Here is a 144179-nt window from a genome sequence, read left to right on the forward strand (position 1 = left end):
GGTTCACCCAATACAGAAAAAAAGAATGGGACCATTCCATCTCAAACGTCCTGGGTGATCAAAGCTTAATAAGAGAATTCACACAGAGAATATGGAGAATTGGTTATGATAACTAAAAAGAGTCTGAGGAAGAAAAGGAACTATTTAAATACAGAAACACATTAGGAAGTAACATTTAGCATGACAGAGGACACATTTACATGACAATTTTTTTCCCCAAGCATTAGACATTCAGCTGTAATAAAGGAAATGGTCAAAACATAACTAGGGTTACAAGATGGATGTTTCTTAACCCAGAAATTCAGGGAACTGATTCTCATTGCTGTGTTCTAGCTGGGTAGGCCTGTTCTCCAGTTTCACTTGCTACTGTCTCTAGCATCTTCTTTAAAATAGATAATTTGCTTGTAAGCAATACCTCTGTGGTACGAAATGGACAAATACATGTTATAAGTGCTGTTCAGGTGGGGGAGTATTGTATCCTACTTTTTGGAAAGAACTGGGTCTCAGTCATCAGAAAAGGTTGAGCTACGCCATTCCTTTAATGACTGAAGATGACAGTACATGCCTCTGCCCCATATTACTGGCATGTGAGCCAGGCAGAAAGAGCTATAAACGCATCAGTTTAAAAATAGAAGTTCTTACACATTTCTGAATCTTTGCCAATTGAAATTTAAGTTTTCTAATAATAAAAAAAAATATTACCCAAAAGAAACTGTCCAGGAAATTCAAGAACATATGTCAGTAACTGATGTTTTCTTATCTTCCATCAATAGCACATACTGAAAAAAAAAAGAAAAAAAAAATATGGATGGCAATTAGAATGATTCTGACCATTATTTCCAGAACAGCTTCTTTTCCCCTAAGTACTGGAAAGTTAATTGCTTACTTTATCAAAATTATTTGTCACTAGTACAGAGCTAATCTCACTTTGCAAATCCGCTTCTCAGACAGTTTGCAGGTTTGATGAGTCCTGAGTGTAGGTTATACAATCAAATAAACTGATTTACATCTTAAATGTACTTCTTGCTTATTATAATTTTCTCCATGTTAGTAGCACCATATTTACTAGTGGCTGGTATACCAGAGGCAGCTGTCAACATACTTATTACTTTTTCTTAGTAAGGAGGAGGATGTTCTCTTTTCTCTCTTTTTTTCTTTTTCTTATGGTACATATACACAAATTTCAGCTATATGTGTGTGATTAGATTAAATAAATTATTGGCAATCTTATAGAATTCTTCTACTGCTGAAAGAGCTTGTGAGGACAAAACATATTTTAAAGAATATTTATCTACACTATCTATGTAAGTTTATGAAACAAGAACAATAAATAAATCATATATTATTGGATGCCGATAAACCATTATAAACTTTGTTACCTCACACCAATTTAGCAAGTCTGACATCAGCTATTCAGTTTCTTATTCTTAATGAATTTGGGAAAATACTTTACAGAAAGAATGACATGGTCTGTCACTATGAAGTGAGCATATGTAGTCAGGAATTTTCATTTCAGTACAACTCCTAAGAAATCTTACATATATTCTGAGTACGTAATTTTTTGTCCTTCCTGTGGTGGATATAACATTTAACTGAGAAAATATTAAAGAGTGCTTAAATCTCTGTCTGAGCTGTAGTCTTCCCTTAAAATAGAGTGGATAGGGCTGATTGTGGGGTAGAAGGGGAAGACTGGGAATAAGTAAGCTGAAATGTTGGTGGATGTAGCCCCTCAGTTTTATTCCATTCCAGTAGACTGTGTTAGAAACAATATATGAAAAATGTGTTGACATTTTAAAAATGCTGCTGAATTCAGGGAGATGTTATCTAGATCACACCAATCCATTCATTTTTGTCAGTTACGAGAAATGAACCAAAATCATAGTGTTGACGCAGTGCTCTTTCTACTACCTTTTACTAAGCAGAATGAGTCAAATCATGGCAAGAATATTTGCTTTTACACTTAATTGTAGAATAGCATTTCTTTCTTGAGTTTTGGTGTTTCAAACAGTCCTGGGGACACTCTTATCACCAAAGGCAAATATAACAAAGACAATGGTACTCGTAGAGATCCTCAGAGTGAATTCTGTTATGTCAAATATCTCTATGCTTTTTTGCACCTTTTTTTAGGGATTTTTTTTTTCACATGGCAGCTGCAGTAAGAACTCAAAAAATTTATAGATGATGTATTGCGCGTGACAGCCTCTATATAATAATTTATCCTTCATGGCAGGAAGGAATTCCACAAGTGCCACCACTTATTATAATTGTCACAGTTCATAGAGCTTATAGTTGGAGGGAGCTTCTGGGTCATTTAATGCAAGCCTCAACCTATGTATTAGATTTCCTCACGTAACATCTACCTTCTCTTTGAGCACATCTGATAGAGCTTTAGTGACTTCCTTGTTGCTTGACTGCATTAACCCACGGATACCTAACTTGAATTTCTTTTGTCAAGCTACTCTTTTTTGGCACGATTCCAGATTGAAGCTTCCAATTTCCTGAGTAATCCTCTTTTTTTTTTTTTTAAATAAGCATTTATGGTGAAATAAATGAGCACCAATATATGCTTCCTAAGTCAGAAATATCCAGCCTAGCTAACATAATCAGATATCTTCATAGCAAATGGGATTGTAGAGCAATTTGAGACTGTAGCTTCTTGAAATTTAGCATGTTGTCTATTACTTTCATTGGCAATATCTGTGAAGACAATGTCAGTTGGCGACAAACACAATTTTCATCAAGTTCTTCTACAACTGGCATAAGATAAAAGAGGCCACAGAGTCTTGCCTGGTAAACTGGAATTCACAGCGAGAGTTACTTCCACCTTGGAGAACTGGTGCTTAGAAAAGCTCTAAGAATTTTGTTTGGAAGAGCCTTTATTTGACAGTAGATGAGAAACAGCCTGGATGTCTGACAACCCCTCAGGTTTTTCCAGATTTAAAATTGATTGTGCCAAGATCTTTTAAGGCAAACAGCTGTTGAATTGACCAGTTCACCATGATATTTCCTTGGTGCTTAACTTTGATGTCTTTTCTCCCTATCTGTTTGTCAAGCTTTTTCTACAGTTACATTTTCTAGAGTGTACCATGTTAACCTTTTTTATGTCCTTTCTAATTCGTTGGCATCCATTTGTGGAAGAAAATTTGATGTGAGTATACTACTGTGTTAATGTTGTATAAGAAATTATTGCATCCCTTGTTTTATAGAGTTTAAGATTGAAGTGCTTTCATTGCAAGTTTTCAATCTCCTGCAGACTGCCAAGGAAGGATCCATACTTCCTGAATCTGCTCCCTCTGATCTGTTGTCTGATTTGTTTTGTATCAGTTCAAGGTAGCAGGAGTTAGTCAAGATATTGACCAATTTAAAAATTGCTATATAGAGTGTTTTGAGTTGTTGAGTTTTGTCTTTTCTTTGTTTGTTTGTTTGTTTGTTTCTTTCTTTCTTTCTTTCTTCCTTTCTTTCTTTCTTTCTTTTGTTATGTATTTATTTATAGCAGAATTTTCTGTTATATTCATCAGCAGATATTTCAACATTTTGCAATTTACCTTTGCTTAGTTTAAATCACACTTGTACCTTGACACAAGGCAAGAGATTTCTGAAGAGGGATCTCTGCAAACTTCATCACTTCACGGGACATATTTTCTACCGAGAACATAGAAGAATTTTTTACATTTACTGGAGATTCTGAAGAATATTATTTGGCAATGTAAAATCCTCCATTGGGACAGAAAGTGCCACTCAGCAGGGAACTGATAAAAATTCCCTTGGTAGTCTACCTTTGATGGACAAATCACCAGCCAGGCAGACACTTTTTTCCCTAATTGCTTACATGAGGGGTTTCAATTGCACATCACTGGGCTGGACTCCAATTAGGAGACCAAATTGTGGGGAAGATATTGCCATATTTTAACTTGTTTAATAGAGATAAAAAGTGGCATGTGGCTAGTGTTATGCTCCTGTGACCCTCTGAGGGATAGCTGAGTCCTTTCCAAAGCATGGGTCTCTTACTCTTTCAAAACAAACCTAAAACTGTCTAAACTGGGAGGTATAGTTTCCTAACTTTGTTTTGAGAAATGGCTGATCTGGTTTTGCTGACATTGAGAAAAGGTCAGCCTGAGGCAGACAGTCAACATGGACAATTTTAACCCAAACAGCTGAAGTCTGACCAAGATATGTAAATCAGGGTATTTTAATAGAAAGCATTAGACAGCCTTAATTATATCAGATTATGCTCCCTATGAACAAGAATTAATCCATTGGTCAGTGCTGGCTATGCTTTGACATCTGTATTGTCAATATAAACATTTGCTCTGCCAGAATCTCCTTGAAGATCCATCAATAACTCAATAGTAGAATGCCCCAGTAAGTTTAAACATGATTTCAAAGTAGATGACATCCCTTTAAAAATGCTGCTGCAAGAAATTATATGGGAAAATGGTAAGTCAACATAAAGAAAAACAAATGGCTCTTGATTGATTCTTAACATTTCTGTCATAAGAAGAACTGATTTAATTAATGTACTTTATTAAATGAAGTGAAATACAGCTGGGATAGTATACTGAGACAGCACTAGGAAGATGTTCGCTGCATAAGCACAAAGTTATAAGGATTGAGGTTAGATTATCTTTCTGCCAAGATAATACATTAGTGATCAAAGTTGACATTGACAGCTATGGGAAAGAGATAACATACTTAGACATCTTACAGCAAAAGATGTGAGCAAAAGGCTCTTCTGTCTCCCCTGCCTGCCAGTTTCTGCTGAAGGGCATTTAAACTCTTTTCCCCTGTTGTTACACTTGCTGGTGGAAATGAATTCCAAACACGGACTCGGTGGTCTTTTCCCCCCACCTTCCCAGGACTGTAAAGGAATGCTTCATTCAGTCTTCTGAATGTACAGTCTTCATTGTACATTTGTTTGAAAATCAGCCCAAGTACTAATCTACTATCAGGTGTAAATCCCACAGGATTTCTTTGATTAGGCTGGTCATATATTGAATTTGAAAGTAGGAAATTAGGCTGGAGGAAATCAGGCACATAAATACAGATTAGTCTCCCTGCAATACCTTTCTGCAATATCAGAGTAGAAAGTGGTAACAGTACTTTTGACAAACAGCTATATATGAGGGTGCCACTCAGCTTCATCAGAAAAAGTTGTATGACTGATTATACATGTTATATGTAGATTATGCATATACACATCTATTTCAGAGCTTTAAAAAATGTTATAAGTGCTATATACTCTTTTTAAAACAAAACAAAATTTGAAATACTGAGGTAATCCCTTCCCTCTTGGTCAAAGTAGAGGGAAATACATTTTGTCCCACTGTGAAAACCATTTAAATGTCACATATTCAAGAGTTTAATTTGGGGATATTTTTATGCATGTGTCTTATTTAAGATGCAAGCATGAAGAATGGATTGCAAAAACATATGTCTCTGGGTGTCTATGTATGTCTGTAAATGTGTGTGTGTTGGTGTTCAAATAAATAAATAGTATATTCTGGGTTTTATTTTTAATGCACACATGGGAACCCCAAGTGAGAAGTGAAGGTCTACAGGACAAGATTAATAAGGTACTAAACAGTGTAAAGACTTGTTTGCTGATGGAAATGGTGTTAAGGGCATATTTCCTGTAGAGAGGGGAATGAGGTGTGGAAAGATTACAAAAAGGTAAGTAGCATATATACCAGTGGAAATGAAGTCTACGACTTAAGCAGTACTCAGAAAAGGTACAAGGAAGTAGAGATGAGGTGAGAGGCTAAAGCACGAATTTAGTCTAATTCAGAGCAGGGTTTCAGACCAAGTTTCTATTTACTTGGGCAAATTCCCTCTCCCCTGGATTGCTGAGTATCCTCAGAGAGAAATCCTTTAGCCTTTGCTGCCAAGTGATGCCCATTTGAAGACCCTGAGCAAGAGAAAGAGGGCTAGCAGGTCTTTACCTTAATTGTTGGGACTTAGGAGTAGAAACCACTATAGCCAAAGATCCTGATCAAGATTATAATGGTATTTTACAGAGAACAGCGCCACTGGAGTACATACTAGAAGTATCCACACCAGAATAGCCTAGTGCATGGTGGGTAGGACACTCTTGGGAGATAATGCTCTAAATTATTTATCAGTTAGATGTCAAATACCACTTGTATTTCGTAAATCTGTGTATTCAAACTGAAGCTGAACTGCAGCTGAAGCTGCAATCAAATTCAGATCACATTTGTGGATAGGAAACCAGAGAAGTGTTTTTCAAGAGATGCCAAACAAACGTAAATAGAAATGTGGTTTCTTGTTCCAAAGGGGGAAGAAAAAAAAAAAAAGCAAAACCAAAAACCACCACACCACCCTCATTTTCAAGAAGACAGAATGCCTCTGTCTTCCAGTCACAGATTTAGTTAGTCCTGTGGCGAGAGTCAGAGTTGTCATGTGAGCACTTCAGACTCATCCCTGGCTTGAGAAAGAAATAGTCAGATGATTTTTTTCTTGAGAGAATGGCATCCAAAAGATGAATTTATGTTTGCTAATGTTTAACAATGGGGAACATTACAAGTGAAGCTAGCAAGTATAGATACCTGTGAAGAACACAGTTACCAAATGTAACATTTGCCATGGGGACCTAAGTAGGTGCTTTTTAATGTTTGCTTGCTTGACTATACAATTGTCTCTTGGTACACAGGTAGATCTCAAATACTGTACGCACAATTCCCCTGTAGATATGCAGATGGAGAGCCTAGAAAAGCAGCCTAATAGCACCCTTCCTTACTTACTGAGGCAGTGGCTGTACCTCTGTGCAGAAGTTCCCCACCACAGTGGAGATCTTGTTTCCTTATGGGTTTCACTGTGTGGTCTGAGATACAGGGCTGGCAGGAGCTCTGCAGATCCATCGAGACAGGGATTCAGTCCTAGGTGTATCTGTAGGGAAGATTCACCTCTATGTGCTTCTTCCTTAGATAAAGAAGATCTGGGCTTTTGGCAGCGTTAGAAAAGGAACACAATGTGTTTAGCTGCAATCAGGTTTGCTTTGCCCCACAAGAGTCCCTGTGCCAGCTCATATGTGACATATAACCTGGATGCAGGGACCCTGCAAAGCTTAACTCATAGGGCCCCTTCAATTCAAGGCTGTCTACTCCTTTGTGTTCCTCTGCCCTCAAAGGCAGCATTATCAGAAATGCATTCATGAGAGCTTTTTTCACATCAGTGGTAGAGGCATTAAGATGCAGTTAGAAGCCCTGGGGAGGCTGGTTTCAGTGCTCAGCTGCATGCTAATGTTGTCTCGGTTAAGTTCTGGGATTCACTCAGCATTTTGCTGTCACTGGCACAATGTGGAAAAGATGGCAAACCACTGAAGAAGGGTAATAAGTAGCCCTCCTATAGCAAACTTCTGCAAGTTCTTGTGTCATGGGAAGTCTGTATATTTTTACAGTGAGAAGATATGTCATACTGCCTCCAAGAACATACTTCAGTTCTGTTATTTCAAAATGAGTGCCTTTGCTTTTTTTGCACTATCAGCTTTTCAGCTTTCTCCAGCTGAGGAATCTGATACTGCAGACTGAAGATGGCTGTATTGTCAAAATATAGGTCTTGTAGACTGGAATGATGAGGAACAAATTAAACCTTTGTATTGCAGAAAAAGTTACAATAGAGATTTATATTTCCCAGAGAAAATTTTTACTTTCACAGCTCTTTTCAGGTTTTGTATGGGCAAGCAAGCACTGTCAGGCACTGTCATTTCAGATATTCCTTGCATACAAGTTAAGATAGCTGTCCCCATAGTCAGCTCCTCAGGAGTCTAGGTGTATTCCTGTGAGTCCGACTGGTATTATCCCCGTCTGTGTGGGCACCTTACCGGTTGCTCTTGACAAAAGCAAATCATCAATACTCTGCCCTGTTCAAGGTTCTGATTAGTGCAAATTATCAAAACTCTGCCCTGTTCAAGGTTTTGTTTTTTTTTAAGTAAACGGTTGGACAGAATCAAAGAATTCCAGTGTCCAGTGTATTCAGTTCTGATTCCCACTTTGTGGTCCCTTCTCTCATGCTGTTTCCTTTATGATTCCTGAGCTCCCAAGCATAAGCCTACTATTAGATGACATTCTTAGCTTTGTGCTTTGGTCTATTGTTTCTTTTGGCTAGTACAGCATAGGTTTTCTGACCTCAGCCTGGTCTTAACCACTGGTTATGACTTCTCACATCTGGATCAAAAGCCCTAGTCACTGTCAATACCCTTAGCAATGAGACTGGAGAGCAATTGGGAGCTTTTGAATTAATTTGTTTCAGAGTCTTATGAAGATGTGAAAATATAACAAAACATATCTTCAGGCCATGATGTCAATGCAAATCTAAAGGTTATCCCCATACCTTTAATTTATAAAGTTGCCCAAGAAATCACATGTATTTTAATGTAAAACATTACATTTACACTAAACCATCACCATGTGATTTAAAAAGCAGACAACTGCAAGGAGACATATTTAATATAACACATACAAAAAGCAGAGGTAAAGACAGCAAATGAATTATGTTTTTAGAGCAGTTCAGCAGCACCTGGGAAGTCTTTCCTCATGTTTCATTAATCATGCAGAAACTGCTTACTCTCCTGATGTGTTGTCTTTATGCAAGAAAGAAACAGGATGCTGTAAGAAGAGTTCCAGCATTATTGCACTTCTGAAACTACTGAAACCTCTGCAGCATTTTATCATCCTGCTAAGATTGAAGCTGGCAATGTTAAGATGTTTTATAAATATTAGTTTAGCAATTGTTTTATGGAGCTGAAGTTCAATGTCAATGTGCCCTGTTAGCTGTAGATAACATCTTTAAAAAAAGTTCAGGAACTTTCAATATAAGGAGAAACTGGCATTTTTTAGTCTGCGGAAGTGTATGGAACATTGAGATTTGCAATACTAGTCTTCCATATAGGTTTAATAATTTCTGGTTGGTTTGGCTCCAGGTAGTTGGGTTTTTTAAAATTAAAAATCTGAGGGGGCGGGGGGGGAATAAAGTCTAATTTGTCAGACAGAATTATATGGGTATCTTCAATGGAGTGATGATGTAAACTTTTATTTGTTTTATTATTATAAGAAGACATTAAAATAACCCCACTCTCCAAGAAAGTCAATCTTAATTAGTTGGTATTAATTTTACAGAGGTCACTTTATTTGCTTCTAATTTTTTTCATTAACCTTGAGTGCGGATATTCATTGAAATAATTCTAAGTTCTAGTATTTTCTGTGACTTTTTGTAGAACTTTCATGTGAGTCATTAAGAATTTACAAAAGCTTAATTAACACTTGCTTACCTCATCTATGGTATGAAGAAAGAAGACTCAAAGATTTTAATCCATCTGTACTATAAAATTTCTATTTCTTGAAGATCAAATCTAACAGAAGCATTTTATATTCAAAATCATTATTTCACAGGATAATTAAAAAAACCCCAACTTTTTAATTAGATGTATAAAAAAGATAAAATATTTTACTCTTCTTCAGTGGCTGGAGAGCTGCCTGGCAGAAAAGGACCTGGGGGTGTTGGTTGACAGCCGCCTGAACATGAGCCAGCAGTGTGCTCAGGTGGCCAAGAGGGCCAATGGCATCCTGGCTTGTACCAGGAATAGTGTGGCCAGCAGGACCAGGGAGGTGACAGTGCCCCTGTACTTGGCACTGGTGAGGCCTCACCTCGAGTACTGTGTTCAGTTTTGGGCCCCTCACTCCAAGAAGGACATTGAGATGCTGGAGCGTGTGTAAAGAAGGGCAACGAAGCTGGTGAAGGGTCTAGAGCACAAGTCTTACGAGGAGAGGCTGAGGGAGCTGGGGTTGTTTAGTCTGGAGAAGAGGACGCTGAGGGGAGACCTTATTGCTCTCTACAGCTACCTGAAAGGAGGCTGTAGCGAGGTGGGGGTCAGTCTCTTCTCCCTAGTAACAAGCAATAGGATGAGAGGAAATGGCTTATATGCATGTCTTGTTCAACCCCCACTATATTTTTAGAAGACGTGCCTGTCACAGTAAGTAAAAAATTAAAAATGTCCTTTGCTGTTGCAGGTTCAAATATCTCAACTCTAAAGTATGGTTGGTAGAAGCGCAGCTCCTCAATTTACATGTATGCGATCTGCATGTACAAAACTCAGTTTATGCAGGCCCAAAGTGAGAACACTGCCTATCAGCTGTGGCACTGACATAAAACTGCAGCATTAATTGTGGAAGCTATTTTGAAATTGTATCCCCATCGTACTGCATGCAAACAGGAGTGTCATGCTACTGAATGATTTATTACAGCTTCAAGGGTAGCATATGCTACAGCGGGCTTTTGCACGGATGGGAAGCCATCTGCTATGAATGCACAGCCCAGGAAAAGTAGTCTTTGGTGAGGGACAAGATAGGCCACTAGGTGACACTACTATACCACAGATGAGCAAGTCAAACATTATTTATCCAGCAGGTAAAAAAAAATATGCCTGAGTAGTAGCTTTTCCTATAGTTGATAAAATTTATATCAGACTTATTTTTAAACATAGAGAGTATTATTCTTGGGGTTTTGTTTTTGGTTTTTTGTTTGTTTGTTTGTTTGTTTTTTAATTCAAACCATGTAATCTATGTGGGAAATATTCAGATTAAAAAAGAAAAGACAAAACGACACTTTGTCTGGCCTTACTTTATTGATCAGTTATTGCCTCTGTTCACCACTATTAGGATAAATGGGCAGATGGGAATAGCAAAGTTTCAGCTTGGTATTATCAACTCAGTCTCTTATTCTGAGTTACTTTCTGATGTTTGTTTGAAGCATTAAGTCAGCATGGTTTTTATGGAGGCACTACAGATAAAGTAAAATTTAAAGAAAAATAGTAAAGTTTTCAGGATAATATAAATCATGTATGTTTTTCTTACTATTATCACTACTGCTGATGAAAATTTCAAGGTAATAAATGAGTGTTTATGATATTTTTTCAAAATTTTTTTTTACTAACAAGTAGGACACTACGTATGAATGCATCCTGTCTGTAAAACATATCTTAAGTAATCTTGGACCCTATATATCTACACACACACATATATCTACACACATGTATATATATATGTATATATATACACGTATATATATGTGTGTTTGTGGATATATATATATAGGGTCCAAGATTTACTGTAAAACATATCTTAAGTAATCTTGGACCCTATATATATACACACACATATATATATACACATGTATATATGTGTATATATATGTGTGTGTATATATATACATATACATCCCCTATATTTATTTTTATATATATATAAAAAATCATAATCTAGCTAAACCAAAAGAACTGAAAAACAGTACGTACCATAAAGCCAGTACATATCATGCTAATGTAAGCCAAGGATGTTTTCTACTATTTTTTTCATTTCAAAATGTACTTTGAAAATGAATGATTTATATACTGCCAGAAGAAGTGATAACTGAGCTCAGGTTCATGTGAAAGGCCCCCCAGAATAGATACAATTATAAATGACAAAATAACCTTGACAGTGGTTCAGTCCAATTTGCACCACAGCAGTTATTATTGTTAGCAAGGCTTTTTTTCTCGTCTTGTGTTTTGTTTTTTTTTTTTTTCTTTACCCTTTTGATTTCCTCATTGGGCTTTTCCCAGAAGAATTTGAGGCTAACAATTTTTGATGGATGATAGCAACTTCATTTTCCAACAGCCACATTCCTCATATAGGAACAACATGCTTTGTTTAGGGAGGTTGAAGTGCAAATGAAGAAGTGCTATTCCCAGGCAATGCTAAGCCTGCAACTCTAAACTGTAATATTGAATTGTCCTCAGTACAGTGTAGACAGAAATCCTATTTTGTTTTTAAAATGAAAGTTTTGCATCCATTAGCTACATGGTTCATAATTAGTGTTTGGGCCAAACAAAGAGTCAATATGATGTCATGTCTAGACAACATGTAAATTAATATGAAAGCAATTGAGTTACAAATTCTATACTAATACAAATTAATCTGAATTAAGTTTAATCCACAGTTATTAACTGATTAAATGTGGCTGTTGGTAGCTACAGGGTGCTGACTTCCATCTGTGATTATTAGGGGCACAGCTTAATCACTGATTCTGCACTGAGAAATATTTAAAGCAAATGTCATATACAGTGACTCTTCATCCTTGTTCACTGACTAGAACATCTAAGAATGGAAATCATAAATCTACATTTTTAAAATATGTAGAAAGTCTATCTTGATTTTCATAATTAGCTTCTGGTTAGAGCCAGCTTAGTTCTTTTTCTGTTGACTCTGACTGGCTTCATGTTTGCTCCTTTCAGAAGTGCCCATCTCTGTGTGTTAAATTCTAGGCCATTGTGAAAAATAATACAGATTTCTAATATTTCCATTATTATTATTCAAAATATGTGAAACCTGTTGCCATAAATAAGCAGGTATGTGTCTGACATAATCTCACGCCGCCAAAGCTGCTTACATTTCTGAGCTGGATATTCGCTAATGTAAACAACACAATGACAGACGTGTCCACTAAAATTGCAAAAATGTTGATGGGACCTGATAGAACAAGAACCAGAGTGCATTCTGTGTAGACTTATGTAATAATTTGTTAGAAAAAAATATATTTTCCTTTTAGGCCAAGCATATTTAATTTAAATTGTTTCGTATTCCTTGTAGATTTTCAGTACTGGTAATAGGTAAAATTAGTGTTAAAAAAAATATAATAGAGATGGAAATTGCCTTACTACAGAAAGCTGCAGTGTCTGTGATTTATCAACAAAGCAAAACTGCTAACAATTACTGGCTGATCTTTTCTGTGAGTTTTTTCTGTTTGTTTTGTGGGTTTTGATTTCTATTTTTACTAAAAAGGAGTTAAAAAGGTTAGAGAAAGTTTTCATCTCTTCTTTCTTTGTGACTGAACAACTAGTTCATCAGAAAATTGTCTCAAAGCTTTGGAATCTATTATGAATCTATCATATAATATATATAGCTGATAATTACAAACTATGTGATATCAAAACCAGGGTCATTCTCTTCTATAGACTCTTTTATAGACATCCTACTCATTGCCATAATAACTGAAGCTGTCGTGACAGTGGTCTGTGCCTAGCATGAAGCCCTAAACAATTCTGACAAGCTGCAGCTCATTAAGGGACAGTCATTTTGTTGAAATGTCTATCAGCTCTCAGGGATGTACCAAGATGAATAGACCCAAAACAATAGCTCCATTTGTTAGAGCAGTAGCTTCTCTAATACATGATGAGACAATCAAGCCAAGCCGCCTTCAGCACAAAGACATAATTAATCAAATGGACAAATGGTTCAAAAATTGCTCTAGTATATTCTGTAGTGGACAGGGGTTTCCATGGAAACATTGGCATTTGCATCACAGTTAATGACCATTCTGTACAATGAAGTTCCAAAAAAGATAGCCATGGAGGAAAAAAAAAAAAAAAGCTAAATAAATAAATAAATAAATAAATAAGGAGCAAGTGACAGGTAAAAGAAAGAGTTTGAGAGTGTAACTCTGGTGTGACAGAGAAATTAATGACTGTATTTTTATATATTTGTAGAATGCAAAGCTCAAACAGGCCATCATGGTCATCCTGTTTGACCTCCTGCATAACATGGGCCAGAGAACTTCGCCCAGTAAGCTTCACATCAAGCCTATAACTTGATGTGCTACAGCATATGATTTAGAAACACATGTATCTTTAAGTAAATTATTGTAGGTGAAGAGTCTATAGTGTTCCTGCTTAAATTATTCCAATGGTTAATAATGCTAACCATGAAGAATTCGTGCCTTATTTTGTATTTTGCTTCTGTCTATCTAACTTTGCTTTCCAAGCAGTGCCTCTTCTTATGCTTTTCTGAAGAGATTCTGGCATATAAAATCTGTTTCTTCTACACCTGTTTCTGTTATAATCGACTCAATCTTTGCGCTCTCAGTACAAGACATATTTTCCAGACCATCACAACATTTTGTTAGCTCCTTCTGGAACCTCTGCTAATTTGGAGCCATTATTTGAGTGCATTCTTTCAATCTGGTTCATGCTTCCTACATAGAGATAACATTACTTTCTATAGAATACTCAGTGTTTGTTAACATGGTAGAGAAAACCCACGTTTTTGTCTCTTAGAGCAGACTAATGATCAAGTATAGGGTCTTCCTTCCTTCCTTCCTTTGTTTTTTTCTTTTCTTTCTTTCTTTCTTTCTTTCTTTCTTTCTTTCTTTCTTTCTTTCTTTCTTTCTTTCTTTCTTTCTTTCTTTCTTTCTTTCTTTCTTTCTTTCTTTCTCTTTCTCTCTTTCTTTCTTTCTTTCTCTCTTTCTTTCTTTCTTTCTCTCTTTTCTTCCCTCTTTCCTTCTTTCTCTCTCTCTTTCCTTCCTTCCTTCCTTCCTTCCTTCCTTCCTTCCTTCCTTCCTTCCTTCCTTCCTTCCTTCCTTTTTCTTTCTCTTTACTCCTTATAGCCGAACATAATATGAAGTTATTTAGGAAAAAATAGAGCTCTTTTAAGAGGAGTCAGAGAGAGATTGTGACAATAAGACCAAGTAGACTTATTAAAAGATCATTCAAATGAAAGGTAGGAAGAAGAGTGCAGTTCATGACCTTGTTCTAAACCAGGTCTAAGTCAAGGGACTGAACTAGCTGATTGTTGAAGAGTACCCAAGTTACCTTGAGAATCTAGTCAATATGAAAATACGTACATTTTGTTCTGGAAATGCTGAAGTGAATTTGTTCAATATTTGAAAAATATATTTTGATCTGAAGCTGGTCGCTGCTTATTAATATCAATTTTCTCAAATTCACATTTTTCTATAAATTCTCACTAGAGCTTATTTTGAATTGAGTATCTGGCATTATAAATGTCATTATTTATTTCCACAGGACATTATTCCAAGCTCTAATTTGTTTTCCACTTTTCCTGTGATGTGACCAAGTATTTAGTCATATATTTGAATGAATTTGCCATGGTCTGTGTAACCGTGATTTCATCACCAGGAGTGCTGATTTTGGAAGTCATCTATGGATTCTAGGTACTTATTGCAACTGGCCTTTCCACACATTATTCTTAAAGTAATTGTTATGATAATACAAAAATCTTTTTTTGGACTTTGTTTCAGTTGAGAATTTCTGAGCTCCTTTGTGTCATTCATGAAGGAAGACTTTGCTGTAGTTGTGGCATTCTTATGCATATCTGTTTTCTGACACACAAAGATATTTAGAAGTACATCCTGATCTATAGCTGTCTTGAACACACAGGGCTTTTTTTGTTTCTTTCTGAACTCATAGACAACATAAGTAATCTTTAAGGCTATCCTGAAGCCTGAGAATGGATTCAAAGGTAGCACAGAGGGGCATCTAATAACAAGGTCTGGTAATTTATGTGCATGCTCCAGCCTGATGGTGGGGAGCTCTGACTCTGTCCAAGGAGACACATTTGGAAACCTCTGTGACAGTGTTGGAAGAGAGCTTTTAAATGATGGATTTGTGCTAGCAATCTGCTTCAGGACTTTTAAAGGAAGCAGTCAAACAGTGCTCAAACTCACAAAAAAGTGAGTTTTGCTATGTCCCTGGATAGTAGTTTGCTGCAGCATCCTCTCCCCAGGTTCTCTCCAGTGTTTTTGTCCAGCAAAATCAGCACCTGTAAGATGTCCTTTGGATGTCACTCTGTCACTGCAGGCTGCTGTGTAAGTCCAGATCACTGAACAGCTGCAAGTCTGTTATCCACTCGGTACTGACCTGAACCGCGGCAGCATCTGCCAGGCAGAGGTGCAACCACCACTGCTCCAGAAGAAGAAATTCTATAGAACCAGGCAACTTGTGAGTGCGTTTTGTACTTATCAATAGTTCAGTGCCATGAGATATAGTAAATGTTTTAAGAGATAATAAAATGTAAAAGGTAATTGCAGGTAATTGCAGTAGACCAACAAATTTCTAAAATAAAAAAAAAAAAAAGAAGGCATAGTCCTGTAGGAAAAGAATATACAGATTGAGTTCCTACTGATTGAAAGGGTTCATTACTGACAGATAAACTGCAGTCCTCGTAAGAAACATCATGGTTCTTCAGAGTAGGTTTTGGATTAACCATTTGAGTTTAGTGAATAAAGCCTAGAATTTGCAAGTGCTTCTCATTGCAGCAACAGACAAGCTGTGTCAAATGAAGTAAAACATTGTTACACTTGCCTGGACAAATCCTGAAACCTTTTACAAATAAAGATTCCTGTTTTCATTCTATGCCCTTTATTCTAAATGTATAGCTGAGTACTTCATTGACAGTGGGTTTTTTTCTCATCTGGTGCTTCCTACAGTTATATAAACATACATTTGACTTGGCAATCTACAACCTTTCGAAATGCATTCTTTACAGGGCTTAATATACTTCAGTGATTTAATCTTGCTAATAGAGTGCCACAGTGAAAATTACAACAGTAAATCCTGTGCTGACAAAAACCTAGTCTTATGCACATCAGGATTTTCTGTCAAATAAATAAAACTTAACAATTTTTCCCACTCATCATTCTTTACAAAAGCTCCAATAAGACCTGATTCCACTGTCTTTTTGTAATAATTAAAAACAAAACAAAACAAACAAAAAAATCCGAAAACTGTTCAGGTTCTTTCTTTGCAAAAAGTCACTGAAAGTAAATTATCTGGAGCTCTATGTGGTGCTGTATTTTTACAATAAAGCTCTAAAAGTTTTTTAATTAACTCTATTTATATTCTACACTTTCCTGGAATGTTATCTTTATATGTTTTTTTCTTTTTCTTTCATTTGGTAAATATAGTATATCGCTCTAACTACTTGGGATCAGGAAACTCTGCCTACACATTTGCCTCATAGCTACCTTTCACATTGTCACCTTAGAAATCTGTATTTAGCACATTTTATCATGTCCCATGTCAGATATTATAATTTCAATGTTCATGATCTTTATACTTCTTGAACTTCACGGGTGACCAGGCTACTCTTATGCTTTAAGAGATATGAATCTTTCACCTTCATCCATTATCTCTTTGACTGGATTCCTATGCATTTCGGAAGATAATTTAGAATTGCTCTCTTTCTTCAAAACAGTGAATTTACTGTACTCTTCTATAGTTTCCTGACTTATTCTTTTTCTCTCTCTCTCCATTCTTCATCTTAGTTCTCTGTTTTGTATTTTCCCTGTCACTCTCCACAGCTAATTGTTACATTTTACATGTGCCATGCCATTCAGAATAATCTTTTTTTCATCCTTCTTTTTTAAATATTGTCTTCTGGTAACACTTTGTTACTCACTTTTTCTGACCACTTGTTTCTCGGAAACACAGAAGTCAAAACTGTTAATGACTTACCCTACTAATGTAGGGTAACCCACTAACGTAGGATAAGTCATTAGTCACTGTTAATGTAAAGTCACTGTTAATGGCTAATCCTACTAATGACTCAGAAACACACACTCATGACTGTGTTACTCCTGGGCATCTGTAAGGATTAATATTTATAATAAACCTGATCTTGAAAAATGATAGCTTTGTTATAGGGTAGAAAGGTATCAGGGGTAAGGGGGGAAAGAAACTGGGAGTGACAAAAGGGAGAAGACTGCGAGAGAGAAAGAAAAAAAAAACACCTAAAGCATTTTGTGTGTTTTAACAGGTAATTGAGATGAAACCATTTCAGCAGCTCATATTTACTTTGTTGGAATGACATTTCTATATTACTGCCTCAGGATGACTGATTGCTGTACATCTTAGCACATTACTGTTGTTACTGCCCTCTCCCTATTTCATTGAAGCTTTCATTTCAAAACCAAAGTTTTTCTCTGGTATATTTTCAATAATAATTATTAAAACATTTTCAGAAAGAAATATCCTAAAATTTTATTTATTACATAACATGCAATAAAGATTGTCTGATAATAACACACTGGAAACAAAAAAAATTTAAATTCTGTATTCCTCATAGTTTTCTACTTCTTTTACCTGTATATATGAACAGACACACACCTACATGTGTTGGTACCATCCAGAGATTCAAAGAGTTTCCACAAAGTAATACTATAACATGTTAGATAAATATCTGCTGAAAATCACTGTAAATGAAAAGGAGAACATGATGTGTGAGCTTGGAAATATTTCTCCAGTAATAAGGAAATGTCAGCATCTAAATATTTTTCAAGGAATTTATGGACTAGGAAAGGCAATATCAACTGCACTTGCACTTTCAGATTTTCCACTGTAGCTCTACCCACATAGGCCTATCATTGGACTCTAAGTGTAGACAGGGCCATAATATAAAAACAGTCAACTGACTTCATTGTGCATATTGGTGCTGATGACACTCAAATCTCTTAAGCAGATGCTAATCATGTATTTGATCATATCGGAATGGGCACTGGGTACTGCTGAATAAAACAATGCATTTGCTGACATAATTTAGTTGTTAGGACTAAAGTAAATGGGAGTGCTCTAATCCTTACTTGTTTTTGTATAGGTAAACTGATAAGCTTTCTGAGGACTCAGAAGTATAATATATCTGATAATTGAAATTCCTTGGTTTAGTAGTTGATTTTCTTTTGTATTTGGTATACATCAAATTAATGTTTCTTAAAAATCAGCATTTTATTCTCAAATTCTCTTCAGAAATGTGAATATGTGCTTTCTTTTCATGACCAGCATGTAGAGAATTTTTTGAAAGATTTGTGTGAAAAACATGTAATCTGTGGTGTATGCTTCTTCTGATTTTATTTTTCCCCCCAAACCATCTTTAGAATAAACTGAGGTGAAAATTGTGGTGTTTACTTGCAATTAACCTCAGCTGATTGTTTTGCATGTGACTGACTCTCCTAATTTCCTCTTAGTTTTTTAGTACCTATGCTTTAAATAACATTAGTTTGTCCCCAGTAGCTGGATTTTTATTTTTTACCACATTCAGGCCTGGCAGTTCATGAACTTAATTTGCCATCTTCTGCAAGACATACAAGTGGATACAGATCTCTTTTCTGTTTCTACTTCTTTTTGTCTCCATCCTTCTATTTAAGATTCTTTTGGGGAAACAAAGCCTCACAACTATATGGAATATGTACTGTTTAGACAAGTAGTAGAAACGCTGGGGCTATGGAAGTTGCTTTAGAATTGTTGTAATACATAGAACAGTTGAGACATCTCTCTGGGAAACAAAAATTGAAAGAGTAACTAATAAGCTTAAAGGATGCATGGGATTCGGATGGTATCCTGGTGACTAGCGTATTCCCCCTTTGAAGGCAAAAAGTAAAGGAAAAGAAAAAGAAAAACGTAAGAAAAAATGTTAATAGCTTGCCACCTGGGACTGTATGCTGTCTATTCTGCTTCTAGATAAAAGATCCTCACATCTGAAGCAAAGTCAGTCAGTTACACAGCAGTAAAAATGTTAAAGGGGGGCTGAAAAATCCAGAGCACCTAAAATGGTGTTACTCAGCCTATGGCCAGTTGGCCAGTCACAAGCCAGCAAACATTAAGAGGTGTCCAGGGAATCACTACTAAGAGACAAAATGCCACAAGACGTCTTGGGAACCAGACGCCTCCATTTTTCAAAGGCTGCCAAACACTATTTGGAAAGAACAACAGGAGAATAAGCAAAATCCACTAGACTTTGCCCTTGCAAATTCTGATGAGATTTCTACCTAATAATAGATTCACACTGACATTATGGATTGCACTCAGCTTTTTTCCACCTGAGTTTAGATGAGGCCATATTTATAAATTAATGTTTGACTAAAGAAATGAATTGAATGGTAAAATGCCTAGACTTTTTTCTGACATATTTTTTATGGGATGACAAAGTGCTACAAAGAAAATGAAATTAAAATTGCTTTGGAAACAATAACAGACTGGACAGGTTACAGCCTATAAAAGACAACCATAGGTCAGAGACAGGCATAGTGATTACTCTGTTTATTTATGTTTTAAAGAGAATACTCATGCCATAGCATTTTGGGCTGTAAGTGAGTGTAAAACTAACTGAGTATAAGTGAATTCGCTTAAAGTGGATTAATAATTTTCATTGAAAATTTGTGGTCAGGACATTCAGGTCCTGATCCAAATCAGACAAAAATCAGCTGGAAGGATTCCCATTATCTAGCTGACTGAAACAGAGGTTGAAGTGGTGACCAAAGGAGATCAAGAACGCTTCCACACAATGCCTTTGAGTTCGAGCTACAAGTGCACATTCATTGCAGCTGCAAGGTTCAGTTAATTATCCTTGGATGGCAATTTTGAGCTACTCTCTGTGAACTTTCAAAAGCTCTATGTTCATATATGCCTTTTAGAAGAGAGAATATGGAAAACACTCTAGTGATGCTGTAAGTGGAGTAAAACTTCTGAATGTTATTAAAACTTTAACAATTAAAAATATTAGTCTTATCTGATGGCCAGATGACACAGAGTTGTGTATAACTTCACACATGATTAAAATTAATGATGATAAAGTGCAGTGATTCGTTCGTCCACATGCTTATCAGTGTTCTTTAAGAAAAGCACCAATTCCAGATGTCTTAAAGAAGAAAGTTATATTATGTAAGTACCCGAGTTAGATTCTTTTAAAGAATCTTGACTGTCAGAGATAGGATTTAGCATATGAAGGATGTCAAGCTTGTAAGGTTTTGTTACACGTTTAACATTCTTAGAAGCTGTAGTACAAAAAGAAGGATAACTTTGGGCGTTTGCCACATCATAAGATTCATTTATTCACATATTCATATGACATATTCAGTGAGGATGCGTTAACTGAGCCTTTAAGTCACTGTTTCAGGAATCTCAGTCCAGAAACTGATCCCTAGGCACAAACTTGAAGTGATTATGTTTTTATTAGGGCCTAAATACAGGAATTTGTGTGCTGGGATGTAAAAATGTATTCTGCATCCTCTTTTGAAGAATTTAACTTCATTTCCCCAGAAAACATTCCCTACATTGCTACTTTAATTATCTGAGCTTGAGGGCCATATGAATAAGTGAGTGTGTTTAACACCCATCTGTAAATTACTTCCAAGCAGTTTTTTTACCTTTCACAGCATAACAAAGTCTGGGTGTTTTAATTGTTCTGAATGCATACTATTGTCTTTAGTGTTTCATCATTTATCCTGCGTTTCTGTGAAGGTACGAAATACCCACAGGTGAGTGTTTTCCACCTGAATCAATGCCATGTACTTGTGACTGGCATGTAAAGGCTGTAAGTCTTTGAATTTCTAATACATTATAACCAACAAACAGAAAATGTTTGTTGTGAATATAGAGCAGTTCTGATATGATAGCTGTATGAAATAAACATGCTATTTGATTTGGTAGTAAATTAATCTGTTCTGACCTAATGGGTTCATGGCTTGATTCCTCTATAACTGATGTCAGCCAAGCTTTCACCAGGCCTACACAGGTGCCAGGTTTTGCAAGTGGACTGAGAATATTTTTGAGCTTCTAAACAGATCCCAACTCAATTCCTCAGCAGAGTACCTTTACATCCTTTGCTTTACATCCTTCTTGACCCCTCTTCTTTCCTTTCCCCCTGCATGTGAAGGAGTTAGACATGGGAACTGCTATAGACTAACGTGCTGTCCAGCCAGCTCTCCGCTCTCTACAATGCACCCAACAACTGTGCAATCTAGAAGTGGTCTGGGAACATCTTGAACCTGAATGGATACATCCAAGTTCAGACATTAACCATGTGCTTCCAGAACTAATTACGACTACAGGTTCCTCATTACTCTCTGCATGACAGCTATCCTCCAGAAGCTAAATGCCAGGAAAAAAATAATAATTGATGGGTTTTAACACTGAGCAGAGAGGAATAACTCGTAAGCAGCAAAGATCCAAGTTGAAGGGCATGGAAGCTCACTGATGCTATTCCATTGATATTGGTACACTAATCTGGGATTCATACTAATTGGGAAGAAAAAAAGGCCAATCCCCACCCCCCACCCATGATGAACATATATCAATGGAGTTATTCTTGGTATCTAAAAAGCACATTTCAGCTAACAAGGAGCACCTTTTTTAAAAGCCTGCTTGCAAGACTGTGAAAAATAGATGAAACACCTGCAATATCTGCACTGTAATCTGGACATTTTTAACAACACAACAATTAACAGATATTGACATTAGCAATTTTTGACTGCAATTCTTAACAAGCATTGTAACGTTGGATATTAAATATTGGAAGAGATCAACATTTGACCTACAGCAATACACAGATGTTTATAATTACTTCTCATAGATTATTATCAGTTTTTGTAAATGTCTCTTCATAGTCATTTGTATAGGAAAATATGAAGCCTGGTGAAGTAAGTTAGTAAGAATAATACACGAAGTCATAGAAAGGCAACACTACAGATTAAATATTTAAACCACTGCTGCTCTTCTTTGATTAAATCAATCTAGATTAACTAGCCTTGTGTATCTAAACAATGAAGTACATGTCTGTTCTGTGACTTCTGTTGTTACTTAGAAGTTGTTGGTGCTTGAGCCTTGCCTTCACATACCCCTCTGACCTGCCATGAACCCTCGAAGTCAGAGCCTGTGCTGGTTTTGGCTGGGATGCAGTTAATTTTCTTCATAATGGCTACTATGGGGCTATGTTTTGGATTTTTGCCGGAAACAGTGTTGAAAATACAGAGATGTTTTCGTTACTGCCAAACTGTGCTTACACAAAGTCAAGGCCTTTTCTGCTTCTCGCATCACCCCACCAGCAAGTAGGCTGGGGGTGCACAAGAAGCTGGGAGGGGACACAGCCGGAACAGCTGACCCCAACTGACCAAAGGGAAGTTCCACACCATATGACATCATGCTCAGCGTACAAATCTGGGAGAAGAAGAAGGAAGGGGGGGGGACGTTCAGAGTGATTGAATTTATCTTCCCAAGTAACCATTATGCGTGATAGAGTCCTGCTTTCCTGGAGATGGCTGAACACCTGCCTGCCGATGAGAAGTACTGAATGAATTCCTTGTTCTGCTCTGCTTGCGTGTGCAGCTTTTGCTTTCCCTATTAAACTGTCTTAACCCACAAGTTTTCTTGCTTTTGCTCTTCTGATTCTCTCCCCTGTCCCACTGGGTGGGAGTGAGCAAGCAGTTGTGTGGTGTTTGATTGCTGGCTGGGGTTAAACCATGACAGAGCCTTTTCCAAGTTTCCCTTCAGGTCTCCTTATTCCCAGCCTTATCTGCTAGGTAGAGGCCTATGATATTTATAGTAATAACTACTGTTTTTTCGACTTGGTATTTCTCACTGACATCATCTATTTCTGTATTGAGGTTCTAGTATAAAGGCCATCACAGAGCATTTCAAAAGCAGCAGCAGTTAGGTCCTGTAACTTTTGAAAGGCTACTTAAATGTCTTATGACAACTTTTAAAACAATAGCAAAGTTTCTGTAATTCTCTCTGGTGGATATTCATAGCATTCTCCAGAGTGAAAGTGTGTAACAACTGAAGTCTTTGTCATCCTCTGTGCTTCTCAAAAAATGAAGAAACTGACCTTTACAGTGAAATGATATTAGCAAACCATTTTTTTTTTCTGAATGAATAACTTTTCTTGTTTACAAATAACACCATTCATGGTCAGACTCTAAAGAATGTATTTGGAGAATGTATGTATGTGAGTTTCAGAACATTTTTAATATTCTCCATGCTTACTTACAGGCAAAATTTGTGGTTTTTTTAACCCTAAAGTGAATTTTGCATGAAATTTCATCATAGCAATACTACAAAAATAAGTAATTTGAAAAAAGAATACATTGACAGTCATTGTGGATGCATAAGATGTGAGTGGGGAATGAGTACTTAAAAGGAATGGAAAAGGGAGCAGAAGTCTGAGATAGCATTGGAAGATACGAGATTTACCATGTGGGCTTTCCTGTGTCCAAGGTAGAAAACAGGCAGGCTGGCTAGGTTGCCTCATTGACAAATGTGGACTCTCAGATGGATCTTCACCTTAGGAGTTTTGTGTGGATAATGCCGATTAAACACCAAGAAGTGAGTATAAGCTAAAAGAAGGAGCAGAAGTTCGACTAATGGCTGTCTTTACCGTACTTAGCTGACTTCCTAAGAAGTCACAGTTTTTGCAATCAAGTTGTCTATTTAAGTTTGATCGGGCCTCTTATTAAACTCCTCTTTGCAAGTACATCTTTTTTAACAGCTAGGCTTCTCTGTAAGTCCACAAAACAGATGAAAATAATAAGCTGTTAAGAAACTTTGGAAACAGTGAGTTCTATGGAAGAGTTCATACGCGAAACACTAGTGCAAAATTGAAATAATAATGCAGTTTAACTAAGGTAAATAAAAAAAAGTGATGCAAACTCTCTTTTCTGTAACCTGTTCAGACTTAAATAAGAAATTGTGATGTTTCTTGCACTGCATACATTCAATAAAGAAAAAAATTGATAAACACGCAGGGAGAGACTTGTGGCAAAATTTAAGTAGATAAATTGTATAAATCATATAGGAACAGCATTTATTTCATTAAATCATCTTGTCTAAAACTTAATATATGACTTAGATTAATTGTAAAGTGTTGCATTTTTATCTGCACTCATTTCTCAACTTAAATAAACTATTTCCTTGTCATACGAAACCTAATTTTCTATAGCACTTTCTGCATGAATGATACTTTGAGACCCACAGCAAGGGTTTTTGGCTTCTGCAACACTGATATCAAGGAGGCCAAAATAGTATTTCTTCTAGAAATCAGCTAGCTAGGAGTCAGATGCTTAAAAAAAAACAAAAAACACTGGCCTGCTTTGGCAGTGAATAATAGGAAAAAAGAGTGATGAGAAGCAATCATGCAAGTCTAAAATTAAGGATTACAGTGGGAAAGCTCTGTATCTTATTGCTAATTTCCAAGTAATGGAACTTTGACTATGTGTGTCTTGAATTTACTGAAAGAACGATAAACCATGATTTATCTGATATCAAAAGTCCTTTAGTTCAGCAGACTCATGTTCTTATTATATTCTGTTTCTGCACGCTTGTGTAAATTGATTTTGTTTGTATGAAAGTTAGGGAAATGCCTTTGTTTACACAAATGAGTCCAACCAGCAACTGGAGAGAATAACACATAACAACAAATATGCAACCTCAAATCTCCTACAGAAGGAGCAAACAAATACATTGGACACTGGATGTATGCGTGCAATCATTTTTCCAATATATGAAAATAGCAAATATGTTAAAATTAGGTTACGATTAAGGAATGCTTTGTGAATATGGAAGAAAAGTGACTATTAATCAGTAACTTCTTTTCTATGATTATGTCAGGCATGTCTAATGTTTACACATAGCAAGTCAGCTATGAATTCTTTGGATACCAGTGGAACAAATCAGGTGCCTTTTTTATTGTGTAGCTGAAAACTGCAGATCAAATATGAAATTTGCCAGTGCCACCTATTGTCGGGTAGCAGAAATGAACATGTTTTTTACTGAAAACAGATCAAAACGTGCTTATTGAAACTGTTAGTTACACAAAAGCTCTTCAAGTGATTTTTGATAATTTACCTGTTTCTAACTGAGGTTGAGTGTTGCTGTCAGCTGAGGTATGCAAGGCAGAAGAGAAAACACTCCTTTCCTGTCTGAGTTCTTCCCTACGAGTATCAAATAAATGTGGGCCACAAACCCATTCATGTTTTTAATGTTAATCTAGAGATGCATACATAAACAATCTCATGCAAACCTGCCTGCTTGCAAACATTGCCAAATGAAGGTGCCTACAAAGCAATTGTGCTCATCCTGCTGCTCCAGAAGTGTTAAGGGTGGATATTTTTCAGCACAGTCTGGAGAAATCTCACTAAAGAAAACTGTTCGTAACTTCAGGTGATGAAATACCAAAATCTGTTGATTGGGCAGATTCTTATTCCTGCTGTATCCTCTTCAAAGATCACTGTCTTTCTATTCTGCATTAGATAGCAAAAGCTAGCCATAAGACAGAGCATGTCTTCCAGGCACTGAATGTACACATACTAAAAGAAAGAGCAATGAATATCATTTATGACAGCACTTTACCCAGTATTTCCATTGTATCTGTATACTGAACTCAGAGAATTGGGCTAAAAGAATGTTAAGACTGAAAATTCAGGCACTTAGTTTAGGATAGTTCACCATTTAAGCAGCCCAATGAAATTTTCAGCTGGATTTCTCTTACAGTTTATTACAATTAGAATCACATGTGAGAATGAAAATACATTTTTTCTGAGATTTGGAAATTTGGCTGTGTTCAGAGATAAAGTGAAAGCATTAAATTTTAAATTCTATCAAAGCATGTGTTTTTAAACCTACACATAAAAAGTCACAACAAACAAAATAAAAACCTAAAAATGGTAGGTTTTGACAGCATGACATTTTCCAGTTATCCTTACAATGATGGCAAATTTCAATGAATTTTTAAAAGATTTTTACCAGATTGTGTATGTTACAGAATACAATTCTCTTGAATTTCTAATCAGTGCAAATATCAGAAGTCCTCTGTGAAATAGTCATGATGAGGGTAAAATACTAAGAACTGAATTCTACTTCACCTCTGCCAAGCAGTCATCTGCCAACCTGGACAATCAGCAGTCACTCAAAATGTCCATAGTTAGCCACCCTGTGTTCCTCATTTTCTTGGCATCAACTGAAAGATCTGAGATCTGACATTCAGGGATGCTGCAGCGTGGAATAGGAACATACTAAACACTTTATTCTTACTATATACTCCAAACAGACAAGTTATAAATTTCTTATCTTGGCCAATATTTCCAGACATTTTAGGCTCTGAAACACAACTGATTCTTATATCTTATTCACCTTTCATTGCCACAGCTTTCTATTTGCTGAACGAAATGTCTTCTTAATACCTATCTGATTTTTATTTCTTTTTAATGAACAATCTGGGTATCAGTAAAACATAAAGAAGAAACCTTTAGCATGTCTGTAATGGTGAATATATACATAATTAGAGCAAATAATTAAAATAGTAAGTAACAATGTGTTTATTTGAGAAATATCTACAAAGCATTTGCTTGACATTATTTTAAACACAAAGGAAAAGAACAGTCCTATTTTGACTAGCAGACATTTTAAACAAACACAGATAAAGAGAAAGTGCAATGCTTACTTTATAGAACTGTATTTAGACAAATGTATTTAACTAATTTAAAGTAATGGATGCTTCTCAATAGTTTCACTTGTGTAGATTAACAAGATAGGTTTTTCTGGAGAAACTGGATACTGACATTTTAACTTAAGTGTCAAACGCAACAAAACTTTAAGTATGTGGTTCCCATTGCCATCTCCACAACAATGTTCTGCTTTGACCTGTCAGGTTAAATGGTACTCTATTCACTTCTCTTAATGTAAATAAGCTCTATGTTTAACTACAGAATTGTAATTAGATCTGCCAGTAATTATTTATAACAGTACCTACATTTTATGAGTCAATTAAAACATAAATCATTATATTATTATGGTAAAAAATTCCTCTTGGCACAACACATTTTAGAAGAGACTAGAGCTCTGTAACTGCTGTTACAAGTAGTTACCTAAATCGGTCATTTATCCCTTGTTTTCAGCTTTAGGATGGATGCAAGAAATAAAGGTGCTTCTGTCTTCAACCCTACTGAAATTCATTGGTGCTTGAAAACCCAGACTTAGTGAAAATAAGTGCTAATAAAAGGGCATAAAAACTTATCCACAGCAAAATAATTTTGTTCCGTATCAATTCCAGTGTTCTAACAAGAGGACTTTTAAACTATTGGCTTTTAGTGACTTTATAACTGATACAATTACCTACAGCTTATTAGCATAGTTCGTCCTTCCCTCACCCTGACTGTTGATGAGCAGATTTTACAGTAAATAACAATGAGAACACAGTTGCACGGGACTCTGCTTCTCAGAGCTTTTTCTCTGTCATTGATAAATCTTAGCATTTAAGCAGGCATGACCCTCTCAATCCCCATGTTTTTATTTTGCTTCCACGTTCAGTTACAATAGCTGCTTTCTCTGTCTCTCTTTGCTTCTCTTCTTCCTTACAGTGTTTGCTCTCAGTTTACCAAGTACTCCAGCATTTAGTGATCTAATTATTTCACCATCCTTTGCTTTTCCTCCTGTTCTGTATGCTTTTAGATAAAAACACTTCAAGTAATCAGTTTAGGTTGCCTTTGATGCACTAAATTTCTAGTAAGCCAACTATGATTTTATGAATCAAATCACTTGTTCTTCACCAAATATTTGCTGCATGCTGATTTGCTAAAACAATTTTGCTTTCAAACTTTGCACAATTTGAAGTTTATCTCTGTACTGCTAAATTAATTTTTACTTCCTTCATCCCACAACTGCCACAGAGTTCTGATATTTTCATATAAGTTCAGTTGGATACACAGTACTAAGTGGTTTAATCTGAGATGTAAAAGAGTGGAGGAAGTGTAAACACAGCAGGACTGTGGCTGCTGAGCAGTGAAATCAAACTACTCTCAGCTAAGGGTTAGAGCTTTGGAGGTACAGGATAGAAATAGGTATGAATGCTCAGGAGGGGTATGGGAAACACCTACAGAGTCATGAGATTTCAACTTTTGGGAACATTTATAGCTGCCTTTCACCTTGGAGTAGTAACCTATAATAAATGCTGCCTTGTGGGCCGTTGTTTAGTTCAGACTACTGTGGCTGACTAGATATGTGGCCTCATAGAGACACAAAGACATTGAATAACATGTTGCAGGGCAAAACTGAGTAGATCACAAGTTTAGGACATGGTAAAGCCAGTTGTCTGTCTCTCAAATGGTATAGGACAAAGAGGAGTTCCTCTTTAACCAGAATGTGATTTTTGCTTAAATTTATATATGCAATATAACACATTGTTATACTATCCTAAGTGGCCTGGGTTTGAAGTTTCTGTCTGTTTAAAGATTATGAAAATTAAGTGTCAGTGGTAAGTAGAGAACATTTTGTGTGGTTGGAAGAAATACAGCAAGTACTCAGGAAATGAGACAAGAAAGAGGCCCAAATTACTCTTCTAATAGCCAATCAGAGTCACTGGAAAAAAGATCCTAGTTTATATCCAAACCCATTAGTCATATGATGTTAAGAAAAGATGCTGAAACTTGAGATTCTAATCACAATCCAGCCAAAGTCTGAAAAGAAAAAGGACAAGATAGGTAAGAAAAGAATAGGTCTAACTAAAGAGCTGTATATTCACACAATTGGATACAAGGAAACAATCTTTTTCTTTTTCCAAGGCCTGTGCTGTGTTTGTGTTGAGAAAAGATGCAAGATTAAGGAAGTCCTTCAGAAAAGGAGTATATGATCTTGTATAATAAAGAGTGGCTAGCTGGAACCTATTGCTCATGCCTAGCCGAGCATTAGCTATTACATTGTTCATCAGCTAGGGAAATTATTTTGGGTCACTATGTATTTTTGTTTGGGTGAAAAAAGTGGGCACTAAAGGAAAGGCCTAGAAATGATTAATATATTGCTGAGTTTTTTGGTAGACTGGTGAAGGAACTTGCTAGTCTACTTAAAAACTTATAGTCAGTTAAGCTTTTCTGGGTACAGCAACACTTATTTATGTATGTCTGATTGAACATAAAAGGCTTTTATCACTTTATAATGATGGAATCAAATATGTGCATTTAATTCTCTACAGTAAACATTGTTCTACTTTTTTATTTTTTATTTTTTTTAATCGGTAAGTTGTTAGCTGAAACCAATGCCGGCTGTTAACAGTTCATCATTCTTTCACTTCTGTGCATCCTCCAGTTTCCCTGCATCCACAATACTTGTAAAGTTATGTAAGACCATCAATTCAGTGTACCAAGCAGGTACTCTGTTACACCTACCAGGTGCAGTAGCAATTGTACAATAGCAAAACAGTATCTATGGATTCATCAGGTCTCACACTCTTAGGACCAGATTGTCATCTGATATAAAATAGGGTTATATTAAATGTAGATTAGATATATAGAATAGAATAGGAATTTTTTTAGGGTACTTAGGGTACTAAACCACTGCAATTCAGAGTATGGGTCAGATCCACTGTATAAGGTCTGCTAAATGAACATGGTTTATTTATTCTGCTGTTAGAGTTCTATGTTAGAACTGCTTACCCTTCATGCCAACTTATTATTTTAACTGGCATCAATTAAACATTCAACTAATTGAAGTAGGCAGTGAGACATGTATCTTGTAATAGAGATAAGTGTTTGGGACAAGATAGTTTAGAAGTCACAAAAAGATCAAACAGTTCTGAAAGTTTCATTAGCATTTTCATTTCTATATTTTACCCAGCTCAACATTTTTTTCAAGCGTGCATCCTTCTACAGATGGACAAGTTAGACTTGACTCTGTTCAATAATATACAGTGGAAGGAGAAAAAGCTATCTGTTCATGTCTGTCTCCTGAAGAGATGAAGTTTATGCTCATTTCCTTCTTTGAAAAACAGATCATGATGGTATGTGTATGTAGAGGAAGAATACATAATTGTTATCCTATCTGAGAAAAGAAGAAATGACTGAACACTAGACAGAATGTATGAATCCTGCCTCTACTGAAAAAGGTCTTCTGAAGGAGCTCAAAATTTTAATGGGAACATATGAAGAATTCCTTCACATTGCCCAAAATTCTTCCTAGCTACCTTCTGTTACACAAAAGAGAGTTACTATGTCTTTCTTTTTTTTAAATGTTGGGAATAGAATTAAAATCTATTTCCCTGCTTTGATTCAACTCAATCAAGTTCTCATTTTATTTTGTTGATTAGTTGCAAAAAGACAATATTGCACTTCAATGCACAATGCTTATGTCAATGAAGTCAACTAGAATGCATAAGGTACTACTTTGCCTAAGGATGGTGGGGTCTGCGTGTCAGTGGAAAAAATGAGTGGGGCAGAACTTGGTTTTGTTTATCAGGGTTTACCCTCAAAGATAATTCATGAATGTGACTTCATTCAACTCCTGCTCAGATTTTGGCTAACACAGCTCATACTAAGGCCTGATGCATGCTGGGAGAGGCGCCACTAGGTCAAAGCAAGAGTACCAGGTAGGCAAGACAGATGGCCAGAAAGAGCTAAAAGGCCATTACGCAGCCATTATCACCTGCAGATTGCTGTCTTCTGCAGCCTTCATCTTTGCATACTGATTGTCTGGCAGTTTCATCAGAATCTGCTAACTCATGGAAATGGTATAGACCAAACTTCCATGCTGGAAGGTATAAAAACATCAGTTTACCCAAAAAGATTTGAAGGAGATCCAAAAGCAGCTGGACTGCTGAGGGTTTTGAGCTTCCCACTGTGACATAAAGGACACCTGCATCATCACTGAGGAGGAAGGATGAGCATCCTCATAGTCAGTTGGGTAACAATTTTGCTCATAGGTGCACAAGTTAGTTAAGAGTTATAAGTGATGAAACCTCATGACTTAAGTGGTGAATAAATGAACTCATTTGATAGACTAGTCTGTGCAAAGAGGATTGAGCTTTTGTTTGTTATTTTTGTTTTATTTCTTAATGAGCTCATAAAATAAAGTTTAATTTACAGAGTATGTAAATTTGAGAGATCCAAATGAACCACGACAATGATCAAAAAAAAAAAATAAATTAAACAGATGATAGGTTATCCCCTGAAAACTACTTTTATATCTCCTCAAGTTCTTCCATCAGTTACTGTTCTCACTTTCTTTGGGCTCCCAGCTGTGTTTAACTGGCATTGTAGGCAGGTGAATTTCCTTCAGATGTAAACAGAAATGTTGAAGATGAGTTCTGCACCTAAACATGCTTGATTGATAGTCTATGGCTACAGTCTGAGGTAATCCAGCTGATATCAGAGTACTGCAGAGGAATAACTTTTAAACCACCTGAAGGACTTCACTCTTATTAACTTTTCAATTCAGCAATTTAGACTTGAGGCATTTTTCTATCTTAAAACATTTTAGGGATCTCCACACATATGGTAGTGTTTTGCTCTCCAGTCACTTGCTGCAGTGCTTTCACTAAGGGACTTGCATTGGCTTGAGAGCTGCAGCAGGATAAGCAGCAATGGCAGGTCAGCACCTGGATGTAGACTTTTTTTAACCTAGGTTAGGAAAAGATGGGCAGCTGAGTCTCTGAAACTGTCTCCTGTCTCCACATGCTTCAGACAGGTGGAAAGTAGACCTCAGTGAAGTGCCTACATTTATCTGAGTTGCTGGTTTAATGGGTGAAAGGAAAGAAACACAGACAATAAGAGCCATGTCTAAAAGCAAGAAAAACAACAGTCAAGATAGGCTGCCAAAGCTCTAGTATGAAGGAAAATATGCCTGCTCTTAAACATAAGATCTCATTTGATTTTTAAAAGCTCTGTAAACCTTAGTAGGGAAGTACTATTAAGCTTAACACAGATCAAGAAACAAATTGTACAGACATTGTAAGAAAAGTAAACTTTCACAAAACACATGATGTTTTCTTCCGAACTGAAGCCCCTTATGTCATCTAAAGGTTTTTATCAGTTTATTAGCTAAATATTAAGCAACTATAGCAAATTGAATAGAAAGAAATGGAATGTTAGAATCAGTGCAACTGAGAACTGATAATTTCACAGGCTGTGTGAGAAACTTGGAAGATGAGTTGACAATTGTTAAACAGTTGATGTTGGCCAGACCAAGAACATATTTTAGGGCTAGATGGCTCTTTGTTTTTTGCATACGAAATAGCAAAAATTTTCTATTAGGCTCACGGGGAATTATCTGGACATTAGTTGAGACAATTGAATTACAAAAAGTTACTCCCCTAGGGTGCTTCTGGCTCTTTTTGTTTTAGTTTCAATGTTTCCAGAAAGCTCAGCATCTAGGGAAAGATCCCAGACTGGGTGGACACTTGGTTCAATATGGCAGGGAATGTGATTCACCTAAACAGCCAAATCTTAGATATGCTTACACACATACTCCATATTGACAGGATTTCTGGGGAAGGTGCATACATGGAGTGCCGACTTGGGGCCTGAGGAAGTGTGCAACACTTGGCACCTCTAACAAACATTGGGGTTTATATGTTCTCTTCCCCTAACCATATGCTTATGTACACTATACACAGGCTGCTAAAAGATTTTTGACAAGATTGAGGTTCTGCAGTAAATTATTGCCTCAGAAATGAGGCAGGACTATGGAGGGAAAAAATTGCAGTAAATATTTCCTTCCTAGGGAGCTCCTCTGTAGGAGCTTCTCTGTAGGAGCTGTACTATCATTTACCACATTTTGATTCACCTTCCAGTCCTGGTTACTAAGATTTTTGAAGAATCCACAATGCCTTCAAAAGCCATGTCTCTGCAATGATGTTTCTATCATATATTTTCATTCGAAAGGCCTCATTGATTTAATCAACAAAAAAACCTGCTCATTGAAACATGTAGAACAATATACCTGAACATACTGGTTTTTCTAGCCAGATGAGTGAAAAGTAGTTTTTTAACATGACCATATGTATGTAAATCAACCTGTCATACTGCCCAAAAAATTTAAAGTCTGCTGCTTGCATGTTCTTTCCAATAGCTTTGCTTATTGTTTTATAAACATTAAACAGTGAGTCAATATTCCTTGAAAGCTGACTCTGGATTTTGAAAAATACGTGTACGTCCTATTCATGTTGTAGAGTCTACACTAAGAAACTACGATAAATTTGAAGGTGATACAGCAGAAGCAAGCACTGTAAGAAGCCAAAACCAATTATCAGAATGCGATTTTTTATATTAGGCATATGAACTTAAAGCTTCTCAATGTACATGGCATGCCTTTACTTGTATTTTTAAGTGAAGAGATACTCAGTGAGGTACTTATGTACAGAGTTATTTAAGCTGGACACACATTTGCTCAGGAAACTTACCAAGTGTTCTGTTCCAAATTTTTTGCTAGCAGTGGGATGAAATTGTTATTTTACAGATTTTGAGTTTATGTTTATGTCATTAACTATTATATCAAGGCTAGTAATAATCTAAATCAGAGTTTAACTAAAAATGTTCTATTACATCATTTATTGGAACAGTTTAGTCTAAGAGGGAATTGTAACTTCTTCCATAAACACTTTTATATTAACCAGAAATACCAAGTTAGAAAGTTATACATCCATGTTTCAGAAACAAACAGCTATGCTATTAATGAATACTTCTATAGTCTTGTTCATGTGGAATGATTTTCATTCATGTAGACATTTATTACCTGTTTCAAAGGATCACTTATTTTATCTGCCTGCCACTCAAAATAAATTGCCAGTTTGCAAGCAGAAGGAACTCATGTTCTGTTTATTTTGCATACTGCAATTGGTTCTGAAAATGATGAAAAATACATAGGTGAAAAAAAAAACCAACAAAACCCTAACACTTCATGTTTGTTAAAAAAGAAAGAATGTTACTGTAACTTAAATAGCAGTTTAATAATGAATAATCTACTTTGCTTACTTATATCATTATACTGATCTCACCTAGGACTTACATAGTATGTTTGAAAATATTTATAAGCCAAGATGGTACTGGAGAGGTGACTTTCTGCTCCCTGTTTTTCTCGTTGGTATTTTACATCGGAGCAAGCTGCTGCTGAGATATTAGATGTACAACTTCTCAACAATCAGCAAAATGCTGAGTTACTTTGCAAAGTCTGAAATGCCTGCAGTACATTGAGAGTACATGGTGCACTGTAGTGAGATTATATACAGCAGTACATTGTAGAGCATAGCCCTGTTTTGCTTGAAAACCTGTCAAAATAATGGTAACAAAACTAAACTTCCCTGAACAATATATAATCTCTGAAGGTACATGGCTTCATAGCTGATTCCTTGCATGAGAAGCAAAATCATTCAACATTGCCTTTCTTTTGCTTCTTGATCCCAACATTGTGGGAGACTTAAGCCTACCAGTTTATGATGGTTGTTTAAGGACAAAAACTATTCTTTATAATAATGCTAAAGGTTTGACAAATTCAACACGTAATGAAATCCAGAGGTTAGTCTGGAGGGTCATGTCTTATAACTCTAGATTTTTCCTACATTTTCAAAGCAGTGCTCTAGGTCTTAAGCTATGTGGCTTAGCTACCCTGTTGTTACTTAGTGTTGAAAGTCACATAGAACAGTATGCAATGTTACATTTCACACAGCAAACACTGAAATTTCTAGGCTCTTAAAACTGTTTTAATATAGTCTTTCTGAACTTTCCATTTCAAGGCAGTTCAATACAGCAAAAAATAGAAAACCTTCCTGGAAATAGCTGAGTTTTAAAAAACCCAGAGCTGTGGCTTTATCTTTTGTATGGTGGGAAGAAAGGATAGCATGGAAGTACTTCCTCACCTTCCTGATTTTCTTGCTTCCCAGCAATTACACTGAGGAAGAAAATTTTAGACACCATTCTTTGGCCTGAATGCATTTGACACTGTACCTATCAAAATTATTTTGAAACAGTTGTGTCTATATCTGTTTTGATCAAAACATACATGATATTATAAAGGACAAACAACTGTTAGGAGAGGGGACAAAGATTTTCAGGCCTTTGTTAATTTTTTCTGCCTTTGTTAATTTTGACATCGCTTATGCTGCTAGTAATATGTGAATCCTTTATATTCTGAATACTCTGCATGAAATTTTATAACACATCATACTGAACAATCCAAGGTAAAGGGTACAAAATGTACCCCAGGTCCTTGGGGACTCCAAAATGCAAATGTATGTCCTTGGGGCCATGTGCCATCATGCAAATTTATTAATGATTGACATCAAGACGTACAAGTAGATTTTAGTTCCTTTGCTGGTGATTTAAGAAATGGTCTGGTTTTCTTGTGAGCTGAATTTAAAGTTCTCTCTACCCAAAGACATCCTACCAAAGACACTTATAAAATCCCAAATGTCCTCAGTGGTTTTCTGAAACATAATAGATGGAATGACCAGGACATCGTGCTGTTCTCAGGTCTATTTCCTCTCCATTTGCTGATGTCACACTGAGGTGTCAATTAAAGATGATATGTGCAAATCATTTAGGGTTGTAAAGAGAAAAAAGAAAAGGTTACAAAACATGAGGTCATAGCTTGGCAATTAAGGAGGCAATAAGTGGAAATGATTTATGGAGGGAAATTAGAACAGATAGAAATGGAAAGCCCTGATTAATTCATTCATTTAAATACATTCTGCTTAGATGCAACAGAGCAGACCCTCTATAGAGTTGAACACTTTTATGCATTTTACCTGACTTGTAGGACAAATTGTTTAGCTGAAAACAATGGACATAATTCTGAATTTGAAAAGTACATTTAACAATGGAAAACTGTTAAAGATTCACTCCTGAATTATCTGAGGTCCTCACATAAGGAAAAAGGCAGAGATAATGTAATACCCACACTGCAAAACATAGTGTCAAAGAGATCAACTACCAAGAAGCTATTTGTCCCCCCACTCTGATAAATGAGGAAGAAGCTGGGAAATACCACTCGATCTGAAACTGGAGAAGATAAGTGGGATCAAAAAAAGGAGACAAATTTCTTTCTTCTACAATCCAAAGAGAACTTGGCTAAATAAGACAGAGTCTTATTTGACACCTGTTCACTTTCAGTCAGGTAGACTGGCAGATATGGTCTATTCCTCACACCCACTAATTCTTATCCTAGACAAAGATCTGTTCACATGAAAGAAATTTAGCTGAGACTTGATTTGTCAGAGCCTTTTCTCACATAGAATCATAGAATCATAGAATGGTTTGGGTTGGAAGGGACCTTTAAAGGTCATACAGTCCAACCCCCCTGCAACAAGCAGGGACATCTTCAACTAGATCAGGATGCTCAAAGCCCCATCCAAGCTGACCTTGAATGTTTCCAGGGATGGGGCATCTACAGCCTCTCTGGGCAACTGTTCCAGTGTTTCACCACACTCATCACAAAAAAAGTCTTCCTTATATCTAGTCTGAATCTACCTTGGTTTAGTTTAAAACTATTACCTCTTCTCCAGTTGGTCCAAGCCCTACTAAAAAGTCCGTCATCGTCTTTTTTTATGAGTCCCCTTTAAATGTTGAAATGCTGCAATAAGGTGTCCCTGCAGCCTCCTCTTCTCCAGGCTAAACAACCCCAACTCTTTCAGCCTTTCCTTGTAGGAGAGGTGTTTCAGCCCTCTGATCATTTTTGTGGCCCTCCTCTGGACCTGCTCAAACAGGTCCATGTCTTTCCTGTACTGAGGACTCCAGAGCTGGATGCAATGCTCCAGGTGGGGTCTCAGCAGAGTGGAGTAGAGGGGCAGAATCACCTTGCTTTACCTGCTGGCCATGCTTCTTCTTATGCAGCCCAGGATATGATTGGCTTTCTGGGCTGTGAGCACACATTGCTGGGTCATGTCCACCTTCTCATCCATCAGTACCCCCAAGTCCTTCTCTGCAGGGCTGCTCTTTATCCCTTCATCCCCCAGCCTATATTGATATTGGGGTTCATTAGGTTAGATTAACCATTTAGGTTAGATGCCGTAACATCTTCACAGTCTTCTGCAGGCCCTGTGAGAAGAGTTTTGACATGCCCCCTCCAAAGGTGGAATGAAACTAGAGAGAACTAATTCCCACAGCTGTTGCCCCTGTCCCATTTGAGCATCAGATGGCCAGAGCTGGAGGAGGGCCCTGGAAGCTGTTCCCTGCAGCTTGTGCATGGGTCTGGGTCCCACCAGGGGCCCTCTGAATTCTTTACTCCCTTCTTGTGGACTCAGCCCCTTTCCCACTGACAGGCTGCTCTTCCAACCTACAAAGGAAAATCAGATTTGTCGTTGGTAAACAATCTATTAACCAGATCAAGGCAAAATCTGGAGCCAAAAGTAATGCTTTTAGTTAGACTAGTTGAGCTAACTGATAAAAACAAAAAAGCTTTTGGATGCAGAACCTTTTCTTGACACCCCAAAATTTCTTTTTCAGCTGATCCAAAGAAAGCTATTTCCCCTTCGAGTAAACTTTGCCTTGCTGACATCTTTAGGCCATGTTGTCTGCAACAATATCATTAATAGAAAGCAAAGAAACATTTCTGGGTAGAAAAGGCACTCTGACTGAAAGTAGACTATAGTGTAAATTTATAGAAGTATCATTTATCACAGATACAATACAATTTCTGTACTGCTTTAGAGTTTAGGGATCATGGTGAATCATAGAAGTGTAAATTCATGGACTGAGTGTACTCTTTTTTTCCCCTTCCTCCCAAGCATGTTTTGTGGGATATATCCTCAATTTGCTGTTTTACTTAAGTTAAGTAAGAGTTGGGCTCTAAGACATATTTGATAGCCAATGGGAGACCCCACTGACTTCACCATCCTACACATAAGCATATCAATTAACTTTTGGTTTAAATTCTACACACAGTCATGATTACACATTAAACCTAGACCTTTCCAGTCAATGTAATAACTCTTTAATGGAAGTTGATGCAATTATGGAAGTTTGCCAGAGGTGGGGTCCCCAGAAGACATACATGGAAACCATTCTAGAACCTGTAAGGGAAATGTAAGGTGATCTGTCTTAACAAAATAAAAACCCAAATGAATATTCACTTAAACACATGCATAGTGTATATATATATGTAAATAAACATACACGTATATGCATATGTAGATATATACGTATGTGTGTAAGTATATATACGTGTGTCTTTATATACACATATATTATGTGTATACATGCTAACATAGACTGAATATTTCTCCTTTTCCTCATAAAACACAGTTATTCTATTCAATAGTAGTCAAGGGGGGAAAGGTTTTCAGAGAAATTTTTAACCCTGAAGCTTGAGTCTTTTCTTTTTCCACCCTCCAGCTCTTCTGCCATAGATAACAAGCCATGAACATGTCTTTAAGAACTCTCCAGGTAGCTGACAGTGAGAGCTTTCAAGCTGCTCTGTTCATGTCCTAGAGTTGGCGTGTGACTTTTCCTGTCTCTCTTGTCACCTGAACACCAATTTTGCTTTTTCGTTCTGATGAATTTCAACCACTTGTGAATAGGACTTTGCCCTTTTGGGATCTTCCCAATTACCCCCCTCCCTCTACCCCTCCCATTTTATAGCAAACCTCACTGCAGTATTTGAAGCCATTGACACACTCTTTCAGCACGTATTCACTTCTCTGCACAGAAAATCCCTTTGGGTCAAGAGTAAAACCCACTGCTTCCTTTTTATACCAAAGAGAATTCTTAAACTCTGCAGAAACTCTGCAATTTCTAAAGTCAGGGCAGAAAAAAATATTCACTGCTTTCTGTAGAAAGTCAAAATGTAAAAGAATAGGACTCTCTTGGATGTTCTGAATGCAGTTTTCCCACATGTTTTAAAACTGCATCATACCTAATAAAGCAGAATACAGGATGTGTGTATTCATCATTATTCCAAAGGAATTTATATTTGCAAGGGTGGAATGAAACATGTTCAGGAACTTGGAGTTTGCAGTAGATGACGACAGGAAGTTATGTTACCCTTTTAATTTGTATAGTTTTTGTGTTGCTTCTTGTGATAGTTGGGAGTAACTTTAGAACAAAACTTCTGTCTCTGTTGTGCTCAGGATTTATGATTTATATATACAAGTCAGAAAGAGAAATAGCAAGGAAAAAGTTCATTGGTAGTAATAATAAACGGTAGTATCAGGATTATAGCAAACATGCATGTTAGGTGCATCACTATGTGGAATATAAAATGACAAGAATAAGGTTTATTGGATTGCCTGTTCTCCGTATTACATGGATGATAAACTATGGATCAGGCTAAGAACTCTTTACTTGTAATTACTGAAGCAAGTAGCACTATCAAAGCCAGTTTAGTTACTCCCATGAGTAATGACTTACTGAAGTGAGTTCATAAATAGCTGACATCAACCATCTTGAAGCTTCCTTCTATGCATGGTAAAAATTATCACGTCAGCCAAAATAAATGGCTATAGGGAGGTTTTTGGCAAAGATGATGAAACCCTTCACAAATCAGGGCAGCAACAACTGGCACATATTATGGAATTCTGAGGAAGGCCAGGCAGGATTAAGTTTTTTGCATTTTATGCATTTCTACTTAACATAATAAAAATAACATTTCCTTCTGATTGCAACTTTGCTTTCAAAGGCATTGGTTGACATTTTCAATCTGATATTCTTAGTGCACCTTAAACTGTAGTCAATCCATTTAAGCAAGGGACAAAAGCATCATACTACCATAGCAGTTAGCCTGACTTCTATTAATAAAGAGAAAACCTTCAGTTTACAAAAGCTTTCCAAGATATTAGTAGAAACTGCCAATTATGGATCCAGACAGATTGGGCTTCTTGAGATACAAAGAAACACACAAGTGAATGAGAACCAAAGTGACGCGCCAAATAAATGAATTTTGACTGATTTTCCTCCTGCTCATAAACAACATGAGATTAGGAGCTGGAAATTCTGGATTAGTTTCTAGTCTGCTCTGTGAACTCTGGTTTATCAATAGCACTTTCAGTCTTCGGCTTGGGTTTTACAAGTGTCAGTTATTATAGAAACATAGAATGGTTTGGGTTGGAAGGGACCTTAAAGATCATCTAGTTCCAACCCCCTTGCCATGGGCAGGGACACCTTCCACTAGACCAGGCTGCTCAAAACCCCAGCCTGGCTTTGAGCACTTCCAGGGAGGGGGCATCCACAACCTTTCTGGGTGACCTGTTCCAGCGCCTCACCACCCTCATAGCAAAGAATTTCTTCCTTTAATCTAAATCTACCCTTTTTCAGTTTAAAGTCATGCCCTTGTAAAAAGTCCCTCTCCAGCTTTCTTGTAGGCCCACTTCAGGTACTGGAAGGCTGCTATAAGGTGTCCCTGGAGCCTTCTCTTCTCCAAGCTGAACGCCCCCAAATGTCTCAGCCTTTCCTCATAGGAGAGGTGCTCCAGCCCTCTGATCATCTTTGTGGCCCTCCTCTGGACTCATTCCAGGTTCACGTCCTTTTTATGTTGGGGGCCCCAGAGCTGAACACGGTACTCCAGGTGGGGTCTCATGAGAGTGGAGTAGAGGGGAAGAATCACCTGCCTCCACATGCTGGCCACACATTTCTTTTTATGCAGCCCAGGATATGATTGGCTTTCTGGGCTGCAAGTGCACATTGCTGGGCCATGTTGAACTTCTCATCAATCGAGACCCCCAAATCCTTCTCCTCAGGGCTACTTTCAACCCATTCTCCACCCAGCCTGTATTTGTGCTTGGGATTACCCTGACCCATGTGCAGGACCGTGCACTTGGCCTTGTTGAACTTCACAAGGTTCTCATGGGCCCACCTTTCCAGCCTGTCAAGGTCCCTCTGGATGGCACCCCTTCCCTCAAGTGAATGAATTGCACCACTCAGCTTAATGGCATTGGCAGACTTTCTGAGGATGCTCTCAATCCCACTCTCCATGTCACAGACAAAGATGTTAAACAGCGTCGATCCCAATACTGACCCCTGAGGAAAGCCACTTGTCACTGGTCTCCACTTGGACATCAGGCTGTTGACTGCAACTCTTTGAGTGCGACCATTCAGCCAATTCCTTATCCATGGAGTGGTCCATCCGTGAAATCCATGTCCTTCTCATTTAGAGACAAGGATGACGTGCAGGACAGTGTCAAATGCTTTGCACAAGTCCAGGTATATGATGTCAGTTGCTCTTCCCTTATCCATTAGTGCTCTAACCCCATTGTAGAAGGCCACCAAATTTGTCAGGCATGACTTGCCCTTAGTGAAGCCATGTTGGCTGTCACCAATCACTTATTTTCCATGTGCCTTAGCATAGTTTCCAGGAAGATCTGCTCCATGATCTTGCTGGGCATAGAGGTGAGACTGACCAGCCTGTAGTTCCCCAGGTGTTCCTTTTTAGCCCTTTTAAAAATGGGGGTTATGTTTCTCCTTTTCAACTCAGTGGGAGCTTCACTGGACTGCCATGACTTCTCAAATATGATGGATAGTGGCTTAACAACTTCATCTGCCAGTTCTCTCACGACCCACAGATGCATCTCATCATGTCCCATGGACTTGTGCACCTTCAGGTTCCTTAGATGGTCTCAAACCTGATCTTCTCCTACAGAGGGTGGTTTTTCATTCTCCCAGTCCCTGTCTTTGCCTTCTGTGACTTGGGATGTGTGGCTTTAGCACTTGCCGTTGAAGACCGAGGCAAAAAAGTCATTGAGTACCTCAGCCTTCTCCATATCCCATGTAAGCAGGTCTCCCCTTTCTTTCCGGAGAGGGTCCACATTTTTCCTAGTCTTCTCTTTATCACTGCCCTACTTATAGAAGCTTTTCTTGTTGCCTTTGATGTCCCTGGACAGATTTAATTCTATCAGGGCCTTAGCTTTCCTAACCTGATCCCTGGCCACTCAGACAATTTCTCTGTATTCCCCCCAGGCTACTTGTCCTTGCTTTCACCCTCTGGAGGCTTCTCTTTTGTGTTTGAGTTTGTCCAGGAGCTCCTTGTTCATCCTAGCAGACCTCCTGGCGTTTTTGCCTGACTTCCTCTTTGTTGGGATGCATTGCTCCTGAGCTTGGAGGAGGTGATCCTTGAATATTAACCAGCTTTCTTGGGCCTCTCTTCCCTTCAGGGCTTTATCCCATGGTACTCTACCAAACAGATCCCTTAAGAGGCCAAAGTCCGCTCTCCTGAAGTCCAGGGTATGTGCTTGCCTCAGTGCCCTAAGGATCTTGAACTGCACCATTTCATTGTCACTGCAGCCAAGGTTGCCCTTGAGCTTCACATTCCCCACCATCCCTTCCTTGTTGGTGAGAACAAGGTCCAGCATAGCACCGCTCCTTGCTGGATCCTCTATCACTTGGAGAAGTTATCATCAATGCATTCCAGGAACCTTCCAGATTGCTTATGCCCTGATGCATTGTCCCTCCAACAGATACCAGGGCGGTTGAAGTTCTCCATGAGGACCAGAGCTTGTGAACATGAGGCTGCTCCCATCTGTCTATAGTGGGCTTCATCTGCTCAGTCTTCCTGGTCGGGTGGCCTGTAGCAGATCTCACTATAATGTCACCTGTCCCTGCCCTCCCTTTAATCCTGACCCGTAAGCTCTAGGTTGGCTCCTCATCCATCCCCAGGCAGAGCTCCATGCACTCCAGCTGGTCACTGACAGAGCAGCTGAGGGTGACACCCCCTCCTCGTCTCCCCTACATGTCCTTTCTGTAATCCTTCCTAAAGAGCCTGTAGGTTAAGCACCCTTCCTTTGAGTTCTGTGCCTAGTCCCCTTAAATTCTGTTGAAAATCTTATCAGAAAAATAAATTCATTTAAACAAATTTATATCCAACAGTAAGTGTATATTTAATTTCTCTGAGTTTTGAAACCTAAGATGATTTTGCAGATGAATAAACAGCTTCCCATTACAGTCAATATTTTCAATATAAGGCACCTTTACATCTTTTGCATTAGACTTCTTCTCACTGGAGGACATTTTACCATGATTTGTGAAACATAAATATATAGAATACACAATGTATATTGTGAATTAAATAGGTGGGAAAGGAAATGGTATCCCCTGAGGACCAAATGTTCTACTGAAATTCATGAGTCATTCTGTATTAAGCTACAAGTGCTGAGCATTTACATTAAAGCACAGGGATGTTCATCTTGTTTTTACCATAGGTGATCTTGATCTTTCCTGTAGTTTGTCCACAACTCTGATAAGACAGCCAGCAGGAGTTTTACTGTTTCTAGACTAACAGCAGAGGAAATAGAAATATTACAACTGCTGCTCTGCATGTGGTAGTCAGTTTGAAATACTGCATTTCAGATTCCCACATTGAGCTTTCAATTGCTATACCCACTGTATCAGACAATAAGGATATCCACAGGGTTATATTAGCTTTAAAAAAGAAAAAAAAAAAATCAGTGCAGACAATTTGGGGGTACAGGAATAAATGCTTTTATTCACTTTTTTCCTAAAATCTGTGAAATTGATGGGGTTTGTATTTATGAAGCAGAAAAGTTTTCTTGCTTATTTGATATATTTTAGTCTAAATGTGTCTTTTAAAGTTGTTCATTTGGGAGTCTTGCCTGTGCTTTAGAAAGTCCTCTTCCACTTTTCAGTAGGACACCTGCCATGAAAATCTGTGGTTGGTAGAGCAACGCAGTTTCCATGTCCTTGACAAAAGCTCCATCTTTTAGATGTACTGTTGGGCTGCCAGTTTCCTTTGTTCACTCTTCCCTTAAGGGTAATCCTTACAAGCAACTACCGTGTAGCTATAGTTTACTAGATGTTACTGCATTGTTAATATTTTCACATTGGAGACTGTGTTACCATGTGTTACAGATTAAGGTTTTTCTGGGCTCCTCAGTGTGTTGTCATCTCAAAACAACATACTAATAACTTGAAACTGACTCTGCAGGAGAAAAGGCACTGTGCAGTGTTTGGAAATACATGAGTTACTGGTAGGGCAGCAGCAGAAAGGGGCATCAGGGATGAAAAAGCTGTTTTGAACCGATGCTTAAAATTCTTCTAGTGTCCTTTCCTTCACAAAAACATATCCATACATAGTTATTTGATTGCATATTTTTGCATGCTTGCATGATTGTCTTGTTAGTTCATCTGCTTCTTGGTAGAGCTCAGAATGGCATTACTGGAGCACTTGCTAGATAATAGTGTGTTTTAAAGGAACAACTAATATTTCTAAACTGTAAAAGAATGATAAAAATATGGTTCAAGAAAACATTAAATATAGGGGTGAAATGGATGGTTTAACATAGCAAATGATCTAACACGTGGTTTAGACACAACAGTAGTCATGGCACTGTAAAAACAGGTCTGTGACACGATGCAACAGTCAGTTTGAAATTCATAGTACTTATTTCAGATGCTTGGTACATATTTAGAATATATATTATGCAAATACTTCTTTTGGATGTTTAGCATATATTTAGATTATATTTTATGAGAATTACTGCTATGGGGTGGTTGGACTCATTAAGGAAGAGAGGTTGGGGATGTGGAAGATGCAGAGTGTAGGATAAAGAGAATTGAGAGTGACCTGGGGAAAGGAATAGAGTACCTGGGGAAGCATGGCTAAATGAGAGAGGAAAAAATGAAAGACAGATCTACTGAAATCACACCACTGAAAAGGAAGATTTGCTTTGCCTGCTTTTTTTTTTCCCTTTTTTTTTTTTTTTTGTGGTGGTGGTATTTTTTTCCTGCAGGAGCAGGTTTTTTGAAGAAAGCAGTGTTATAAGAAAAGTTTGAAATGCATATTTGGTTTTGCCATAGATAATGGTCACCAGAAAGAGAAAGGGGTGAAAACTTGGCAATCAGAAGCTTGAAGCTAGGGTAAGAAATAAAGGAAGCAGTGAGAGAAATTGAAACTGCAAATCGTGAAGAGGGTTGAGCTGTACAGAAGATACCTTAGAGATGTATTGGAAGTCGTGCTTCCTAGCTGAGACACTAGGGTTAAATAAAAGCGGTGTATTAGGAAGGATCTGCATGTGATCAATGTGCTTTCTAGCTTAGACCAAGATTTAAAATCCTGTTCAGAGGAGCAGGTTTCTGTAGCAACTGCTTAAATGGTAGATGCATTGCATGCAAATCTGTCTGAAAGTCAGTGAGAGGCGCTCCGGGGCTTAAGCTTCACAAAACAGCCGGAGACATTAGTAAAATAAAATCTAGTGCCTGTGGAATGAAGGATTTAAGGACTGTCACACTGAGAATAGCAATGAGGGGATGACCAAATAGAAACATTCACACAGAACATGTTTTGGTTATGTGCTGTGAGGATTTCAGCACTGCCCGCTTGAGCTAGCTTGGATGGGTAGGGATGCAGTTAATGAATACCTTTTAGGAGGCCATATGTCCTTCATAACCATACAAAGTACTCTAAAAGGCCTTCTGGAGGCAATGTTGCAACCTTGTACTAGGGGAGGGAATAATTTATTTCTGTTATGCTTAATCTGTGCTTTCACTCTGAATCACTTTTAATGAAATTCATAAATGTTCACAGTTGTTACATCAAAATACCAGATTTTAAATACTGCTGTTTAAATTGCAAAGTCAAGCAACAAAATTCGGGAAAAAGACAGATTAAAGAAGGTGGCTGCAAACTTAATTTGGCTCCCTTCTGACTATATAAAAATGTATTTTTTAATTTTGTGATCCCTTGTCCTCTTCTGCAGTTTTGAAGTTCCCAAACATGAAGAGTTTATTATGGTAGCAGGCAAGCCAGTTTAGTTGCTTGGAATTGTTTCCATATTCAGAATTTTAGGGAGAACTTCTAAGATTTTTATCCCTGTCTCCATCCTTCCAAGAAAGTATTTTGAAGCAGATAGACCTACGTTGCTTTATATCTATGCACATAAAAACATACCCGTATATGTGGGAGGATTTGAAAGAATATTTAAATATTTTAAATATTTAAAACATTTTAAATAATCTTAATTTTGTGGGCTTTGTGTGTAAGAGATGCCAGGATTTCATGGCTCTGTTGGAGGAACGAATGTTGATGGCAGCATCTGTAGTGATTTTTATCAGTTGCAATGGAAAAGTTGGGATACATTTAGTACTGCTCTCTGTGAGGAATTTGAGAAAAAAGTATTCCAAAGTAATATGGTAATTACTGGATGATTTTTCAAGTAAATTCCTGCACAGGCTTAAGTGTTCAGAGTTAAGTGACATAATTATCTGCAGCAAATATATCTGCACAAATAATTGTAAAGACTTCTAAGAAAATAACAGAAATGTCATGCATGAATGTGACATTGCCTCAGACTAAACTGTATTATTTCTGTAGTCAGTACATTTTGACACTGAAGACTTTGCTGGAGCTGGCTAGTGCAAGTTATTTGATATGATACCATTTCTTTTCCTGTGTGTGCTTTGTTTTCTCAGTCTGGTGAATATATTTGAATAATATGTTTCTCAGATAGTTTGGTAGCATCTAAATTTATTTTATGAAAGAAGGACATCTTCAGATACTTCGATCATCTAAGCATTAAACTACAGTGAGACCATAGGATTAAGATGAAACTATGATTTTTTGTAGATTTCAAGATGTATAACAGCACCACCTGTGATTCTAATCAATTTCCTTTCCTTGCTCTTGAATGACATCAGAATTCAGCTGTGTATTGTTTACAAATGTAAATGTTATACAAGAGAATAGTATTGCATCTATTGAGACAGTTCTCCAATACCTCTTTCTTTCAAAATGTCTGTCATATTTTTAAAAAAAGCAGCAACAAATAGCAAGTTGTTTTCTAAAGGCCAACAGAATAATTCAAACTATTTCTTCTGATGACAATGTATAAAATAGCATATCAGGGTTGTTTTCATCAACCTCAAAGCTACATAACAGCAAAAGGTATAATGAAACACAAATGTTTAATTCTCTTAAAGCTCCAACTGTACTATGACTTTTCTAGAGATTAACTGCATGGAAACACCATTTTAAGACAGCATTCTTGTTTTCTTGTTTTCTTTTAAACTTTCTTCTTGAAACAAAAGGTAATGGTTGAATAGAGTCTACTATTGAATTCAGCTAGGTATATCAAATTTTAATCAAGAATTTTATGTTATCAGCTGGTAACCTCTTTTGTTTATTTGATGTACTGTCTTTGAAAGGATGACATGAACTGCAGAATATGCACTTGTTAATGATCATTATTTTAAGAGTGGACAGTGGTTGTAACAGCACATTCCTGTATTTCTTATTCTGAAAAGAATAACACACTCATTTACTGCAATTAGAATATCGTGTAGGCGTTTCCTTGGCATCCTGATTAAAATGACTGGGGCAAGATATTTCAACTGTCTACACACTGCACAGTTCAAGAAAGCATGTCTGTAAATATTTTCATCATTTCTAAATCAAGAATAAAATGTGACTATGAGACTGGAGATTCAGATGTGTGTTCTTTAAACACGGTCTTGGGGACTAAGAGTTGAAATTTACAGCACAACTAATTCTGGTACTGTATAACTTAAGGGAGTTGATGAAGTATAAGGTAGAGAGATTCTTTAATAAGTTGAAAATTTTATGGCATTGTGTTAGAGTTGACAGGAAAATGTTTCTCTGAGAGCCCTGATAATGAAGTTCCTTTCAACATTAATGTTTACAGTGCCTGTTTTATTATTTATGGGATAACTCACAAGTAGAACCCCACAGGGAAAATACTGTTAAGTTGAATAATTATTCATCATGAAATCCCTATTAATTCTTAACACTTAGTGCTGTGGGTACAATAAACATGGCATATGTATTAGGCTGATTTTAAAATCATGCATGCTAGAGTAATGAAGAGAACATTTAATAACAATAAGTAGGTTAAAAATAGCATTTACTCATCAGAAGTACTGTCATCATCTCAAGTTATTACAAGCTGTGTAAAGGAGAGATGGAACTGGATTCAGAATTTCAAGTCTGGGGTAATTCCATTGACTTTAATGGTCCCTTAGGCCAAGGAAATTATTAGTGAGGTGAGACCAAATGAAAGAGGTCCAGAGCACTATAAAAGTCACCCCAGCTGAGAGTATGTATTAGCTGTCATTCACTTGGAGGTGACTATGCTGTAGAGACAACCAATGGGTTTCGCACACTCCCTTTCTCTTCCCTTTCTCATGAATGTTTTGGGACAGAATACCTTTGTTTTGCTCCTGCTGATAACCTGCTTTGATGTTCTATTGATGAGCACAAACATTTTATTCCATTTCATTAGTCCAAATCATGTCCTAAAAAATGCACAGCTTTCTGTGTGTGTGTATGTGTATGTACATATGTATCCTGGAAGAACTGTACACACAAATATCTCTTCCTCAAAACCTCTTTTCCAAGTTGTCACTCTACTCTTCTCTGATGAAGAACTGGAAGCCCATTCTGAACCTTTTAGAAAAGTCATTTTGAACTGGGTGCTGGCCATATGGAAGATGGCCATAATTCACACTAAAAACGGATAATACAGCTAGTTTACTATGGACTAAACAGGGCTATGAACCGTAACATTCTATGAACAATATCGCATAAACATACCCTTCTGTCCTACCTAGGTGTTTCTGCATTCTTTGGAAAGCACTCACATCTCTTCTCATACCTAATTGTTTAATATTCTTCCAGAATTGTTTTCTGTCCGTATTTGGTATACATATGGATGATTAATGAATTTAATTATTTTAAAACATGCTGCTATAGGGTTGAAAGACAGATTTTTTTATAACTATCCCTTGTTTATCTTCTTTCTTTTCTCAGCAGGTGGAGCAATTTGGTCAAGGGTTGTTATAATTGCAATGTTCCTGTCCAAAATTACTATTTAGCTTTTCTTTCTGCATTGCCCTCACATACCAGGAAGTTCAACATTATAGGATACCAGTGGTACTCAAATCATATTAACCAAACCAAGCCAAAAAAACTTCAACTTATATACTGTTTCCCCTGAATGTCAATAGGAAAATTTGCTCAAACACAAACCTCATAATTTTTCATCAAGACAGCTATCTAGAGTAGAATTCTGCTATTGCCTGGGGGCTAATGAGACTAAAGAGCTTTCTCTGAAGCTCTACATCACAAGCTGGCCACTAACTCCTGCACTCCATACAGTGCCTATGGTTCAGCACAGGCCTCAAATACCTCTTGCAGTCCCAAAGAAAACACCTTCTATAACCTCTCTGGCTGCTTTGCCCTCACAGGACATCTAGTTCAAAAGCTCAGGATAGGAGGAGAAAACAGTTATCTTCCCTATCCCACTGCTTTCTGGCCCAAGTGGCCCCTGAAGAAATGCATGCTGAAATTTTCACAGTGGTGATGAGTTTGTAAATACTTAGAGAGCTGCAGTGCCTCCAGGGAATACTCGTGTCCTTTGCTGTATACTTTCTCTGGGCTCCACACAACTTTTCCTGCTGCATTACCCTCTGCTTCCTCCCAGTAGGCAAGTTCAGTGAAATGTGGCATATTCTTAGAGGAGAGATAACAAGAACATAAAATGTGTCCCTCTTTAGGTTTTGGTATGTCATCTTCTCAGAGCTGTTTCCTCCTGTCAGAAATTTGAGTCTGTCAGTTCTGTTTGCCCCATATTAAAAACCTCTTTGGTATCCTTATGGTACAAAACCAGCTTTGTGTAAACAAGTCTATTTTCTTGGCCCTGGCACTTACTCTTCTCCTCAGAATATAGATTTGTCATATAAGGAAAGATATTGATTTCTATTTCCATTTAGTAGTGGAGTTCTCAGTGTCGGGGTTTTTTTTATTTTTTTTTTTTTTAATACAAAGATTTGCTGTCTGTTGAAATGTCCTGTCTTCAGAAATGAATTAATTCCCATACTTGGTTCTTTTTTCTATAGAAAATACAAACTCTAAAACACCAGCTTTTCCCAGATCTATAGTTATTTTTCCAGTTCCCTCTCTTGAAATCTAACATTTCAAATGCTCTTTTGATCTTGCTTACATCTTGGTCCTGGGAAAAAAAAAAAGAAAAGCCAGTGCTCAGGTGATTGGGAATTTTCATTTGCATTTTAATAGCCTCTTTTCTAGTGTGTTTGCTTATGTTTCCCTGAAGTGGTACAAAACAGAGCAATTGTTGTTCAACTGTGGCTTTAAAGATGCAGTGACCATTTAAAAAATGTAATTTCAGTGCAACAATAATTCAGATTGGTTGCATACATGATTTTTCTACAGGCAGATTTCAGACCCTCTCCCTGCCAAGTCTGGCTTTGTTTTATGTCTGCTTGTGAATTATCCATACCAAGAATTAGATTTCTGTTAAAGCCTCCTTTCTCCCTGCAATGATTTGATGACTTTGCAGAAGCACATTTTATTTTGTGAGTTGTATACAAACAAATTTAAACTGATTGTTTGTAGTGTGTTTATCAGTTAAGTAGGATGAAAGTCCACCTCTTGATTTGATGACGTAACATTTTATAAGCAGGAAATAAACACTTCTGGTATCAATTACAAAGCTGCATTATTTTGTTTTTTCTTGGAGATGCCAATTTTTTTTGCATGTGACCATTAGGATCTTGAGAGAAATAACCGTATGGCAATTTTGCAACCAGAACTCATCCCACAGAAAAAGCTGTGAAGAGAAGTGGGTGAAAAAAAAGGAATGAGAAACTTTGAGAACCTGAATAGTTTTTAATACTAATTACTGAGTCTTAGCCATTGATTTCCCTATACACGTTGTATTAAGAGTTATCTACTCAGGGAAGTTATTCTATGGTAAACTGGGGTGCAAATTTACAGTACACTGGTTACTCTGCATTAACTCCCTGTGAGGAAACAGCGTGAGGCAACTTATTCTACCTTAAAAGCACCTCGTATAAAGGTGCTCTTAGTATGGAGGAGTTAGTGGCCTGTAAATTCTAACCCAAGCTTATTAACATTAAGCTGTCTGAATAGATAAGGCCTTATTTGTCTGTCATTAATTTTCAAATATATTTGTGCTAAAGACTCTCACTGTTGGTCTTCTACAGTTGTAGTTATAAACTCCTTGAGTTAGGGTCTGTGTTTATACAATCACTGATACATTCATTGACTGTTGAGTCATCCCTTATAGTGATCCTCATGTGCTATGCAGTACCAACAGTGGGCTTCATGTCTATAGTAAATAAAATAACAAGTGGTACAGTTTCAGATGTACTTCACCAAAACCAGCAAAAACTAGTTACCAAATACTTTTCATGTTCTTGACCTGGGAGTTTGAGAGCTATCTCTGTTAGAAGCTAAGCCCAAATCATGCACCCAAACTCCTTCAAAGTTTGAGAAAGTTGACATTGCAACTTGTACCTGTCTCAAAATGTAGATCATGCAGAGTACCCACGTACTTCTAAAGAAGGGGCATGATTGTGGTGACAGTCAGTGATTGTCTTTCTTCTGTTATTTCCAAAAGAGATTTGGAGTCTCAGTACACAGGACATCCATTGAGAATGATTGGGAAACATTTACCACTGATTACCATGACTATTTTTTGAGCAGATAATGAGCTGTGTGAATGATAAGTGTTTGTACAGCAGGTATAGTTTCCAGCACTGACACTTTGAACATTCTTGATTCTTTTCCCTCTTCAGAGTTCAATGGATTATAAATCCACCACAAAGTTTGTCAGTATGTGAAAGTAAAGAATAAGAAGCTAGAGATGGTCTAGAAATTATTTCAGTGTGAATGTCTTTTGAAAAAAAACTAGGAAAAGCGGAAAGAAAACCTTTTTTCCCTTTCCCTCAAAGGAATGGAAATTTTTTTTTTTGAAAACAGAAATGTTTTTATTTTTGTCAGAAATCTGATGTCCAGTAAAAATAGTTTGGATGAGTGGAAGAAAATAAAACGAGGTGGTGTTTCGTGCTGGGAACTGAATTTAAGGGATATTAATGTTTCACACGAAATAATAGAACACAGAGTTTCCTTTCTCAAAGATTTGTAATATTTATCTATTCAAATATTAATTGATTAACAAGCATATTCTTGTTTTCTTTCTAATTAACTGTTCTATAAAGCTTCCTACATAAAATAGGAAGTGTTTAAAAAAAAGAAAAAAATCTATTCCAGGCTATTACATTGAAATCCAGGAATGATACATGCTTCAAGCCAGCACAGATCCTGACTTATTGTTTGTCACTAAAAAGAATCATATAGGCTTTGTGTCTTAGCAATATCCTAAGGAGATAACTAATAAGAAATAACATATATTGGTAACCTGCCTACAATCACTTTAGTTTTTAGAGAATGCTCTGGGTTTGACAGCTCAGGAAAAGGGCAGGAGCAGAGAAAGAGTGTAATATAAGTTTGAATGCTGCTTTGCTGGCTCTTTTTTTTTTCCCCTTCTCAGTATCTGTTATAAGTAAAAATACATTACCATAGATCTTTTAAACTCAGACCAGACATTTGAACTGTCATTTTCACCTCTGATTTCCATCAAGGTTCACAAACCTTTTTATAGGCACTCAGTAATGTATCCTGTATATCAAGATCCAAAAAAAAAAAAAAAAAGGCAGCGCTCAGCGCTTCTGTTCTGTGGTGGTGAGAGGCAGCGCGCTGGACCCTTTGTAGTCCACAACTAGGGAGTTCAAAAGCACTAACAAAGGACTTCTGTGCAGCCAATACTTTTTTCTGTTACTTTTATTCTGAGCAAAATGTATTCAGTTAACAAAGAATTGGAAATAGTGGTCTTAAAACAATTTTCATGCCAGAAACTGGATTTTTGGTGGTATAATGAACTGATGTCCTGTAAAAGGTTGAAAATAATTAGATCAGGGAAAGCATTTGATAGTCAGGAGGAATGTAACCGATCTGTATTTATACATGCTTTTTCTCTAATAAGACTGCCCGGTTACTTTAATATAATCAATAGGCAAAGTCAGCCACATGAGGAAAACTGGTTCCAATTCTATCCATGTATATGCCATGAAAGTGGAGAATTACAGTTTAGATGGGCCATTAGAAAACTGCAGTGAAACCATCCATTGAATGAACAAGGCCATGCAAATGCTTAAGTTCTTAATTTAGTATTTGCACAAAAGCTTCCTAGGACAGATTTGAAGACTGACTTCAGAACTACCAGATCTCCTGAAGATTTATTCTCCAATTTGAGTCCAGGTGGTAAGTGAAAGATAATAGCAGTAGAGAAGTGACAATAACAAATAAAAAGCACCTGCATGTGAAATACGTACAGCAGTTTCTTGTTAGTAAATCTGTCAGTCCATAGAGATTCTAAATTGCGTTCTTGTCAGAACAGAGACATGGAGTTATGGAAATGTTCTGCACACTGTTCTTACCTGGGCCATTTCTTGATGAAAGGCAGTGGTCATTTCCACAGATTTTCATCTAAAAGCCTTAAAATTCTGTCCCTTTGCTTCTCTATGCTTTCTCTTGCATTGCAAAATGCCTGCTAGAAATAGTCAAAAAGCAGCTTGAAAACTGGGGTCACTGCACTATCATCCCTGAGAGCTAACTTTGTCTTTTTACTACCTGGCTATGAACATGCTAGGTTTCCTTAGAGGATCATCCTCGTGCTAAAATGTGGGATAAATCTTATTGCTGGAATCTCCAGTCTGGAGTTTCAAAGGATTTGTTGATCATTGTTTCTAGAAAAAAAGAGAGATTAGAAATGAGATGAAAGGGGGACATTGAAAGGAGAAAAAGCTAATGAGGCTGAAACAATAATCATGGTTTAACTTGGTTATTGCTAATGGTTATTGCTATCTGAGAAGGTTGTATATATTGGTCACAGAGCCAGTTCATATATCTGTGTTGAAAATAATGAATGCTTTTCATTTTCAGGGATGTTTTTCACCCACTATTGACCTGCCTGTGGAGACCTGTCATTGGAGAATGCAATTCTTGAGTACTCAGTTCCAAAATCACAACCAGTAGAGGACAGTGTTTTCAAAAATATCAAAAGTAGAACTGACCAGAGATTGCTGACCAGCTGATGATATCATTCTAGATAATATTGCTTTCAGGTCAAAATGGCAAAATTTTCCAGGGAGTCCATTGGTCACAGACAGCACAGATAAGCACTGTTGGTTAAATGTAGTCTTTTGGAAAGCCTGCAAAATCTGCCTTGCTAAAATGTCTCCTCTTGTTGCCTTTAGACAAACAAAAATATGTAATGGAAGTGATGCAGTTACTGATAAAAGTATTCCAGTTACAGTTGTGTACTATCAATCTATTTTTTGCATTGTGGAGTTAACCCTTGCTTCAGAGCACTCTTGGGAAAGTCACAATGTGAACATTTTGAAACTATTTTTCTCCATTTTGCATATTTTTTTATGGTTTTTGCCTGGCTTTAAAATAAAATGAGTACATAGTGGGTTTTCTTCAGAAGAATCAGAGCTCACACATTAAAAAAGAAAAAGTACTGGCACCGCAAAATAGAAACAAATGATGGAATCTTAAAATTAAAAGAAGTAGATAGAATGGAGATAAAGATCTGCAGTAGTTTTTAGTAGATAAATTACAGCTAGCAGATTAGAATTAAAATTCATGTGAAGGATCAAAGATGTAACTGTTATGAATCTCTCTCTGGTTAAAAGCAAAACTAAATGAAACAGAAAACATAGTAACATGCAATTAAAGTGTCCACGGAAGGTATTCTACTACATTAACCGTGTTTAGTAACAGTAAGCTGTAAGCTGTATCCCAGACTTCTACAGAAAAGAAAAAAACTGACTTCAAGGAAATTACCAAAAACTTCTTGTGATTTGATGCTATCAATTCATCAGAGCATAAAAAAGATATTTGAACTACACGATCCTCATGAAATTTGGTTGGGCTTTCATGTTTGAAAACTACTATTATTAATTTATTATGTTATGTGGAAAATTGAGTTGAAAGAACATGGGGTGATCACCTCTAATGCTTTTCACTATTTAGAGACATGAGAATAATTTTCAGAAGTCTTTCCCTTCAGTATTTGAGAGTTGAATACAGACTCATGTTTGTGGAAACAAGACAACAGTTCCTACCTGCAGACTATTTTATTGCTCAAATTAACACTGACAACTTCAGACGTGTAAATTCAGGATGTTTAGAATTAATTTCTTACAAATATTAACGGAGCAACATATTGCCCCCTCAATTCAGTCCATCCTTTACAACCAAGCTGAAGTAGTTAGAATTGTCTTTTCAATCACAGTATGTAGGAGCTAAAAATTATTCCAGTTCTTTATAATCCTTGAAAGGAAACTCAGTTCATTTTGACAAGTTGTCAAAAGGCCCAGTTTCATTTTCAAGCAAAGCAATGGAGAGATGCAGGCTTCATTAGCAAGTAGAATTGGTCCTCCACTAATTTTACAAGCAATCCTGAAACTGAGACCCCAAGTCCCATGCAATGTAACACTACTGTCATCGTAAGAGCAATTGTGTAAATCTTTATTTCCTTAAGAACAGGGTGCAGTAAGGAAAAGATTGGCCATGAGAGACGAAAACACTTGGGAGTGCTGCATGTTAACTCCAGACAGTAATATCTTTCTTAGCAAGAGCCTCAACTGATTTTATTTTTCTTCCTACTTGTGTTTCTCATTTATATTTGACATTTATTATGCAGTTACAAGAAACATAGCTCTTGCTAGATCTCTGATGCAGGTTTTATTTTAGAACAGAAATCTAGTATAAAGCAATTAAATCACAAGCTAAACTCTTTCCTGTGAGTCGAAGAAATCTATTTTCCCCACTTAGTTTTTTGTTGTTGTTTTTTTCAGATTTTAAAAATGAGACTAAATTGCATAGAAAGCTACTAGATTCATGTCAAATAATTTGCAAGATATTTTGTAGTGGAAGTTGACTATATTTTTTTCTACATAGGTTTAGAATTTCTCCCTTTTCAAATGTATTCTGAAGTACATACTTCTGCTATTTGCACCTAACTCTAGTGACTGAGTTTTAGGATAAAATCAGAAAAGTATAGGGTGCTGAAAAATTTTATGTCCAAACCATCTAATTTTCTTTTGTCATAATTGATAATAGAAAATATTGCAAATATACATATCTTATGTGTAACACCTTGCCACCACATAGACAGCTGAGAAGCACTAGTGCTTATTACAGTAGCCCTGATTTATGACATCTGGCACTTCCACAAGTAGCCCCATGGATTTAAGGGGGATTACTTCCATAAGCAAATGTTGCCTAAAGTGCAACATGCCTACAGAAATTAGAATTAAGCCTCCCTAGTGCATAATTGTTCCCTGAAAATATTTCCTATATGAATTGTCAGGTTTAGCTTTTAATATTTCAACTTATCTTTTATACTGTTAATACTGAAGGACTGTCTCTATTTTATTATCTTTTTGTCCTCCAGTTGAAAATGTTTCTGACATTCCCATTCCTATTTTATTGATTGTGCACTATTCCATAATAATCTTATATAAGTAAAACACAGATCTACACTCATGTTTAGTTCATCATTCAATTATTTGATTTCTTTCATGATAGTAACTCCTTTATTCATCACATATTGCTACTGTTGCTAAACACTTCAAAAATCATTATGGTTGTAGCCTTAGAAGATGGAACTGCACAGCATTTCACAGTTCATCATTTCATATGATTTGGGTAGTGTTACATAAAATTTGCGTTGGCATTTTGCAGAAGCTAACAATTATTAACAATATATTTCTCCCTATCCTGTTTGTGCAACCCTGTTATTCATAGAGGGTTACAACTGAGTTAATTTTCAGAAAGAATGGTCTGAAAGAGGTCTTGAGCTGGGCTGTTTATGAACACAGCCTTTTCTCTTATTTCTAATTAGTGTGAAATGGTTCCAAACAGGAGTCAGCGCTGCAGAAGTCTGTGCTGCACAAAGCCAGCCTTGTTAACGGACACAGGGAACAGTTTGTTTTGCTGAATAAACAACTTTGTCATAGTGCTTTTCAAAAAGAATACAATCCAGTTTACCAGCTGCCCTCTGAATGTTGAATGCTGTTGATGTGCATCTGGATGTCTTTCTTGGGGATTAGAAATCCTTATTGCTGTTTTGAATCCCAGGTCTACTTAGTAAGAGATTCAAAAGAGAATCAGTCATACAAGTATTTTTTTTTAGCTAGTATATCTTTTTCTTATTCATAGAATTGAACTGAAACCCTATCATTGGTTATTTTGTCTTAAATTTCTGTTGTGTCTTGCATAGTCAGAAAGTACTGCGTGCTGGCATATACTGATTCTTAATAGCTGAGGGAAATACATTAGCAGAGGTCTTGCTGTAAGTTTTACACCATGAAATGTTGTCCTGTTCTGTCTCAGGATAGGTAGTGAAGATGTTCTTTTGGCGTTTCTAAAGTAAAGCAGGTTCTATGACTTTTAATTGTCCAAGAATACCAGACCCTATCAGATATTTTACTGGCATTACTATTAACATTGCATATAGGAATGGATATTTTCAGTAGGCAAGGATAAGATCTAAAATTATGCATACATCTGCCTTTGGTATTGACATCAGCATTGGTATTAAAGGGTAAAATAGGCCACTCTTGTATGTGGTTTCTTGTTTGTATGGTTTCTTTTCTCAGAAATTTGTAGGGGCAGTATCCTTGGACTACAATGCGTAATTTTAGTTACCTAATCTTGATTGTTAGCCTGTAATCATCATATAGTACAAAATGAGGACTAGCTCGAAGGCATAACTTAATGCTAGCTAAAGATCTGAGCACTTTATTGATAACCTCTCATTAAAGAAGCTCTGACTCAGGAAAAGAAGCAGAAAAGCAAGAAGTATGTAAATGTGAACGCTGTTAGTAGTAAGGGTTTTTGTGCACTCATTAGACTTTCAATTATACTTCCCACGTAATTAACAGGAAGTTTCCTGTTCTGTAAATGGAAGCAGAAGCTGACCCATTAAAATTTAAAATTACTTTGTATGCACTCCTGAGGCTCAGAGGGGTAGTTGATAGGAAGTAAAAGAAAGGGAAACTTGTGCGATGGAAACGTTCTCATGTGCACATCAGTGCAAGAAATGTTTGTCACAGTAGAAGAACAGAAGGATAGAAATGTGTCCAACCTGATCTCTTCTCCCAGGCACTGTCAGTGCTGTCTGGTACCTTGCCAAGCCTTTTGAGCATACATTATGTACCTATGTGCATGTTAATTCTAGCAGTGAAGTAAACTCCTGAGCCTGCAAGAATTTATGTGGCCTCCATTGTTTGAGAGGACATTTTAGGAGATCATGAGATGTTCTGACTGTAAAACCTGTGCAAGTGACAGAAACAGAAAAGACAAAATGCTGCATGGAAGAAAAACATGTCTTCAGTGCTACTGCATTAAGATTAAACAGAAGTGAAAGGGTCTTTGCTCCATCTGTAAACATTGCTTTCCTTCCTCAAAGTTCTCAGCATAAGCAGATTAAAAATTCTGAGACTGCCAGGTATTATGATAATAAAATAGGGAGACAGAGTTTACCTAGCTGTTCAAAGGTGACTGTTGATTTGGTCTGGGTGACTGTGCCATCATTTATTAACTTTGGCATAGTATAAATTCTCTCCCCTTCCTCTCTCCCTCCCCCCCCCCCCCCCTTCATGTTTCTATTAATGAATATTTATGGCTAGTTTCGTCCCTTCTTTTGTCTTTTTTTTTTTTTTTTTTGACTTGCTATCTGTCCACCTCCCCACAGTCTGAGCATCTGCACCTATGAACACATAGCAAAGTAGAAGGATATAGATTCAGAGTTCTCCAATAAGAGGAATGAACGTTGGAGCTATGATACAAGCATATAACACATACTTTGATGGAAACCTTTGAAAAGGAAACATCACTTCTCTCAGCTCTGTATCTTTCCCAGCTTTGGTAACTTGAGCTATACTCTCTAATTTGGCATTAGAATGCAGTTCAGAGCACAAAATAAGTATTTTTTTTTTATTTTTAACCACTCTACAAAAGAGCTATATGAGCTTTTTGACCATGTAAGCATATAAGGAAGCTGAAATTAAGATTTATACATAACATGGCAGTGTTGTTGATTTGAAAGAATGAATATACCAGCTGCCTCCCTTCCTTCCCCCCCCTCCTCCCCTTAGCATCATGCAGAATGCCTGAGGGTTATGATTTCAAAGTCTTGATAACATAAAGTGTGTGATTCGTTTACTTTCTAGCATTAAAAGGTTGAAAGTCAAGCACTAGATCTCTTTAGCTCTGTCACAGTGGAGGAGACAGACATGAAAGAGGTACATGAGAGAGCCTCTCTACAGAATGCCCCTCCCTTTACTGTATGATTCCCTTACCTGTAGTTAGCCTAATTAAACTGAATAGGGGACTGTTCTTAATTGGCTCCCTGCTCTATTAAGTAATGCAGATTACACAATTTAAGAAATTTGCATTTCTAGGAATCTAATCCATCCTCTCAATGGTGGGCTTAGATTTTTTTTTTCTTGGTTTTAAATGTTTGTGTGAGAGGCCAAAGCCCCTGAAAGATGTCATACAGACAGATTGGAAAATAAATATTTTCCAGTAATTTCTTTCATTACTTTTTTTTTCCCCCCTCTGTAAAAAGTGTGTTACCAGAAGAATCAAGAACGCAAATGTCCCCAGATTTCTCCACAACTGAATTTACAGGCCAGATCTGAAGAAGTCAACATTTGGAGACTAAAGTCTTTCTTTTAACCATTCTGGCTTTGAGACAGAAAAAGCTTCAGCCAACCAGAATATTGAATTTTAAGGAGTTCTGTGCCCTGTGGTACAAACTGATCTCAGGTTGCAGTATGAACTGATACCTTTACAGTTAGACCTTCAAAGAATTCTGGGCAGTATTGTTGTTTTCCAACCAGCTTTTGCAGTCAGCAATGATCATAGGATTTTAAAACAGAAATTACTCATCTACACAAAGCCACTTACTCCAACAGCTACTGCTGCAGTAATGCTCCCCAGCTCATGGGACATTTTCCAGGGCCTTAGTCTGTGTGTTCACCTAGTTTTCCCCATTTCTCTATATGTCTAGGAAAATTTGTGTTAACTTCCACTGAATAATTCTGGGAGAGATCAGAGGTTCTCATTTTAAGGTTGGGATAGGTCATTTCTCTAGTCAGCCTTGTGTTTGAGTTCAGATTTAATGCTTTCAGGAAGACATTATCAACATACATCATAATTTCCAAAGCCACTTTCAGGAGTGCCTAACTGGAGACATTTTGATGTCCTGTGTCTGCTTTTAAATGAATTTCCTCTTCCCAGCACCATTATGATCTTCTGTCCTCCTGCATCTACGGACATTATTTTCCTTCCTGCATTTACTTCCCAATTGTACTCTAGTCTATCAGTAATGTTATTTATGTAATTTCTTTTTAAGGTTCAAGAACTACCCCACTGTTACTATCCCCAAGACTAAGCAAGAACAGGCAAAAGAATAACAACAACAAGAGTAACTTCCACAGAAGCCTCAGGAGTCCTTAGGGTATGGAGGAGGAAGAAATACGTAGAACAGATGATTGGAGCAAATATTACTAGGAGAGAAAAATGATGAAACTAATCTGTCAGGGAAAGGAAGAAATCACCTTCAGAAGAAATCAAGACTCCTGTGATAGAGAAAGAAAAAAAGAAGTGACAGAGAGAGGACAAGGACAGTTATTGGAAAAGGTGGCAAGCTTCACAAAAAAAATGTGATTTTAAGAGCTGTAATGCATGCTATTGTTTAACAGTGTCATTGGTAATCTGCTGACTAACTAGGGCTTCATATATACTCATCCATTTGCTTACATATTGTGTACTTGCATATGAACATGCAGAATTTTAATTGCATTGCTAGCACTTACAATCTGTTTCCAGTGTTTCAGAAGTAAGGACCACAAAACTCCATAAACCTCCCCCATTTCATATATGCAATATCTTTCTTTGACAACTGAGATACTTTCAGAATCGTCTACACATACAGAACCTTAAAATGAAGCAACAGGTGAAAGACTGTATTCCCTGTCTTTGCCCTGGTTAGTGATTTGAGTCTTTGTCATTATTTCAATGAAGAAATGTCTTTGACAAAAAAACCCAATGATTAGGATTAGTTTCCAAGTTTCTTCACTAAGTTAACAAACTTTGAAGAGATTTCTGAAAGAAAAGCTTTTCGATTTGATAACATCATTACTGTACAATGGTTTTTATTTCGTCTGCCATTACTGAATTCCTAATGATATAATTCTGAATAGGTAGAGTATCTTAAATCTTCTTTCAATGGGAGGTGAGTAACAAAAAACAGATCTTCATGCAGTTTTGAGAAAAAAAGTACTGTGATTGGCAAAAGGAAGACATTTGTTTTTGTTACAGTCAAAAAAATTGTCTTCTGCTAATAAAATTTCCTATTAAATCTACACTTGTATTGTATTATTACAGAAATTGTGTAGAGTCAATTCAGTAACATTGCTCTCACAAAAGAGTTCGACAGCATTGAAGCTGTTAAGAGCTCATCTGATTTGTCTCTTATGCGAGACATGTAATGCACCCTTGTGTTAAAGAATGGCTTAATAATGCTCGCATTTAAATAGCTTTTCAGGGATTATTAATAAGTTTTAAATATTCTGTATCTTCACTGAAATACATATTCATATGGAACAAAAGGTGTTTCTGGGCAGAGGAAGGAATATTAACTAATAGGAGAATCTGTCTCCAAATGTGTTGTGTGTATATTTAATTAGTTATTGAAATTTGCAAATATTGTGTGTAGTTTCAAATGAACTCCTAATATTTTTTTTTACTAAATCACCTCTTCCTTTTTGAGTCACCCTGGATATCAATGCCCTTCCATTATCCAGGTCAGCTCCTGTGCCATCTTTGTCTCACCTGTCCTCCTTCTCTCAAATCTCATCAATCCTCTTCAGAAAATAAACAAACCTAATCCCTTCCATTCAGCAATGAGTAGGAAGACATTCCTCTGCACTTCTATAGACCCCCTTTTTTCATTTATGTAAACTTCCCCTGTCTCTCTAACCTACTCTTACCAGTCTGCACAACTCCTTGGTAGTACAAAAGGCTATTAGTTTGGATAACATGTTATCCAATTCTTCAATATTTTTTCCTTCAGTTGCAATTACTCCAGATCATGCAACCATATATAAAACTGCAAAACTAGCTTGGAAAGAAAGATATTTGTAGTGATATTCCTTTTAGTTTTGTGAAATAGCACTTGCAAACATTGTAAGTAAATACTTTGAAATTCACAGTTTAGAATGATCTGTATTCACTCTTCCTATGGCTGCTCTTCCTGATAGGGCTCTGAAGAAACTCAGAATGGTGAATCCAAAGGAATCAACTGCATACTTATTTCTCTCTAAGGGGGACATTACACTGTGTTCACTATTTAGCTGCTACTATCATGTCTTCAAATTAAAAGTAATCTAGATTGAAAACACATGTTGTGTGGCATATTTATGGTAAAGTTTTCCAGCTAGTACATTTTTACCCCAGTTCTTGTATAATGCTGAGTTACTAACAGCCACTGAATGGAGCAGTAAAATGATGTATTGAAAAGATACGGTTATTATAATGGAGAGGTAAAAGGACTTAACAGCTAAAGAGTGTAGGACTAAAACAAATGCAAAGTGAAAAATTAGGCCCCCAGGGGGCTGTCAAAAAACGTATGCTGAATAATTGATTTTGTAGCCCTTGTGCCATATGAATTATAGTCATGATTTACGTCTATACCTTGTCCAATGAACTCAAATAACTTATTACACAGATTATTATAACGGCAACACAGTGAAATGCTTTTTGGATTTTTCACTGTTAAATGATAGAAATTCTACTATTTTCTTTGCTGAAGAATGAATGAGTTACATATTTATTGAAAACTAACTTGTCCACAAGTAAACTGGAATGTAGTGAAGGGCCCAATCATGTTCTGAAACTTTTTCAATTCGTTAGCTATTTAAGAAATAAAAGAGGATTTCTGATTGGCTTTGTTTGTTCATTTGTTTTTCCAGCACTATTTCATTTCAGAATTGACTAAATTCCTTTGGTCAAGGGAAAGCTTGGGAAAGATGAAGCCCAAGTGTCCATAGGATGGTTTAGAAAAGAGTATGCATGTCTCCTTTCTGCTGTTCTGTGGGAGCCTCTGAGCAGAAAGAACATCTGGTCCAGCCACACTTATTAGTGGCTGTATGCATGTAAGGTGCTCCTGGGACCACCACCAGTTTTCATGGAGTCACTGATGATTTATGCTGCACAGGAAATGAGGAAAAAATAATTTCCAATCTTTCCCAGTGCTCTTTATATCTAGTCTGTAGTATTTTGTCTCCCTCTCATGGTAAAGGCATACAGTATGTGCCTCTTCCAAGCTTTCAGCATTTTCTCTTTTCTTACTGCCCACAATCCTCGTTATTTGGTGAATGTGTCAGTGGAAATAAGGAAGGATTAGAAGAAGAGATTAGAGGATTTTTCTGTTTATCCAAAGACCATAAAAGATTAATGGGGTGCTATTTTTCCCTGTGGGGCTCTACGGATATGGAACGTAGTAAGATGACAAGAAATCCCTGTTTGATTATCCTGATTCATGTCTATCAGACACTGCATCTCATTACAGAATTTATATACATGATCCATCTTTCTATTTTGACTTCTTCCTGTAGATATTAACTCCAACATCAGCAGTTTGTTCTTTATGTTCAGGCAAGATCCTTACATGCATATGTCTCTTCCTTGCACTAGACACGACTACCTCTAAAAGAACAACACATGAATTCCTAATTGATCAGAGATCTATCCCCTTATTTTTCCTTACTTTCTTCTTCATTTGCCCTGTAATAACCTCTCATTCTCTTCTCTTCTGCAGTTTCTTCCTTGCTTTCCCTCCCTAGTCACAGCATCTATTCCACTGATGTAACCAGGAAGGACCATTCACCCATTAACTCTCTTTATGGATCCTTCTCATAATGCCCATCCTCAGGCATTTTGCTGTATTTGCTTTTATCAAGGTATTTTGTTCCCTCTTAGATGAATCAGGACCTCTAGTCTGTCTTCATTCATAGCTGTTCAATTGCTTTTGAAAAATTTGATCATGTATTTCTTTGTGAAATGATACCCTTTGGGGCTCTCACCAGTACATCCCTTCATTTTTCCTCTTTCTCAGGTATTTCTTGTGGAGAAATCTTATCTCCCCTCACTCCCTCCCAATGCTTTTGGATCTCTACTCTGTTTCCTTTATACCTACTTTTTGCATGATCTTGTCTACTTAAATACCTCAAACTATTGTCTCTATCATATTAAGTCAACAATTCAGACAGCAAAGACCATAAGCTAAAAGGCAAGAAAATCTCCACCAAGAAATGCTAGCATCTATATGTGCAGATCTTGTCAAAAAAACCCATCCAAACCCCATGGAAACATAAGAGAAGGCCTGGTGGGCGATGTGGTGGTCAGAGGCTGTCTTGGGCTCAGCAACCATGAAATGACAGTTTTCGATTCTTGGAGAAGTAAGGAAGGGGGTCAACAAAACCTCTACCCTGAACTTCAGAAGGGCAGACTTTGGCCTGTTTAGGAGTCTGGTTGGGAGAGTCCCTTGGGAGGCAGTCCTGAAGGGCAAAGGAGTCCAGGAAGGATGCAGAATGAAGCCACAGTTGTCAAAGAGGTGGCAGTCACTGACCTGCTCCTCCACATGAATGCTCACAAGTCCATGGGGCCAGACGGGATCCAGCTGAGGATACTGAGGGAGCTGGCAGAGGAGCTCACCAAGCCACTCTGCATCGTTTATCAGCAGTCCTGGTCAACTGGGGAGGTCCCAGATGACTGGAAGTCAGGTAATGTGATGCCCCTCTACAAGAAGGGTCGGAAGGAGGATCGAGGGAACTACAGTCCTGTCAACCTGACCTCGGTGCCAGGAAAAGTCATGGAGCAGATCATCTTGAGTGCCATTACGTGGCACATGTGGGACAACCGGTGGATCAGGCTCAGCCAGCATGGGTTTATGAAAGGGAGGTCCTGCTTCACTAACCTGGTCTCCTTCTACGACAAGGTGACCCGCTTAGTGGATGAGGGGAAGGCTGTGGATGTTGTCTACCTGGACTTTGGGAAGTCCTTTGACACTGTCTCTCACAGCATTCTCCCGGAGAAGCTGGCTGCTCACAGCTTGGATAAGTGCACTCTGCGCTGGGTAAAAAACTGGCTGGACGGCCGAGCTCAGAGAGTGGTGGTGAATGGAGTCAAATCCAGTTGGCAACTTGTCATGAGTGGTGTTCCCCAGGGCTCAGTACTGGGGCCGGTCCTGTATAATATCTTCATTGATGATCTGGATGAGGGGATTAAGTGCACCCTCAGTAAATCTGCAGACGAGGGAGGGTAGGGAGGGTAGGAATGTGGTACAGAGGGACCTGGACAGGCTGGACCGATGGGCCAAGGCCAACTGTATGAGATTCAACAAGGCTAAGTGTCAGGTCCTTCACTTCGGTCACAACAACCCCATGCAACGCTACAGGCTTGGGAAGGAGTGGCTGGAGAGCTGCCTGTCATAAAAGGACCTGGGGGTGTTGGTTGACAGCTGCCTGAACATGAGCCAGCAGTGTGCTCAGGTGGCCAAGAGGGCCAATGGCCTCCTGGCTTGTACCAGGAATAGTGTGGCCAGCTGGACCAGGGAGGTGATAGTGCCCCTGTACTCGGCACTGGTGAGGCCGCACCTTGAGAACTGGGTTCAGTTTTGGGCCCCTCCCTACAAGAAGGACATTGAGGTGCTGGAGCATGTCCAGAGGAGGGCAGCGAAGTTGGTGAAGGGTCTAGAGCACAAGTCTTATGAGGAGCGGCTGAGGGAGCTGGGTTTGTTTAGTCTGGAGAAGAGGAGGCTGAGGGGAGACCTTATTGCTCTCTACAACTACCTGAAAGGAGGTTGTAGTGAGGTGGGGTTTGGTCTCTTCTCCCAAGTAACAAGTGATAGGATGAGAGGAAATGGCCTCAAGCTGCGCCAGGGTAAGTTTAGGTTGGATATTAGGAAAAACTTCTTCACCGAAAGGGTGGTCAGGCATTGGAACAGGCTGTTTAGGGAAGTGGTTGAGTCTCCATCCCTGGAGGTATTTAAAGAACGGATAGATGTGGTGCTTGAGGACATGGTTTAGTGGTGCACTTGGTAGTGATAGGTTAACGGTTGGACTCGATGATCTTGGGGGTCTTTTCCAACCTTAATGATTCTATGATTCTATGATAACTCTTTGGAAAAGCAAGATTTCAAAATAATTTTCATCAAGAATTGTTAAAAGTAATTTTAATGTCATATTTCTTGCTGTCATATTTTCTTAATTTAGAAAGTTCTGGGAAAATAGTGAAAAAGAAATACTTTTTAAAAGACAGTATAAAGATAATTATTGAACATTATCATATTTTATGGCAAAAAGATAGAGAAAGAAAGAATCTAAAAACAACATTTTGAATTATTAGAAAGGTTTTGCTTTAAGGGAAATTTGGAAGTGCTAATTTTTCTTTCTGAAATCTCCTTGTTTATAGAAACATTATTATTGAGAAACCAAAAGGAAAAAAATGTTACAAAAACTGAGTTTAATCCAGTTAGCTGTGATTACTTTATCCTTTTGTCACTTGGCTTTCTCTGTGTCCTGATATGATTTTGATAACTAGTATATTTTGATTACTGTTGCAGTATGCAAAATGCAAATCATCACTAGATCAAAGTCTCAGGTGATATCAGAAGAAAACATCTAAGGGCAATGGGACTTTCAGATGCTCAGCACTTTTACAAATTGGACGGGTGCCCTAGGCTTCTAATTTTGAAATCCCATCTCTACAAAAAGAACGCTCAATTTTCTAATTTTTATGTTAAAAATCAAGAAGCAGACAGACAGACAGTCTCTGTGTCAAATGCTTTTCTAGCTAAATTTTCCTCTAACGTGTATAAATAGCCTGTTTTTCTTTACTGGTACTATTATCCTTTCTATCAAGATGTGCACTGCTGGAAAACAGTTACGCAGACAAGCAGACAATTAACTGAAGGAAAACACATTTATTTTTATATATATAGTAGTGAAGTAGATTATTTAACTTACAATACTGCACTATTGTATGGTAGAAACAGTGATATCTTTTTACAATTGTTGAAATTTCCTCATTTAGACATTCTTTAAGGAAATACTTTCAACAGTAATTGTCATTCAGCAGATGTCTGAAGAGGTTAGCTTGTAACAAGGAAATACAAAGACAACAAAGCAGGTTTCCAAATACTTTGAGAGGACTTTTAACAAACTATCCTTCTTGCTCTGGAAGGTTAGTGGTTTTTTTTATGACAAATGGCAGCCAGATTTTCTTCATATATTTTGACCTGATTCTGTTTCTGTTGTTTAAATATGTGACAACAAAACTTCTACATTTCCAGATGAGACACTACAAAGCTGCACCCCACCATGTTTACTCATGAAATAGAGTTAGGCAAATTAAAAAAAAAAAACACAGCCTCTATGCCTTTCCGCACACACACTTTTCCAAGACTGTTAAGGACCAACCAAATCTCAGTTTATTAATTTATGCTCTGTATGAAATTTTTGCTAAGTGGGAATTGCGAGTGTTGTCTCTTTTTACACTGTAGCATAGGAAGACAGGAAATTATTGCTTTTTGTTAACTCTTTATTCCATAATTGGCAAAATGAAAAGCACTGTTTGTTAACCTGGCTCCCTATTTGCTTGAGCTATCTGGAAAATGAATGGACTAGTAATGAAGCATAATCTGACAGATGATGGCAGGAGGTAGGACTAGGGAAGCTGATTCTTAGCATTAAAACCCTGTACAATCCTGCTTCAATAACAGAGTAATTAATCAACTGGGCCTAACATATAATCTGATTAAATCCTTCTTTGCTAAAATGGTGTAAAGCAAACCCCAAAACTGAGTCTGAGTGAGCAAAGAAAGGTGTAGAAAGCCTAAGCATTCCAGGAGCTGTCTCCCAAATCTTGCATGTAGAAACTGAGTAATTTTTTCTTTAACAGTTGTGGAAATTAGAACTTCTTCATACCTCACAGGTTTCAGAAGGTTTAACTTAAATTTGCAGAGGAGCAAAAACCAGAGCTAGGATTCTGAGGTCGGTGTTTGTTTACAGTGGTGAAATAGTTGCAGCTTAGATAAAGAGTGTCTGAAATTTGAGTGTTGTCTGATCATCAGATGTTGGAGCTGTGTAATGGCAAGGGTAAAATTCAGAAAAGTGTATTTGTGGATGGCTTGGTATTGTTTTCTGAAATCACATTGCATCCCATATTAGAGCACAGAAATACATTTTATTCTTCCATCTTAGCAGTGTTACAAGTACTGTGTCAAACTGCTGAGTACAGCAAAATGTGTGGGCCTGCATAATATGAACCCCATGACAAAATAACTTGGGATTAGCAATTTCCATTACTGCTTAGCATTGGAAAATCTCAGCTACCAGTGCCCAAGGTATAATTCTACTTCATAATGTCGACAGGTAATGCATAAATTAACCAGTAACTCACAACAGGGCATGTGCTACTGACTAATGTAAGATGAATATTAGTCTGTTGCAATTTGGGTTCACACAAAAGTTCAGGTGCTTAGCTGAAAAATATGAACATCTTTATTCTGCAAAACTAGCTTAGATTCCTTTTTTTTTTTTTTTTAATAAAGCTTTTTTTTTATACTTGTAGCAAAGGAATGCAAAAATAAGAAGTGATGAAGGAGGACGAAAATTCAATGGAACTTTTATGAACTTCCAAACTTTGAGCTTTTGTAGAGCTTTGTGTGAAGTCTTGGGGAGTTTTTACCATTTACACCCTGTTTGAGCCATTTCTTTTAGCAGACATCTACATGAGGTAAAACATGGGAGCCAAATTCTGGTCTTACATCCAGGCAATCTCATTAAAAACAAGGGAGTTTTAGAATTCACACAGCCTGTAGATCTTGATAACAGTTATGCTCTCACATCGAGCATGCGCTAGCTACATCTCCCTGGTTACGCTGTGCTCCTAGTCTTTGGATCAGTTTAGCCTTGAAGTTTAGTGGTCCTACACTCAGTGTAAACATTAAGATAATTTTAGTGCTATGAATTTGTCGTTGTGCTATAGTTGGATCTCATTCCACTTAGATCCAAGCTGACTGGACAAAAGAAAAGGTGTGAGGGGCAGGGGCTGGGGCAGGGGTGAGGGGGCAGGTGGAGTGGAAGAGGTGGAGAGGAGTCTGGTAGGGAAAAGTTACACTGCACATATTCATGAAGAAGCCTTAGAAGAAAGCTATAAAGGGAAAATTAGCCTTCTGGATTTCATTTATGTCTCGCAGTTCTCTGAGGACAAGCAGAATATCAACATAGTAAATGCTGAAGCCTAAATTGGAAAAGATGGCAGTGCTGGAGCCCATATTTTGATTTTCAGTGTGGCAGTAAATTCTTGTTACCTCTTCCTAACTTCTGCTAATGCAGATTTGCCAACAATCTGAGCACAAACCTATGATTCCCTTTTTGCTCCATTCTCCTATTTTGTAGTGATATTTCTGTAAATTGTGATGATTCTTTTCTTCAGCTTTGAACCTGCCCAGTTCAAATCAAGGAACATCCGTGAAATAATAGTGTTTCTAGTGATTTTTAACAAAGTAATTGTATAAATAACAAAGATTTATATTCCACCATCACTTCACACAATTGTGTTAGCTCTGAAAGGCCAGTCAGCCAACTGGCAGTGATGAAATGTAATCTTGACACTAAAATCAGTGTGATTTTTATTTATCACAGTAACACAGGGGCAGTGCCCTCAGTCATGTCTCTTTTCCTCTGACTGAATTCCCTTTTCCTTCCTGTATTGGAGCCATTGTCAGGCCCAGGCTATTGACAACTATGTTGGGCTGATCTTCAATACATTGGTAAAGTGCACTTTAAAAGCACTTTATGTGCACATCACATTGAACTGCTTTGCAAAGCAACCACTCTTATGGAAGAATCTCACCCATGGAGAAGACACTCAGACGAGTGCTACTTCTTGGATGTATGCCATACATCAATCAAATAAAAGTAGTGCTTGAAAATTAATATTATAGGATTTATTTCTAGAGGTCAGCAGGCAGCATTGTTCAACAACAGAAATGGACAAGCAATTAATTTAACATGCCCAGGAGTAGAACACTTTTTAAATTTAAAACAGACATGATATAATTTTTTCTTATGATTTCAATTATGTTATGCTAATGTTCATAGCCATAGCTAAACTTTATAAAATATTTAATACACATAACAGACACCTAGAAAAGGTTATGTTGATTCCCAGTTATACTTATCTTTCTGAATTCTGATATCACAACTGATATTTTAGAAAACTCATGATTGGAAGACAGTGTTCTTGGGTCCTGGACTTCAAAAATTTACCTCTCTCTCCTATTTTTCCAACTGAGTGAGAGGGAAAGATTAGTTTACTCAGTAGGAGATCCCAATGCCTGTTTCTGATGTCTCTCAGTCTTTAGTATAGGCAAAAAACTAAATGGCTAAGGGAAAGATCATTATGCATACTTTCTTTTCTAAATGGTCTGTTGTTACTAAGAACATAGGCAAAGTTTACAATAGTATCAGCAAGACTTTCAGGTGGACAAGGGCATGAAATACTCTTAAGAGTTTCACTACAGCCAATTCAGTGTGCCTGCCTTGTCCATAACTGGAAAGGTCAGGAGGATTCTGGAGGCAATTCTTTAACAGGTTCTGTACACAGTTGTTATATAGTGTCCAAAAAGCAAGAAGATCCTTATGAGACTTCTCATCTTCTCTAGAGATATGCCAAAACCTATAGGTATGGGATCTATGGGGCAAATGCCTTGTAGATATTGAGTAGATGATATTTACAAGATAATATTCCATAGTAACATGACAGTAGACAGGTTCTTAACAGTCAAATTCTACTCTCTTTTAAGCTATTAAGACTGAACAGTGGTCAGCTATTCAAAGGAAGAAAGAAGAAATTAAGGAAGAAAATTACTGGGAAAAATTAATAAATTATATTTAAAAGCTCATGAAAAAACTTACTTGCATTTAAAGTCGTAACATGTTATTAGTATAATCACAGTGAACACTATTTGTAGCCTGCCATATTTGTTGCCTTATGTTCTCCTATATTATGGAGAAGTTGAATTGTGCCAAGGAGTTTTGCCTGGATTTCAGTACTTATCCAAACTAACGATTCTGTTCTAGTTAGCATGACATGCAGGGCTACTAATCAGATATGACCTTATACACTGGGTTTCTGAACATTATTTCTTATCCATTTTCACTATGTATGTGCAGATATAACTGGTGTCAAAATGTCATCCAACAAGAGAACAAGTGTATTATTTGTTCTTAGAATGCAGGAAAAGTTCTGTGTCACTGTATATGGGTTTCTCCTTACTTAAATAAAAAGCTGTAACTAGGCTCAAATCTAATGTTAATGTTGTCAGCTGCCTTACGGGGCCCTTTCTCCCTCCCTGTTTTCCTGTTATCCATTATAAATTTTAATAATATCACAGAAACTAATATTTGGAGTTTTCTTAGTTAGACTTGTTTGTTTGTTTTCATCTCTTCAAATAATGACTGATGTGTCACTTTCACACTTTCATAGATTTCCCAGTTTAAAAAAAAAAAAAAAGCTGGCCAGTTGTGAGAAATAAAAACCCAAACACTAAGAGATTAATGGTCTGATAACCTGTACCTTCAGAGTAGTAATGACAGGACCCATACTGAAATGGAGGAAAACCAAAAGGCTGAGTGAGGCACTCAGTTTAGAAATATTGGATACAACCATGACATGATTTTAGGCAGTGAAAAACTGTCGTGTTTTACTTTTGAGCTGAGGTTTTCTTGCTGCTTCTATTTTTTTGCTTGCCTTGAAGAGTTCAGTTTGATCATTTAAATCATGCTATCCTTTTTTTAAAAAAAGGCATATAATTAATTAAGCTCATCAATTTGTTTTACTTTTCTTTCATATATTCTCATTTGTGACATAGGTACACCAGGATACAAGCTAGTGTGTTATGTAGCTTACAGAGTTAATCAGCAGAATCCTATGACTTCTGCACACAAACACATAGTATGAAAGAGAAATGCTATGCTCTTTCAGTGTGAAAAAATCTTTTGCTACCTTCACAATGCACTCTCTATACTCACCATAATCTATCATGAGTCATCTCTAATAAAGACTTTGAACACTGTTTCAAACAATTTTTTCTGGACAGTCACAAGGTCTCTGTAAGAAGGGAATGTTTATAAATATCCATGTCCACATACACTGTCACTCATACACATACACATGAGAGAGAGAGAGGATTATACATATATATGTATACATCTTTCTCCCAATGACTGCAAGGAAAGTTTTAATTCCCCCTACATAATGGTCCATTTGCCTCGAGTGTTTCAGAATGGTTCAATAATCACTAGCCATGTGTGCAGTTTGTTGAATTATTTAAGCTTATTTCCAGGGGGAAAAAGACAGGGAGGAAGGCAACTGATTCAATGCAAATGAAAAGCTTTTGAAGCTCCCTATGGTGAAGATGTGATTACAGTCAGACAGTTAATAACCTAGACTTAGAAAAATCTGAAGGTTTTAAAACTGTCTGGCCAGTCAGTAAATGAGGTTTTTCCACACTATCGACCAACTGCCATGCGTTGTAATGGTTTCAGATTTGTTTGGAGTGTGAGTGGACCCACAAATGAGGAAAGGACCCCCCTGCTTCATGATTAAGAAGAGCAGTTGGTAAATCTCAAAGGTTTTCTTCTGGATTTGTGCTCGAGCCTTCAGCCTTCAATTGCATACTTTCTTCCAAAACCTTCAGAGATTACTGGGCTGTCCAGCTCTAGGCTTTTGTAGGAAGAAGTTTGTTTATGTCACGCTTTCTCTCTAGGGCTGACAGGATCCTTTCCCCTCCCCTCACTATCCCCAGTGCTCCATCTCTCCTGTTCCTTGACACAGGCAAGTCCTATTGCTTAATACCTTATACGTTTTATATCTTCCAATAACTAACAGTGGAGGGAAAAAAAAAAGAAGTAATCCACACACAGTTCTAACTCTAAATGCATGTAAACAGCTCTGAAGTGTTCATAGTCCCTCAATAACAATAAAAGATGTGTCTGTAATCTACATATGCTACACGGTGGCTGGCTCAAAGCTGTTTCAAAGGGATGTTTTTAGCCAGCCACAAAGAACAACCCCTATTTATGGGCATCCCAGTGAAATTAAGCCACTGTAGACTGAATCTCATTTCCAATGAGCTCCATTATAAATCATCTGTCTTGATCATCTTGTCCAGTGTGCAGCCATGTGGAAAAGCATAAACACTTGCCATCTGTGCAAAATGGTAGGAAGAAGTGCAAAATACTGTCCATCCTTATGCTTCCTCCCATGCAAGAAGCACCGCACTGGTGTGTGCTGCAGAGGACACTGAGGATGTGCTATCATAGAAAACGGGGGCATTTCCTTTGACAAAGGCAGTGTGCCCACAGGAGCCTGACCAATGTGTAGTCTTATACCATGCATGTAGCCCAGGGCTGAAGCAGCCATAGGCATCTTTAAATTATGTGCCAGACAGTTGGCAGCCAAGAAAACAAGAGAAATATCAACTGACGGATGTACCCGCAGGGAATGCTTTCCACATCCCGCCCTCCAGAACTGGCCTGCAGGGACATCAACCTTTGTAGTACTCCCTCTGTGACAAATTGGATGCTGATATCCTTGTGCTTCTTGCTTCCGTTTTCCCCAAAAGCCAGCTCAGAGGCACCCGGCCCCCTGAGAGGTGACTGTAGGCCTGGCACTGTGGTTCTGTCTCCCAGACAATGGGGTGTGCTGTTTCTCTGTGCCATGGAGGACAAGGCACCTGCAATTTTCTTTTAATAATTTTCTCCCTTTTTTTCCCAGTTTTGGCCAAATTTTCCAGCCATGTTCACTGCCTTAAAACCCAGTTAGCCATTACTATTGCGCATGTTGATTGAGGAGTGAGAAATTGCTGTCATTAATGTTAAAATTTAACAGTAACATTTTTTGAGTGAAAGGAGACAAGCTTCTCCTTGCTCTTTTGTTCAGCCTCCCTCTGAACAGAGATGTTGCCTAAAAGTAGAAATACAGTCTTGAAATCAAGAACCTGAAAGTATACCTGAATTACACCTCATTCTTTCCAAATGATTTATTTTCACTTTTTCTACCTTCTGTGCAAAGTTCAGCTTTGCCTCTTTTAGTTCCTCTGATTTCCTCACCCTTCTGTTGTTAGACAGATTATCCTTGTATTCTTCTCATGGCACAAGTAAAACATCAGGCAAAGTCTGAGCTCTTATCAATCTCCTGTGACTGTTGGTTCAGTTCACAAGGGACCTTCAACCTAATTTTCAAATGTGCAGTGAATAATTTTTTCTGGCTAGGTTTTTTAATACTAACTGCCTATCTTCAGCTGTCTCTGTGTGAAAGGGGCCAGTCAGGATAACATTCATCTACTCAATCAACTGTAATTTTGGGGGAAAAGTTGTGCCTATTGATAAAATTAAAGTCAGGTTTGATTCTTCTCAGGGAATATTTTCAGGTGCCAAAGAGTTTGGGTAATCACTCCACAGCAGCCAATCGTTCAAATGTTTGCCGTCAATTGACAGTATGTGTATGGATCACTCTCTGTGTCACTTTTGAGAGTCAGATACCTTTGCACACAGCAAGACATTAGACTACCTCATATCCTGAGGTTTAAAAAGAGGATGATAAGAAAGAAGAGGGAGAAACTTTCTGCTTCTGAAAATTTCAAGAACAAAGGAGAAATATTAATCTTTAAGTGAATAGATGATAGTTAGAGGACATTACATAGCAAAGTATTCATGTGATTAGTTCATACAGCTTTTTCTACAAATTCGATTTGAAAAGGTAAAATATCCATGTATAACAGCCTCTACTATGTGTTGACATTAAAAACTGCATGATAAAATGCGCAACTGGAAAAACTGTCACGTTGTAACTCCAGGAAAAGGCTCATAACATTTCATTTCCATTGAGTCTTAGAGGTCTTTTACATGGCAGATACTCAGCATTGAACTTCCTGTCAGCTTCAGGTGGGTTAATAACGTTATTAAAACAAAAGCCAAAGCTTTAGGACAACACATATTGGTGTTAATGCTGGCAAATACGGATAAGAAGATTGCACTTTTCTTTTGCAAGTCACATGCTGAGTCTTTCAAGCATCAAATGTTAAGGTGCAGAAGGGTTACCAAAAAAGAAATGGTGCCATTTCTGGTGAGCAAATACTGGAGATAACATGGAACTGGTGTGACTTCAGGCTTTACAGAGAACAGAGGCAGCATGACCTGGAGAAATGGGACCAACCAAAAGAGAGAAGCTTGAATTCCAGATATGCTACACTTCAACTGGCAAATCACTTTATCTTTCTTTTCTCATTAAGCTGAGTTTTCAAAACATCCATATTTACTGAATTGTCTCAGCATTTTTTAAATTCTGCGAAGTGCTATAAAATAAAATGCAACTTACATTTAAAATAACTCAGCACTAGGTCCATAAGCTTGTGATGAATGTTGCATGTTTTATGAAGTCCTGTGTCTGAAAAGTTGTGCAAACTCAATAATTATCTGTGGTATGGCATTCCTAGTTTCATAGATTGTACTTGGGGTGGGAATCTAGCTACTTTTATTGAGACAGTTAATAAATTCCAACATGCAAATTTTCCTGTGCAGCAGCTTGTGAAAAAAGGACCATTTATGCAGGAAGAGTCAAATTTTATTTCCATTGCTCATGTTCTTTTGTGTTCCATAAGAGCTTTATTTCTTTATTTCTGATTTATTGATCTTTTGGTGAGACTTCCAAAATCTTATGTGTAGGATAAATTTTAGGGTTACACTATTTTAACATTTTAACACTCACATGCTAATCCTAGCAGTAGTGAAATACCTTCAGTTGTCTATACACTAAAGACAATATAAAACGTACCAATAAAAAGGCCTAAACCCAGCAATGTGCAGGAATGTGTATCTTTGACTGAAAGCACTTAGGGTTAAAGGGGACCAAAATCTTTGGCTTCTTGTTGTATTTATCTTGGGCGGTATCTAGGTAGAGTTTGGGGTGGTGGGGGTGTTTGTTTGGTTGGTTTTTGGTTGGTTTTTTTAGTTAGCATTTTTTTTATTCTCTCTCATTTATGAAATCTTAATTGTATTTCCAGTGTTTAAGTCTGAACATCAGTTTTTGATGCTGCTGTCTTTCACTACCCAGGCACATGTGAAGCTCGTAATGGAGATAAAAGAAATGATCACAAGCCTGTTTTTTCAAAAGCAACCATAACAAACAAAAGATTTTTTCTCCAGATGAGAAAAAAATGTGAATTTTGGTTTCACAGAGAAATGGGCCAGGTGTGTTTTGAACTGAATCAAAACATTAGTGCTTGAATAGAGACGAGGTGCAGGGATTCAGAGAAGTAATCAAGCCTTTCTGATGAATAAAGCAAACAACCTCCAGATCTCAAACAAAGTTGCTGTTGAATGTGAAATTGTTATTTCAAGCTGTGCATTAAGAAAAATAATCTTTTAAGCAGGACAAAAACATGAGTGATTTCTAGTTTTCAAGAACTGATGGCATATCTACGCAGACTTCTGTGCTTCATAAAAGAAAGGAATGAGCATATTATATCTTTTAGGAACTATTTTCCTAACAGGCATAACCGTCTGTGCTGCATTAAAAGCCCCGATTGTTGCCTCATAGAGAACGGAAGAGGCAAGTTTGCAAACCAACAAGGGATTCCAAGGGATTTTTATATTAGCCTGTAATTAAATAATAGTTCATGTTGCCTTCTTCCACTGGGAATTACATCCTTTTCACCTCTCCTCTACTAAAGCAGAGACATCCATTACGATGAGTAGCTACAACACTTGTCAGATCCAATCAGCTCCAAACGACTGAAGACCAACTGACGTGTGCTCTCTTAAAGCATGGTTTCTTCTCCCCCAAAAGCCCACTGTCCTTTCACGTGCATGTAACAGTCAGAAGAGATCACATCACACAATGAAGAAAAACAGAAGCATATGGTACTAAGGGGCCTCTACAGGAGATGGCTAAAATGCCAAGGCTCGCACATAAACAAAATATATGCAAAAATATGTGTTCATATAGAATGCCAGATACAAGCAGATGACAAAAACAGCACAGAAAGGCAAAATTCTGCCATCATTACAGTTACCTCAGAGTATTTTTTCTTTTTTTTTTTATTTTTGTCTAAAGTGGTGCACAAAAAATAACAACCACGGGCACTTAATTATACATAAGCAGTTGCAAAGTTCACTTTTCCTGTATAATATCAAGCCACGTATTCTTCACACTACATTTTGCTCATGCCTACAGTAAGTTTCAACACGACAACTGAATTGCAAACTCTAAGTGACTACACCAGCAGATTTCTCTTCCTCATCCCATTGCTATTAAATAGTGTATGTAAAAGCAGGGACATAGATTCACTGCATATTCTTAACCAACATGTAATTCTCTCTCTCTCTCTGTCTCTGTCTCTCTCTCTCAGGAGACGCATTGCTTACTGCTTCTAACCCAGAAAACAGCGTTCTCTGAACTGCACAACCTATTAGGTGTTTTGCAAAGAAAATTAATGTACTGAGGATTCTTCCCTCTCCCCCTTAATTCCATATGTGTAAGGTACTTTTGCTGCAATAACTTCGTGTTAAACAACAACATGTACTAAAAGATGCTTCTTTTATCATGTTACTATAAACCGAGGCAGCAGATGTTTTGGGAACACTGCGCAGTATATAAACTGATAGTTACAGAGCTTGTTTTGTAAGCTATAAATTGACCAGAAGCTTTAGAATGTTGTTGTCGGAGAAGAAAATGTTTCTTGTGGTTTGTAATACTGTCACAAAACATGTTTAAAGGAAACAGGGAATTTACAAAGACAAGATTCACCAACAGAGATGTTCTTTGATCCATAAAATATATCTGAAAGCCATTTCGTGCCAATGTTCGGTGACGCCATTGTTTAATTGCTGTATGAAGACTCAGAAATGACCAAATGGATTATGCAGGAGGGGTTTTAATTTCAGCAAAACCTGTGGTTTTCCTCATCTTAATTTCTGAATCTTCATATCTTAAATCAATACACCTTTGAAAGCAAAACAAAAGTCCCAACAGAACAAACACTGCGAAGGACCTTGATTCACTTACAACCCTTTGCTACAAGATTTTATAAGAAATGGTCTCTCTGATCATCAAAAATATGCACTCATTCTTCTGTAGCAATGATCACTTCTCTAATTCAAGATGTTAAAAAATGACTGCACTTTTAACAACCATCTGTGTTGATTTACACAGATTAAATTTCTTCCATTTAAAAAATGGTGTAGATCTGAATATTTTTAAAATGGTTGAGACATCAATTGATTTTAATTTCAAGAAGGTTCCCTGCCTTGCAAAGATACATTGGATGCTGTAAGATTGCGTTCTAATCTGGACTTTCATCAAAACATTCCAATAGAACTAGGCTGTTAAAAAGCAGCTGTCCCAATGTCACAAGTTATGCTGTGAAAACATTATTTTAAAAAAAGAATGAGTAACTTGAATTCAGAATATTCTGCATGCATTTATCAGTTTGCTAAATTCATTTTGTTACAATATACATTAGTAAGAGAAGCTATTTTTTAAGAAAAAAAATAAAGCTGTAGAAATATAATGAAAAAATGTGAGATTTGGATGATTCCTCAATTCAAGTTGTCATTCATCTCTGAAACTCTGTGACATTTATGTAAGACATGGATTTCAAACAGGGCAGGTATTTTTTGCTTCATCTGACAGGTGCTGATATATTCTGGTTAGACTGTTCTTGATACAGAGGTTTATTTCCTATTTTCTATAAATACAGCATTTTGACAGAAATTGTAATTATGTTCCTATCATTTCCCTGTGTTTATTCCCTTTTTTCTGTTTTCCAAAAGCAAATGGGATGCTTCTGAATGCAATTACTAAGCAAGCTCAGAAATATCATCCATACTATAGAGGTGATATAGTTAAACATAATGAAATCCAGAAAGACAGCAAAACATTCTTTCTAAGAAATCTTTCCATTCAAAGGCCACAAAGTATGGGTGAGGGAGAAACCAGAAAAAAAAAAAAAATCAGTAGTTTCTAATAGGAAACTAAAATACTAATGGAAATATCTGGAAAGGATCATAGGGTTACCTACATCTTTCTTTTAATAGTGCAGATAAAACTTACCTTTTTTAGTCAAGGGCTTTCCTTTTTCTTTAGCATTTGAAACAAAAATAAGAAACATTCTCTTTTAATGACAAAAAACTATCACTAATCTTATGACTAGAAGTAAAATAAGAATGGAATGTGCAGGGCTATTATTTTACATTTGGTAAGGAAAAAAAGAATCTAAAATCATTGAAATGGTTTCAAAAATTAACCCATATCTCGGTTAGTCTGGCCACCCTTTTTGCCTGATGGGTAGGTTAGTCAGCAGTGTAGGAAACATATCTTGCCACTGGCACAATCTGATATTATTACTTCCATCTTCTACCTTCTCCTCCAAGTTATCTTATGTATTGTTTTCCCAGGTTTGGACCACTCCCACAGGAAATAATCTACTTCTGAAGTGGTTATGTAAATCTGTGTAGCAAAATTAGAAATTGCGTATGTAAAGTGGAAACTGGCACTTTGCATGACAAAAGTATTTTTATCACACTGTTGATGTCAAGCACTGATGATATAAAACATGGTTGATTCACACCAGAACTTTTCTCTGGTGAAACATTCAGTTTTTAAAATGACTCTTTTTAAGGATTACTATGACAAGTTGGTGTTTTTTTTTTGTTTTTTTTTTTTTTTTTTTCAGTACCAAGAAGCAGGTGTGCTTTTTAAGAAAGGAGGGTCTTGTTAAAAAAAACCCAAAACCCATTTTTGCTGGTGACATAAAGCTTATGGCACCTCCAAATGAAATCTGTTTTTCTGTTGTCCTGAATGCACCCTCTTCTTGTAACCTGGGGAACTGGAAAGCATTGTAACTATTTTTCAAATCTTATTAGTTAGATCCCTGGCAAAAGACAAAGATTGTAAGATCAACCTAAATACAAGTGACAGACAGTTGTGGTGTGCAGTTCATGAGGCCTCATATTATAGTTTTGCTACCATGCAAACCATAAGTTAATGAATGCAGTTTTTAGCACCTTTATGATCTTTTTTCAGTTATTTTACTTTAGTGAGAGTAAAATTGAAAATACCTTCTCTTTATGCGCAACAATCTATTCAATAAAATAGAATGTGCAAAGCAGAAGCATTGAAAATGTTACAGTTACAGCTATGGACTGAAACTTCTTTAACCTTTATAATCCGCCCAAAGCAAAATTCTGTGTTGGATGGTCAAAGGTTAAGGAAACATAATCAATGTATGAGAAGTATTATTCATTTTTATGGTTCATAAAAGTTAAGCAGGGAGGGACACTCAAAGCATGTGTTACTGTCAGGTAACAGGTATGGTCCTGCAATGACTCAGTAAGTCAAAAGGGAAGCTAAAATAAAACCATGTTTTGAGTTTAGGCTACCACATAACAACAATGTATTGGGTCCTCCAAAATAGAAGAATCTGATATTAGTATGAAAGTCTTCGGTTTTAGTATGTAAATAACAACTTTTTCTCTTTCCAGTATGTGCAAGTATTCCAAATTTTCTCTTTCCAACAAGTACTTTCTAACATCTGAATATGGAGGTAAGTGACAGCTGCTAGACATAAATGTAATACTTGTATAATGTTGATGTACACTTGAAAAATGGTTCACTGGAAGTCCTAAATTTTTGGATGTAATTTGGGGTTAAGGTTTTTGGGTTTGGTGTTTTGTTGTTTGTTTGTTTGTTTGTTTGTTTGTTTGTTTGTTTGTTTTTAAATGATGCAGTGTGTACAATTCAATATGAAACAGAGGAATAAGTGTGATTATGAGCTGGACCCACTGAGAAGGGTTGCTCTGTTCCTTGTAAAGAGACACAGTATAATTTCAAATTATTTTTTTTCTAGATATTCACAACCTTGGTTGTTACGGTTCTGTTCAGATATGAAACTTCTTTTTTCAAACCAAATTTCTGTGTTTACTAGGTTTTGTTTGTCTTTTTCCAGTTCCAACCCTGATTCATAAGTCTGCCAGAATCCAGGCACTGATTTGGGAATCAGGAGCTCTATGTCATTTCAAGGTGTGTGTCTCACTGAGTCAAACAAACTGACTAGAATAATGGACTCTGATCTTATTGCAAGTCACAAGATGCCAAGAAATACAAGTACGTGTGTAGTATTGTAAAGAAATGTCACAGTTCTGGAGGGTTTTGCAATCAATATAATGTGATTAGCAGCACTTTCTTGTGACTACCAAATTGGTATACACATTCAGTAACAAAAAAGGATGCTTTTATAACTTTCAGACTGAAGAACTACTGAAGAAACAATTTAAAATTTAAAATAATAGAAGATAAATATATATTGGCATATTGTTTCATTTATTTACACAGCATATATGTAATTTAGTTGTTTTATTTCAAATTCAGCTAAAGTGATCTAATATTCAGATTGCAATAAGTTGACAAAATATTGATGTTTTGAGGTGCTGAAACTCCAGGGCTTAATTTAATGTCTTACCACTGTGAGGTATGGATCAAGAGTTAGAGGCTGCTAAACTGGATGTAAACTGACATTGTAGCATGAAAATAACAAAATAATTGCAGTGAGAATTCTTTGTTTCACTACTAGCTGGCAACAAAACTCTATTAAATTACCATATAACATTATATTCTATTGTGTAAATCATGTGTGATATGTATCTGAAAGTTGCCCAGCATGAAGATGATTACATTTAAATAGCAAATATTCTGAAGTCACAGCATTTATTTATATATTTAGAAGGCCTTGTCTGTAAGAGAGAGAGTGTTGAAAGGGAATACAGAATAGCTATTTCTGTAGGTATTCAATCCAGCTGTTTGTACAGGGGCTTTTATTCTGAAATGAGAGTGTCTTTTCTTGTCCATTTGATAGTGGATTAAGCTGACCACACAAAGACTGTTTTGTTGTGGGCTATACCTGGAGTTCATACAGACTAATTAGAGTCGTAGCCTACGTTCTTCACAATAGTTTCAGCCTAAAGACAGGCTTTATTGTTAAGACACAGACCTAGAAGTCTGTACCTTCTTAGCAGTCTCTTTAGCCTGTGTCAGCCTGGTTGTTCTCTGATGGCAGCTACACAGTAGTATCCATCTGAAAAGTGCTGACGGTCTTCATCCCAGACTCACAGAGTACTTTAGACATGTGCTGCTTCGCTTTGCCAGACTTGGACCATGGCTCTCAGGATCTCAGAAGGCCAAGTTCTGACAGACACCCTCATGGTCAACACACCTTGATTCCACTTCATACAAAGTAAGGAAGTGATATTTCATATTTTAAAGACTTGTAGATCCACTTTTAAAAAAAGGGAAAAAAAAAAAAAGCTGATTAGTGATAAACATCTGTCTAATGGGTTAAAAAATGCCTGGAACCGTGGGGGTTTTTTAAAGCATGTACAAAATAAAGAATGATCTATTGTAATTAATTCTGTACAGATATTGTAGTTTCACAGCCTCTTTTCACTTGACAGGTAAATGGTTGAAGACAGAAGACTTATTATATATTTTACATCCAGCCCATAAGGATTTGGACTGATTCCACAGAGCAGGTTCAGGTCAACTAAGTCCTTTCCTTCAAAGCATCATGGGTGTCTCTGAGCATCATTGCAAGCTTGTTCTGGCAGTAAGCCAGGCTTCAAAAGCCTTTCACTGTGCAGTCACTGACTCACTAATGGGCAACTGCAGGCTTTCTGATTTTCCTTTCGTTTCATGTGTTCATTTGACATAAATTTAATTAAACCAAATCTGGTGTTAAAGCAAAAAGAGATAAAAGTGATATGTCACAAATTAAAGAACTGTGAATGATACAGGAAACATGACTTTTTTTCCTGTTTCTGTAAAATATTGTCAATTTCAGTAAGCTTACTACTTAAAGTCTGCAAAAAATGTACAGATATGCATTATTAAGAATAATGTGCATCCAGGGTTAGATGAAGGTCTCAGCCCTATATTCTCTGTAGTAAAACCTTTCAGAGAATTCTTATACTTTCTTTCATACCCACACTTCAGGTAGTCACCTCTTCACAGGATATGAGACAAGTTTGCCCTTCTGCCGGCTACATATCCATAGTTGTTAGACAGCTCAAAAGCATACAACAGCAGAAACATGAAAAGATCACATATTAAATATAAAAAATCATCATTTTTCAAAGGTCTCTTTTGGTTTTTACTTAAGGCTAAGGAGGTGACGGTGAAAATGAAAAAGATCATGCTGTTAAAAAGGTTTCATTTAATTGCTTTGAATGTTGCTTTAGGAAACATCGAACTTTCTTCTTGTTCTTTTTAAAAGTCTTTTTTTAAAATTAAAAGAAAATTCAGACTGGAAATATACTAATGCAAACTGAAAGGGTATTTGCAAGCTGCCCAGAGATGTGCTGAACCAATCATATTCAATGGGGTTCCAGTACTGTCATTTCATAAGAACTATATATAAGTTCCTAGCACTGAAAGCATTAGCACTGCAGGAAAGAACATGAACAGTGGAAGGAGGATGTAATGACCAATGAGCAATTTTTGCTAAGTCTCCTATTTACTTATATGATATATAAGCTATGAGTGGATAATCCATGTATGGGACAAATTCTGGTGGTCAAGCCGGTACAAATAGGAATTTATTTTTCATAGCACCAGATTTCTGGCCTCCTTTCCTTTATCGATGACCATGGGTGTCTGTTTTTTTCAGGTGGGTGGGTGGGGGTTCAATGATAATTCCTCCAGCTACCGATGCCTATGCACAGAGGGCTGCCGATGTAAAGGGGGCTACATTGCAACTGACTGAATGAAGGTCTCCCTGGCCATGCCTGTACTGAGGATGAAGGTGGCTCTGTGATGTTTTCCACAGCTGTCATCCACATCTGTACCCTGACTCCTGCTTAGGGCAAGATGAGGGTACACATCACCCCTTTGCAGTCCTTGTTGCCTGTGGGGGAAAGCCTCAATACAGTCCACTGCTTGGGCAATCAGAGCCGATGAGAAAAAACTCTGCAGAATATAGACAAAGGCTCTCAGGGCAGGATCCTTTAACACCCTGTAATCCCCCTTATCTCTATTCCAAACACCACATAAAGCTTTTTCATGAGGAAAAAGGGAAGCAGCTTTGAAGAAAACAATCAGAAATTCTTTCTTTAGAGAAAATGTTCCCTTCCAGAATGGTAAAAATGATGCAAATAAAGTACACAGAAACAAGTGTTATCTGAATAATACAAAGTCTTTTTCCTGCCCATGTTGAAGCATTCCCTTTTCCTCTTCCTAACCAGACAGAATAATGTTGGAGGTATCAAAATCAAAGACTTTACTTTGAATCATGTACTTGCTTCATTTGTAAAATCTTATTTAGCAACAAACTGTTCTAAAATTTTGAGCAGTTCAAGCGAAAGACATATATTTTAGGATGCAAAAATTTAATTCCACAGGATTTTTGTGAACACCAAACTGTATACATGAAAATTAGGACATGTTAATGCTTGTCTAATTAAAAAATAAAAACAAAACAAAACAAAAAACCAAAACAATAAAAAAACCCAACAAAACCAAAGAGCCAAAAAAAAGAAAAGCGTTTTCATTTAAACAGACAATTTCTCATCAACCTAGTTCTCAATGGGGATAAATTTAGCATTTGACATAAGCAAAGACATTTAGAGTATACTTTTTTAAAGCAACTACTGCTGTTTATGTGCTCATCTCCTTTTGACTTGTAGTGCTTAACTCCCTGCACTTAAAAAATTCTTAATGTTTTTCACAAGTAAAATACTACAGAGGGATTGAAAATGGAGACTATGAAAGAAAAATTAGTTACAATACAGTGCTATCTTTGCTGCAGACTGTAAATGCTGCAATAATATAGTGTGGCAGAGTTGATGATCTGCTTTAGGAAAGTGCTATTTTTTAATGGCAATTCTAGTTTAACTCAACACTAACAATGAAGGCCCTGACAAAAGCATACTGGGAAAGCAAGTGACTACATACGTTCCTCTCTAGTTCAAGAGCTGTCTTACATACTAGGTGTATGTGAGTAAATCTGATAGTATGTACAAGTTATACTGTTAGTTAGATTTATTATCATTATCTGATCTTGGAGATTTATCCAGGTGAAGCAGTTTTCACTACAAGGTCTTCAGCTATTATAATTTATTTACAATAAATGCATAAAGCAACAGAGGCCAAAAACATATGACAGTCTACATATTGCTTCATCTTCTTTCGCAGTCTATTTTTAGACAACCTTAGCACAGTTAGTCAGAGACATTCTGATGTTTAAAAAGCTTATGTTAATCCAGAAATGCTGCACCTCCTTATAAACACTAGAAGGTGGAGGGCACCATTATCTGACTGCTTTCTTGCTATATTTGCTCCACAGAGAATATCAGTGCCAACCTGAAGGCCTTTACTGGAGCTGTCACAAATGGCTTTGGCTTGACCTTCTCTATCTCAGTGTACTCCCTCCCGGTAGTAAGTTCCATAGAAACTAAAATTCTGGTCAACCTCTAGAATGAAATATATTAGGTGAGAAAGAAGGATCCTAATTTAGTTTCCTGGAATCTGTCACAGACACCTACTGCGTAAACCTTATCGCCTTCAAAGGGAAAAGTAAAAGTAAAATCTGTGATTGCTAAGGATGAGAGAGCAAGGTGAGACTGGTTTGCAGAAGAAAAGAAAAAGAGAAAGACACAAAGGAGAAGGAATTATAGCAGACAGGTGAGTTGAGATTAAGTTATCAATAAGGCACACTAGAATTCTGAAAATATTACCTAAAAATAACAAAAAATACACAAACTACTAATTTCTCTAAACTCTATCACCCAAAGCATGGTGTTCCATTCAGAGGCAATAATCAGATCTGAAATTAACATTCATAAATTTTGCCTCATCTTTCAAACCTGCAAGTTGTCCTTTTATTCAGCAGGCATCCTCCAGGGCTGCTTCTGCTTTTTCTGAACACTGAAGGTCTCAGGGTTGTTTCTGGAAAGGAGGAATGCATACACTACTGCTCTTTGTTCTTTGCCAAAATGTCTTCTAAATACAGAATATGTACAATATTTTACATAGACTCATTGCATATTTAGGTACTCTATCTTTACTTGCCTTCCTGACATGTAAGTGGCTCACCCAATTAAAAAGACCTTTAAGCGGTGTAATAAAACTGTATTATTTCTCTGTTCACCTCAGTGAAAAAAGCTATGGTAGTGTACGCCAAGTGTTTAGGGTTTTTTTCTGATGAAAGACACTGTGTACTGCATAACAAGTGTAAATTATTATTATTGCTAGACAAAAGGCCTTTTTTTCCCCCAATGTTTCCATTAGCATTACTTTTAAATGTGAATACATGTTTCATATTTTCCTATTTTCTTCTCCAGCTGAACAGCCCAGTTGTTCTGTCTCTTCTGCATTTGTAATCCTAAGTGGAAGTCAATAATAAAGATGACTGAAAACGTTTGGCAGAAGAGTAAGGAACAGGAGTCTTCTGTGAAAGCTGCATATCCGCTGCCCTTTCAAGCAAAACATGGAGACTATTTAGCTCAAACTCACTGTCCCTGATCTTCAATATGTTCATGACATTCTCACCTCCCCTTCAGCAGTGACACTGCAGCAGGTCTTCACCCATTGTGCTTAAACATAGCCTTTCAGTAGAACTCTTGCTCCTGCCCCTTGCCAGAAGGCATGATCTATTTTAAGGTTAGGTGGAGGTAGGCACTAGGGAGCTGTTACAGAACTGTGACATCAGGAGTGGGAAGCTAATGATTTATGGTAAAAAGCAGACAAGTAGTGCAGAAGAGCTTCAGAAAGACTTGAGAGTTCGTCCAAAGACACACACCCTACCAGTTACCGTAAACCCTAACCTGAAGTCAAAATAAGATTTATGCCCAACGGTTAGCAAAGCTCCATACAACTTCCTCTCAGGAGGACGTTTTCTGTAGACATTGAATTTGGCTTAAAGACGTTCCCCTCAAAATTTTTAAAGAATGAAAGCCTAGGATCCAGTACAAAGCTAGGAAAATCATTGGTTTCAAAGGATTTTGTATCAAGACCTCCAGGTCTAAAGTAGATTACTTGCTTCCCAAACGCATGTTACTGCACCAAGTGGAAATACCTGACATGAAGAGTTTCAGGGAAGAGGACTGAAAAATGTTGCAAGATTGTGCATGTATGTGATTTGAATATCAAAATCTCCTGTTGAAAACATATACTGTGATACTTTTAAGAAGCTGACCAGGCTTTAGGTAAAAGATACAGTAATGTTTACATAAATGTGATTGAAAAGAAAATTCATTTTTAAAATACCCATAATTCAGAATAAGTAGAGCACACATGCAGCAATCCTCTGAAGTTTCACAAATTACACTGTTATCACTGTCTTTCCTTCTCTCCTACTGTGTAGTTTAATCACTTGTCTTTAATTGGACTATAAAGATACCATGTCAAGGACTATGTTTTCCTGTATGTGTTTGTATAGGACCTAGCACAGTAGGTCTTTGATCCTGCCTGGGACATTAAGGTAATGCTTCAGAATAATATGCACACTATTTTCAGAATATTATATAGTCACCTGCAAAACTGGTCAGATAATGAATAGATCTGAATAATTTATTTTAAGCAAAAGGTTCTAATTAATCAGATAAATTACCAGCAATTAATAATTTAACAAATCTAACTGTAGGGAGCAATCTTTCACTTGCAGGGGAATGAACCAGATGACCCAAGATCTTTCCAATTTCTATTTCTCATCTCCTAGGAAATAAAAATTTTAAAAAGTCAGTGACAACTGAGAATTTTTGCATAACCAAAACCTCATCTAAACCCACAATTTTCCTGAAGGCAGAATGAGACATATGAGAAAGGGCACCATGGAGATTCCCAAGAGACCCAGAAAGTGGAAGCTGTGTGCCAGCACCTCTGGGGAGAAGGTTTTTCCTTGATATGTTTGAAAGAAGCAGCAAAGTCAGATTGTGTTCTTGTCCTCTCACCTCACACTGTAGCTCCATATGTAAGAAACTCTTTCCTCCAAACAATCAAATCTGAAATTGTCATATACCTGCATACACAATAGACCACTCCCATACACATACTAACATTCTTGCATTTTGGTGACCATGGTTTCACCACCTGCTTTCTCTGACTTGACAAAAAAAAAAAGCATTTTGAATTCTGCATATTTGATTACTTCACATAATAACATATTTCCAAAGGCAGCTTTTGAACACATTTGTTTGATGAACATGAGCAAAAGCATGATCTACTCACAGATATTCTCTGAGCAGAAGGCTAAATTCTCTTGAGTGTATTATCTGCTACAAATTATTCACTTAGCTCTACTTAGTCTCAAAATACTGAGCTTCTCTGTATCTGGACTGGGGGCTGAACCCATCTGACAGATAAAGCAGTTGAACTGTGCTGATGAGCTCCAAAGAGAGCCAAACATCTGTCCCCATTTTGCTGTTGCATGTTCCCGACAGACATTTATGCATTAAGTCTATTTATCAGACAACACTTTGTCTAAGCCAAGATACAGTCAGCCATCATAATAGGATATATTACTAATATGGGAATATGAATTATTGTTACTTTGATAAGATATTCTTATCAGAATACAAGCATTGCCATTTGGCTTATCTTCAATACTGCCAGACATTTTTCATCATTTATAAACAAGATCTCTCATAAGGGTTATATATCCACATTTATGCAGAATGTCCCCTCCCTTTAGGGTTACAAAAATGAGATAGTGCTGTCTTGTGATCTAGTCCCAGACTTGCTTTCATCCTGAGAGATATACGAGCTGTTTCTCTGCAAGCACAGAGCATTGCTTGCTCCTTGCAGTTGTGCATTCAGTGAGTACCTTGTATAAAACAATGAACTTCTAAATATTCTACTAATGTTAAGTACAGAAGAAGACTCCAGCAGTGCCCCCACCCCCAGCACCATTATGCATACATATTTTTATTTAAGATATTAAACAAGAATGTTGACGAAAGGACGGGTGCTCCTATTGAAGAAGATAACCCATGCTGTATTTTTCTTTCTTTTCAGCAAAGGCATGGAAAGATGCACTGGTGGTTTGGTGATGTTAAATTTACTAAGCCTTGAAATAAGGTTCTGTTTCCAAGTCACAAAGTTAGTTTGATACTAGAAGAATGAAAACTCCACCTTTTAGCACCATTACAGTATAGTTACAAGCTCATTGATTGTCAATGAGAGAGCAGATTGACAGCAAATCTCTTCCACGACTGGGACTTGTGTCTCCAGAAGGTTTAGCATGAAAAGGACCACCTGTGAAAACCTGCAGGTGATACTGGCAAAGTTTCTGAGGACAGATTTTGTATCAGCCTAGCAATTTGCTGTGATGCAAGGAGTTGGTTCAAATTTGATTTCTTCTATTCTCTGCTTATGACAGCAAATTTAGTTTCCAGAGGACTGAAATACTTTGGTTTAACTAAAGCATTTGAGATTCATATGGGGTAAAAATGGTGTATGCTGAGCAGGATTTATTGATGATTCTCTCTTGCATGAAACCTTATGAAACTCTGATATATTACATTAACAATACTAATTGCACTTGTTATTTATTTTACTGATATTTTTTCCATTTTAAGTCCTCAAATTAATGTTGGGAAGGTATATGTAAATAAGTGCCAAGGAAGAAATATTCATTCAACTAGCAAACCAAGAGCTGAAGAAAATTTCCACCTAGAAGTCACTATTATGAGAATTAGTTTTCTGAAATGAAATTAGTGAAATGAAATTAGTGAAATTAAATTAGTGAAATGAACTGGAAAGAAATTGAAAGAAATACTGGTAACAAAAAAAAATCATAAATCTGGAGGATAACAGTTAGAGATTAAGGTGTGGGAAGTTAGTAGTTTAGATAAGAAAGCAATCCCATTTAAAGTGTTTTGTAAACAATGAAAAGAACATTTTGGTTTTTAATATTGTCCTAGTCAATATACTAGTTGGGACTGAATTCAGAAGAAATAAGTGAAATGTCTAGACAAACAGCTCAGAAAATATATAAAGAGCATATATTATTATTAAGGAGACTAGAGAAGGCAGAACAATTGCAAGAGAGTAAAATAAACAAAAGAAAACAAGAAAAAAATTATTATTTATCTGTTTGCATTTTGTAGTGACAATCAGCAAAATAAATAAAATGTATGTGGTAAAAGCAGAAAAAAACATTGGCTTTGGAAATACCATTAAAGAGACATTACTTGAAATGTGCTGTGGCATTTCTAGATTCTGTATGTTAACACTACATTTTGTGCAAATCATATGTTTCATGAACACCATTCAGAATGCTCCAAGCGGTCTGTTGCAGAAATTCTGAGTTTGGAATGGAGATTTACAGCAGATTGCTTTGAGGTTACCCTGAAATAATACTCAAAATAATTGTTAGAATAATTTAAACTTACTAGAGACATTAATTTTATGACCTCTTACATTCATTATTGTGCATTTTTTATTAAATTGGTACAAATCTGAGTTTTGTGAACAAATAAGTGTAACACAAACAATTTTGTGATTAATAATGCAGAAGTGCGGGCACTTTAAATTTTCCTTTGCTTAGCAGCTCCTCCATTTTACTGACTCAGTGTTTAAAAGCTGGAAGATGTATATACTAAGATAAAAGACCAGAATGTATTGCACATAAAAATTGCTGACAGAGCATTAAAACACACAGAAACAACACACAGAAAAAAAAATTCTCCTCATATTCTAAAATGTAGTTTAAATTTAAGATTCGGTCTATACGTCTATCCAATCACTTTCCCAAATGAATTTCACAGAACTGCTGCTAATATAGTTCCTGGATTTAAATGAAGGGGAAAAAATTCTAGAGGAAAAAAGCACCATGGATACAGTATTCCTGCACAAATTATAGCTGAACATCAGGCATTGCACCTTCAGGGCAATCTATGCATCTTTTTAACACAAACTCTCTCAGATGGGCTTGTCTGGAAACACTAAAAGCACTTGGGCCAAGAATTTCAGCATTAAAAATACAGAAGTGGCTGGAAATGCTGTTGTGTGTCAACCTTTATTTGTCCTTTAAACCAAGAAAAAAGAACAAATGTATGCCTGTAGGCCAAATGCAGAAGGGTTTTAAGGTGTTTGTTTTTTTTTTTCTCCCTTCAATTTATATGAGATTTGTACAATGAATTCTAATAGAAGGTTCAGATGACAAAAATTACAGTGGTACAGCCAAGAAAAATACCCATGGGGCTTTCTGCTTCCCTTGTGCCCGGCCTGAACTATCAGATCAGCCTTCTGGACTCAAATGCAACACTGTCAATAGGAATACATCATCTTTTTTGTGGTGTAGAAGAGCTGTCGGTTGCAATTCCCATTATTCCAAGGCCAGGATTTTCCATTAGTGTAGCCACCTGCTGGGTTTCTCTACTCAGGTTTAATGGAGTCTGAATTTGAATTTATCACCATCTGTGGGAAGACAGGAAATGAGAGGAGCATCACTAATTCCTTTCTTCATTTACTAAGCATAAGCATAATCTTTATAAGGAGATAGGCAGAAGCAGCAGTGATCAGGGAGACAGAGAAAATATTTTAACTCATATTGACATCAGAGTTCCAGACCAAGAAAAATGCTGTCTGCTCCTCAGCCAATTCCAGCGACAAAAAGAATGTCTTAATTTCCTATGTAATGTTGTACCAGAACATGCAGATATGGGATACTATTTCATTTTTGCTTCTAAGGAGGCCACTAAAGATTTAATAATTTAGACTATTAGAAAAATAAATAAATTAAGGGCTTGGAATGAATAAGTTCTCAGAAGAGTTAAGAACACTGAAAAATAAAGTTTGTTTATTAAAAGAAAAATCTAAAATCATCAGTTTACACATTTTGTTCTTGTTTTCTCCTGCTCCCCAAAAAAAATTTGAAAAAAAGCACTAAGGAAGAGAAAACAAACATTTAATTGAAAGAACTGTTCAGTCCAAGGGCAACAGGAAGAACTCAAAAAATACAATAAAAAGCAGAACTTCTGTATTAACATGAAAAGGAATATTTTTGTTATTTTAGAATATCCCAACTAGATAATACTGAAGTAATTTCCTGCCTAAATATAACAATGGAAGACTGTTTGTGATGCTTTCATATGGCACTGCAGCTCAATTTGGAGTCACCAGTGGGCTAGGAACCATAATTCCAGTCCACCTAAATGTATAATGTGTTGTTCCTGTCTATTGAGGTTGAGATTTATGTAGTTCTGTTTGAACATGGTAATTGGTGCTTTGGAGTGGGCAGAGGAGAAGAAGGAAGTTTGAAAATGTGTATTTTTAAAAATCTTATGTAATATCCGTCTGCACTCATGAAAGGGATGCTGACCTCCAAACTGCATTTGTGAAAGGGGTGCCATGAGTTCAAGCCTTTCTCATGAATTTTGGTCCATGCATGTAATCTTTGGATTTATGATCTTGAACTTGTGAGGCTGCTCTCTTGTCATGTGTGTCAACAAAAGGAGTTTGAGGAACTTAAATAATTTAAAAGAATGTTATTCATTGCAGTGAAGAAACAATTTCAAGAGGGAAAAGAACCCCAACAACAACAAAAAAACCAAAACCAAAACCAAACAAATAACTGTGAAAGTTTTCTTTTCTTCCTTTTCTTTTTACTTTTAAACTATCTAAATTCCTCTTCCATTAGAGGAATTTTGCACATTGTGTTGTGACAAAGCAAAAAAGCCTTCAGGTTATCTGTTTTTATTAAAAATCATCTGACATTGGGTCCATAATGAGGCAGAGGATAAAACAATTTTTCTGATTGCTTGATGAGTAAACTGGATGGTTGAGTTTACCTTGTTTCATTGTAGGGTTGATAGTTATCAATTTGTGATTTGTTAGATACCGCTTGGTCTTGTCATACCAACAAATATTGTAACATAGCTGATAATCCTACCGCATTTTGCTTTGCAGACTGGGATTAACCACGGGAATGACTCTTGATCATTCTTATATTGTTTGGTTTCATTATGTTTGTCTTCCATTTTTGTCTTACACCTACTGTGGAATTTGTTTAGGTTTAAAAATCAATAATGAAACACAAGGATGTGCATGTTGCTGAAATGACAGCTTTCTCATTAATGTTATGAATTGCCTTTGACCATATGCATCCTGAGATTTGGTGACTATTTTTCATTTATTTATTAGGGCTACACTATTGTGGGACCATAAAGAACCTTTGAGGTGGGTACAGGCTACACTTAAACTACCTTGAAGCCTTTTTTCTCAAGCGGACTGGCAGTTCTTCAGATTCTTGCAATGATCTTTGAGTCACTGGGCAAAGTTTTCATTCAAAAATACGAAGAACCTAACATGGTGATAGAAAATAGAGACATACTTTTACAGAGCAAATTCTAATGCAAGTTCTTCATACTTAAGGTTTCCTTGGTGCTTGATTTATTAAAGCTGAAATCTACTGGAAGATTTTCACGTGACTTCAAGTATTCTGCCTACTGGATATTGAAGGACAGGTCTTTATACTTCCTAGGTACAGGAATTCCAGTGGCCTCCAGTATCTTTGTAGAGCTGGACTTGGATGGTTTACCCCTCTGCCTTCCACAGAAGTGTTTTTATTAGTGAATTATTTTTTATTTACTTCTAGAAATAAAAGGATGATGAGGATAGGAGCATTATCTATTAATTGGCTGAAGAATTTACAACACATGTTGGGCATCTTCCTTTTAACAAACAGTGTATAAATGTGTAAGTTTTGAAGCAGCACCACCCAAAATCTGAAGACCTAGGAATTTTTAAAAGACTTGTGTATGTATGTAAGATTCAGAATCCCAGCCTGCACCTGATCTGCATGCCTGAACCTTAGTATCACAGAAGAAAAACTATGGAGAAGACAGTAAATTAAATGAGTAGTTAACTGTGGCTTGCCTGTTTTGTATGATGTCACACATATGGTTATTCATACTGAGGGTGGCAACTTTAGTGATTCAAGACTAACACAAGAAAATCTGTCAGCTCTAGTTAAATGAACATTGTTATTACCTCAGGTCAAGCAGATGGAGGGCAAACTTCTCTGTTGGATTCTGCTGCTCTTTAATTAATGTCCACATTTGTTATGTCAACATGATGCATCATGTTTGGTTTAAAGGTTTGTTTTATTCCTAACACAAATGCCTATAGAATTTAATTTTCTACATTCTAAGAGTTGATCTGGAAAATGGGGACCTGAGATGGATGAAGATTCCTTCAGTTACATTTTGGAAGAAAATAGTTAGAAGAAAATTCTTTAATACTTCTGTAATATTTCTTTCTTCTTCTTCTTCTTCTTCTTCTTCTTCTTCTTCCTCTTCTTCTTCTTCTTCTTCTTCTTCTTCTTCTTCTTCTTCTTCTTCTTTCTTCTTCTTCTTTTCTTCTTCTTCTTCTTCATGTTTAATACATTATTAGGAGCAGTTCACTTATCAACAAGCCTTTTCAATGGGGAAGGGAGATGTTTCTTCTCTGCATCTGTATTTATACATTTGTGAGGGTGAGATAAATGGACTAGTATAATTTTGCATTCAGTAAAACTTTTTGTTTTGCTTTGTTTGTTCTGTTTTGTTTTGTTGTGGAGAAGAAGAAGAAAATTAACAAGCTGTATCTTGTGGAATGCCTCCTTGGAACATTCTTTCTCCATGCAGAAATCATGAAAATAACACCAGAAGAAGGAAAAAAAAATAGTAATTGCATGATTTTGTGTACATAGGCTTTTTCATGGTAGATACATTAAAAAAAAAAAAGGTAAATAGGCTGAACAAATACCTCACTTCTGTCATTTAAATCCTAGGAAGCAAAAGAAATCTGTTGGCAGTTGCCAAAATAATAAACGAAGAAGCTTGATGCTTCAAAGAAGCAGGAAATAAATATAAAAAATCTGCATGGTGTGATGTTCTTTCTTAAACAGTTGGCAGATCCAGGTTTGCTCCCCAGAAAACAGTTTTTTACAATGTTTGTAAGCATTTAATATTGCAAGTTTGTTGCATTTATAAAGAAGAAGTTTTCTGGCAACTATTCAGTAGCATTAAGGAATTGTGTGTCTTGTGTTTTTCATTACTTCAGTGAGGCTTAGCCCTTGTTGGATGATTGTAAAAGCTGCCTTCAGAAGGGTTGCAACGTTGATTACCCATGGAAAGGGACTATAGACTGGCTGTGCAGGACGATCATTTCATCTAGAGTGTAGTCTTGGACAGAGGTCTCCAAAAGAAGTGAGTATTGGGAAGTGAATCAGTGGAAGTTAGCTGTGGCCCTATGCATATGGTCAGTGTCTCCTGCAAAAGAAAAAAAAAAGTCATGTAGGGGCATATTCTTGTAAGAATAATGACTGCACTTTACTACTTCTTTGATCTTATTCTTTCCCCCCTCCATGCTTCTCATCAAAAAAAAAAAAAAAGGAAAAATAAAAAGAGGATCAGATACAGCTGTCACAAAAGCACTAATTTGTATATGTTATATTAACAAATCTGCTCATATATGCATCAAGAATTTCTTTATATACACAAATATACATCAAGATTTAGTACAAGTACACATTTTTCAAAACATTAATAAATAATACGAATGTTCTTTATGGCTATACTCTAATATAATGCTTTAGTTTGTTTACATATAGTCTTTTATTATTATACACATTTCCATTCACTTCTTATCTGAAATATTCTCCTTTGAAAATGAAGAAACTTTCCTGGTAAGAGCAGGATTGTTTTTGTTGGAAAGCAAGGGAAATATCGTTTCAAGTTTGGAGTGGACACACACACACACTTGCCAGTTCAAAGATATATGGCTTGATCCATCACATCTTCTGCTACAGAAACCTGAACAAAAGCATGGAAGCCTAATTGTATAAAAAAGATGATGAAATTCCATCTGAGATTTGCTTTTAATGATCCTGCAGGTTGATTGGCTTGAGAAATTCAAATATAGATGTCAAGTCATCTGTAATCTTGGCTATGTAGACAAGGTTGTTCCTTGTCTTTTGGCTTTATAAAATTTTGCATTTCCTTTCTTCCCCTTTCCTGCCAGTTTTCCAAAACAAGCACTTCACATCAAGAAAAACATTTCCCTTCATTAGCTGCCTTCTCCCTGGATTTGAGCAATATGAGGTATAGAAGAAATAACTGTTGTCCTAACAGTCCCGTGAAAATTCTCTACAATATAAATCCAGTTTGGAATCCTGACCTAGAACAGCCTTCTCAGCAGATGAGGTTATAGCAAATAAAATTCTTGTGAAGAGTATCTTTTTTTTGTATTTGAGTTCCCTCATGCCTACTGTGCATAGCCTATATTGTCTTTCCCTGGTTCTCTAGGACATCCTGCATAGTTTCTCCCATGTGATTTTTACAGACTTTTTACCTCCATACACGTTTAGTCCATGTTTACAATTTGACATGCACCCATATTGATTCCTACGTTATTAGATTCCACTTTGTTATTGAATCTCTCAGACCTAGCAATATATACCATTCTAGGGTAACAGAAGATTCCTAGGACCATATTTTTACTAATAATTAATTCCAGCATGAAGTCCCAGGCTTGGGACACCAGATAAACTAAATGTCAAAAAGGAGTGAGTAAAGAGAATGAGAATCTAGTTCCTACCCATGGTGTCTTGAAGCATCATTGACCTTTGTCCCAAAGGTTTAATAATAGCATGATATTTGGTGATACTGTGACACTTTTGATTGCACGAGCCATAAAAGATTCCACTGTCTTTAGTCTCAGTACTCTACACTGTTTGGTCATCACAAGCTGTACTATCTCCTCATATTTAAAAAAGTACATAGAAGACTCTGCAACTTTGACATCATTAGTATTTTGTCTATTTCCAATGTAGAAAAAGCAGATGTCCACCAGGTTTTCCAGACAGCTGTCATAGCAATTAAAAAAAAGAAAGTAGGAATAAACAAAATCTATGTGAGAAGATGTCCCCTCTGGTTACAAAAAAGGAACAAGACTGGCTTTACAATGTGACATTTAAAAGATGGCTCTGAGAAATTAGAGGGCAGCAGTTTCCAGAACTGAAGCTCCTAACAGAAAAGCTTCCTCTGGTGACCTTACCACTGAATGTCTCCATTTCAGCTTCTCTTCTCCAACAAGCACTATTTACACCCAGCTCTAAAGTCTTTTATCATCTCTCGCTGTTTACTCACTGAAGAACCTGGTTCCCTCTTCTGCCATTGCAACCTTGCTCAAAACTTGAACAAATACCTGCTTATCTATTTTCCCCAGGTCTTTATCAAGTGCACATGCCTTGTTGACTTTCCCTAGCTTGTCTTCTTCTAACTGCATGGTTAAAAGTGTTTGGGAAAAGTTGTGAGAGCACTTGTACAGAGAGGTGACTTGAGAAATCTGTCAACATAAGGTGAGAAGCCAGCTGGTCTCTCCTTTTGGATCACTTCTGAAAGTTTGAAGATCAAATGGAATAATAATTTTTCTATTAAAGTTTCAGATATTTCTTTAATTTTGATATGGTACAAAAATCCATGCATATCTATATGTAGGAGCTTAGGTGTTTCTACTGACTGAAAATCTTGATACAGATCAGTAACATCTCAAGAAATATTTGAAAAGGCATTTGGTTTTATGTGTTCGTTCTAGTAAAGTTATTACCTGTTTGACCAGAAAAATGTCATGGAATATTAACTTGCCTTTGAAGTACAAATATGTTAAATTTTGAAGCTAAATTTGAATCTGCAGGTCCAATATAGAAGGATATAAATCCTACATTTAGTGAAATTTCAACACACCTTTTGCATGTGAACCATCTTAATTATGTATTCTTCAAACTTGCCCATGTGCGCTCTCCACTCCACTTTCTCTTTTTTCCTTCTGGGGATATTTTCCTTCTAAGCAATAGAAAATAAATTGATTTTGATTTTAAAGCAATAAACAACATAATATAGCTCATTTCATCAAACAGATGTATAACTTGTCATTGCTAAGGCCATGAAACTCCAACATAGGTTCTGTATTGCTAACTTAATATAGTTCACAAGATTATGTTGGTGAGATATTTACAATATGAACACAGCATTCCTTGGAATATTTTTAATACAGTTCAGTGAATTATACTTCAGTTAAAAATTTGCTATTGCAATTTTAAAATTCAGTAAATACATCTATAAGCAGCCTTTGGTTGGAAACTTGTTTTCAGATCCGCACATTACATGGACTCCGAGGCGGAGGCTCCTGGCTTAAAGAACAAAGTGCCTGTGGAACAAAAATTGTTAGGGGAAGAAATTAGAGCCTAAGTACTCAAACAGGAGCCTATGGAATTAATAATGGGAATAGAGGAAGACATCTATGCCTAAAGAGAAATATTGGACAATAGGAAAGGCAATATGTTTAGTATCTAGAGGCAGTGGATTCAACACTATCAAAAAAGTAAGGTGTTGGACTACAAAATTATGCTAAACCCAAGTTTTTTTAACCACTGTGGGTGTGTGAACACTGGACCTGTATTCAAAAGCATTTTTTTTGAAAAACAGATGAAGATAAAACTATGTCAAAACACCATATACCAAAGACTGGGAGACAAGAAGAAATGTGGGAAGGGGGGAGGGGAAAGGAAGAATGCAAAGACATAAAAAAGACAATTAAGAAACAGTAGCAAGTACAGAGCAAAACTGAAAAGTGCAATTCTGAAAGGTGGCTAACTCATCAAAACAAGATGTTTGAGGATAAGCTAGGTGGATACGTTGGGAACTCCATTCTCTCTCACTAAGTCTGTCCATCGCAAAGAAGGAATTTCAATCTTTAGCTTCTTTCTGCAGTTAATTGCTGGCAAAGTGTGGTATATGGACTGGCAGAACGACTCAAACATTTTTTACCACTACTTTTTGGCAACTAGCTGCACCCAACAAACATTTATTCACATCATAGTCAAAGTTCTTTCTGAAAACCTTCTTGCAGAACTTAATGTTACACATGCTCCATTTGAACAGTGATTTTCTAAAGGCAGTCCAGCAAATGTCCTATCTTCTTCTCACAATATGGATTGATTAAAATTGTCAGTTCACTTGGAAAAAAAAAAAAAGACGAAAAAGAAAAAAAAAATAAGTAAAATAATGATGCCTTGATACCCTGAACTTAATCATTGGAATAAACCACAAACAATGGAAGCGAGCTCAAAAGACAAGTAGTTTGGTATTTGAGGTTGCCAGTGCAGCTCTTAACAGACAAATTGTCAGAAATTGTTCCGTCCTTTGAATCACTTTCTCAATATGAATTTATTCAAAGCAGTCTCTGCTGAAAAACTGAAATTGTTTACAGTGCTCATTCTGTAAAGCACAACGTAGTATGAAATGTCTTGAGCTGCTATGACCATAGCAGAGACTTCCACGTAACATGTGTTATAGAGTTACAGTACTAGAGTAACTGAACAAACAAAGCAAACCTTGCCATAGGGACAACTGCATTCACACTTGGAACTGTATCATGTAAAATTGCTATCTAAACAATAGTATTTGGACAGCACAAAATTTATTTGCAAACAAGCTTCCCCAGGACAAAATGTATTCAAGTCGATGTGGTATTTGTGCCATGCCCTCTCTACATGTTAGCAGGGAAGAGATCACCTATGAACTTTTAAGATAATTTGGGCTCCTAAGACATACATGGACTTCCAAAACACGTTTTCCCTTCTATTTCCAGTTGAAAAACTATTTTAATTACTTTCTATGGATATTTAAAAGGAATTACTTTTTCTGAAAGGTAAGTTTGCCCTCCTTGGATTCCAAGAGTAGTGAAAACACCAAGCTCAATCCCATGTAAAACAATATTAGTTGCACTTGCATCTTAGAGGAATTTACCAGATATACGATTGTTGTATTTCAGTGGGCCATGAGCTGGGAATGGTAAGAATTTGTCTGTCTCATGCATTGCTCATCAGAACTAGAACTTCCTAGTCTTGCAACTGAAACACATGATAGCTTAATTTATGCTATGTGAACAGCATTTTCAAAAGGAAAAATAGCTGTGACTTTAATTGGAATAATCAAAAAGATATACAGTTATGTTGCAGACTTTAAAATCTCAGTCAATTAAGGGCAACAAACTAGAAAAATAAAACTTTACAAGCTATAACACATCAGTCTTTGCTGGACTCCATACCACAATATTATGTGGAGAAGTAGAAAAATATGTTTAGGAGCATAAAATTGCTACAAAGAGCCTATTTATTTATTTTATTTTCAAATTACAGAAGCACCTATACATTGGTACTTTGGATGCCTGAAGCTCAATTAAAAGATAAAAATCACAAAAACAAAAAACAAAACCCAGTAATCATATTATAGTAAGACTGTTCCATCAGGTAAGGCAAAACATCAGATCAAAGCAGCAAAGGGAACAAATTCCCCAATCTATTTTAGAGCAGCCTCCCCTGATAGATGTGAAAATAAGGTATGTTCACAGACATCACCCTAATATTTGGACTGAAGTGGCATTATCCACTAAACAGATTTTTCTCTATTCTTTAAGAATTGTTGATTAGGACTATGAATTTTCTTTAAAGTGTTTGTGAGTTTTCTTGAACCATGTTGACTATCGGAAAAACAGCCTTTGAATGTTGGTAAATATTTATTCTGTCAAATAATATTCAGCTTATTTCCAACTCAGCTTCTGCCAGCAGAGCTCCTGTGGGCCACAACTTATTTGTTAGAGCAGTGTTTCTGTTGTGATGACTTGCATGATCCCTCTTTATCTGTCTTCCTCTATAGCTCTTCTGTGTTTCTATGAAGCATTTATCATCAAATAAAATGCATGCCTCCTAAACAACAGACCAAACAATAAAAGGTCAATGGTTCATTTCTCTCTTTATTGCAAGTAGTCCTTGTACTTTGCCTCTCTCAAAGGAGTATTCCCATTTCAGGTACAGCCACCCAGTTTGCTTCTGTGATGACAGATGTATTAGCAGGAGTATTTTGGTTTATGCCTTGTCACTGTTTGTTTCTATTGTAAATCCTGTTATTGTGCTGCTTTTAGTTTAAGCAGATAAGAAGACTCTGTTCCTGTTTCAAAGAAATTTCAGTCTAAGGCTCTGTTTCAGCAAGGTGGAAAAGCATCTGCTTAATTTAGAGAATAAATAAATAATAATTAATAAATTAATACAGACCTGAAGAAGAGAAGAAACAAGAAAATAAAGGCAGTGTGATAGAAACGTACACTCCAGCCCAGTACCACTGCAATAAAAAGTCATGAGCAAGAAAACATTCAGTCTGCAATCTACTTAAGCCAGAGCATGGGCGGTTAGAACTAAACAGTTGTTCAAAGCTTAACAATTGCTTCTAGTTTACAAAACTTGAGATCAGTGTTTTCTAACACTCTCCAGTTGGTTAGGAGGCCCTCAAATACTCAGACTTTTGATAACTTGATCACACATCTGTGTGGACACAATATTATTATGTACTTTTCCCTGAAACAGCTAAAATGCTCATACATTCCCTTTTTCATCACAATGCAACACTGAACAAGTGTCTTTTGTGCATCTTATGCTGGTAACACTGTGTCAGTTCTGCTCTCCTCATTGAAAATCTACAGAATATTGTGAAACAGTCAAAGATGTCAGTCTGTATTTTCAAAATGCTTGATGTTTCCAGGACAGAAAGAGAATTTAAAGGTCCACCCTAAAAATTACAGTCAATGGTTTTATTCCTTAGACATAATAGTCTAGTGGGTACCACAGCTTTACTTTTGTAAAGCACATACATACAGAAAATAAAGAGTTTTCTCAGCAGGAAAATCAATAATACTTTTTTTTTTTTTTCCCATAAAAAAGGCCCAAAAATATTTTTATACATGTTTGAGAATGTTTTCATTTATCTATTGTAATGGAGCAATACATATATTATTATATATTATAAACATGAAATCAACACCCATTTTCCTCAGAAAACAATAGCTCTGACTTAAGGAGCCTTGTAATTTCAGACATATATGCAGCACTTTCTGAGAGGTTAGAGATATAAGGACTGCATAAACTCAGTAATCAGCAGATGATCAGCCTTTTGTTCACTGGGGATGGTTAAAGAACCTTTAATAACATTAAATATATGTAAGCATTTTTAAGAGTTGATGTCTAAATAAATAATGACTAAATTAAAAAACTAAATGACTCAAGACTGTAGCACTGAAGTAAACCTTCAAGTACAGAAAGTGAAGAGATCCTTTCCAAAAAGGGATGTTCATATCACCCAATATATAGCCAGAGAAGCTTCTTTCTGTAGTCAGTGGAGACACAGAACCACATGCAGACAGAAGCCAGAGAGAAAGAGTACCTGAGCTATCTCCCGCTGTGGGTGGCTCTCAGGAGAAACCTCTCTCTTCAGTTCAAGAAGCAGCCCTGTGAATCTAGCCAGCTAATTTAACTAGCATAGATTGGTATCTAAAGTTGAGGGATGCAAATACTCCCTTAAATCCTGTATTAACAATTAAATTAAACCGTGTTATCAGAGTCTGCCATGAAGGCAGTATGCTGTAACAGTTTGTTCCTATTTTTTTCCCATAAGTGAGGGAGTTTTATTAAAAATACTGTAAAAGATGTTTAAAAAAATATCTTACATGTCAGTTGACTTCTTAGCTTTGAATTTATGTTTTTCATGAAAAAAGTAAGAGAGTAATGGATTTTTACTTGCAGTTTGGCCCAAAAGAAAAGATGCCCATTAAAAACAACTTTTATCCCCATAATTCAGCCTTACCTTCTGAATGTTCCCTTTAAAATATTTTTGTGTTCTTTTCTCCAACTCTCTTCTTCATATATTTTCTCCTTCTTTCCAGCATACATCATTCCATTTGCAAATTGTTTTCCATTCCTTGGTTTTCTTCAGCCTACCATTCTGTTGAAATACCTTTGTCAAACATAGCAGTCTCCCTGTTCAGCTTGTTTTTCACCACAAGGTAGTATTATCTGTTGTCCCCAAAAGTCAGAAGTAATTTAGTATTTTATATATATTCAATTTATCTGTGTTCACGTTTCTTCTCTTGCCAGTGTCTTCAATCCAGGGTGTCCATTATTTTACAGATATAAGACTTAATCAGTTTTATTACTTGCATCAATCTCCTTTTTAATGATTGTTGTCATTACTGAGGTTAATGATCTTTGTCCTTTGAAGATTTTCTTTCTTTTTTTTTTCTGCAAAGATATTTTTTCCAGTCTCTTTTAAGTTTTTTCTGCATTGGTTCTGTGCAATGGCAGAAAGACCTCTGAATTCACTGCCTAAAAATAGCCATGATATCCCACCAAAGACAACCAGGTCTACAGCAGTACCCACACATATTAGCACACATTTTCACCTTTGGAAAGCCCAAGTGCCAGCTCAGGCCAACAGCTATGTGAAGGTTTCATTCCTCATGGTCTGACTACAAGGAAAATAACTCCAATGCTAGAATTGCAATCTTAGCCCAACGTTAGTATGCTTTTCGGAGAGAAATACAAAGTCATGGCAATTTTTTTTACTGATGATCTGCTCCTCCCCATGTTTCCCACAATTTCTGTTCCACTGTGTCCCAGTCAGGGTTTATTTGCTGGGCTTTCTTCCCACTCCAGACTTTGATTAGAAGTTCTGAGCAACCAGGGTGTTAGAAAAGGTGGAGGGCAACATGAGTTTATTCAAGAAAACATTTATAGGTTGTGTTATTTTGGCCTTCCAAAGAACACACATTTTATTCTACAAGCATATATACTACTTGTTTTTATTATAACTGAGTGTATGTGTGAGAAAGGGACAGATGTATTTTCCCCACATTCTTGAACAGATTTTAAATGAGCAAGTTTATCATTAGCCATACTCAGTCTGTTCTGAGACACATCTCTCCTATCAACTACAGCTAGAAGATAAGTCTTGAATACTGTGATACAATTTGCTCTTTCAATTTAAAATAGAAAGCATTCAATAATGGAATGAGATTGTTCTTTTATAGGGGAAGAATAATGCAAGTAAAATAAAATAAAAAAAAAGCTATAAGTAAAATATTAGATTCCAAATATTCCCCAGTCAAACCTCTTTTGCTTGCCAGAGCTGTATACTAATGAAAAATATGTATACTAGTGAAAAGAATGCATGGAGAAGAAATACACTATTTAGACTCAGATTTGTTTCATATCTTTTTTTAATGTTCTAACTATTTGGCTACACTTGCGTCTGCTTATAAATAAACAGACGTAGGGATAGAAAGATCAGTGCTTTCCAAAATGGACAGAACAAGTGGCAGCATGTGTAGAATGAAGTCTTCTGGTATACTGTCAGTGTGATGTCATGAATATTAACTCTCTGCAAGTGCAGTTCTTTTTGTCAGCTAAGCACAGGTATGACATTTGTGTATGTACCTTCTTTGATTGGACAACAAAACATTGCATTTTTGGGCGTAATTCACATTATTTACCAAATGGATCTCCTACCTTTAAAAATAACATCATAGCAGTTCCATAATAGCAGAATGACTCTTTATGTATTCAAGCTTGATTAAACTGAGTTCAAGAGACAAGGATTAAATCAGATTGTAAATGAAAACCCCAGAAAGATATTAATTTTATAGCTATCCTTACATGGGTTATGCCCTGGGGCTTTATTATAAAGAACAGTAAGTTCTTTAAAATGAAGAAGAAAATTAGAGGAATGAAGTAGATTATATAGTCAGCTATATATGTCTGGATTATTTCCCATATAGAAAAAAAAAAAAAAATTAAATAGTTGTCCCTCGTTCACAGAGATGATCCAATATCTCAAACACAAAAGAATGCTTATCGCACATGAGAATAAAAACAGGATTACATTTTCCTCTGACACAGTGTAAAAACTCTTAAATGCTCACTTAATAAAATTCTGTGTAAAAGTTACTATATGTACTCTTTTCACGGACTGACTTTCCTTTATTTACCTCCATCTTCATATCCAGCTTTAATTATGGGATTTGCTTATCTTCAGACGATAGTGGCTACTTTCATGCATTGATTATTATTTTGCATGGTGTCCACCACCACTGAGTTTGCGGCCTTGTACAAATTCATTTGTGTTTGAAAACACACGTAACAAGAAAGCAAATGTATATTAAAAAAAAAAAAAGTTTCCACTTATTATTGCTCAAAATTAACAATATTATCCATTTAACCCTGTTTATTGCTACTATTGTACATTAAAATTTGAATTCAACCTCAATATCAGAAATATAGAATTTTCCAGCTTCTTGAGAAGAATGAAGTTACATAGTTAAAATATAACATGCCACCCAAACAAAAATCCTCCATGCACTTGCATTATGCTGTGGTTTTTTTAGAACATCCCTTATGTAGTATCAGAAAAGCAGATTTCTATACCTTTAAAAATCTACATAGACAAGAATATCAGATTGATAAGAATGTTTTTTGTCTACCATCAAAACTTTTGCGTTCCTTGTCTTGAAATTACACTTTCTGACACTGAAGATATGTATCCAAAAAGGGTAGTCAATTTAAGTAATTTTGTCTTTTTCTCTCAATGTACAAGGTCATTAATTGCTATTGGGACCTTCATAAACCCTAGTCTGCTGATGGGGTGAGAACTCTATTGTTAAATGTATTATGGCAGGGCTGTCTTCAGAGATTGCCTGCTTGATTGCTTTGTAAAGGCCCAATGGCACACAGCAATTAAAATCCATAGACCTTTATAACCCTACTGATGTTTTATGGGTCTTTTTGTGTCCTTCGGTATGGTTTACCATTTGTGTGTCTCCCAGTGGATCTTCTTTTCAGAACTCAAAGTGGGATTTTTTTTCTGGAGTGATAAAGCTAGTTATACATCATGTGAAAGGTTAATGACTATTTTCAAAAAGAGCATATGTTTAGTGTCATAGGGTGAAAGTTATATTAAAGAACAATTAAGTAAAATCACTTGCCATTTTCTCATTTTCACAGTATTTAGATATTACTTCTACTTACGTACAGTCCATTGAGTTGATAAGTCACTGGATGATTTAAAACTATTCAATTAATTTTGAAATACAAGTTTAACTTCTTAAGCAGAACTAAATCATTGGACAATTTGTCTGTGTGTATCCATATCCATATGGAATGAGAAAATGCCAACTCCAGAGCATGATCCCCAATATCTGCTACCATGAAAATGCCCCTTCAGTGAGGCACTGAGAGTATCCCACTCAAAGTGGTACACAGAACCAACACACAGTGATGGACTCATGAAGGAGTTACATTCTCAGAGGTTATATTGCTTCATATTGCCTCATTTAAATGTTTTCCCTTGGTGTCTGTTAACGGTGGACTAATCAATGCAAGTAACACAAAACAAGCATCTAGTGAATGAGAACCATGTTTTTGGCATGCCTGTGGTCTCATGGACAAAAAGTCCTTTCAATAACACTTGAAATCTTTGGAGCCACAATTGATGAACTGTACAATCTTTACCACTATTGATCTTCACATTAAAAAAATGTAGCTATTTTTCTGATTTCTCATGAGATACTTGCATCATATTTTCAGGGATCGGAGAATTGACTTGTAAAATTCAGTATGGAATACCCATTAACTATGATAGCACCTGTGATTTAAAGGAATGGAAGACGCCTGCCATTAAAGGGAAATAACTAAACATTTCCTGGAGATCTCATAGAGCTTTTTTTTTTTTTTTCATTCATTTCTGTATGTGACAGAATAGGTGCCTTTAAAGAACTAAATTACTCAACAATGCTTTAATTCTAAAACAGCATACAGACAAAGATTGATAGAATGGTAGAAAAAGATGTAAAGATGGAACAGGAAACAAATCAGCCATGAATTTATTTTAAAGAGGCTTTTTGAGAATGAAATAATTCACAACTGCTATGAAGTACCAAAGACAAATAGATTTTAGAGCCTAGCAAATGGGAGAAGCCTATTTATATGCATTTCTATTGAGAGAAAGGAATATTTAAATATGAGGTACCTATGGCTTGTTGATGGCCACATCAATTTCACAATTTGTAAATCTAAATGTAGTTTTCATTTTGTTCTCAATGCCAGTCACTCTAGCCACCATGGACCCCAAGTTCTCTCGTGTATCTTCATTCTGTATTATTGTAAGTTGGAGAGGATTTAGTGGCCAAAGTAGACCTTCAGAAATTCTCAGTACAATTGTGCAAGTCTGCAGTTACCATAATTAAAGACATTGGGCTTTAAAGGTATAGCTGGAATCCAAAATTGGCCTGCAAAGTCTCTATTATTTCCAGTGGCAAGCAAGATGATGATTGTCAGAGGCTAGAGCATGTGTAAACCAGTGATAGGGAAGGAGGGAATATCCTTTTACTTAAACTAATTGCATTTCATATGGAAATCAGGAGGACACAATGAATAAGGAACTTCACAATACCAAAGTAACAAAGCCACTTTGTAACTTGGTTATTACAGCTGAAGGTCCCCAGACAACTCAACAGTAAGTCATTTGGACCCAGTTTATCTAAATAATTATTTGATCTTCTCATGTCATGACCCAGAGCATGCAGTCAAGTATCGTGGTCTCCTTGGCTTTTTAGCTGCTATTATTCAGGGTTGTTTCATTATTAAGAGCGCCGACTGCCATACAATATATTTTGTGGTTGCAGATTATTCTCACTTTAGTAAAGAACAGCAGTGTGGTGCCTACCCTCAGAGCAGGAGATCTTTCTTTGTAGGATCCAGTTTCCATCCCTTGTTTGACTTATAATGATTGAGACCACATCTGGGAAGAAAATCTGTTGACCCTCAAAATAGTATTTGTTTTAGCCCTAGCAGTTTTCATTATTTAGGCTTTATCTCTGAGGTTTGAGACAGAGATTAGAGTCCTTCGCCCAGGTTTTGAGAAGGAAGATTAGGCAAGTGATCCAACTGCATATTTCATCATAAGATCCTAATATGTGTCTGAAATTAGAGTGTTGAGCATTGTTATGCAGACAATTAACTGGATCTGAATCTGATTTCTTGCAAAAGAAATCTGTTCTCACAAAAGGATGGATTTTTTTTTTTTACTTTCTTCTCATCCCCCTTTCCTTTTTATAGAATGGTGCCTACCAGTCTTTTTCCCATCATTTTGTTTGTTTGTTTATTTAGAGAAAGGTGGCATTTGTACATAAAAAATGAAAGACTTCATATTTGCTGTGACTAGGAATATAAGACAAATTGGAAACACTGATATTTTTCATGAAATGAAAAAAACACCAGCTGTTCTTATAAAGTACTACAACTGCTTTACTGACAGATTAGTATCTCTTTCTTGCTTGTTGATTTTCTTGAGCATTTTCTGTGTTGCTCTTAAGCTGATTTTTTTCTTTTTTTTTTTTTTTTAAATGTGTACCCAGCTCTTCATGCAGTGCAAACTGCAAAGCTAAATTGAAAGCAATAGTGCTCTAATGATTTATTCTAGGTGAGAGTACGATCCGCAGAAACGCAGTCAATTTTTTCTCTATTTGTGAATAAAAAACCAAATGTTAACCTAAAGGAGATATCCATAATATTCAGCTACCTTTCAGGTTTAAAGATGTTTTCATCACTACATCATTCAGAATGCTTATATAACAGTGAAATACTATAATTTGCAACACACAACTCCACACATAATGTACGGAATCATGTGCTCCTCCCTCACTGTTGCAGGTTAAAATACAGCTGATCAGAGGGTTTTAAACTATGTGTTCTAGCAAATATGGATTATGTCAGAGTAAAGAACGAGTTAATGAACTAGTGCACCAGGTAGCTCTGAGTCCTATGAATCTAGAGAACAATTGTGAAAACAGATTATCTATCATCTGTTGGATGGCAAAGCATTAACGATACTTACAGTGGGCCTTGATCCTCAGTATACCGTGGTGGCTCTCAGATACAATGTGAACATACTGACTCAAAGCACTAAAGCATGTTTAGTGCCTCATTAATGGGACGACCACAATTCAAGTGGAATGGAATAACTTTGCTTCCGGTAGGAAGATAGCTCTAGATGGTAGTTACAATAGCATGTCATGATACAGATCAAGCAGTACTCTCCTGAAAGTCATTTTCTTAGGTGGATCAAGGAGCTGAACCTTTTAAGCAGAACATTTCATGAAGACTTCAGTACTATGAAGATTGTTTTTGGAGAGATGTGATGTATGCAGATACATGAGCAGTGTTCACTGAATTCAGAAACATATAGTGTGAACTTCACACTCTGGTTACGCTTGTGCTACAGTGGTGACAGGGTTTAATTGGACCTCTGTGCTTCAATTCTGAAACTGTTGGAAGGAAAGCAACTGAAGGACTTTTGCAGATGTTTCTTCCTGGTAATGAAAGGAACCTGGTTGGTCTAGTTTTAAGTAAAATAGCTGAATTAAAAGCTAAATTAAGGCTTTCTGACATGGATGATCAGTGATTGCAAGCCAAAGTCTTGAAATTAGTTGACATTTCATACGGCAATCCAAATGGATTCAATGAAGCGACTGAGCTGTCCATTGAGGTCCTCTCCACCATGACATTCATTCAGGAGAAGTAACTCATCAGACACACTTTGATGAAATCAGCTAAGACACTGTGGGAAAGTATCCTTTTGGGGAAAATGAATCCACTTTGAAAGATCTGAAGGTTGGTGTTGTTGCGAGATTCTGAAGGTACTGGGAACAAGACACAAAAGAAAACTGTGTTCAGTAGCTAAAATCTAAAAGGGGACAATTTTCTGACCTGATAAACAAAAAATTATAGGTTTTGTTGCACGGCTATATGAGGCAGAGGCTGAAACCTCTGTCATATAAAATGCCATTAAGCTAGCTACCAGAAACATGAAGCAAGAGTGGAAATTCTTGCAGTTGTTTCCAAGTAAGCATTTTCTAATTTTTAAAAACTCTAATGACAAAAGCTGTGCAAAGAAATATTAAGCTGGACAATACCTACATTAAATTTACCTTTGCAAAACTTCAGTGAAAATGTACATTTTACATAGCTCAACAAGCTACCAGGTTTGTCTCCTGCATACACCTCTGTTCACTGTGATCACTCAGGTATGCAAGGGATACAAACATGAATTTGCAAAATCAGAATTTAGTTTCTTATTCTTTTCAGTATTGATGACCTCTGATAAGTATGAAATGTAGTGTTTATTATAGTCTGAAACTGGCTCCATTACATTTATTTTTGTTATATATTGTACTGCATTATTTTTTACACAAATGAGCCCTGTAGTGTGAGTGGTCAGCAAGTGTAATATGTTTCGCAACAAATTGTGAACAAAGTAGATTTTTTTTTTAATTTTTATTTACTTATGGGCGCTTTGAATGAGATGAGATCAGTCAAACAACTGAAGTGAGAAAAGTCTAAAATAATGTTTATAAGTTTTATTTTTCATTTCAGATCAATAGTTTGGTTTAAAATGTTCAATTTCTTTTAAACCACAAGCTAAAATGATGTGACTTTTTAAGATAACATGAAATGTTGTTTTGAGACTGATTTTTTCTCTTTGAAATGGCCTAAAAAAGGATTATTTTTCAGAGTTAGTATTTTTACAAACACACATAAACATACACAAACATACACAAATATACTTCCACCTTTATTGAAACACTAGTTGACTGTGAAACTTTTCCACATTAATTATTCTGCTCCATAAAATATGCAGGTTAGGGGATAGGGGTAAAACATTTGACCATATTTACCTCTTCCATTTCCAAATTTTTGTAATACTGTTAACTGTGTCTTTTCTGTGTTAATATACACTAAAGAACAAGAAGTTTTTCTTTCATACCCCTTTTCACTTTTTTCCTATAGTCTCTTTTTTTTCCCTAAGCTACTGAAGATTTAAGTCACATAACTTCATTAGTCTCACAGTGTGCCTGTTAGAGCATCGCTGTCCCACAATGTCTTCCTTTTTGCCATGAAACAGCTGTTGAGCCAAAAGCCATCTCTCAGAGTTTGCTGCTGGAAAGCCACCAGCATGGCTAAACAGCTGAACAGCAGAGGGCTCTACAGCATGGTGCTTTTCCACAGCAGGAAATATCAAGCCTATGCTCTACTTTCGGATCTCATCCTATGCAATTCTTGTAGTGCACTGTAACAGGAGAGAGATATTCTTGTTAGAAGTCATGATTAACTAAAATATAATATAGTCAAACCCTTTTGGTCCTGAATATGTGATTTTTGCTAGCCTACCAAACGGCATTTACATTGCTGTATTGATAGAAAGTTGTAAGTCTGTTCTTCGGATTCACGACAGTTTTAGTTGCATAGAAGAGTGATGTGAAGGCTTTCAATCCTCACAGGTGTACACCCACAGATAGCAATCTCCCATAGACATTTAATTAGCAGACCCGAAAACCAGCTCCAACTAATTCCTCTTTTTCCTCCGTCATAGACTCATTCATCTTTCAAACGCAGTGAAAACAAAAACAACTTTAGTGCACATTCCCAGAACCCAGTGATGAATATGGAAAATTATCTATTCCTAAAAACAAATACTTAAGAGTGCTAAATACTTTTAGGTACTTCTGTAATACTGTGAACTGAGAACAGAAACCTGGTGTCACTATTTCTTGTCAAAACTGTCTTTCAGATGAGCCTGTCTAACAGACATGAGCCTGTACAATCACTATAGACAGAGCAAATCTTAGTAAATCTTGCTATCCAGAAGCAGAAATAAGGCAAAGTTAGACAAGTCTCAGGGTAGTCTCATGTCAACAGCAAAAACAGAAAAATAAATAAATAATAAATAAACAAATAAATAAAACCACCTGTCACCATTTATTCAAGAGTTACACATTTCACTGCCAATAACAAAATAAAAATGTTCATTATGAAAGGCAATGGTGCCTGAGGGATATTGGTTTTTATCGAGTACTTTGAGAATAATTCAGGTTTGCAGTCCAGTGGACCAATACGTAAAGAAGCTGAGTGTTTCAACCATGAACACAAACAGAAAATATGACTTTCTACCATATAAACAGATGTATGCTCAAGGTCCCACTGTAAATGTATAATAAAACAGTGTGACATATAACCCCAGCCACATTATAGACTCCATTACTGTGGTGATTTATCAGTAACTGTACATTATTCACTATTGACAACATCACATGCATGTATGCTTGCTTTTGCATTACCACACAGCAAACCTTAAAGAAGGGTGAAGAAAAATGCTGGAAAAAATAGCAGTGAAATTTTTAGAGAAAGACGGAAATCCCTCATTTAATTTTATGTGGGCTGAAGCGTATGTCAATGTAATATGAGCTCTTGTGAGCAAGATATGTACAATTGTTACAGAAACAGCTGTGATTTGAGATCCTACCACTTTACAGTATAAGGTATTGTCCCCTGTGCTCTTGCTGCTGGGGGTCAAACTGATGAGAGCTCTTCATCTGCATGTGACCGAATTCAGCCTGGGTAGCCTAAACAAATACTAAACACTATCTAAAATGAAATATCTGACTTCCTTGATTCAAGAGGAGCACTTACATGATCCTCTAGGCTTTCTTTAAAGGCAGAGGTACAAACCGCAGGAGGGATTCAACAAATATTAGCAACTGAACTGGGGTCAGTAATATCTCTAATCACCATAGCCACTTCTGCAGCGATTGTCTGGCCATAGCCTTAGCTGATGCTCCATCTAACATCATTCCAGGTGCATTGGCATAAGCCTTGATTGGCACTTTCATTAAGCTAAGATTATATCAAAATACTCCCTTCTAGTCCATCACAGCCCTGAGAAGTGGGCATGTAGGGCAACAGAATAGTTACTGACATTACAGATAGATTAAGACAGTGAGATTTCTGAGTAGGATAGGTTTGGTGGGGGCAAAGAAAGGCACAATTTCAAGATGTGAGAATAGTCAGGGGACCACAAGAAACAGGCAATTTCCAAGAGGATTTAATTTGGCTGACACAAGGGTTTATGCATGTTGCATGTGCAAACCAAACCCCATCAGTGTGCCTAATTCACAATTGTCTCCCTCAGCCATTTGTAAAGCCTTCCTGGAAGTGTGGGTAAATCACTTCTTTCAATAGAATATAGACTTATTATTCTCTCTCAGCTCAAGAGCAGCCAAATGTCATTTGTTCTTACCAGAAAAAGAGAAAAAAAAAAAAAGATTAAAAAAAATAAAAAATAGTATCTAAAGCATTCCCAAATATGTGAAAATCAACAGAAAAAGAAAATATTCTTAAAGTTACAAGTGGTAGATTACAAAGGTTTTAGATGACATAACAGCAGTATGTCATATTAACAAGTTATTCTTTATTGCAAGTACAATGAAAATAGGGAATGGTTAAACATAAATGACCTGGGACTTAACAGGATTTCCAAGAAGGATGGAGGCCAGTAGAATACCACCTATGCTGTGTTTATGATTGTATCTGTTTCTACTTACGTTTTTTTAAAAGCATATTTTGTGGCTTTTTATCACTTTTGACTGACTGTCCAACTAGACAAATGGAATCTGTTTCTATTTATCTCTCTACTACGGTATTGTAAGTGTTTTTTTTTGGCGTCATTTAGATTTTAAAGGAAATTTGACAGCAGCATTATCCAAAGGGTTCCCATTTCCTCTTTTTTCCCTTAATTTGTGTTTAACTACAGTCCACTGCTTTGAAAAGTCATAAAAATATAACTGCACAAAGTTCTCCATTGAGAAAGTTTTACCTATTGAGAAAAGAAATATAGAACTATATCTATATTCTAAAGCACTCTTGAGAAAGCACCAGGATTAAAACAGACAGCCATTCAAGATTCTTCAGGAAACTCTGCCCTTTTATACTGAAACAGTTCTTACTTGATGGACATTTCTTCATAACTGGCATGCCTTGAACCCTGACTTGAACTTTTCATTGTGAAGCTTGTGGTCTTATTTTTAGTAGTTCACATTGTATTTTCATTTAGTGGTTCTTAGCAGTAGCATAGCACATTTCTTTCTCACTTTAGCTTCTATTTGTCTCAATCATTATCACCATAAATGGATTTATTATGAAGGCAAGAAGAAAAATGCATGAAGAGTCAATAAAAGAAAGGAACATAAAGTGAAATTATGAAGCTTCAGGCATATTTTTTGCTTGTTTTTTGTTGTTTGTTTGTTTGTTTGTTTGTTTGTTTTCCAGGAAATGGAGGAAGGTCCAAGGAAAATAACTTTACCCTTCTTTTTATTTTCATATAAGAGTTGTAGATTGAACGTGTATGTCATAACACAAAATCCTATATTTCTGTGCAACAGCTATGAGAATCTCTCCTAGAATATTAAAGAGCATACATAAAAATCATGATAGCGTAAAGCTGAGCAATTTTTAGTTCATATGAAACTACAAAATGCCTCATTAGCGATTCCGGACTTCCTTTCTTTTCCCAGCTTTCAGCTATACCTCAGCAGGAAATTTACAGTACTGTCGAGAGTTTCCAGTGATGAAGAAGTCTCCCCTCTGCTGTGGTAGGATCTTAAGTGGCTGACTAATACCTAGATCTGTCAGCAGTCCTGCATAACTGGATCTTAGTGTTACAGGGAGGGCTAAGTCATATTTCTAGAAAATTTAGTCCTGCGAAGCTTATTCAAGAATCAAGAAAAGATTTGTTACTCTGTGTTCTGCACTTTCTGGAACAGATTTCAGACCTGGATATCAGGATGTAAACGCCTTGATTAAGTGCATGAAAAATTATTGATGGGAAACATGCAGTTTATTGAGGCTGTACCGCCAAATGAGTAGTTTGGGGTAAGTGTGAAAACCAAAAAATACAACCTCTTGTGGACCACAAAAATTAGAACTCATTTCCTTTGTATCATTCAAATAGGCTTTCCCAGCTTGGCTGATTTCTATCCCAGTCATCTTCCTGAGAGTCAGGAAACGATTTCAGTGACCACTTTGTAATAGAGGATCCTTCCAGTGTTTTTATCTGGCAGGTTCCATTTTACAGTTATATTTCTTTCTGTGACTAGTGAGCAACAATAATTTCTATAAGGATAAGCACTGAGTTGTAATTCTTAAATATGCACTACCTCCTTTCTCCCCCTGCTCTCCATTAAAATTTCTAGCTATAGTTAAAGGTTTGCAAAACAGGAGGTGCAACTATTTCTTCATCCTTACATGGAGGCAACACAACCAGTATCTGTTTAATAACGTCAGCCTTCACAAGTGGGGTGACACCAGTGAGTTGTGTATGATAAAAATGTATTATTAGTTTTAGGTATTATCATACCCATGCTTAGCATTAATAATATTGATTATTTAAGGCTAAAGAATAAATTCTAGACACAGAGGGAAACACAGTTCAGCTGCCCTGTTCCAGTGGCTCTTTACCATTCATTAAATTCCTGTTGCGAGCAATCAGCTCAAGCTGGACATTTCTGCTGATGAGGATGTGGCAGATGAAACATGACTGTTTATTCTTTTCTTCCTTTCCAATTACTTATTGCTTACTCAGTTGCTTATTCTGTACCGGGAAGGAAGGTTCAAGGATAGTATCTCCAAAAGGATTTAGTTGTGTAAAGGCTGTAGTGGCTGCTATTAGTTTCATCCCAGATGGTTTGTGCAGGTACACATGTGCTGTTGTCCCTGTGCCCTTCTCTCCCTCCCAGTTTTAAGTGTTGCTGTTTTAAACAGCAGCTACTCCTGAGTGTACCCAGGGGTCTGCACAGCCACTGCCACATCACTCTGTTATCAGTGCCTTCCAATCGAAAGGCAAAGGCTGGATTTTTTTGTGTGTTTTTTTGCAGCCCTTTGAAGTAGCTCATATACCACTATTTTTTAAATCTTGGCTCATTTAGACAGGAACAGTTTGCATTTATTTTCTAGCAAAGGGGATGCATTTCTGGCTTCCACGTCTTTCTGCTCAATCTGCCTGACCACTTACTGATCTACAGTATTGCGACTCATTTTACAAACACAAATCAAAGACAACATCCTTCTCTTAGAGAGCTTGAGGGCAATTTTCAAAGGAACAGACTTCAGATAGGCAACTAACTTTTTCATTGCTTTCTAATGGACTGAGCATCTAATTGCATTTTATGCCTCTCTTTTTTAGATGTAGTAATCCTGTCTGGCAGTACAACTGTCATCAAAGAATTCCTTGATAATGTCTGTTCTCAGGCCTTAAGTCATTGACACAGTGTTGTTGCTCCCCTATACATCAGTTCTTACACTGTGACTATGAGTGTGAGGTAAGGCAGGAAAGGGTTAGCTCTGTCTGTTTTACCATGGGGCCTGGCAGTCCTGACTACTTTCTTAACAAAAAGAAAAAAAAGGAAAAAAAAATGAGGTGGGGAGGAGAGAGGGAGAGACAGAGAAAAGGAGAAACAGAAAAAGTTCTCATGTCAGCGGGTTTCCTAGAACATAAAAATTAAAAATGAAGGAAATTAATTTTTCATGAACTGCTTTTGAGAATTCAGCTTCTTAAATCTTACAGCCTGTTTATTACACTGAGGACTGCAGTTACTTTCCATGGAGGGCTGAAGCACTAACTGATGTTACCAACCAAGTACTGATTAATACATTCTCCTGTGGAGTAAGTTTGTTGTGAAACCAATGCTCTTAAGATGGCATTTCAGAAATCTTTGTCTGCTCTTGTGACTGATGTTTTTCATCCTCCAACTGTGATACAGTTTGCTTTTATTCAGGGTAGAAGAAGCCAATCCCAGTGACTCATGCCTTTATTCTAAGGTAATTGTAGTTTTTTTTAATTTAAAATATTATTGTATTTCAGCACCAAAATTCAGACAAATGAAATGTGTTAATAAAAGCCAAAAGCAATGACAAGGAAAGCTGTTATTGAAAACATAGTAAAAGAGTGACCACCTCATGATCAAAGAGACCATCCATAGCTTTTAAAGAAGTGCCTTGTAAAAATCTGTGTGATTTATTTATGCTAGTAACTTAAAATAACAATAATTAAAACTGAAAAGCCTTGTTAACAGATATGATTTACACAAATATATGTTAGGGTACAGGAGGATCATTACAATATGCAAAAAATCATAGAATCATAGAATATCCTGAGTTAGAAGGGACCCACAAGGATCATCGAGTCCAACTCCTGTCGCTGCATAGGAAAACCCCAAAATTCACACCATATGTCTGAGGGCGTTGTCCAAATGCTTCTTAAACGTTGTCAGGCTTGGTGCCATGACTACCTCCCGGGGGAGCTTGTTCCAGTGCTCCACTACCCTTTGGGTGAAGAACCTTTTCCTAATGTCCAACCTAAACCTCCCTGGCATATCTTCCTGCCATTCACTCAGGTCCTATCATTGGTCGCCAGGGAGAAGAGATCAGTGCCTGCCCCTCCTCCTTCCCTTGTGAGGAAACTGTAGACCGCAATGAGGTCTCCCCTCAGTCTCCTCTTCTCCAGGCTGAACAGACCAAGTGACTTCAGCTGCTCCTCATACGGCTTCCCCTCTAAACCCTTCACCATCTTTGTAGCTCTCCTCTGGACACTCTCTAGTAGCTTTGTAATCCTTTTTGTAGTGTGGTGGCTAAAACTGCACACAGTACTCAAGATGAGGCCGCACCAGTGCAGAGTAGAGAAGGATGAACTGGTGTACAGTGGAGGTGCTACTTGGGTGGCAGGAGATAAAGAGTTTATTTGCATTACTGCCTGGTATCTCACAACTAAAGAATTTCATGAACATCAGCACACTACAGAGCTGCCTCACAAAGCGAAATGAAATACTGACCAGCAATACAATTTTCCTATTGATGTCACTAGAGATGTTAAGTATGATTTGATGTCTGATATTAAAACCTTTTTTGTCCATATATGTACAAAAAATACAATAGCTCATTGTGAGTGTGGCAGGGATGGGAAAGATGGGACTGAAAGGACAGGAAAGAAAGAAGGGGCAGTGAAATGGCAGGGGGATGCTGAATAGGTGTACATTTGAGCTGTAAGATATGAAAGGGACCACGGTAAAGTATGTGGTATTTAGTTCCCATCCATACCACTGTTGTTGCTCCCAAATTGGACTTAAAACAGTCAAGAGTGGGGACAGAGTGTCATCTCACTCTGGTGGACTCTAGAATATAGGCATGCCCCTCATGCCTAGTTGGTTTGTTGGCAGAAACCTGAATTCAGTTCAAAGTGTGTCTCAGTAATATATTAAAATTGTGCATATAAGCACTCAAATGTACAAACTCTGCTGTTGATATAAGACTTCACAGCTCACTCCACGTGAGTGAATGCCATCTTGCTAAGGATCAGGCTGATGATCTCTGTTGTTAATGTTGCCATCTTGGTTCTGGAAGAACCATCAAATGCTGGGAGAAGGACACTGACAGAAAGCAAAGTGGGGACCCCAAAGTCACATAGTGCCAGGGCCCTGATGGCATAAACAATGCACCTGACCAGCCTCCCCTGTGGCCTCCTGCCTCACCCTACTCAATGGCCCTGGGGCTCCATCTCAGCTCAGCCTGGGGCTGTCAGTCTGTGCCCAAACTCCCTTTCAGGGCGCTAGGGCCCCTGGGGGCTGCAGAGGCTCGACACGGGGCAGGCAGAGCAGGGTCTCACAGCCAGGGCAATTGAGCCATCATACGTAACTATGCAGCACCCTGTGCTTTGCAGCGGACTGCCTCTTTGATTGTAGGATCACATATTTGTTCTCAAATAAAATAATGCAAAATGTTTGGTTTTTTTTTAATTAAGATGTGAATGTGCATAATTTTCTAATGCTCATCTTTTATTATAATGATAATTCATTTTCATCAGAAATCAGTTCACAGAGCTAAAATGCTGTGATGATAAATTCTCATCTCTGCATGTCAATATAACTTTCAAAAATGTGCCACATATTTTTAAATGTGCAGCAGCACTGCACTCCATGAGGATACTCAAAGAGGAGATGCAACTTATCACAGCCGTAGTTTACTTGTTCATGCATAACAGATATTCCCAAAACTGGAACGCCATGTTAGAGTTTCTGCTGAAAGAGGATTGGTGAGAGGATCTATTGTTTGAAGTCTGTCTTGATTGTAGGCATTGCACACAGCAGAATTAAACATAAATCTTTTAAAGGCAATCAATTTTCTACAGTGCTGCATTTTCAGATGTATAACCTGGGGGTTATCTTTGAAAAAAAATGAAATAAACCCAACGTGTCTCTGTGCCCCTCTTCTCCTGTGTAGATTAGAGTGTTGGTAATATGAAGGGAAGTGTACTTCAGGAGCTCTCCCTCCCAGAAGTCCCCTGCCTGCAACTCCATACTACCTATTTCCTCTCTGTCGCCAGCTTCTACTTCCCCTGATCCCACTCTCTCTGCTCCCTCTGCCATGAAGATCCCATGCTTTTGATTCCTTCTTGATACTACTGCTTGTCAGGAATTTTTTTTCCAAAAATTGTTGCTCATTTAGACATCCACAGATTACTCTGAATCTCAATATTAGTGCTGTAGCAACTTTCCTCTTGCACTCCAAGTCAAGCGACAGCGGCATGTTTTTACACTTTGAGATTCTTAGTCAAAGCCATGGCTGGCTGAAAGAAAAAATCTTGTCCTTATCTTGAAGGAGCAGAGAGAGAGGATATTCTTTGTCACTGGCCAGAGTTACAACTGTCTGCCTTCCCATCCCAGCTCCAATAGTAAAACTGTACAGTAACGGATCCCATCTGTGTGCACTCAGCCACATGTATGTGGAGCGGGAAGCCATCAGCAAAGTGTCAAGTCTGTCCTTACTTCCCTGAGTGGATGAGGCTTTTTTTAAAAATAAGCCTTGCAGTGTCCAGAAGTTATTGCCACTTTGTGAGGTTCTAAAGATAATCCCTGTTTCTAAATAGAAGGAAAAAGGGGTAGCATCTTCAGTATCACTGCCTAGTAGCTCTTAGGGAATACCAGGTCTCTAATGATGACTACATATCTTTTTCTTGTAAGTTTACTTACTGTCTACCAGAGAGGTCTGCTTATATTTACTGTTTGTTTCTACATCCCTGACTTTAATTGCACCTAACCTTTTACATCCATTTTTTATTTTGCCTATTGCAGGGTAGGTACTCAGTGAAATTATGGTTTCACTTAAACTAGGATAAATGGATGAGGATACAAGGTAGCAAAATTTGACCTTCCTTATGCCTTGAAGTGAGTTAGCAGGCTCAAGCAGGCAGAGTATTACCACCCTGTGAAAGAAATAGAAGTATACGATTTCAGCTGATCTTCTACAGCAATTTTTTTCCATGCCTTTTTTCTTCATCCCAACACAAAACAGCAGGGAGGAAGGCAGGGTCAAAATCTGTAACTGCCTCAATATTCCCTCAATTTAAATCTTTTCAAGAGTTCAGCTTTCATGCAATTTTCTCACAATGAAAAAGAAAAAGATGTAGGGTTTTTTCTTGGTTTTCACTGGCAACAGAGAGTAAGTACGTATAGTCTGGAATCCTCATGCAATGCCCATTATCACAGTATCTGAGTGCTTCACAGGTCATCATATGTACAGCTCTCGTACCTTTTTTCCATGTCCGAAATTCTACCTCAACATGTAATGTATTTTTCAATGTTTATACTGCATCAACCAATTATTTCTACCTCATCTCTCTGATCACCCAGGGGATATAAACTTCTACACACTGTGCATTAATGTCTTGAACTTCTTTAGGCAGCAAACAGGTTGAATTAGAATGAAAACATTATTACATATGTTTAGCATTTTAGATGTGTCCATTTTATTAGCATTTAATGCGTAAAATTGGCAAATTTATTTGACATACAAAATACAAATGTAGAAATCATTACTTTGAGGCAGTAAATGCCAGGCAGGTTTTCTCTTCACAGATAACATTTAAGAAACCAAAAATATGACATTTTTCACTAGCGAAAGAAAAAATAGAGAATGGTAAAGACATGAATTATTGCTGTTTTCTACCCTGAATGGCGGGTTCTCTGTTTGAGCAACAGACCTCTGGATATAGCCCAGAGACAGTCCTGGCTCAGAAATCAACATTTCAGCATTTCTAGTGCCAATTTCATTCATTTGCTTTCAGTTTTTGGGGGAGGGGGAAGCTGGGAGGGGAAAATAGCATGGGCAAAAATAATGAAACAAGCCTGGCAGCCATGTTCTCACCATCCCACAATGTTCTTTTTAAGATCTGAATAAGGTTGTGCTCAGATCTCCATATTCGTTTGTCAAGGCACAGCTCCTGCTGTTGGGAATTCTAGTACTGCAATGGTTATTACCACTTTGCTAAAGGCGGCTATTACTCTAGTTATCTAAAGACAAGGAAAGACAAGACCCTGCAAAAATGAGATTTTAATCACTGTGTTGTTTTATTTGATACTGATTTTAATCATTTTTCCCCCCTGAGCCTCATTTTTATTAAATTACAAAATATAAAAAGGATTGTGAGCCCTCCTAGAGGTTTCTGATTTAAACTTCTGAAGTTGAATACTGTAGGAGTATGTACCTGGAGGAGCTTTGCATTGCAAATGTTAAAGATCCTTTTCTACCCAAAATCTTTCTTTCTTTATACAAGTATACTTTTATTTACCAAACACTCTTACATAGTACATAGATGAACAGTGCTTAAAGGCAAGAAAGTCTGTTTGCAATCTGTACAATCAAAAGTAGGTAGGCGTTTTGACTTAGCATGCTGTGTAGCTATGCTTATGATTGTAAACTGATAATGGTTTAGTAGCGGCTGATTGGTATGTGTATGTGGTCTCTTTGAACCCACACACCTCTCATTGGTTCCTTAATGTTCCATCTCCCTCTTTTTTCTAACTGCTTCTTATAGCCATATGCTGTCCTTTGTCACAACTAGATTAAAACTATGGGGAAGAACTGTCTTTCACCAAACAACCTTAACACAATAACGTAAGAGACCAAGCTAATAAAATAATACACATGCTAAATTACAATAAGGGAAATCCAACACTTAGCAAGTTCATTTAAAAACTGAAGTCTGATCTGTACAGAAGGTAAAATTTCTCAGCTTGGGAAAACTTGAATAGGAAGGGATATCAGCTCGAATTTGAGACAATAATTTAGAAGAAATATTTTATGGAATGAACATTTATTTTTCCCAGCCGTCATAATAGCGTTGTGCAAATCACTGTTTCCTCTGCATGATGGACTAACTGAAATTCTTTCTGAGAATTTTTTTTTCTATCAGCATTGATTGCCTACTTTTCATTACTTTATGGCTTTGCAGTGTCTGTTTAGCTGTGGCTGGTCACATGATGCACATTACATCCCTGTACCTGGTGAACATTATTCCTCTCATCAGGAAACGCCACCTGCATGATGTGTAGAATAGACTCTTGCCTACATCTCTTTCTTGAAATGTTTTTCTGTCTGTGTTCTTGTGTTGACAAAAATACGGACAGTAATAAAATGTACCATAATATTAAAAAAAATTAGAATGTGACAGATTAGTCTGCTATCTTCTTTGATAAGGTTAGCTTGATTTCTAACTAAGACCATTCATGTAGATTTTTGTGAAACATTTAATATGGTGAACTATGGGAAAATATGAATTAAAATGAAGGAAAGTATTAGCAGCAAAACTGGAGGCCATAAGGAACAGTCTGACGAGGATGCAGAATGGGTAAATGACAGGAGTTATGACTTGAAGGCAGAATTGTTAGGCATTTATCTTGGGAATCATCTTATTTAATATACCCAGTAATGGGTAAAGAATGAAACTTTGTAGGACACTAGTAAATTGCCTGGATACCATACATTAGGGAAGCTTTATAGACGTACTGGAGATCAGAACACCACACAGCCTTGAGGACTAATGGAATAGATGCTAACAGTGGGTGAATCTTACTATATAGGAGGTCCTTTCCAGGTCTGTCTTCCAGACATGAAATGTATGATCACTTTAAAACCAATGCTGGAATGGAATAGAACATGGCAGTCAGTCACTTGTGTTTGGACTGCCAGTACTAACTCCATGATATGAAAGTAATTTTCTTCTTTCCTTCCTTCCTTCCTTCCTTTCTTGTTCTCCCCAGGATGTTCAATGTCTGTCTGTAGAAGAAGAAAATTCCCTGTTTGTAACAGCAAAAAATAGAAGCCACCAATACCAATGCCGCTAACTCAATGTTTTTCAGAGTAGAAAAATCTAATGTTAGAAGGTCTGTTAGTGATACTGGATGGTATTTGAATCATATAATCACTGAAGTCATTGGTTTCAGTGACACCCGGATTTCAACTGTTGGTTTTCATGAAATGAGTACTGCTTGAAAAGGGGAACCGACACAGTTCTTCACAAAAGTTTGGCACTAATACCATTGCTCTAGGAAAAAAACAAACAAATATTCCAATGAAAAAGGAGCTAGCAAAACAACTACTATTGCCACATACTTTATTGTGCAGTTCAGTTGTTATTGTAATTATTCTGAGTATAGTCCACAATTTTAAAAACTTCAGTGATTTTAATTCTGAACACAGCTCTGGTAATAATGTATCACTATTTACATTTCCATATGTCTGCTAGACTGTGCAAGATCAAAGCTGAGCAAAACTAGCCCTTCTCACTATTTTATCACTGTCCCATACCCTTATAGGCATGAAAATGGAAATTTTTCCCTGTTATGGAGAGATAATGTTGCTATGGTTATAATTCTATAAAGGTAAAGTAGATTTATCAAAATAATTGGAGGCATGATTCTCCATTAAGGTCAAAGATTGCAGAGACAAGCTGACATGAAATGAGTGAACTTTTAATTTGCTTTTTTTTCCTCCTTTACTTCTTCCCTTCCTGTGAATGGATATTCAGCTGGGATATGCTGACAGAAGCCTGTCCTGGGAATGACACATTAAACCTTAGGTCTAAAATGTTAATGCATCAGTTAATGGGACTAACCAAAGCTCTGAAGGCATGCACAAACTTACTTTTACAGGACCCTTCTACAGTTTAGAGAGCAAAGCTGGAAAGATATATAGTAAATATATATATAAAGCATGTTAAGAAAGATTTAGGGTTGTGTATATTTTTGCTTGTACATATTGCTGGTACTTGGTGGAGTTCACGCTTATGGATACCGATGTAGGTGGCTATGAGCCAAGTTAATTAATTTGCTGGTTTCCAATAAGCATTGACTTACAATATCTCTGAATTGTAAAGAAAAAACAATGTGAAAGGTACAGGCCTACAAGTAATCATTTTCTTCTTTAGGGTTGTTGTTGACACCTAATGTACAAACAGTGCTGTACTAACTTCTTTCTATTAGTTACATATGTGTGCTAAAACATTATTCAGGTAAACTGGTTTAGCAAAGCACCCAATATTTTCATATTGTAAGACGTTATTTTCAGTATTTATGTTACAAAATTTAAGTATTTGGATTCAGATTTATATATTAATGTCCAGCTTGGACATGTTTATTCTTCCTTTTTTCCCGCTAAATAGTGGTTAGATATTTCTGAATGTGAGGTAACAACAAAACGTACTGTTTTGTCCCTCTTAGAAATTGCAGTGGCTTATCATTCCAATTCTCCTGAGACTTTCTGATGTGAGAGTTATCTCCAGATATTGACGTCATGAATATGCCTTTAATCATGTCTGTGAAAATTCCAAAATTAAGGTGACTGGACCCTGAAAAACTGATTTTCCTTGCTCAGTAAGGTTCTCCTGCTTTCTAAGGATGTCAGCTGTGCTGCTCTTTGGCTCCTGTGGGACATAATGAATTGCCACCAAATGTGGTAATGGGGACCAGGAAAACATTCATAATAAAAACTATGCTCAAGTACATTTGCATGTGTTGTAAGAAAATGCCAGGGTAATACTGTTTCCTTAAGAGGAATGCTCAATGGGAATAGTTTCCCATTTAAATTTTCATTAAATCTTTTCCTAGGAGGTTGGAGGTTTGGGAAGGAGGGGGATACTAAACATTTTGGTATCAGGGTGCCAATGGCTGAAATATATTTCATGTATAGATGTATTTTTTTTTCATGAATACAAACACAAATCTGTTTAAGAGAAATACTGCTGAGAAGAGAAATCCCTAATTCAATCCGAAAAAAATACTTAAATTGAATTTTCAGTCAGTTTTAAAACATAGTCTGTTCTTCCACCTATAAATTGTGCTGGTTCCATTCAGTGGAATAGCTACTGCTTCTTTCACATTGTCAGGTGTAAATTTCATCTGTAATATCTCTGGTAGTATACAGGATACTATAGGCTGCAGTTATGTGCTAGCAGAAGCATGTCAGATGTAACTTGCTTTAAAAGATTTTAATTTTTGTCAGTTATAATTACTGTGTGTCTATGAAGAGACATTGTTTTCTGGATACCCACCTTTCCTTTGAGCAGCAAAACAACAGTGGGAGTTTTGGGACTGTATGAAGGTCATAGTGGGCAAGGGAAAACCAACAAGGCTATCAAAGATAACAAACCAAATTTGCCCTTTTTCTTTGTTTCTTGGTGCTTTTTATATGATTTCAGTTAATACACAGCAGCTGTCTATTCAGTGGCCATGCAAAACCAAAAAATGACTTGATTTTATATTATGAAAACACCAAATATACCCTCATAGCTATTCAGCTATCAGATTTCCTTAGAGTTTTGCCAATATGACAGACACCCTAAAATTTATGAATGGTTTGGGAATAAACTCAACCTGGGGAGACAGAATACTTATTTTCTGTGATCCTGTTAATTATTTTCCTTGCTAGCAGTTCATGTCCTTTCCCTCATTCATGTTACTTTGGGATGTGTTTGTTGCATCCACTAAATGCCAAAATATTGTGAGCTTCTCAGTACTATTTTATCCCTTACAGTCCTTCATTATTGCTTTATGTTCAATGAACAACTTACTACTTTTCACACCGGGACTGAATTCGGCCAGGAGATTAACATTTGAAAAGGACTATTAATTTATTTAGTTCGTCTGCCTGCAGGTGTAGGTTGATTCCCTCCTCTACAGGGATGACACGACTGTGAAAACACAGGGATAGTGCAGTTCTTTATCTTTTATAAATCACTTATGCAGGACATGTACATTTATTTTAATATAAATCTATAGTATGCTGTAAGAGGTTTATCTCTTATTGTGTGGGACCATAATGTGTGTTATGTTTCCTATTGTAGCTCGTCTTGGCATATGTGATGTAAATTCAAAATTTCTGTTGCTTGTGTCCCTTGTGAATTTGGTGCTCTTGTAGCACCAAAGGATCATGTTCTACTTTTAGGCCTCAAAACAGTACTTTCAGACTCTTCTCTGCTATTTACATTCTGTTGGCCAAATACTCAAAGGTTTTGAGGTTATATCTTTTGAAACTATTTAGACTATCATAACCAAACCCCCTCTTACAAACCTTAAAACATTTTTTATGCAGGTTTTAGGTGAAAATTAAATAGACACTTAATTTATAAGTTCCATAATTTTCTGATTTGTAGTTTACGTGTTTTCCAAACTGATGCTTAATTTATCCATACATTTACCAAGCCATCTGATGTGACAGCCATGGGCTCTGCAGTTATGTGCTTGTCTCCTTTTGTTCTGTGCATCACCTTGTGGTTGGTTAGACTCAAGCCACTATTTCAAAATTATAAGATGCCATAGTGCTCTTGCTTTCTGAAGAAGGTTGTTTAGAGTGCTGCCAAGTTTTGTTTTTGTCAATAAATAGTCTGACCAGTCAGGTCCAACATTGTAAGTAATATTTTCAACCTTCATCATCCCTAATTTACCATCACTTAAAAAGGTATTTCCTGTTAGACTGATTTGTTCAAGAGATAGTTTATTGTTTTCAAAAGACTTATTGACAGCTGGCTGATCAGAGACCACTATCCATCTCACTTATGATCTGTTCTTTGGTTAGTATTGACAATTTTTACTCTATCAGTGAAAGCTGAGTGCTTTATCTATTAATCTGTTCACTGCTTATTTTTTGATGATGAACAATCATTCTCTTTTATTCTAGAAATACCATCCTCACATAAGATTTTTTAAGCAGCAAAGATAACAAAAGCCGATCAGTGTTTTTAATTACAGTGCTACCAGTTGAGGGGAGTGAGATAAATGAACATAAATTCAATACTAGTTTAAGTTCTCAGACGTACTTTGAGTATTTGGGTTTGCTACAAGTTTTAGGTGGGATTACATTTGGAAGCAGCAGAAGTTAACAGGATCTGATCTGGGGAACTGCTGGGTTTCTTTCAGAAACACTTCCATTAGTATCTATTTCCTTGTTTGAGACTGTACAAAAGGATACATCCCAGCATAACCCAAAACAGACACACTGATGTGGTATAAAAATCTTCTCTTATTCAGTAAGTATGCAGTATCCTTTTTTGTAACAATTTATTTCTTTTCAGTTTCATCACAGAAAAAAACCAAAGCTGTTAACTCTAAACAAGTGCTTGGCAGGCTTAGAACAAATAAATGAACTAATATACACAACCTGAATAATTCAAAGAGCAACTCACTGCTGAAGGAGGTAATCAAGTTAAAGATTGTGAAAGATTTAAAAAATTAGTCTTATAACCAATTTTATAATTTATGACAGTATAGAGTAAGTTAAAGTCAGTGCTTTTCGGTATAAAATGATAATCACTGTCTTTCAGCTCAGGGAAGGAATCCTCTGTCATGAACACAGTAACACAGTAGGCTGGATGACTGCTGGCTGAAACCAATCATGTTCAAGAAATGGTTATTTTCTCAGAAAAGGGAGTTCCCAACATTAGTTCTCATAGCAAATTCACATTCAAAACATTTATACCCATCGTGCACTTTTTCTCTTCTTAATTTTCCAAAGTTTCCATCATGGAGACTTAGTTGAAATGGGAGAAGATGTATTACAATGTCTTTTAACAGTTACTTATTTATTGAATTTATTTTTTCAATTTATTTTCTCTTTTTTTATTTTTTTTAATTTAATTACCTTGATGGTTTGCACCTAGTGATCAAGAAGCCAACAGTTTTTGTCAGAAGTTTTTTCAAATTAAGTGGGGGGTGGTTGGAGGCATTGGGGTTTTGACTGTTGATTGCTGGGTTGGTTTGCTGTAGTTTGTAACTTGGTGGGTCTATGGCCTGGCTGTGGCTTTTTAAGTTTACTTGGGTCCTAAGTGTTGTGAGCTGGACAGAGACTTAGCTGCACAGTGCCAGTCTTCCTCACTTCTGTGGCAGCTGACTATGCAAGGAGAGTCTGCCAAAGGTTATTATGATAGTTTTGGGTCAAGGCATGACGAGCTCCTGTTGTCAGCCCTACTGCTCTGAAAGCATGAGGGAAATATTTTTGCTCAGAAAGATGGGCTACATGGCACATATAAATATTTATGAAGTAGGAAATCTTTAGAAAAGACATCAGACATGTCTATTCAGATCAATTAGAAGTCAGGGTTAAATAAACCCCAAAACCATTAGTATTGTTCTACTGAGTAGCATTGGTTCTAATCAGAACTAATGAGTCTAATGAGTTAAGTATTTGAATGTAAAGTTAGGTTAATATTAGGTTAATATTATTTAAATTGAAGCTGTAAAAGTATCTGGAATTTATCTCCCAAGCAAGAGATATAGTGTAGGAAAGGAGCCTAGATCTCTTCAGAGGACTAATAACCTAACTGAAGTGATAGCTGCAACTTTTAAAAAAGAGAAGAGCCAATAAAAAGGCATAGGGGAAAAGAGCAGAAAAGAAAGTCATGTCTGAAAATTCAAGAATTATAGGAAAGAATTGCAAAAAGTGGAATTGATACATGTTTTGAAAATTATATTCATGCAAAAGCAAACTGTTCTTCAAGCAGATGGTGCTATGTGGTGAGGATGTGGTAGGGATTAAATATACATTCTCAAAAATCAAAGGAATATATTAAAAATGCCTCAGTTAAATATAAAATAAAAGAGTTTCATATAAAATATAATTTTATATATATTTATATTAAAAAGTTTTATATAAAATATATAAAAAATTGCTATAGTTTTCAGTAAACATGGCAGAATGGAGAAGAGCAAATAAAGGTGGGCTGGCAAATGAAATTGGTAGTCTGAAAATGGGAGTTACTATGACTGAACTGGAAGAAAATCTGAAGGAATTTAGTGCATTCAGTTGTAAGTAAGTTTGAAGCTACATCCCTGGATCCTGAATAAGTAACATATGACTGTCAAATAGCAAATTCTTTTGATTAAACTAAGCAGTCAGAATAATGTACAGGCAAAAGGCTGTGTAATGCCTGTGGTTAAGACAAGAGAAAAAAAAGATTCAGAAAGATACAAACGCGTTAGCCTGATCTCAAAGGTCTTCAGAAATTTTATGCAAATGTTGAGGGAAAGTTGATTAAAGACTTGGGGGGGGAGGGGAGGGGAAGAGGGAAACTTTTATATGAATTATGTAGATAAATTGTGCTATATTAACCTGATATTTTGCTTTGACATCTTGTCTTATAGACAATAGGATTCCAGTAGATATAAGCTACCTAGGTTTGGTTAAGCATTTAAAATAACATCACAAGCAAAATTGTTAATGAAATGGGAAAAATGGGCTTTAGTAGACGACCAGGAAAGAATTTACTTAAGCAATGATGCCAAAAGGGCAGATATTTGCTCAGAGAAATTTCTTAGTGATGATTCTCGAGGTTGATGCTTAAGACAGCCATTTTAATATTTACATAAATGAGAGTAGGGAAAAGAAAAAGAAAAAGTGAAGTTCTGCAGATTGTGTAATGTCTACAGGAGGTGGCCAGAACAGAACATAAGAAGGTGTAGATTACCTTGAAGACTGGAGCCAAAAGGATAAATAGAATTAAAATCTGTAATAGCAAGTGCAAAGTAATGCTTTTAGCTACCAATATTTCTGCAATGAATTGGGATCCAATCAGCTGAAAAGAGCAGCTGTGATCAATTGCAGAATTACTGTGAACCCAGTATGTTGCTGTGAAGAATGTAAATGCGATCTTAGAATGATTCGGGTAACATATTCCCTGTGAAGATATGAAAACTATTAACATCACAGCACAAGGGGCTGGTGAGACCCATCTAAAATATTCTTAATAATGATCATGGACATATTCTTGTACTATTAAATAATACCTTCAGTGGAAATTTGGGGAAAGCAATGAAGATCAAGTGAATGGAAAGATACCATCTGAGAGGAGATTAATATAGCAGGGCTTAGGTGGCACGAGCACAAACAGGTGGCTGGCTATGACTTTGTTCAGTACAGTAGAAGAATGTTTGTACCATAAAATCTCAGACCAGTGATTTTTAGAATACCCTGTTTGCAATAGCAGGAGACAGAGCTGGATGGCCCAGAAGGATCCTTCCAGTGCTGAGTCTTATAGAATAGTTTCAGAGTGGCCACACTTTTCAATATAGCATAACTAGCCCAAATTTTCCAAGTAGAGATTATATTTTTAGATAGCCAGTCCACTTGTGATCTTCCTGGAACTATTGCAACAGTAACTTCACTGAGAATATTCGTAAAATTGGATTTGATGCAGAAAGTTATTATTTATACGCAAACATCAATAACAATATCAGCTAGAACAGGACAGTCCTATAGAAACTTCCTTTGGATAATAAAATTATGTTTCAGTTTTACTTTCCTCTTAAAGTCCTTCTTTCTGATACTGAGGACACTAGAGTAGGCACCACTCAGAACTGCTGTGGTGAGGTTTGGACTAAGAGAATGTCCTTTCTTCTTTCCTATTTTGGTATTAAATGATAAAGCATTCTGTAAGAGGTCTTCCTGTCAAAGGAGCTGTTAGAAACTGACTGCTGAGGCTGTTACAGGAATAGATGTTGAAGCTAAGAGGTAGCTTTGCCATCTTTCTCTATACAGGTCAGCACAGTGCCACAGAGATTAAATAGAATTTCACAGAAAAGCCAAAAAATCATTTTAATGGAGCCTGGACCTTGCAGCACAATATTCTTCTCTTAAAATAGAAAATTTCTTAAAGTAGAATGTTCTAAAAGAGCTTGAAAAGTGGCTTTTAATACTGACCTCAGTTAAAGAAAAAAAATGTGTTCTTTCTTTAGTTCTATTTAATCTTCATGGTACAGAACTGCATCTCAGAAATCTTTCCCATCTTTTCCTTTCCACTTTTAAATTTGTTAACTTTTTTCCATTATAATGGAATAATATATGAAGATATATATTTAATCTCATTACTTTTAATTCCAATACATTTAAAAAAAAAGAACAACAAAGAAAAAAGTTTAAAATGTAGGACTAAAAAACCAAAGAGAAAATTTTTAGGTATTTGTTTTAAAATTAAACATGGGACAAAACCACATAATTTCCCTTTAAAATGTATTTGGTTTGTTTTAATTCATCCTTGCTCAATTTATACCTATAAACCTATTAAAATCACTGGGAACTTCAGGGAGAGTATAGTCCTAAGGACAAAATTATGCCCTCAATTACCTCTGTGTAATAAGGTTTGAATTTGCCCCTGAATGTCAACTTCATCTCTAAAGATCTCATTTAACACCTTGTCAGAGCTGGAATCAGTGTCATAATTGCATCTTTTCTTTCAAATGGATTAAATTTACTTTTACATCCAAGAATGTTGCTTAGTGGCATTTGTGCATTGCAGGCAAAAAGTAAAGCCTTTTCACTGAAACTGAACATGTGGAAGGTAGAAGAAGACAATTGACTTGAAGTGAATCTAAAAGTCAGTGAAGACTGTAACTATAGGACAGACTTGTACTGGGTAATGGAGCCTGAACATTGCAGCTACTAATTATAGTCCAAATTATGTCCATGGGGGTCTCTTTCTGCAAAGCTGAAGGAGTGTTTCTCCAGCTCTTTCACTGCTAGAGCAAGGTACTGTAACACACGGGGCCTCCAGGGATGCTGCTGCAAGTAAAAGGAGAAATGTCTTGTTCTTCAAGTGTTCCCTGCTGGCACAAACCCCTCTGGGCCAAAAAAGAAATTCATAAGCAATCAGCTTAGGCACCATTAGTCATGGATGGGGAATACACAAAACAGCTAGGGAATTTCATTACAATAACTCGTGTTTACCAAAACTGTGCCAAAAATAAATGGCTTCCTGCCTTGTAATAAAGTTCACTCTCTTCCAGAAAACATGCAAAATACAGTGGAAATTTTTCAGTATGATTCAGCTTTCAAATCTCCTGATCCAGAAACAGGCTCCAGGCTGTCCTATTTAAACTGTCGGTTTCATAAATCTTAACCATCAATTAAAATAAAATATAACATGTCCTGCAAGAATAATTTTAAACACAGAAGATACTCTATATCCTGAAATTGACTGATAAATTTCTGACTGCAGACATCATTAACATTTAAGAGAAAGAGTAAAATAGTTTGTGTTATGAAACTACAGTCAAATTAAGTCAAAGTGTACCATTGTAAAGCTGCATTTAGGGGTTGTGCCATTTTTTACTTTAAAAGCAAAAACATAGACAGAAGGAATAAGTTCCCTGCATGTAGTTGCTCCACAGTCTAAATAGTCAGAGTGGAACTTAGATATAGATATAGATGTCAGTATCACATCATTGAGCAAATGTGAATGAACAAGCATATCGGCTCCCCACTAGGCTGTTTCTCAACAGTCAGGATAAAGATGTGTCTTTAGATTGTGTTAGCAAGGGCAATGAAGATACCTAAATTCTAAAGATAAAGTCTAAAGATATCTAAACATTGTACCACAGCCTTTTCGCTAGAGTTTTCACTTCTTCTGGATAGATAAACCTAGCACATCTACAAGTACTTTTCATTTTGCAATGGACATAAAATTTCAGACAACTTACAAGGTGAGATAAGCAGTCTACCTGCAAGATGCCTGGCTGATGCCTCTGCCCAAGGAAGGCTCCTGCATAGATTTTGTGTGCAGGAGAGTAAGGGGAGAGCTAAGGGGAAGATCCCTTCCACAACCCTAGACAAGAGTTTTACCACCTGATGACTTTTCCTGCATTGTGTGTTTGTGCACTCATTTTCATTCTTGATTTTACTAAAAATAAGAATATCATTTTGGTAGAGAACAGAGTATGTATCAAAATGGGTAGTATTACAATACATTGAGAAATGCATAAGAAAATTTGGTCAAAGATGGAAAAAAAACCCAAGAGACCTGGATTCTGTCTGATCATTTTTCCAAGCAGTCCGTCTTTGAGAGGGCTCTGGGCTACTCTGCACTGTGTTTATGATTTGATTAAAACTACCTGCAAACTAATGAGACATAGTTCTTCACTACTGGCATAGTGCCATACACCACCTGTCTCCTCTGTCGTGTCTCATATGTTGACTTTGTTCTCACTATAAACCTAGAAAATATTTTTTCTAGATAAAAAGCAAATTGCTTCATACGTCTGTGATGGGTAAATAATGAATATAACAGCTATGAGACTGAGCGACAGCAAAAGCAGCAGGGAATTTGAACTTAGTTCATATTACACTTAGATACTCAGACTGTGTAAGCATTCAAATACCTTATTGTAAAGATATGTGATGGCCAAAGATCATCCACATTTTTCTGAAAAATAGAAACAGTATCATCTTAACTGTTTATTTACATCTCTGTGGGACTTCTCCAAAATGCTTCTACTATGGAGCTACACTTATATGGTATTAGGAACTTCTGACTAATCCAGTAATCAAATAATTGCTTCTGAGGTGAAGATGTGATGGCATTTCAGCGTTTTACAGTATCTGTCTATTTGTTCTTGCACAATTCATAATTTCTACTACAATCTATGAAGCACAGATTCATAGAAGTTGAGTTGAAGAGTTGAGGCCCATGCTTAGTTTACGTTGTACTGTCTCAGTTCCTCAGGAGTGTTTATGTCCTTTCTTTTTGCATGCTGGCAAAAGCAGAGCTGTATCATTACTGCATCCTTCAACTTTGGAATTACCTCCCACCAGATATCTATTTAACATAGAGTTTGGTCACTTTTAAAGCCAGTAGCACTGTGTACAGCTCTTGTTCCTAGATTTTCACTAACCACAATTTCTGGAATTTAATATTATTATAATCTTTTTAGTTTTTTTACTTTCAAAGGGTGTGTGTGTCTGTGTGTGCACTTGTATGTGTGGGCATGCATGTGGGGATTGCAACATTAAGTATTTGATTATCCGATTTGCTTAATGTCAGTTTCTCACATTTTCAACCATTTAAAGTACTTCCAGATTACGCATTGATGGGTGTGTAAATGACAGCAATAATAATGATAATAAGGATAATTTCTGCAATTTGAAAGTGAATTTTTCTGAGTTCAGCTGTTCCCATAGGATTTGCTTTGCATGCAAATTAGGTATAGAAAATAGGCCCATTCTGATTTTGAAAATGACCTGAAACTGAAGTAGATAGAGCTTTGAGAATCTGGTATCAGCCTAGGTAACCCTAGTAATTTGAAGAAAACTAAGACATTGACAAATGTTAGATTCATGAAATTACTACTAATATTTAAGTGCATAGTCCTTATAATGGGGAGTCTTGTATATTTAATCATAGATGAAGTAAAGGTGAGGTGAAAGAAAAAAGTACATCTCTGTATGATTAAATGTACACACACACATAAATATGCATATACACATATACACATATGTATATACATTTATACTTTTTTCCCTTGCCTCAAATATATATACAAGGGTGGGGTTTTTTTAAGATCTGAAAATTATGAATTTTCTAAAAATGCCTTTGGGATCTATTTTATCTCTGTATGTGAAGACTAACTTTAGAATGATCCTACACACTATGTATCATTATTAAATAATTATATTTTAACTGATCTTTGGAATCAATGAGACCATTACTTGTAAAGAGACAAAAACAGATTTGGGCTTCACACAAGTCCTGAGCTGAACAGACTGTATCAGACCCCCTTTTTGCTGTCAAAAAGAAATGTATATTAGCTGGAATTTTGAGCCCTAATCTTGCTTCATGTCGCTTGTTTTCAACTTCTATTGAAGTTAATGAGAGTTGAGGATACCCAATACTTTGTAGGAACTGCTAGGCAGCTCATGGGAATGTGTTCTTTATTAATTATATTTTCTTTGAACTTCAGCACTTAAAATTCAGGCCCCCCATCTTGTAAACATTTATGCATGAGAATGATTTCTCACATGTGCACAGTATAACCAAATTCAGTGGAATCATTCAAGTATCAGAGAGTTTGTAGAATCAGGCCCATTGTCTAAAGATCTGCACCCATGGAAACCAATGAAAGTTTTACCCTCCTAATTTTACCAATGCCATAGCAATTTCTCCCAATGCTTTTGTGACCTTACAACTAAAAGGGTGCATTGAAGGCAGAGTAAAAATTCTGGCAATATGCATGCAGTTTTTATTTGCATTATTGAATTAAAATACCCCCCTGTTTTGGATGAGGCTTGTCTTTTAAGTGTCTGACAGGAATAGTTGCTCTTGAGGAAGAACAGACTTTGAGAGGAAAGACTCAAGGGAAGACAGGGTGGGGGAGAATGAGGCAGCCAGAGCCCAAAGCACTTGGCTAAACTGTTCTGTATCTTTCTTGAGCAGTTATTTTCTCTTTTAAAGCTTTCAAGTTTTAATCATTACCTTATGGGATATGGTAAGAAATTGTTAAAAAAAATAATTGCATACAATAATCATAAATGAAGTGCACTGAATTTGAAAACAGATTCTTACTACCAACTTCCTTTAAGACTTAAGGGAGCGGCAATTTTCTGACAACACTATCATTATTATTTACTATTTAAATTGAGGAATAAAAATGCTCCTGTTAAGAGATGCTTTAAAAATTAGTCTTGAGACACAAGCCAAGCTCACTGGTGGGGTAAATATGCGATGGAAATTTTCAAGATGCCCAGTGAGACACTTCAATCTTTAAGGCCGACTCCAGGTCTCAGGGAGACCAGGGAAATGTATGCAGTATTAAGTTTCCAGTTCCTCCTGATGGCCATCCTACCATACTTTCAAAAACTCCTGATATTGCCGAGGAAAGGTGTGATTTGTACCTGTGAAATGTGATTTGTACCACAGTAAATCAGGAGTCAGCTCACAAATTTATCTGCAACCAAGGCAGACCTACAGAGAAGAAAAGGCCTCAGAACAAAATCCAGAAAGGCAATAAGGATGATAGACGTTGAAATGCATTACTCTGAGGCACTGCATTTCCTAGATTGCAGTCTAAAAACCCTTGCAGATCTTTATTTTGCCTGGGGGAAGCTAGGTGCCTTACAGTGATCTCCAAACCAACCTCAAAAACAGTGAGCCACAGAAACAGCCCGGGCAAAGCAGGCAGCCTCCTGAGGGGGACGAAGAGGCAAGAAGGTGATTGTCATACACCTTGCCCTGGGCATCAGGCTTCTGACTCCTGGCTTCAAGACTTATGTCCAGGCACTCACTGTCCAAAGGCCAGGAAGTTACTCTGAAGATAGGTTCAAGTCTCTTTTCTCTCACGAAGCAAACAACTCCTATTTTCTTTTACAGTATCACTAGCTAGGGGTCTTCCTTTTCTTCAAAATCTTAGGTAGTCTATATCAAATATGGAAGACTGATTTTTTTTTTTTCTTCTGATAAAGATGTCTTAAACTATTTAACATGACCTCACTGAAGAGTTATACCTGGGATACTTTTGCGAGGATCAGGGAAAAGGCGAGGGAAGGAATGTGTCCTTGTAACTTCCTTTTAATTTGTTCCAGCACACAGAAACTAAACAAAAAGATACTAGGTAAGAGACTAATGCTAAAAGAAAATATGTCATCCAGAGGGTAAAAGAAGATCCCTATTCAAAGATTAGTCTATTTTTTTTTTATCCAGTAATTTCTTTATGTAGCATACTTAATTCCATCTAAATCCAATTCTGCCTACATTTTTTTGACATATGGTCCTTGGTCATTTCATCTGAATTTTAAACAGCTAGCATGTTATTAATATTAAATAATTTAATAAAAGTTAATTCCTATTCATAATATTTATGCAAACATCTAATAAAAAACTGGTAAATCTTATTTTTATCTTATATTTTAGAGAGTGTACAAATTATTTCAATGTCATTTTACAGAATGGTAGTGCTGATACACATGAACATGTTATGTTTACAGTGTAATGGGAAATGACATATCCAAAGCAAAGGTAAAATTTTAAAGCATGCAAAGGAAACATCAGGTGAAAATAGCATTTCTAATGAAAACTAGTGAGTGTTCCCTGAAGGTCTCATGGGTGCATACGACTTTTCCTGTTTTCCTTATTTCAGCTATTTCAAAATACACTGTAATACTACATCTTTTAAGTTACTTTTGTAACTGATAAAAGATGACTTAAAAATCTTTCTTCAGACATATTCTGTTCTTCTTCCAAAAATTTGGTTTTAATATAAACTGGACTTCACCATGGCTTAATATAGTCTTCCTGATGCACCCCAGACTCCACAGATACACTTTGTGGTGGATCTCAGCTGCTTGTATTCTTGATTGTCCAGACTGGGTACTAGCCCATAATGAAGAATATCTTTTTTCTAGCTCATCTGCCAAGGTTTTTTCCCCAGGAAAATCAAGCCTCTCAAGAGAGTTCGGCTTTATGAAACTCAGGTTTCATCCTGACACGATGGCAAGATTGACCGGGAGCACAAACTTGAACCAAGTATCTGAGAAGCACTGTAAAGTTCAAACAGAGCCTGTGGGAGTCTATAAATGGCCATGTACTATTTATTGAGGCCAGTGAACACTGAAGGGAGGCGTAAAATGGGGTGATTGTGTCTGGGTAGCAAAAACAATTTAAATTTCCTGGGAGACACTTCAAATATTCTAATTTAGCAACTGCCTGCTCCTTCAGAATGATGTGGATACTCTAGATGGAGAAAATAGCCCCATGTAAGCTATTAACTGATTACCTTATTACATATAGACATAAAAATAGCTGTAATAATTCATTCTTGGTGACCAGATGTAGGTGGAAGTGACCCACAACAGACTTTTTATGTCTTTCTATGTTATGCCACAGGTCATACATTTCATAAAACTCCAATACTAAGCCCAGAGTTCCTGGTCAGAAATGTCAGTTGCTTCAACAAGTACATGTCTTTACCTTTCATCACCATTACTAACAGGGTATGTTTTCATTAGCCCAGCTTATGGCAAGGAGGTTCACAAAGCAATTAAAAGAGTCTCCAATTCTGTGTAATGAAATTTGTACCTAGGCAACAGGGTTTAATATTGTGTGACATGTTTTGGAGCAAGGTAACAACATACACAAATCATCTTTTTGACTCTGTTGGATTCCCTTGAAGATGATCAGAAATAGTGTGGCCAGCAGGACTAGGGAAGTGATCATCCCCATGTACTGGGCACTGGTGAGGCTGCATCTCAAATACTGAGTTCAGTTTTGGGCCCCTCCCTACAAGAAAGACATTGAGGTGCTGGAGCGTGTCCAAAGAAGGGCAACGAAGCTGCTGAAGTGTGTACGGCACAAGTCTTATGAGGAGCAGCTGAGGGAACTGGGGTTGTGTAGCCTCGAGAAAAGGAGGCTGAGGGGAGACCTTATTGCTCACTACAACTACCTGAAAAGAGGCTGTAACGAGGTGGGGGTCAGTCTCTTCTCCCAAGTAACAAGCAATAGGACAAGAGGAAATGACCTCAAGTTGCGCCAGGGGAGGTTTAGATTGGATATTAGGAAAAATCTTTTCTTCACCAAAAGGGTTTTTAAGCATTGGAACAGGCTGCTCAGGGAAGTGGTTGAGTCCCCAGCCCTGGAGGTGTTCAAAAGACGTGTAGATGTGGTGCTTAGGGACATGGTTTCGTGGTGGACTTGTTGGTGTTAGGTTAACAGTAGGACTTGATGATCTTAAAGGTCTTTTCCAACCTAAATGGTACCATGATTCTATGACTCTATGATAGGTGTAGCTGTGGTTGTCTAGCAAGTCAAAGGCTGTTTGGTATTGGAGGTAAGAAATCAGAGTTCTAAAGGGCAGTATCAAAAATAAATTGACCGTAGCAGCATAGCTCCTCTAGAATACATCCTTCATCAACACTGGTAATGTTTAAAGACTGAATTAATCTAGAAAAATAATATTATATGCCTATAGCTCAACTTTTAGGTACTTGATATTCATATGGTGGCTTGACCTCACAACTTGAAGCCTGAAACAATAACTCCATCTTGGTGTGACTGCCATCTCAAATAAAATGGGATAAGAGGGAATGGGGTTCTGCTTTTAATGCTGCAACTTAAGTAAAATGTTCAAGAAGGGGATTTCAGAAAAGAAATCTCTTCACTGTGAACCACACATGGCTTCAAAATGGTAGCTAATGATTAGAGGAGTCAGTCAAGAGCTCCTATGTGCTTGTTACTTTATCTTGCTAGAGACCATACAGTGCTACCAATGTGGCCACCTTGCATGAGATGTGGAAAACATCAAAGTAATCTCACTGTAAATGAAATCAGTGACAAGATTTCGCAACCTGGATGAAAGAGGGAACCCAGAAGAGGATGCCTATGAACCATTCCCACAGTACTTTTCATATCTCAGAGCACAGTTAGACTATAGGTCCAAAAACTCTATGGCTCTTGCTCATGACTGCTTCCGGATTGTTCCCACTGATTTTTTCTCTGCAGCTAGATGCAAGAGTGTTGCTGCCTGTTGCCACTTTTTCACACAGTGCCCCTAGTGGCACTGTGGCCTAGATCCCTGTAGTCATTCTCTTTCTCATTTTCACTCTACTTTGGATTGAGCACATGTTAGGCTGGTTACATACCCTCTCCAGAATGGGACATATTATAGACACATCCATCTTGCAATAGAAATTTTGACAGTGTTGATTTAGCCATGGTTACACAGTAAGTAGGATATGGCACTTGAATGAGAAGGGTCTTGTGTAGTGAAAGTCTATATAATTAATGCCCTTAATATTAATTTAATGGAGAAGTGAGACCACACTTGGAGTAATGGATCCAGTTCTTGGCTTCCCAGTACAAGAAAGATATGTAGCTACTAGAGAGTGCCTAGCAAAGGACCACTGTGATATTTAAGGGATAGGAACATCTGTCATGTGAGGAAAGACTGAAGGAACTGGGGCTGTTCAGCCTGGAGTACAGAAAGCTCAGGGGAATCTCATGAATGTATACAAATATCTGAAGGGAAGCTGTAAAGAAATCAGAACCAGGCTCTTTTCAGTGGTTCCCAGTGACAGGACAAAAAGTAAAGGGGGAAAAACTGAATCACAGGAGGTTCCACCTGAACATCAGAAAACACTTTTTCACTGTGGGGTAACTGAGCACTGGCACAGGTTACCTGGAGAGGTTGTGGAATCTCCATCCCTGGAGATATTCAAAAGCTGTCTGGAAGTTGTCCTTCACAACTTACTCCCGGTGACTCTCCTTGAGCTGGAGGGGGTGGGACGAGATGACCTCCAACCTCAACCATTCTGTGGTTCTGTGATTCTGAGAAAAGAACCATATTTTAACTGCACAAAATTCCTCAAAAAAGATTTGGGAAATAATCCAATTGAAAAGGAAGTACAGATGTGCGTGTTTCAATTAACTATTGAAAGCCTGAAAAGTGAATTAAGCTTTGAATAGCATATTGACTGTCAACAGAGTTAGAAAGGCAAACATTGACATCAACAGACTGAATATATCTTGAGGCTGTCCCTCTCTATGTGCTCACATCTGAGCCTGTGCACTAACTCTCTGTGACTGCTTTGTGGCAGAGCAAAAGAGTAATTGACATTCTAGTTAACATAGGCTGAAAAATGACCTCGATTCTTCACTTTGTCCCTGGCTTAGCAGAGTATGCGGGTTAAAGAAGGTCACTTGATTCAAAATCTGCCAATACTGCATCTTAACAAACACCAACAAAATGACTGCAATACCTTAATCATTGTGTTGTTTGTTAGTGAATTCATTGAATCAAGTGAATTCATAGACCAGTGTTAAAAGAATCAGATTCAGTTTTCAGACATAAACACATTCTCTGTATATTTTCATTTTAAACCCTATTTAACATTATGTATTTTCAAACAGCTGTTCTGGACAATGCCCTGGCAAAGAAGACACAGTTTTGATGGCAAGATGCCTAGTTTTTGTGGTGCTGTGGTATGACAGACTGGCATTTCTCTGTCAGTGTCATTTATATCTAGAAAAGGAGTGGGTTTTGAGTCAAACATGGAATTGAAAGACAGCATCTGTAGAGTAGGCCTGGTTTTATTTTTGTTGTGCTTGAATTCAAATTACTATATGTTTCCCAGACTTTAGTATCCAGAGAACATTTACACTGACCACATGTAAACACTTAAAGAAAGAGGCAGAAATACATTATTTGTTTTGTAGGTGGCTAGTGAGACTTCAGATAACTGGGAAACCCAGTCAGAAGTGAGAAGTTGAATGCTTTTGCTAAAACAGTCACTATGCAAATAGTCAACAGTATTGATCTTTAAATTATCACAATTAGGAAATCTGTGCACATTCCAGTGTATCAGCTTAAATTTGTTCAATTTACTATAGATTTCCTTCCAGGACTGAAAGGGAGAAATCTCATTGTTTTTAACAGAGGATGTCATTCTGACACAAAATTTTGCAACAAGGAACAGGATTTCTGGAAAAAATCTTCTGCTGTGGAACTGTGTTGAAAATTTTAAACAAATTAAAAAAAAACACAAGAAAAAAACATTAGAACCCATTCTTATCCACATATTACTTTTTTCTATGACATTTAAAATTTCAAGAAATACCATATTTTGTGAAGTGAATTGCACATGGCACGTGTCATTTAACTCGGTATTGAATGTGTAAACCTGATTGGCTTCAGAAAAAAAAAATGGAGTTAATCAGAGCTTATTAAACATGAACCTTGTAGAAAAAAATAAATTGGCTTATACATTACTGGGAGGCCTGAGAAACAAAAAAGAGACTGTAGAAAACATCCAAATCTTGAACTTTCATACTACAGAAGAAAAGTAGCATGGTAAGGAACTGGTTTGAAAAGAAATGATGCATGAGTATTAGGAGTCTTTATAGAGTTAAAGTTGAAAAACTAAAAAGTCTACAAATATCCACAGTAGTTAAAAGAAGAAAAGCTTCTTAAAGTGGTTTGACAGCACTGAATGACTAGAGAAAAGGCTTGGAATCAGTCTCCAAATCCCAGCTGTGGGTTAAGTCAGGCACACTGGGAAGACCCAGAGGTAAGAAGTGTAGATAGAAAAGAATTGACTGGAGGAATAGAAAGGGTGGAGGTTTTGTGCATTTGCTGCCTAAAGTGGATGATTAACATAATTAATCTATACTTTGCACTGGCCCAGAGGGGGAATGATTCCTTGATGCACCTGGTGAATAGAGTGATTGAGTAAACTAAAGGAGGGAATTGCTAATGCAGCTACATTACAGCCTTTGTGAGTAGCAAGCAGGTGCTTTCAACTCATCATAGCTGCCTATGTCTTGGGGAGAAGACAGGAATGTGATTTGACTGCTTATGGCCTGACCCATGTCCTGCAGAGCTCTTAGATGGGAATGCAATGACTGCATGAAGAGGAGAGAGACTGGCTGCCTGATGGCAAAGCTGGTGGAAATCAGTAGCTGATCAGTGTCTTTCTGCAGAAGTACGTTGTATTGCCACCGGGCATGGAGGAATCTGTCAGTTCAGCCTTTCCCTGTTTCTTCTCTTTTTTTTTCCCATCTTCTTCCATTTTAAAAGCAAACTCCCTAAAGAACTGCATGCAGCACTGGCCACTAAAACGCAAGGATTAATTTTAAATACCAATGTCTTGGCAAAAAAACCCATGCAAGTGAGTAGTACTGGAACCTCCTGAAGAAGTTGTATCTTAAGACCATTTCTTTGCATTTTTGTAGAAGTCCTTCTTCATACAGGTTAAGAACTTAAAAATTCTGACTGCTGTGCAACTTCAGGAAAACCTCTATTTTAAAGATGTTTAAAAATAAGCAATGGATTACAAAAAGTACACAATTCAAGATATTGTATTATTGTACAGAATACAAAGTGTGGGTTTTTTTGGTTCCTTTTTTTTTTGAGATGTTTTGTTGTTGTGAACATCAAAGAACCTTTTTGGATTTCCTTTGTAGATCTTTTAAATTTAGAAATAAAAATAAGAAAGGAAAAAAAAAAATCCCAAGTGATTTTTTTATTCCAAACTATTACTTTATTTCCTCAAACTTGAAGTTTAAGTACATGTGGAAGGAAAAGCTGGGGAAGATCAGCAGTGCCAAGAAAATAGTGAATAAAAACAAAGACATCTCCTTCCAAAGCTTTATTCAAAGGCAGTGGTTGAAATATGTGTCTAATTTACAAAGAATAAAGTTAGTTCCTGAAATGAAGTACAATTGCAGATTGTAATTATTTTGATTGACTGATTTTGATAACTTGCAGAATTACTTTGGTAACTTTTTGGTGGTGTTCGTATGCTACTGGAGTGTGTATGGATTTAGAGGACCAGCCCATAAAAATAAGGGAAGTTTAAGGCAAGGTGAATAGTGAGACTCAGACAAGGCTACTAATCTGGGCATGAAATATTCAGTTTTATGTATGCAATTTCATTCATTTATGCATTTATTTTCCTCAATATCCTCTTGCTCTTCTGGTGGTAGGATAGAAAATGTATTTAATGTGCGTTAGTATGAAGAGAGATTTCAGAATTATAATTTTGATCTGGCACTAGTATAGAATAGAATGAGAAATAACAATTCAAAAAATGAAGATAAGGGATATTGTACTGAAGAATTAAAAAGAAACAGCAGCAGATAATCAGAAGTGAAAGGTAGGACTGAATGGTGTTAAGAAAGCCAGTGTCTCAGTATCCAATATCTTACTAAATACGTTGCTGAACACTTGGTTTCCCTTGAAAAACCTATTGCTTGTGTTATTAATAAGTTAATGCCAGGTGGTGTCCATGGCTTTACATTTTACTATAATTATCAGAGCATCACTGCTAAAAACATTTCTTGCAAAATTGTAACTAGACACCTTACCTGAGTTTGCTTTATTGTACAGATAGAAAAATAACAAATGACTATTGTCATTGCCTTACAGTGTGTTTCAAAGGAACACATATTATGATAAGGTTTGATAAACTAATCAGAGAAATGGGTAGTTAAATTATCAGTGATAAAGT

Source organism: Nipponia nippon, unplaced genomic scaffold, assembly GCF_047370975.1.
Source record: "Nipponia nippon isolate SJK-2023a ecotype South Korea unplaced genomic scaffold, ASM4737097v1 scaffold_8, whole genome shotgun sequence".
In the NCBI taxonomy this organism is placed as follows: domain Eukaryota; kingdom Metazoa; phylum Chordata; class Aves; order Pelecaniformes; family Threskiornithidae; genus Nipponia; species Nipponia nippon.